Consider the following 144,179-nt stretch of genomic DNA (forward strand, 5'->3'; position numbering starts at 1 on the left):
TCTGGCTTTATTGCTTAAATATACCCACCTGCCCACCTACTCTTTCTAAGCCTGGGATATCATTAACTTTTAAAGCGCCTAAAAAAATGCCAGATAGAGTAATCAGTTTATAAAAATTTAAAAAATGTCCTCATTGAATTATGTGATACACACTTTCTTCTGATTTTTCAGGGCCTCACAAATAGATATCATGAAGACACCTGGTTATTACACCCACTTTTGGACACCGAATAGATCTGTTCAATATCCACTTCTATTCTGGTAATATCAAATACCCCCATATAAAAAAAAGTGTAGAAGACAATTTCGTTCAATGGGTTCAAATTTGGACAATAACAACGCATCAGAAGACTGTGTGCGGCTCGAAACCGCTCATTGAAGTGACTCAAGCATGCGCAATGCAGCCCTGTGTCAATTCAAGTAGCCCCAGTAGAGGCCAAGCAGAGCGGAGTGACTACTCGGGCTCGCGTAGCAGTCTCCCTTCCCAGTTCCTGTTTCCGCCTTTCAGTCTTCAGACAGCTTAACAACTTAAAGCATCATCGCCAGGCAGAAAATAGACCTTGAAGAAATCCAAGCTTTATGAGGTAAAGCCCGGTAAGACATTTTTCCTTACTGTGTGTGCAGAAAACGAATAGGAATGTGTGTCTGCGCCGACTCCTTTATCCCTCCATCCCTGGCCTGTTGCTATTTGCCTGCTTCGACCGCAGCCGAGAGGTAACAAAATAGCGGGCAGGGAATCACGAACGAGGCTCCGTTAGAATTCCTGTCGTCCTTTTCAAATTCAAAGGCGTTTGTGCATAGGAATTTGTCGGAGGTTCATTCCTTCATTTTTGCTACTATGTGCACAACGGTTATGTTAAAATGGTATAAAGTATGACAGCGACAATTCAGACGCCAGGCAGGGACAATAAACTGCGATTTCTCTCCCATATTACCTCTAAAATTAGTGCTGTGTTGAAAGAAAGCGCTCACATTTGTGAAGCTTTCTTATAAACAAACGAAATACTTAGCCAATGTTTTCTGTGGCTATATCGACTGTTATTTTGTGAAGTCAGCTTGCGTCGGTGGCTGCTCCCTTGTCGAATCAAAACTCATATTGAGCAGCCCCGCTATTTTTCAGACATTGGTTGAAGCCGATGAAAAGTAGCCTACCTCATTTTGGATATGCATTCTGTTGTTTTTTGTGCAGATGATCCAGCATAAACAAAATAGTTGAGTAATACGCCTATAACACACGCACGCACACACACACACACACACACAATGTGTACATTGTTTACGTTTAGTTTTCGGCTCAACTCCGTAATCATGCCATGCAAATTGTGTTTTGCATTATTATGTGTTATCTCGTGTTTTTATTTCTTGACTACAGTTACCACATACCACAGTAGGCATAGTATAAAAAGATACTGCTGATAGTTCATAGACAGGTCTATTTGCTTGTGCACACCTTACAGACTTCCCTTTTGAATTCAAAGAAAAACCTGTAGCCGGTTATGGCCAACATTGGCTCACAGCTGGTTGATCGGAAATAGGACGTCTTGAGATGTAAACATGCAACTAGGGACTGGAGCCCAGTCAACCTGCCTGGGCCATCTGTGGGATAATAGCCCTAGAATGACCCATGACATCTGATACATTACTGTGTGAATAGTATAATCTAGGACCAGCAGGACTATTGTAGTAGTATTAGGTCTTTAATGTTACAATTTTGACCATTTCACGTTATTGATGTGCTATGACTATAAAGATATGATAGCATTTCACAGCTTCATTTGTCTTAGAGAATTGAGATGGTATTCCGCTAATTCAAATGACCTGCTTTGCCAAGCGTACAGTAATTATGAGCTATGTAATGTGAATGTCTCGTCTTGTCCTCTGTTTGGGGTGATTGCACAAAGTTGAATTATATTAACAAGGCCTTTGTATGCACAATTGGCCAATTCATGAATCTTGAATTCCAATTTCCATGTTACGATTCTCTCTGCCACGTTAGACATAATTCATGAAGTAAAACCACAGCGACGACAGGCTACCACCACATTCTGATTTTAAGGTTTCGCAATGAGTTATTTTTAAATAAATAAGGCGAGAGGACGGGATGGTTGAGAGACAACAGTGTCTCTCACCTTATTTGAATTGTTCCAAGTATGTGTAGTGGACATCATGGATACTATAGTAATTGCTATAAGCATATCATAGGACTACTGTAGGCCTACCACGTAAACAGTTTAATTTATCCCTGTAGGCAAGAGAAGACTGATGAAGACTCTTCATGCTAGATTTCTAATCATGTTTCACATGTGTTACAGAAGAATAATCCTACAGCAACAGGACATGTGAATTATTATGTGGATCATAATTGATGGACATTTTTGTCGGGGTTGCTACATTTTTGGTGAGGGCGAGTCAATTCTGAAATTCCAAAGTGGAATTGACAAACTATAGAAGCCTTTTTAAAACTCAAAACCACTGCAAGAAAATTGTCAGTAACAAAACAGTGGTCAACTTCAGATCCGACACGCCGCTAACTTAAATTAAGACTAAAAAGCACATTTTTGTTTTCCTACATTTTTTATGATATAGGCCATTTTGACATTGCAGCTGGCCCATCTAGCAGAAACCGCTCAGTTCTGCCTCCAGGGCAAGACTCATGACAATAGGCGTCAACCTGCAATTAGGCCAAGAGAGCTGTATAACTAACAGTAACAATTAATTTGATGCGAGTGCTCTGCTGCTATCCAACACTTGCAGGAATTTAATCTCGTGCTTTGTTGAAGTAGCCACTGCCCCCATTGTGTTCATACTAGAAACGCTTTTATGTTATTGAGATTTAGGATCACTTCCTTTCAAAACATTACACTTGAACAGGTCCTCCAAATGATAAACGTGTAAAGGGATAGGCTATATGATAGATATATACAGTTGAAGTCAGAAGTTTACATACACTTAGGTTGGAGTCATTAAAACGTGTTTTTCAACCACTCCACAAATGTCTTGTTAACACACTATAGTTTTGGCAAGTCGGTTAGGACATTACTTTGTACATGACACAAGTCATTTTTCCAATAATTGTTTACAGACAGATTATTTCACTTATAATTCACTGTGTCACAATTCCAGTGGGTCAGAAGTTTACACACACTAAGTTGACTGTGCCTTTAAACAGCTTGGAAAATTCCAGAAAATAATGTCATGGCTTTAGAAACTTCTGATAGGCTAATTTACATAATTTGAGTCAATTGGAGGTGTACCTGTGGGTGTATTTCAAGGCCTACCTTCAAACTCAGTGCCTCTTTGCTTGACATCATGGGAAAATCCAAATAAATCAGCCAAGACTTCCACAACTCTGGTTCATCCTTGGGAGCAATTTCCAAACGCCTGAAGGTACCACATTCATCTGTACAAACAATAATACGCAAGTATAAACACCATGGGACCACACAGCCTTCATACCGCTCAGGAAAGAGGTGCGTTCTGTCTCTTAGAGATGAATGTACTTTGGTGCGAAAAGTGCAAATCAATCCCAGAACAACAGCAAAGGACCTTGTGAAAATGCTGGAGGAAACAGGTACAAACGTATCTATATCCACAGTAAAACAAGTCCTATGTCGACATAACCCGAAAGGCCTCTCAGCAAGGTAGAAGCCACTGCCCCACCAAATTCACCATAAAAAAGCCAGCCTACGGTTTGCAACTGCACATGGGGACAAAGATCGTACTTTTTGGAGAAATGTCATCTGTTCTCATGAAACAAAAATAGAACTGTTTGGCCATAATGACCATTGTTAGGTTTGGAGGAAAAAGGGGGACGCTTGCAAGCCGAAGAACACCATCCCAACTGTGAAGCACGGGGTGGCAGCATCATGTTGTGGGGGTGCTTTGCTGCAGAAGGGACTGGTGCACTTCACAAAATAAATGGCATCATGAGGTCGGAAAATTACGTGGATATATTGAAGCAACATCTCAAGACATCAGGTGAAGCTTGGTCTCAAATGGGTCTTCCAAATGGACAATGACCCCAAGCATACTTCCAAAGTTGTGGCAAAATGGCTTAAGGACAACAAAGTCAAGGTATTGGAGTGGCCGTCACAAAGCCCCTGACCTCAATCCTACAGAAAATGTGGGCACAACTGAAAAAGTGTGTGAGCAAGGAGGCCTACAAACCTGACTCAGTTACACCAACTCTGTCAGGAAGAATGGGCCAAAATTCACCCAACTTATTTTGGGAAGCTTGTGGAAGGATACCTGAAACGTTTGACCCAAGTTAAACAATTTAAAGGCAATGCTACCAAATCCTAATTTGGTAGCATTGAGTATGAGTATGTAAACTTCTGACCCACTGGGAATGTGATGAAAGAAATAAAAGCTGAAATAAATAATTCTCTCTACTATTATTCTGACATTTCACATTCTTAAAATAAAGTGGTGATCCTAACTGACCTAAGACAGGGAATTTTTACTAGATTTAAATGTCAGGAATTGTGAAAAACTGAGTTTAAATGTATTTGGCTAAGGTATTTGTAAACTTCCGACTTCAACTGTAATATGATGACATTATTAGTTTTAACAATGTAGAGTCCATAGAGACACTGCAGTACCTGTCACTCCACCACACCTCAACAGTCAGCACAAAAACATCAGTCATCTTAAGTGTCAACAGGAGTACCTGGCAACAACCAGAAACACCTACACACAGAATAACATACTCTACAAGTATGTTAATGATAGCTTTGTCTGTTTGCATCAACCTGGGCTTGGGTTGATTGAAGCCTTGGTTTCCGGAAATGTTTATGCGATCACCTGTGTGCCCCAAAAGTGTTAGTTGTTATTAGATGTGTGCCGAATAGTCAGACAAAACAAGTATCGTAACGGATAAGGGCAATTTTCTGGATACGATTATAATCTGAGTATTTTTGGTAATTATCTGTGGAGAAAAAAAAATAAAAAATATATATATACACATTTTCGAATGCCAGCCAGCATCTTTCTAATGCCAGTCAGTCAAGTGAGGTCCTACGGGGTGTAAATAAGTCAACTGGCTAGTGTGCTTGTCTGTAAAGACGAGGCCGGGCTGTGTGTTAATCAGAGCAGCAGGATCAGATCGAGTGAGGCTGTATTTCTCTGTCTACTCACTTCATCATTTCACCCAATCACTTTCACTTCTCTTTTTCAGTCTGGTCATTGAGACTGCTGCTGCTGCCTCCTTTTAGCCTGCTGCTATGCTAAATGAAATGGCAGGGACGTTTGCTATCACGCTATCAATGTGCATAATATCTAACAAGCGGGGCGAGGGTATGGAAGAAGAAATGAAACATCGGTGCGCATTCTGACCGATAGCATGCTTCTCTGCCCGCTGCAAGTTGAGGAGACACAGGCCAGACACACACACCCCTCCATGGCTCTTAACCTGCAGCTTGTTTGGTCTATAAATGTGCAGGGAGAGATATTTTTTGACAACATCTACTTAGGCATATTAGAACATTTAGCTTTTTTTGTTGTTGATCTGACTATCAACTGTCAATTTACAGATACAATTACCAGTACAAGTCTGGCCATGTCGGCATACCCCTAGTTGTCACGTTCCAGATATGATCACACTTTAACCACCTGTATGAGGTCCATGATCCGTATGAAGTGTTTGTGACCTACAGCTGCAGTGACTTACAGCCGCAGGCTGAAACTTTGACAATGAATGGTCTTCTTTATATCCCCTTGTTGTTTGTTTCCTATAGTATTTAGATCTGAGCCCAGGGTATGTGCATTCTGGCACTGTTCACTGTGTTATCTAACAAGTCTGTCTTATAGCCTGGTCTACATTTCATGTAGATAAGATAGCAGAGGTCCAAGAGGCCATTGTTGCCTTTTTGCCTAGTTCGCAAATTGAATACTCATGTTACCTATTACTTGGAGGCTCAGCAAGCTTTGTTTGTGAGTAGCATGAGTGAATTGAGTTGTAACAATAGACCAGCAAATACATTTTATTTTCCATATCCTTGTTCTGTTCTATTCTGGAAAGTTGAAACACCATGTTTGTTGTAGGAACGAGCTCTGGTGTCTCTGGGGTAGGGTAGCTGAAATGTAACACATCTCGTTTGGGTTTGCTGTAAAAGTCTGTAAACCTGTCAGTGTTTGTTTGTCAAACATTACCATGGCGACTTGTGTTATCTATCCTCTACAACATTACCAATAAGGCAAACATCTATGCAGTTACATTTTGGTAGATTATTTTTGACGATATATCGTATTGTTTTGACAATATCGCAATGTTATTTTTTTTGCTAGTTTGCTGTACCTGCAACAAAACTCCAGTATTATTCCTTCATAGCTTGCTCTCCACCTTCTTTTTAAATAGGGAGCCAATTTTGTTTTCAGCACATACTTCCACGACTGATCAAAACGAGTTTTCTCATGGCTCCCTCTTGTCCCTCTGCAGCAGACATATGGTGAGAAATATGTTTGGAACGTCGAATCGCAATAAAATTATCGCGTTGCAATACATATAGAATTGTCAGAACTGCAATCCATATTCTTTCGGCACCTAAGTATCGGTATCATATGGTCCCTGGTAATTCCCAGCCCCATACAACATGTGGCTTTCTCTAGTCTGTAGCCTACCAGTGTGGCCTTGGTGAGCACTGTGCACATCTCCATTGTCTCAAAGACCCTTATATCACCACAGTCACCCAGATGGCTTCAGCACAGAAGAACCACACACAGAGATGGATGCGCACACACACACACACACACACACACACACACACACACACACACACACACACACACAAAATAAGGTCTCATTCTCATCTTTGGCACCAGTTTGCTCCGGTGTCTTACTATTCCCACTGAACATAGTAGAGCAGGATTGTAAGACCTATTGGAGGGCTGTGTTAAAAGTATGTTGTCATGTATTCTCACTGGGAGAAGCTCCTGTGCCATCTTAACTTTGCTGACGACGAGTCCATATATTTTATGACTGGATGGAGGGATGGTGTGTGGGCTTGGCTATGTTAGTCATTGAATGGACAGAGGTAAAACATTAACTTGTGACCTTGGTATGACTCTAAAGGGTGTTCTGCTATAGCTGGGGAATTGCTGCTGATACTTCTCTTTCAAGGTGTGTTCCACACAGGGTTAGCGGGAATAGAATAGAGGACATCTACAGTACCTGAGCCTCGGGGGATTGTTGCCAGGTGAAATGCACCCGTGTTGACTGCTGTAACGGAGAAGCCTCTATATTCTCTCATATTACATGGCAAAAGTAAGCTGATCAACCATAACGGAATATGTTGCGAAAGGAAGTATTGGTAATTACTACTGATTGCATTGGAAATCTTAGAGATCATCAATTGACAGTTCAATGAGGTGGTTTTGATTGACAACGCTTCAGAGAGCCTTAACTATACAACCCCCCCTTACACACACTCCGTTAGGCTCTTTATCCTTCTCTCTTTATTTCTCTCTTTCTCTACCCCCCTCTCTCCCTCCCTCTCCATCCCCCTCTGTCTCTTTATTTTTCTCTTTCATACCCCCCCTCTCTCTCCCCTCTTATCTCTCTGCCTCCACATCCTCCTTTCCAATGTTCCAATGTTGTCGATATCCAGTGACAGCTCTCAGTGGGTTTCCATGGCGATGCCGGCAAAAAGGCAGGAATAAAGAAGTGCTGATTAGTTTTAATGATAGTGTCGCTTTTCCTTTCTTTCTGTTCGACTAGAGAAAATCTCTCTTAACAGGTGATTTTGTATGAAGTGTAAGAGGAAGAGGGGTTGGTGCGTGTATGTGTGATGGATGACAAACTGAGAAGTGACAGAGGGAGGGGCTAATCACACAGGCTGGATCTCTGACAGTGACCCTATTGGTAGCGCACAACGCTTTACACATGATGAACGCTCTCGCTCTCTCAACTTCAATTCTATTCCATTTGCGTTATTGGCATGACGTGACAATGTACATATTGCCAAAGTGTACTTTGGAGATTAAGTGATACATTTACAATAAAACCATAATTGAAATAAACATCATCAAGATTGTCACTGGGGGACTCTCTCTTTCTCTCTTTCTGCCCAGTAAGATGTGGTGAAACCTCACCAAGCCCAATCTTGGCATCTGTATTATTCATGCAGAGAAAGCAGAGATGATCGAGCCATCATGCCTCATCTTACAAGAGACCCGTGTGTGTTGTGTGCGTGCGTGCGTAGCCAGTCAGTGTAGTTGTCCCCATCGGTCCTGACCGTCACAGTGCCCACAGCCCAACAGGGACTTTTGATCAGCTATAAATAAATCTCTCTCTCTCCCTGGCTGCAGTGTGGAGTCAAAACTGCATCCCGAATGGCACCCTATTCCGTATTTAGTGCACTTGGCTCTCGTAAAAAGTAGTGCATAATATAGGGAATAGGGTGCCATTTGGGATGCAGTCAATGTGAAGCGTCCTTCATGCAGCTGCCTGGAAGCAGCTCTGCTCTGCTCTGACATTACCAGGCACCGAAAGGGGAATAGAACAACAGTCCTCATATGACCTGCTCCTGCGCAGACTGGCACTTCTTCATTTATTTGACTACATAAAGAAATGCATGCAGGTTTTACTGCATGCATTTACAGGCAGGCAAACAGGCCAGGAGCTTGCAGCTCGTGTACTACTCAGTCCTCATACTCAAAACACTGTGTGTGTGTTTGACTTTCCTAGACACGCTTGGTCAAACAGAGCCCCCCCCTTCAGAGTCCCAGGGGTAAGGCTTGGACAGTCGACACAGAGGAGAGAGAGAGGGAAACTCACTCATAACAGTCACCTCGCAGTCACACATGGCCAAAGGGAGAGAGACAGCTTATTCAAATTGACGGAAGTTGGAAGAAAGGCATCGGGATGAAATTTAAATTTACATAATATTTATGTCCCCTGCCGTGAGAGGGTTTGGATGATGTTCTTTAGGCGATATACCATATATACCGAAGGTATGATTTTCAGCACTGCCCCGGCCCCCCGCTTTGCGAGGGCTGCGGGCGTGCGTGCTACACTACTGCTTATAGCTAGCTGTAAGTTAACTGTCTAAAATGTGGCAAATCAATTATATCCAGTTTAGGGCTCCAGCTGTGCATTTGGTTTGCTAACTTGCTAAGTTAGTGGCTAGATGATAAGATCAAGCTTCTGAGACTTTCAATTCCCCGATGGATGAAGATCCATGTTGCCTGAATAGTTTTGTGTGTCAAAAAATTACAATAATAAGAATTCTTTAAACCTTTAGAACCTAATAGAATTTTTGAATGCTGGTGTAGATTACTGAGCATTTTCAAGCTAAAGCTAATTTTCTCACACATTTCAAACAAACAAACAGACATGGCTCAAAAATAACAAATTAAAAGAACAAATGAAGATTACAAGTTAACTTAGTTTAAAAGAGCACAACCTCTGCTTTGATATGACACAACATTCATGTCTCCATATCCTCTCATGCTCTGTCAGGTTTGATGGGAACGTTGCTGCACAGCTATTTTTCAGGTCTCTCCAGGTATGTTTGATCAGGTTCAAATCCGGGGTCTGGCTGGGCCACTCAAGGACATTCAGAGACTTGTCCCGAAGCCACTCGTGCATTGTCTTGGCTTTGTGCTTAGGGCCTTTAACCTTTAGCCTTTAGCCGTACCCTTATCCTACTCCTCCTCTGTTTCTCTGGTGATGTAGAGGTTAACCCAGTCCCTGCAGCCCCCAGCATCACTCCCATTCCCCAGACGCTCTCATTTGTTGACTTCTGTAACCGTAAAAGCCTTGGTTTCATGCATGTTAACATTAGAAGCCTCCTCTCAAAGTTTGTTTTCTTCACTGCTTTAGCACACTCCGCCAACCCGGATGTCCTAGCCGTGTCTGAATCCTGGCTTAGGAAGGCCTCCAAAAATCCAGAAATTTCCATCCCTAACTTTAACATTTTCCGACAAGATAGAACTGCCAAAGGGGGCGGAGTTGCAATCTACTGCAGAGATAGCCTGCAGAGTTCTGTCATACTATCCAGGTCTGAACCCAAACAGTTCAAGCTTCTACTTTTAAAAAATCCACCTTTCCAGAAACAAGTCTCTCACCTTGTTATAGACCCCTTTCATCCCCCAGCTGTGCCCTGGACACCATATGGACACCATATGTGAATTTGCCCCACATCTATGTTCAGAGTTCGTACTGCTAGGGGACCTAAACTGGGACATGCTTAACACCCCGGCCATCCTACAATCTAAGCTAGATGCCCTCAATCTCACACATTATCAAGGAATCTCCCAGGTACAACCCTAAATTCGTAACCATGGGAACCCGCTTAGATATCATCCTGCCCAACTTGCCCTCTAAATACACCTCTGCTGTCTTCAACCAGGATCTCAGCGATCACTGCTTCATTGCCTGCATGCGTAATGGCTCCGCGGTCAAACGACCACCCCTCATCACTGTCAACGCACCCTAAAACACTTCAGCGAGCAGGCCTTTCTAATCGACCTGGCCCGGGTATCCTGGAAGAATATTGACGTCATCCCGTCACTAGAGGATGCCTGGTTGCTCTTCAAAAGTGCTTTCCTCTCCATCTTATATTAGCATGCCCCATTCAGAAAATGTAGAACTAAGAACAGATATAGCCCTTGGTTTACCCCAGACTTGACTTCCCTTGACCAGCACAAAAACATCCTGTGGCGTTCTGCATTACCATTGAATAGCCCCGCGATATGCACCTTTTCAGGGAAGTCAGGAACCAATACACTCAGTCATTTAGGAAAGCTAAGGCTAGCTTTTTCAAACAGATATTTGCTTCCTGTAGCACTAATTTCAAGAAGTTTTGGGACACTGTAAAGTCCATGGAGTACAAGAGCACCTCCTCCCTGCTGCCCACTGCGCTGAGGATAGGAAACACTGTCACCACGATTTTAAATCTACGATAATCGATCATTTCAATAAACATTTTTCTACGGCTGGCCATGCTTTCCACCTGGCTACCCCTACCCCAGCCAACATCTCAGCACCCCAGCAACCCCCCCCGCTTCTCCTTCACCCAAATCCTGACGGCTGATGCTCTTCCTAAAATGTTCCGCCGCCATTGTTGCAACCCCTATTACTAGCCTATTCAACCTTTCTTTCATATCATCTGAGATCCCCAAGGATTGGAAAGCTGCCGCGGTCATCCCCCTCTTCAAAGGGGGAGACACTAGACTCAAACCCTATATCCATCCTGCCCTGCCTTTCTAAAATCTTCGAAAGTCAAGTTAATAAACAGATCACCAACCATTTCGAATCCCACCGTACCTTCTCCACTATGCAATCTGGTTTCCAAGATAGTCACAGGTGCACCTCAGCCACGCTCAAGGTCCTAAACAATATCATAACCGCCATCGATAAATGACAGTACTCTGTCAATCACTGCATTCTTATCGGCAGACTCAATAGCCTTGGTTTCTTAAATGACTGCCTCACCTGGTTCACCAACTACTTCTCAGAGTTCAGTGTGTCAAATCGGAGGGCCTGTTGTCCGTACCTCAATGTCGCTCTTGCTGCTGGTGATTCTCTGATCCACCTCTACGTAGACGACACCATTCTTTGTACATCTGGCCCTTCTTTGGACACTGTGCTAACAAACCTCCAAACGAGCTTCAACGCCATACAACACTCCTTCCGTGGGCTCCATCTACTTTTAAATGCTAGAAAAACTAAATGCATGCTCTTCGACTGATTGCTGCCCGCACCCTCCCGCCCTACTAGCATCACTACTCTGGACAGTTCTGACCTAGAATATGTGGACAACTACAAATACCTAGGTGTCTGTTTAGACTGTAAACTCTCCTTCCAGACTCACATTAAGCATCTCCAATCCAAAGTTAAATCTGGAACCGGCTTCCTATTTCGCAACAAAGCCTCCTTCACTCATGCTGCCAAACATACCCTCGTGAAACTGACTATCCTACCGATCCTTGACTTCGGCGATGTCATTTACAAAATAGCCCCCAACACTACTCAGCAAATTGGATGTACTCTATCACAGTGCCATCCGTTTTGTCACCAAAGCCCGATATACTATCCATCACGGCGACCTGTATGCTCTCGATGACTGGCCTTCACTACATATCCATTGCCAAACCCACTGGCTCCAGGTCATCTATAAGTCTTTGCTAGGTAAAGCTCCGCCTTAGCTCACTGGTCACCACAGCAACACCCACCCGTAGCACGCGCTCCAGCAGGTATATTGCACTGGTCGTCCCCAAAGCCAACACTTCTTTTGGCCGCCTTTCCTTCCAGTTCTCTGCTGCCAATGACTGGAACGAATTGCAAAAATCACTGAAACTGGAGTCTTATATCTCCCTCTCTAAATTTAAGCATCAGCTGTCAGAGCAGCTTACCAATCACTGTACCTGTACACAGCCAATCTGTAAATAGCACACCCAACTACCTCATCCCCATATTATTACTTACCCTCTTGCTCTTTTGCACCCCAGTATCTCTACTTGTACATCATCATCTGCACGTGTATCACTCCAGTATTAATGCTAAATTGTAATTATTTCACCTCTATGGCCTATTTATTGCCTACCTGCCTACTCTTCTACATTTGCACACACTCTACATAGATTTGTATTTTCTATTGTCTTATTGATTGTACGTTTGTTTATGTGTAACTGTGTTGTTGTTTTTGTTGCACTGCTTTGCTATCTTGGCCAGGTCGCAGTTGTAAATGAGAACTTGTTCTCAACTGGCCTACCTGGTTAAATAAAGGTGAAATAAAAAAAAAGTTAAATATTGGTGGTGTGCTGCAGAGATGGTTGTCCTTCTGGAAGGTTCTCCCATCTCCACAGAGTAACTCTAGAGCTCTGTCAGAGTGACCATCGGGTTCTTGATCACCTCACTGACCAGGCCCTTCTCTCCTGATTTGGCCAGCTCTAGGAAGAGTCTTGGTGGTTAGAAACTTGTTTAATTTATGAGTGATGAAGGCCACTGTGTTCTTAGGGACCTTCAATGCTGCAGAAATGTTTTGGTACCCTTCCCCAGATCTGTGTCTCGATGCTGTCTCGGAGCTCTACGGATAATTCCTTTCGACCTCACGGCTTGGTTTTTGCTCTGACATGCACTGTCAACTGTGGGACCTTATATAGAGGTGTGTGCTTTTCCAAATCATGTCCATTTAATTGAAATCACCCCAGGTTTCTACAACTTGATTGGAGTCCACATCTCAGTGATGACCAATGGAAACAGCATGCACCTGAGATCAATTTTGAGTCTCATAGCAAAGGGTCTGAAAACTTCTATAAATAAGGTATTTCTGTTTTGTATTGATGAGGACATTTCTTTTATTTAATACGTTTTAGAATGAGGCTGTAACATAAAAAGAAGTAGAAAAAGGGAAGGGGTCTGAATACTTTCTGAATGCACTGTATGGTTCAGACTTCAAGACCCATGGTCAGATGATTATATTTAGCTGGTTGAAGCATGATTCATCACTCCATGGGATGCGTTTCCCACTGCTCCGGAGTCTAATCGTGGCGAGCTTTACATCACTCCAGCCGACGCTTGACATTGAACATGGTTATCTTAGGCTTGTGTGCGGCTGCTCAGCCATAGAAACAAATTTCATGAAGCTCCCGACAAACAGTTATTGTGCTGACGTTGCTTCCAGAGGCAGTTTGGAACTCTGTAGCGAGGGTTGTAACCGAGGACAGACGATTTTTACGCTCGTCAGCAGTCGGCGGTCCCGTTCTGTGAGCCTGTGTGGCCTACCACCTCGCGGCTGAGACGTTTTATGCTCCTAGACAGTTCAGCTTCACAATAACAGCACTTAGAGTTGACAGGCGCAGTTCTAGTAAAGATTTGACGAACTGACTTGTTGGATAGGTGGCATCCTATGACAGCGCCACGTTGAAAGTCACTGAGCTCTTCAATAACGCCATTCTACTGCTAATGTTTGTCTATGTAGATTGCATAGCTGTGTGCGTGATTTTATACACCTGTTAGCAACAGGTGTGGCTGAAATAGTCTAATCCACTCATTTGAAGGGGTGTCCACATACTTCTGTTTATAAATCAAATCAAATTGTATTTTTCACATGCACATGTTTAGCAGATGTTATTGTGGGTGTAGCGAAATGCTTGTTTCCACCTCTAACAGTGCAGTAACATCTATCGATGTGGATAAGTGGGTCCTCCCTCTGTTGTTTCCTCAAGTCCACGAACAGCTCCTTTTGTTTTTTTTAACGTTATGTGAGAGGTTATTTTCCTGGCACCACACACCCAGGGCCCTCACCTCCTCCCTGTAGACTGTCTCGTCATTGTTGGTAATCAGGCCTACTACTGCTGTGTCGTATGCAAACTTGATGTTTGAGTTGAAGGCGTGCGTGGCCATGCAGTTTTGAGGATCAGCGAAGTGGAGGTGTTGTTTCCTACCTTTACCACCTGGGGCAGCCTGTCAGGAAGTACAGGACCCAGTTGCACAGGGCGGGGTTCAGACCCAGGGTCTCGACCTTAATGATGAGCTTGGAGGGTACTATGGTGTTGAATGCTGAGCTATAGCCCATTAACAACATTCTTACATAGGTATTCCTCTTGTCCAGATGGGATAGGGCAGTGTGCAGTGTGGTGGCGATTGCTTTGTCTGTGAATTTATTGGGGCGGTAAGCAAATTGAAGCGGGTCTAGGGTTTCAGATAAGATAGAGATGATATGATCCTTGACTAGTCCCTCAAAGCACTTCATGATGACAGAATTGCTACGGGGCGATAGTCATTTAGTTCAGTTACCTTTGCTTTCTTGGTGTACAGTGTATTACCACAGCTGCTTAGAATTTACTGAAGCACAACCAGAAATACCACAGCACTTACACTGGCACCCTCATTCTTAATTCACACTGTTGATGTCATACACCAATATACTATTATATAGTGTTTCATATATTTTCTGTGTTGCACTGTAGGTAGTCAGAAGGCTTTGCTCATCACTTAGTACTCACACAATTCTGGCACAAAGTAAAAATGTACTGGCACAATGTCATTCAGCATTTCAAGTAAGCGCAGTGCCAAGTTAGCGCCAACTACAGTTGGGCCCCACCCTCGGCTGTTTGTCTCGATGCCTTCGTCACATCGAGACACTGTCTCTGAAGACAAGCGAGAGGGGGAGAGAGAAGAGGGAAAGACAGGGAGAGGGAGAGAAAGAGAGGGAGGAAGAAGGGGAGAGAGAAAAGGAAGAATGGTGTAAGAGAGGCCTGAAGCAGTGAGGGGTGGTGGGGGGGGGGTTAAATTAGCCTTGTGTTCCTGATGTGTCTTGCTGAATTCTCTGTCCTCGCTCTCGTCTCCTCCTCTGCATCACTCAGCAGTGACTCGCCTGGTGATGTAATGTAATGCGCTGCCTCGGCTCCACTGGAGCATGTGGTGGAGGGGATCCATAGAGCCTTGTGGCATTCTTTCTAACGTTCCAGTCTAATATTCTAACAGTGTTCTAATGGCCTCTCTGGGACAATTAAGCACCTCAGAAGCCAAGTTCTTAGAGTTGTTAGTGCTTCTGTGGGAGGATATGCACTGCCAGGGGCAACGGCTGGACAGGGCGGGCGAGTGAGTGGGTAAGGGAGAGGGGAGGAAGGGAATTTGTGTGTGTGTGTGTAAAGGGGTTTCAGGTCATGTTTAGCTAAGGTTATGAAGCTGGTCAGATCTGAATGTGTTAGGTCAAACAAGGGTAAGCCAGGGATGTCTTTGTACCTGATCCAGGTGGGCTCAGGTATGTCCTCTCTGTGTGTGTGTGGGTATGTGTGTGGGGGGAATTGTGCTCAATTCAAAAGGATGTGAATGCCTCATAAATTCTTGAATTTATTTGAATTGAAGTAGTAAACAGGATACAGAATTGCACAAATTTGAAATTTGAATTAAAGGAAATAGATTTGAATTCAGTGAAATTAAATTACATTTGAAATGCCTCTTCTACTCAGCTATCAACACCCAGACCCTGTGTATCGAGACCAAGATCCAGCTCGAATATAAAGACAGAGACCTTGAGAGCAAGATTACATCTCTGGTTCATATCCATATACAGTGCCTTCGGAAAGTATTCAGACCCCTTGACTTTTTCCACAGTTTGATATGTTACAGCGTGTCTGGTTAGACTGTAAACTCTCCTTCCAGACTCACATCAAACATCTCCAGTCCAAAGTTAAATCTAGAATTGGCTTCCTATTTCACAACATAGCATCCTTCACTCATGCTGCCAAACATACCCTTGTAAAACTGACCATCCTATCGACCCTCGACTTCGGCGATGTCATTTACAAAATAGCCTCCAATACCCTACTCAATAAATTGGATGCAGTCTATCACAGTGCCAGCCGTTTTGTCACCAAAGCCCCATATACTACCCACCACTGCGACCTGTACGCTCTCGTTGGCTGGCCCTCGCTTTATACTCATCGCCAAACTCACTGGCTCCAGGTCATCTACAAGACCCTGCCAGGTAAAGTCCCCCCCTATCTCAGCTCGCTTGTCACCATAACAGCACCCACCATAGCATGCGCTCCAGCAGGTATATCTCTCTGGTCACCCCCAAAACCAATTCTTCTTTTGACCGCCTCTCGTTCCAGTTCTCTGCTGCCAATGACTGGAACGAACTATAAAAATCTCTGAAACTGGAAACACTTATCTCCCTCACTAGCTTTAAGCACCAGCTGTCAGAGCAGCTCACAGATTACTGCACCTGTACATAGCCCATCTATAATTTAGCCCAAACAACTAGCTCTTCCACTACTGTATTTATTTATTTATTTTGCTCCTTTGCACCACATTATTTCTATTTCTACTTTGCACATACTTCCACTGCAAATCTACCATTCCAGTGTTTTACTTGCTATATTGTATTTACTTCACCACCATGGCCTTTTTTTTGTTGCCTTTTTTACCTCTCTTATCTCACCTCATTTGCTCACATCGTATATAGACTTATTTTTCTACTGTATTATTGACTGTATGTTTATTTTACTCCATGTGTAACTCTGTGTTGTTGTATGTGTCAAACTGCTAGGCTTTATCTTGGCCAGGTCGCAGTTGTAAATGAGAACTTGTTCTCAACTTGCCTACCTGGTTAAATAAAGGTGAAATAAATGAAAAATAAATAATACTTTGAATCACCTTTGGCAGTGATTACAACCTCGAGTCGTCTTGGGTATGACGCTACAAGCTTGGCACACCTATATTTGAAGAGTTTCTCCCATTCTTCTTTGCATATCCTCTCAAGCTCTGTCCGGTTGATGGAGAGCATCAATTCACAGCTATTTTCAGGTCTCTCCAGAGATGTTTGATCGGGTTCAAGTCTGGGCTCTGGCTGGCCCACACATTCAGAGACTTGCCCCGAAGCCATTCCTACATCGTCTTGGCTGTGTGCTTAGGGTCATTGTCCTGTTGGAAGGTGAACCTTCGCCGCAGTCTGAGGTCCTGAGCGCTCTAGAGCAGTTTTCATCAATGATCTCTCTGTACCCTGCTTCATTCATCTTTCCCTTGATCCTGACTAGTCTCCCAGTCCCTGCCGCTGAAAAACATCCCCACAACATGATTCTGTCACCACCGTGCTTCACCATAGGGATCGTGCCAGGTTTCCTCCAGATGTGAGGCTTGGCATTCAGGCCAAAGACTTCAATCTTGGTGTCATCAGACCAGATAATCTTGTTTCTCAAGAGTGCTAGCTGGTTAGCGTCGCTAGCATGCTAGCTAGCTAATGACAATACACCATAGTCGTAGGTCCGCAAAATCAAGCAAATGGAACTGAACTCATGACAAAATCATGTTTTGACATTGTAGTGGCAATTGATGTCATGGTTGTTTTTTGCTTAGCGACATTGCAAACAACATATTTTTGGCATTTAACTATGTATCTAATCCGATTTCCAGAACGCATTACTTTAACCCTCAAGTTGAGCCTAAAACATTCAAAAAGAAGCCAACCAAATTATATGGTTGTTGGAAATATAATTGGCTATTCTAAGCATTAAGGGTTAAGAGTATATGAAAATTGTTTCCACGGAAAAGTTATATAATCTCTGGCATCTGGAAGTATAACGTAACATAGCAGGTGTAAAAGAAACACCCGAGACTAGATCCCCCACATTCTGGTATTGACGAGAAGAAGAAAAAACTGTCAGGGCAGGAGCTCTTCTGCACTGTTCAACCAATCCAGTAAATGTGGAGGAGGAGTTGAGAGTGTCGCCTTGTTAACGTCCAAAAGTGAGTCTCGTCACAGGGTGCCTTTCCATTTCCCCTGAAAACCAGAGCATGCTCTGGTTGTTGGTGTGTGTGTAAGAGAGTGTGTGTATCTGCGCAATAGGTCAATGCACCGTGTGCAACAGTGTCAGGGTTACACCTGTAGAGCAGGAACAGGGGATTAGAGCAGGAACAGGGGATTTCTCCACTAAGGGGATTCTTCAGGATATGACTGGATTGGCCTGATTGGATTTCACCAACCGCTGATTCATACCCTGAGTCTTCCACTTTCACCTACCTCACAGTAATACTGTAGAATACTATATTATAGACCTTCAGTTACAGTAGCACCGTAGCCAACTCTACAGTACATGCTCTGTTTTCTCTCTCTACTCTTGTCTGTAGTGGGAAGTCCCATTTTGATAACATAATTGAACTTTTTTATTTTATTACATTTTAACAGCACCGATTTTATAGCCTGCCTACACAGCACAGTAGCACAGTTCTCTTCTATACATGCTCTGTCTACTATGAGTGTGTAATGGTCCCACACTCCCAGTTTGACAACACACTGTATCAAGAATGTTTTAGTTTGTCTGCTGAGCAGAGTGGCTGCACTCAACGGGCTAGTTCAACATTTTGGCAATGAAGTACTTTTTTTCGACTTACCCAGAGTCACATGAACTCGTGGAAAGAATTGGTATGTTTCTTGCCGCATGCAAGCTTCTCCTATCGACCTCTAAGTCATTGTGCTGACGCTAGTCGGCAATGGTCCCAGGATCTACCTCGACCTTCCTTCATACTGGACACGGAGACATACACATTCTATCCATGAGTTCATCTGACTGGGTAAGTAAAAAAGGGCCAAAATGTCAAACTATCCCTTTTAAAAAGGCATAAGTTGACGCACACCCTAAAAGTGTTTGTCGAAGTGCTGACTCCCTTTGAACATCATTGTGTTCAGTGTAGAGAATGTGTCCATCATCCATCCCACATATCCCCAGCTGACTGGACTGTACTGTGGTGATTGTGTGTTGCAGAGTGCTGGGTCAGAGCTCTGGAGCTAGCCAGTTGCAGTTGACTGGGCCCTGCCTGTCCCTTCCATCTTTTTTTCTGATGGCTGTGGCTCTCAGACATTTGAGTGAGGAGACAGATCCAACAGAGGGGAGACAAGGGTCAGAGCCCACAGGAAGCTCAGGCAGTTCAACGGGAAATTCAGAGTCTCTAGCCTTGAGTGTCTATGTCAGTACAGAGAAGACAGAGAGGAAGCACAACCTCCACCGCCTGTAGTCTGAGTTTCTCTCTTTCGTTTGTGTGTCTGTCTCATGTAGGTTTCACTTTCTCTCTCTCTTTCTATTGCTCTTTCACTCTCTTTCATTGCCCTCAAAGCCAAAGCCAGGCCACTGGTCCTTAAATACTCCTCCTCTGACTCTGCCCTTTCTCTGCTCTCTCTCAACTGTCCTCTCACTCACTCTGTCTTTACTCTCTGCCCCACCACCTTTGGACAGCTACAAACATAGCTGCAAAGACAGGTAGATATAATTTGACATATTTACTGATGTTCAATGCCTAAGACATGGTCTATATAAAATAGCATGGGTTGTCTTGGTTTCCAGGCTTGTCGTGTGTTGTTTATCTCTTTTCCATTTGTGACCCACCGCCTCACATATCGGTCTTATGTAGTAACATTTTTAAATGGTGTTTTTTGTTGTTGTTGAAAATGTCCCTTGACTGTTTTGATACACCTACCGGAGAGCTCTTCTTTGTCTACACCCATTCAGCATGGTTCACACCCATCTCTTTAAGCATTTACATTGGTTTGTGTGCTAAACAGAGTGAGTTAGGTAGTGTAGTAAACAACCAAAGATTTAAAGACTAAAAGTGGTGAAAGTAGTAACAAAAAGTAGTAGTAAAAATACATTTTGGCCTATATCCTAACCTGGCTTTTGTACAGGTCATGCTGTTCTTCACATTACCGTCTCTAGTAAACACATACTATATCAAATACAATTTGATTTGTCACATGTACAGGTGTAAACAGTACAGTGAAATAGTTAACTTGGCATAGTAGCAATATCAAAAGTTTCCAGAATTTTTTTTGTTATACATATTTTATAATTATTAGATGATGCTTACCCAAAACACTTGTCTAAATTGATGGGTAATGTGAAATAAATGCTATAACAACCCCCCAGACACACCTGCCTAACTTGATGGGTCATGTAATCTTCTGGCAAAGGGGAGCCTTTTGTTAGACATTTAGGTAGCGAGCTAGCTGGCTAAACAATTAACCATAATCCCAACCCATGCAGTATATACGGATTGTCATAGCTAGCCACCTTGCATGACATGCTGTGGTATGAATCTGCAGGTATTTAAAGCTAACCAACTAGGTTCAATGTTAGTTAGCTATCATTAGTCATTAACTATCAATGAAAAATGGTTTCTGAGATATAAACATTATTACTACACAGATTATATGCGTAACCTTAGCTAGCGAGCTAGCAAGCTAACGTTCGCTAGCTCGCTAACAGTACACTTTAACCTGCAATGAAAACAACTTCCTGACCAAATTTTAAATGCATAATATCTGAAAATGTAGCTAGACCCGTCTTACTAGTATACGTGGATGAACGCTTGTTTAGCCCGTTGTGTCAAGTCACTCTGGTTCACACTGACCGTGTTGACAGATTGCATACACATTTGTTATTAAGGCACATGAATATTCACATGCTCCAGAAGACATTTCTACCCCAAAAAAGCTTCTTTTTTTTGTTACTTTTTACCCTTTTTTCTCTCCAGTTTTGTGATATCCAATTGGTAGCTACTGTCTTGTCCCATCACTGCAATACCGTAAGGTCTCGGGGGAGGTGAAGATCAAGAGTCATGCGTCCTCCGAAACGCAGCCCTGCCAAGTCGCACTGTTTCTTGACACACTGCTCGCTTAACCTGGAAGCCAGCCGCAGCAATTTGTCAGAGGAACCAAAGTCAGCGCCGGTCCCACCACAAGGAGTCACTAGAGTACAATGGGACAAAGACATTCCTGCCAGCCAAACCTTCCCCTAACCCGGACGACGCTGGGCCAATTGTGCGCCTCCTCATGGGTCTCCCTGTCGTGGCCGGCTGCGATACAGCCAGGGATTGAACCAGGGTCTGTAGTGACGCCTCACTGCGATTCAGTGCCTTAGACCGCTGTGCCACTCGGGAGTCCCTTCAATTTTGATATGTATTTTTTATTAGGTTCAAATCCCTCTCCTGTGAAGTAGTGGCGTGCAACATATGCCTAGCTTCCTGAAACAAGTCACATTTAACCAAACTGATCCAAATCTGAATCTATTTATTTTTTGTCACCTAGCTTGTTTATTTGTTTATGAGTGTAACTGTACTGTGCTGATGGCCAGGTGTGTGTGTGTGTGTGAGTGAGAGAGTTCCAGGTGTGTGACTGTGGTCCCCGCTGGCATGTGCCTCAGCTTAGTTACCTGGCAGCCAGGCCCTGGCACTGCTGGAGGCTTTCGCCGTCACGTCATGTAGGGTGGCTCAGGTGTGCCCCACACTGTGTGATGAGCTCACGCCACAACATCAATGACAAGAACAAAGTGGATAGGGTTGCAAATACGATTTGACAAACTTTTTTTTTTTTAAGCAAACATTACTGGAGACACTTTTTTTTTTTTTTTCTAGAGTAGAGATTTACAGTTGCTAATTAATTGTAAATAAGCCAATTGTTTGCACCCCACGGTTGGCCAAGAAGATTAGCTAGTTAGTTAAAGTGGTGCGAAGACGATTAGCTGGTTATCTAAAGTGGTTTACAGTTCGTTAGCCAATCACTCTTAAGACTATTTTGCTCTTTTGTGACGCGCCTTCCATGCATTTTTACTTCCCATGTGTTTTCCAGCAACTTTCCCCAAATTCCCAGGTTTTGCAGAAGTCCTGGTTGGAAGATTCCCAGAATAATGAGGTATTCAGCAGGAAATCTGTAATCCTCCAATCAGGACCTCTGGGAGACCCGATTCAGTAACATGGGATGAGAGGGATGGAGTAGGTTTGACTGCAGGCGGCTGCACCAGTTCAATAGTGTAGAAGTTAAGGGGCTTGTATGTTAGTAAGCCTCTCGCTGTAAGGTCGACACCTGTTGTATTCGGCGCAAATACAATTGGATTTAAAATGAGAGGAGTTGAATTTATTGTACTTTCTCCATCATTAACAGGTTAATGGATTGGGTACACTATATTACATGCCATGTCTTCTTCGTAAATGTCTCCTGACCTCAATGGGACTTCCTGGATATTTTAAAGGTTAAATCAAATCTGTTACTGACTGACTGACTGAATGAATGAAAAGACTGTCTGGCTCGCTGACTAACTGGCTGACTGACTGAATGGAGTCTCTGACCTCAGTTTGACCAGAGGCACTACTGCTGTAATTATAGCAACTGAGTGGAACACCATGAGTAAAACCATTTGTCATTATCACCGCTGCTGTTTTACTGAAACGGAGCAATTTTGGTCAAACCACTTACAAATGTGGTTTATTTTTATGGAATCAAAATCCCTGTTCTATGTTCTATGAACAAACACTTCTCTCTCTCTCCCTCTCTCTCTCAACCACAAGAGTAAGGCTGTGCTAAGGCGATGTACCATTACCATACGCCATACACACAGATTAATTTTATTTACTGCAAATGACGTTTCCAGTAGTGTCACTGTTTGTAACCATACTTCAGGAGGTAAATGGATTGTTGTTCCCTTCAGTAATGCTGAGCTGAGACAGTCAGACTGTGCTGAGGTAGAGAGGTAAGGCAGCGGCAGAGGATATGATAGATGAGGAAGAGGCAGAAGAGAGAGGAGTCAGCGAAGACGGAGGCAGCAAGAGGAGGAGGCAGAGGAAATGACAGAGAAAGTGAATGCTGTGCAGCCATATGTCACCAGGCAAGACTGTTTTTCTCCCCCCCCCCTCCTCCACTATCTTTACTCTGAGCAATTTCAGAGTGTAAGGTACTGCTTGGGCTGGCTGGGAGACAGCTGAAAAGACAGAGACAGAGGAGAGCAAGACAAACAGCCAGCCAGCTCTCCCTCCCTCCCTCCCTCTCCCTCCCTCCCTCCCTCCCTCCCTCCCTCCCTCCCTCCCTCCCTCCCTCCCTCCCTCCCTCCCTCCCTCTCCCCTCCCTCCCTCCCTCCCTCCCTCCCTCCCTCCCTCCCTCCCTCCCTCCCTCCCTCCCCCCTCCCCACTCCTCTGCTGATTAATTGTTTGGTTAGTGATGTGTGCTATTCTACTCTCGCTAGCTCTCGCTAGCTCTCTTCTCACTCTCCCTCTTTCTCTGTCTCTCTCTTTCTTGCACTTTCTCTTCACTTTTACACCCTCTCTATCTCCCCTCCGTTCTCTCATTTTCTCTTTCTCTTCCTCCCCCCTCTCTCTTTCTCTCTCTCTCTAAAACACAGTGTGTGTTGTGGAAGGAATCCTGTTGTTATTGTAATGTTGACCAGAGCTCAGACATTCTTCTCTACCCACATGCTGCTCCGAGGAGAGAAGATATAGGACACACACACACATGTTTGTTTTACTATTCTTGTGTGGACCAAACTGATTGATTCCCATTCAAAACCTTATTTTCCCTAACCTTAACCCCAAAACCCTGACCCTAAAATAGCCTTTTTCCTTGTGGGGACCGGTGAAATGACCCCACTTGTCAGAATTGTCTGACCTAAGGATAATAAAACCAAAAACACACACACACACATACCGAGGGTGTCTCAGGGGGAGTTGGGATATGCAAAAAACACATTTCCAATTCACACATGCGTATTATACACACTGTGTGAAATAGGACAAATATAAGGACCCACCTAATTATTATTATTACAGGGGACAGGAGTCGTTCCTAAGCAGAGAAACCGGATACAGGGGACAGGAGTCGTTCCTAAGCAGAGACACGGGATACAGGGTACAAGATCGTTCCTAAGCAGAGACACGGGATACAGGGTACAGGATCGTTCCTAAGCAGAGACACGGGATACAGGGGACAGGAGTCGGGCGGGAGTCATTCCTAATCAGAGACACGGGATACAGGGGACAGGAATGTCTGTTCTCTCAGATTATCTGATCAGAGTCTTGATGGCTTTGTTTTACTGTCTTAATCCTAATAACCATAAAGCCCCACTGTAGTCTTCATTATGGAATTGGCATGGTCTTAATTAGGATTAAGGCTAATAGTAAGGCAATTTATCTTCAGTAGTCTGCTTAACATTGTCGTAGCCAGGCAGACAGTTCATGTTGTGGCACTGGTTGAGGCTAAAGAGACGAAGGGAGAAGGAATGAGAAGGGAGGGGTTGAACCTGGTCAACTTCCACACACTCTCAGTGACTCCCCACTGGGCACGGACATCAATTTAAGGTCTATTCCACGTTGGTGAGCCTCTCTGGAGTCCCTGCACTATGCAACAGGATCATGACGTTTACCTAATGCACAGACAGATATCCTCGTACAGATAAGAGACAGGGGTTATCGTGACGACTCCCAGTCATACAATAATCTGATGTTGACATCACATGCAGTTTTTCCTGTTTGTTTTTGTCTTTGCAGAGCGTGGTAAAGCCAATTTGCAACCACAAAGAAAAAACAGCGTTTCTTATTGCCCAGGTAGTCCCTCCCTGTTTTTTGAGTTTGTTTGCTTCCGTCCGGCGCCTAGTGATGAATACGACCCGAAGGAATGAGTGTAGCAGCAGAACGGATCCCCATTGCAGTCAAGTTGAAACCCCCAGCAGCACATGTTGCTTGTCTGAAACAAAGCCCAGTAAACAGACCAGTACAACAACAACCAAAAAACACTATACTGACAAGAAATTGACCTCAGAACTCTGAGCTTTACCTTAAGTAACCTGAGATGTTTGTCAGTGTCCTGGTTTATAGTTACAGCATATGGGGACCTTCGAGGGACTGAGCGCCACTGGGGTCGTTCCAGTTATTGCCGATGGAAACAGACAGTAGACAGAAAACATCCATGTGATATGGTGGCCCATGAGGCACACCAGGGAGGTAAGGCAGTTGAACTGAGAAAGCAGGAGGAGGGAAAGGAGGACTGAGGGAGGAGGAGAGGGGCTCTGCGACGCTTTTGTCAATGAGCCTGTGATGTGTGTGGTTTTCAGCATTCGGCGGCTAAGTGAGAGAGTGATTTGCACAGCTGATTGTTGTTGATCAGAGGCTCCATTGAGAGGGCTGAGTGTAGTGGGCAATATGCATTTAAATGGGTTTTAAAACATGGAAATGGCATTTCAGGGTCGTGGTGGAGAGAAGTGACATTAGGTCTTATGAAAGGGAGGGAGGGGACTGCAGTGCTTTTAGAAGAAATGTCTCCATCGCAACGTCGCAACTCTGTGACCATGGAAATGGTCCTGTTCAGTGGAATGAAACCCTAATACTGTACAATACGCTTGTGAGAAGCATGGATGCTGTAGTTAGCTTTTGTATTATCTATGAGTGTTGCAACAACATTTTAAAGTAGTCATTTAGCAGACACTCTTATCCAGAGCGACTTACAGTAATAGTGAGTTCGTATATTTTCATACTGTTCCCCCGTCGTCCCCCAGTCATACATATAGTTGAAGTCAGAAGTTTACATGCACTTAGGTTGGAGTCATTAAAACTAGTTTTTCAACCACTCCACAAATTTCTTGTTAACTTGTTAACTAACTATAGTTTTGGCAAGTCGGTTAAGACATCTACTTTGTACATGACGCAAGTCATTTTTCCAACAATTGTTTACAGACAGATTATTTCACTTATAATTCACTGTATCACAATTCCAGTGGGTCAGAAGTTTACATACACTAAGTTGACTGTGCCTTTAAACAGCTTGGAAATATTCAGAAAATGATGTCATGGCTTTAAGAAGCTTTTGATAGTCTAATTGAAATAATTTGAGTCAATTGGAGGTGTACCTGTGGATGTATTTCAAGGCCAACCTTCAAACTCGGTTCCTCTTTGCTTGACATCATGGGAAAATCTAAAGAAATCAGCCAATACCTCAGAAAAAAATTGTAGACCTCCAGGAGTCTGGTTCATCCTTGGGAGCAATTTCCAAATGCCTGAAGGTACCACGTTCAGCTGTACAAACAATAGTACGCAAGTATAAACACCATGGAACCACACAGCCATCATACAGCTCAGAAAGGAGACGCTTTCTGTCTCCTAGAGATGAACATACTTTGATGAGAAAAGTGCAAGTAAATCCCAGAACAACAGCAAAGGACCTTGTGAAGATGCTGGAGGAAACAGGTACAGAAGTATCTATATCCACAGTTAAACAAGTCCTATATCGACATAACCTGAAAGGCCGTTCAGCAAGGAAGAAGCCACTGCTCCAAAACCGCCATTAAAAAAAGCTAGACTACGGTTTGCAACTACACATGGGGACAAAGATCATACTTTTTGGAGAAATGTCCTCTGGTCTGATGAAACAAAAATATAACTATTTGGCCATAATGACCATCGTTATGTTTGGAGGAAAAAGGAGTCTTGCGAGCCGAAGAGCGCCATCCCAACCGTGAAGCACGGGGGTGGCATCATCAAGTTGTGGCGGTGCGTTGCTGCAGGAGGGACTGGTGCACTTCACAAAATAGATGGCATCATGAGGCGCGGAAATTATGTGGATATATTGAAGCAACATCTCAAGATAATCAGTCAGGAAGTTAAAGCTTGGTCGCAAATGGGTCTTCCAAATGGACAATGACCCCAAGCATACTTCCAAAATTGTGGCAAAATGGCTTAAGGACAACAAAGTCAAGGTATTGGAGTGGTATCACAAAGCATTGACCTCCTTCCTATAGAAAATTTGTCGGCAGAACTGAAAAAAAAACGTGTGCGAGCAAGGAGGCCTAGAAACCTGACTCGGTTACACCAGCTCTGTCAGGAGGAATGGGCCAAAATTCACTCAACTTATTGTGGGAAGCTTGTGGAAGGCTACCCAAAACATTTGACCCAAGTTAAACATTTTAAAGGAAATGCTACCAAATACTAATTGAGTGTATGTAAACTTCTGACCCACTGGAAATGTGATGAAATAAATAAATACTGAAATAAATCATTCTCTCTACTATTATTCTGACGTTTCACATACTTAAAATAAAGTGGTGATCCTAACTGACCTAATACAGGGAATTTTTACTGGGATTAAAAAACTGAGTTCATGGAGTCAGAGGTGCTCTTTATCTGAATGGATCCCCTCATTTATTCTTCTCCCAGACTGCCTACATGCTCTGCGTTGGTTTCGGTCAAGAGAGAGAGAGAGCGAGAGAGAGAGATGGAAAGAAAGAGATAGATAGAAGCCCAGTAATTGGATGCCATGTTCGTCTCAGCTGTTGTACTAACGCCTGCATTCCTTGTCCTGTTTACCATAGTTGCACTGCCCACCCTCAGTACAGGCAGCAAACAAGAGCCTCCCCCGCCCCCCCTTCTCTCTCATATCTACGTCAAGTTCACACACAAACACTCAACTCCGCCAAGATCAAATAGAATTCATGAAAGTCAATAAACAGGCCTCGGCACTTTCATTTTCAACCCCCGCGTGCGTGCCTGCCTCCTGACTGCATTGCGTAGTACCTTGTCCATAAAATGTTTCTGTAAAATGGAAATCCTCGTCACTGGATCAGATGGTCATCAGATACTCCTGGTGTCGTACTATTCCTCCGCCATTACTCACTTGGTTTCTCTCTTCTCTCTGGGTTTTATCTTTCTCTCTCCTCCTTCGTCATTGGCTTTCTTTCCCTCTGTTTGTTACTCTCCTCAGCGTGTTTTTGGGGCAATCTGAGGTGTTCCTTCATTTCTGTCCTCCTGAACACTTCAGGAGTATCGACTAGAGCCATATTATAGATGTATTGTTGTTGGTGTGTGCTATACAGTGCCAAGATGTATATATTCTCTTACATTTCCTCTATAGTTAGCAGTAATACAGTACTTGTTGTTTTGTGTTGTCGGCCTCAGACTGTGTAGAGGAGGTGTTAGTAGAGGGTTAGAGTAGAGGTCGACCGATTAATCGGAATGGCCGATTAATTTGGGCCGATTTCAAGTTTTCATAACAATCGGAAATCGGTATTTTTGGACTCCGATTTTGCCGATTTTTAATTTTTGTATTATTATATATATTTGTACACCTTTATTTAACTTGGCAAGTCAGTTAAGAACACATTCTTAATTTCAATGACGCCTTGGAACGGTGGGTTAACTGCCTTGTTCAGGGGCAGAACGACAGATTTTTGCCTTGTCAGCTCAGTCTTGCAACCTTACGGTTAACTAGTCCAACGCTCTAGCCACCTGGCTGTTAGGCAAATGCAGTAAGAAGCCAAGGTAAGTTGCTAGCTAACATTAAACTTAACTTATAAAAAACAATCAATCAATCATAATCTAGCGTGTCCTGCGTTGCATATAATCGATTTTTTTGCATTCGCAAAAAAGGACTGTCGTTGCTCCAACGTGTACCTAACCATAAACATCAATGCCTTTCTTAAAATCAATACACAGAAGTATGTAAACCTTTTTTAAACCTGCATATTTAGCTAAAAGAAATCCAGGCAATATTAACCAGGTGAAATTGTGTCACTTCTCTTGCGTTCATTGCACGCAGAGTCAGGGTTTATGCAACAGTTTGGGCCGCCTGGTTCATTGCGAACTAATTTACCAGAATTTTATGTAATTATGACATAACATTGAAGGTTGTGCAATGTAACAGCAATATTTAGACTTAGGGATGCCATCCGTTAGATAAAAATACGTAACGGTTCCGTATTTCAATGAAAGAATAAACGTTTTGTTTTCAAAATGATAGTTTCCGGATTCGACCATATTAATGACCTAAGGATTCGTATTTCTGCGTGTTATTATGTTATTATTAAGTCTATGATTTGATAGAGCAGTCTGACAGACTGACATTCAAACAGCACTTTCGTGCGTTTTGCCAGCACCTCTTCGCAATGCTTCAAGCATTGCGCTGTTTATGACTTCAAGCCTATCAATTCCCGAGATTAGGCTGGTGTAACCGATGTGAAATGGCTAGCTAGTTAGTGGGGTGCGCGCTAATAGCGTTTCAAACGTCACTCGCTCTGAGACTTGGAGTAGTTGTTTAATTTGCTCTGCATGGGTAACACTGCTTCCAGGGTGGCTGTTGTCGATGTGTTCCTGGTTCCAGCCCAGGTAGGAGCAAGGAGAGGGACAGAAGCTATATTGTTACACTGGCAATACTCAAGTGCCTATAAGAACATCCAATAGTCAAATGTATATGAAATACAAATAGTATAGAGAGAAATAGTCCTACAATTCCTATAATAACTACAACCTAAAACTTCTTACCTGGGAATATTGAAGACTCATGTTAAAAGGAACCACCAGCTTTCATATGTTCTCATGTTCTGAGCAAGGAACGTAAACGTTAGCTTTCTTACATGGCACATATTGCACTTTTACTTTCTTCTCCACACCTTGTTTTTGCATTATTTAAACCAAATTGAACATGATTCATTATTTATTTGAGGCTAAATTGATTTTATTGATGTATTATATTAAGTTAAAATAAGTGTTCATTCAGTGTTGTAATTGTCATTGTTACAAATAAATAAATTGAGCTTTTTTGGTCCTCCAATAATCGGTATCGGCGTTGAAAAATCATAATCGGTCGACCTCTATTAGAGAGTGGAGGGTTTAACAGAGTGTACTGTAGGTTTTAAATCCTCCTCGAAAGTAACAGAGTGATGACGCCCTGAGAGCGAGAGAGAGACAGAGTCTCCTGGCACAGGGGGCAGTGTACTGATGAGTTGTGGATGGCATGGTGTGGCCATGAGGGCTTTACTGTGATCCCACACTGATCCTCTACCCTGGCGCACACACACACACAGACACACACACACACACACACACACAGAGAACTTGTCTGTCTGCCAGCTTCCACAGCTCTGCTCCACTCAGCTCTCCACTCAGCTAAGCTAAAGCATCTCTGGCAAAAACACTCTTGTCTTCTTAATAGGGGAGGAATTGCCTTCAAACCAATGAGAGTTTCCAAGTCGCTGGGTTGCTACTTGAGTCTCTGCCCAGAAGCCAATGAGAACCATCTGTCACGCAAAAACCCTTGTTGATACACAGCACACACACACACACACACACACAGTGCATTCGGAAAGTATTCGGACCCATTCCCTTATTATCACATTTTGTTATGTTACAATGTTGCTTTCAAATGGATTCAAGAAAAATGCTCCTCATAACTCTACACACAATAACCCATAATGACAAACCGAAAACTGTTTTTTAGACATTTTTGCAAATATATTAAAAATAAAAAACAGATACATTATTTACTTAAGTAGTCAGACCCTTTGCTATGAGACTTGAAATTGATCTCAAGTGCATCCTGTTTCCATTGACCATCCTTGAGATGTTTCTACAACTTGATTGGAGTCCACTTGTGATAAATTCAATTGATTGGACATGATTTGGAAAGGAACACACCTGTCTATATAAGATCCCACAGAGTATGTCAGAGCAAAAACGAAGCTTTTAGGTCGAAGGAATTGTCTGTAGAGCCCCGGAGACAGAATTGTGTTGAGGCACAGATCTGGGGAAGGGTACCAAAAAATATCTGCAGCATTGAAGGTTCCCAAGAACACAGTGGACATCGTTCTTAAATAGAAGTTTGGAACCACCAAGACTTTTCCTGGAGCTGGTCGACCCGGCCAAACTGAGCAATTGATGGAGAAGGGCCTTGGTCAGGGAGGTGACCAAGAACCCGATGGTTACTCTGTCAGAGCTCTAGAGTTCCTCTGGAGATGGGAGAACCTTTCAGAAGGACAACCATCTCTGCAGCACTCTACCAATCAGGCCTTTATGGTAGAATGGCCAGATGGAAGCCCCTCTTGAGTAAAAGGCACATTACAGCCCACTTGGAGTTTGCCAAAAGGCACCTAAAGGACTCTCAGACCATGATAAACCAGATTCTCTGGTCTGATGACACCAAGATTGAACTATTTGGCCTGAATTCCAAGTGTCACGTCTGGAGGAAACCTGGCACCATCCCTGTAGTGAAGCATGGTGGTGGCACCATCATGGGAGACTACTCAGGATCAAGGGAATGATGAACGGAGCAAATTACTGAGAGATTCTTGATGAAAACCTGCTCAGGACCTCAGACAGTGGTGAAGGTTCACCTTCCAACAGGACAATGACTCTAAGCACACAGCCAAGACAATGCAGGTCCTGACAAATTTCTGAATGTGTCCTTGAGTGGCCCAGCCAGAGCCCGGGCTTGAACCCGATGGAACATCTGTGGAGAGACCTGAAAATAGCTGTGCAGCAACACTCCCCATCCAACATGACAGAGCTTGAGTGGATCTGCAATACAGGTGTGCCAAACTGCAATACAGGTGTGCCAAACTTGTAGTGTCATACCAAAGACTCGTGGCTGTCATCGCTGCCAAAGGTGCTTCAACAAAGTACTGAATAAAGGGTCTAAATACTTCTGTAAATGTAATATTTCCGTTTTCTTTTTTCTGCATTTGTAAAAAAAATCTAAAAAACAGTTTTTGCTTTGTAATTATTGGGTATTGATGAAGAAAAAAAACAATTTAATCCCTTTTAGAATAAGGCTATAATGTAACAAAATGGGGAAAAAGTTAAGGGGTCTGAATACTTTCTGGATGCACAGTAGATACACACACCCACATGCTAAGATCCCCCCCCCCACACACACAACCACACCCACTAACAAAAATAACCTGTTTTTGACCGTGATGGGTATCTGGTGCTATTGTCAGGGTTTTCTAGGCATTTTTTAAATTACATTTTATTTGAATTTTTACTTCATTTTTACCATAGTTGTAGTTCTTTTCAGCTTTCATCTCTTCAGTTTGTTTTGTAAAGAGAAGGGTTAATACTGACTCGAAAAAATGATCCGGGTACAAAAATCTAGCTAGCTCAGCCAGCTATTGGCTAGGCCTTCAGAAGCTGGACAGAATGTCTCTGCTAATCAACAACATTAGAGCAGAATTTTGAAGTGACATTTCAACCTTTACATGTTTTTTTATGACAACACTTCACTACTGAGAGCACAATATGTAATGCTGTGCCTTTCCCATGCTAACGCTAGCAACGTTAGCTAGCTTGTGTTGTTGTAGTGTGACAATGGGGACGGCGGCTGCAGCAGCTGTTATCAAGGCAGATGTTGCTAATAGTGATGCTAACTTTAGAGCCCTGGTTAGTGTGATGAAAGTAGGCATATGTCACGCATCACTATTTCACCGGAGAGGCATTTGAACTTAAAACATTTTTTAACAAAATGTATTTATTGGCAAAAATGCCTTCTGGAACATGTGAACTTTCATGTGCCTTAATAACAAACGTGTAAGACATCTGTAAATACCAATAAAATGTATACATTACAAGCCTTAAGTTGGTTTAGCCACGGAAAAAGACAGGAACTTTCCCACTGGCCATCACGGCTGAGATAATGGGTGTACTAGACATACAGAGAGATGAGTTCGGATTGGATGGCACTGTTATGCTAGCAGATTGGCACCGGAGGGGATATCTAGCATGGTCGACAGGCAACGCTTGTGCTCTCACTCTCCCACTGTGTGTGTGTGTGTGTGTGTGTGTGTGTGTGTGTGTGTGTTTGTGTGCAAGCGCGTGCGTGCATTCGTCTCTCGATCTACCACTCTCCTGCATATTCTGGAGCTGATGAGACAATCGAGGCATCTGTTCCAGGCTACGAGACAGAGCTGCTTGCTTTCTATTTCTCATTCGCGTGTATTAGATGTAAGTACAGTGTTACTAATAATAGATGGCTGAGATTTGCACTGGCTACCATCCTCTAGGTCTATAGTGAAGATCACAGAGCTGTAGAGTTCAGATGTACAGTATTAGAGCATATATAAAGGAAGCCCCTGCTCCCATAGGTAAAAGTGACATGGGATTGGTTTCTTTTTAGTGTATTATTAAAGGAGAGTACATGTTCAACAAGTCCTTGTCCCCGAAGTAAAAGGCCACTTGGCATCAGTGGACTATTTTCTTTTTAGTATATCATACCGCTCCCTCTCTCTCCGTGTTATTCAGTCCCAAGGGCATAGCTGTCCTCAAACCACAAGTGTTGCCGTTTTTAAATTAGGGAGCGCCACTTTATCTCATTGAATTGGAAGTCCTATTCAAATTAGGCCTTCGCTTTACAAAACAAACTTCACAGAGATGGCTGGAGTTGACTGTAACATTAGCTGCTTTCTATCTGTGTGTGAACTGTGAGTGTACCTCAAATGCGTGCAAAGGTGTGTGTGTGTGTGTGTGTGTGTGTGTGTGTGTGTGTGTGTGTGTGTGTGTGTGTGTGTGTGTGTGTGTGTGTGTGTGTGTGCACCCGCACATGCGTGTGCTAGTGTTTCCCCTATATTCATTGCCGCCAATGAAATCGTTGCCGCCACACACACACACACACACACACACACAAATCTCATTCGACATTGAAATAACTCAAACTTAATCGAAACTATGTTGAAATTAGAAGGTAAAATAAAAAAAATAAAAACTCATAGCAAGCTGCACTGAGCGAAGAGACTAACAGTTATTGAAACGAAAGCTAGACAGTCAGTCAGAGAGCATCGAAAATGCCAAAAGCAATGGATAGAGGACTATTTTTTTGCTTATTTTGACGTCAAGGAAATACAATCAATTTTAAGAGGGGACGCGGCCCGCAGGGCAAAATGAGTTTGACGCCCCTGGGGCAGAGCAAGAGCACAGTGAAAGGAGAGAGGAGCAGCAGAGCGTCATTTTATTTTCATGCATTTTGAAGTAGAATGCCCTATTAAAAAGTCACCAGAAGTGACCTTCTCATAGTCGTTATACAACCCCCCCCCCACAACCTTAGCCACGGCTGAAAAAACTCCTAGGGGAAACACTTCATGTGCGTGCATGCGTGTGTGCAATTAGTGTTTACAATCCCTTTGCTCTTTTACAGAGGTGAAGACAAGGGTCCCAGTGGCTCTGAAGACTCACCTATTATCATACTGCATGAAGACTCACAGGTCTATTATAACTGTACTGCATGCAGATTCTGGTAAAAGGCTCCAGCTCTCATCTCTGGTCGTACTCATCCTCCTGGCCTCTTGGGGGGACTCTCGGAGTTCTCGTTCTCTTTAGTCAGCGGAAACAGAAGAAGATGGAAATATTCCTGCATTGTTGTATTTAAAATAAGGCCCAGTGCTCTGCTTTGTATTGTATTACATGCATTATAGGGTTTATTCTCAGTTGTGTGGTTGTCCTTAGCTCTAGCTTGGGTCAAAGAGCAAAGAGCAACAGAGTGTGGGATTGGGGTGAACGTGTTTTGTGGGTTTTTAATTTAAGGTGACGGTTAGGCTTAAAATCTGATTTTAAGAAGAGAAATTGTAGAAATAGGTAGGGTTTAGTCATAATTATGACTTTGTGGCTGTGGTACAGTAACTAGTGACGACCGTGTTACTGTGAAATAAAAAAAAATTGCAGGCAGGCACTATGTCCATGTGTATGTACTTGTGTTAGTGTACGGTGTGAGTGTAACTTTCAGAGAACGTCGTCAGTTGTACTGCCTGGTAATAAGTCGTTATCTTTGTGGTTGGGTTATCTTTTCATTGCTGACATGAAAAAACTCCTTCTTGCACTTCCTCTTTCCTTTGAACAGCGTGCTTCCTGACTTGAAATGTGCGCGTCTCCTTTTAGAGAAGTACATCTGTCTCTTTCTGTCTATCGGCAGGCAGCCACGCACTGCAGGGGATCGCTTCTCCAAACTGAAATATGGTTCCTTTGCTTCAAACCCACATCCCTCCTCCCCTTCCTCCCTCTGTCCTCTCCCTCGGTCCTTTGGTAGGTAAAACCACCCATATATCCCCTCGGCTGAATAAAAAGGGTGAGAGGGTGCGAGACTAGTGTCAGTCTTTTCCCCTCCAGCCTCAGAGGAACAGAACATAAGAGAGGCGGCAGAGAAGAGGTGGAGGGAGAGTAGATGTGATGTTGGGGAGAGGGAGAGCAGAGGTGATGTTGGGGAGAGAGGGAGAGCAGAGGTGAGGTTGGGGAGAGAGGGAGAGCAGAGGTGAGGTTGGGGAGAGAGGGAGAGCAGAGGTGAGGTTGGGGAGAGAGGGAGAGCAGATGTGATGTTGGGGAGAGGGAGAGCAGAGGTGAGGTTGGGGAGAGAGGGAGAGCAGAGGTGAGGTTGGGGAGAGAGGGAGAGCAGAGGTGAGGTTGGGGAGAGAGGGAGAGCAGAGGTGATGTTGGGGAGAGAGGGAGAGCAGAGGTGAGGTTGGGGAGAGAGGGAGAGCAGAGGTGATGTTGGGGAGAGAGGGAGAGCAGAGGTGAGGTTGGGGAGAGAGGGAGAGCAGAGGTGATGTTGGGGAGAGAGGGAGAGCAGAGGTGAGGTTGGGGAGAGAGGGAGAGCAGAGGTGATGTTGGGGAGAGAGGGAGAGCAGAGGTGATGTTGGGGAGAGGGAGAGCAGAGGTGATGTTGGGGAGAGGGAGAGCAGAGGTGATGTTGGGGAGAGGGAGAGCAGAGGTGATGTTGGGGAGAGAGGGAGAGCAGAGGTGATGTTGGGGAGAGAGGGAGAGCAGAGGTGATGTTGGGGAGAGAGGGAGAGCAGAGGTGATGTTGGGGAGAGAGGGAGAGCAGAGGTGATGTTGGGGGAGAGAGAGGCAGAGCAGAGGTGAGGCTGGGGAGAGAGAGGCAGAGCAGAGGTGAGGTTGGGGAGAGAGAGGCAGAGCAGAGGTGAGGTTGGGGAGAGAGAGGCAGAGCAGAGGTGAGGTTGGGGAGAGAGAGGCAGAGCAGAGGTGAGGTTGGGGAGAGAGAGAGGGAGAGGTGAGGTTGGGGAGAGCGAGAGGGAGAGGTGAGGTTGGGGAGAGAGGGAGAGCAGAGGTGAGGTTGGGGAGAGAGGGAGAGCAGAGGTGAGGTTGGGGAGAGAGGGAGAGCAGAGGTGAGGTTGGGGAGAGAGCAGAGGTGTGGTTGGGGGAGAGCAGAGGTGTGGTTGGGGGAGAGCAGAGGTGAGGTAGGGGGAGAGCAGAGGTGAGGTTGGGGAGGGGGAGAGCAGAGGTGAGGTTGGGGAGGGGGAGAGCAGAGGTGAGGTTGGGGAGAGAGAGGCAGAGCAGAGGTGAGGTTGGGGAGAGCGAGAGGGAGAGGTGAGGTTGGGGAGAGAGGGAGAGCAGAGGTGAGGTTGGGGAGAGAGGGAGAGCAGAGGTGAGGTTGGGGAGAGAGGGAGAGCAGAGGTGAGGTTGGGGAGAGAGCAGAGGTGTGGTTGGGGGAGAGCAGAGGTGTGGTTGGGGGAGAGCAGAGGTGTGGTTGGGGGAGAGCAGAGGTGTGGTTGGGGGAGAGCAGAGGTGTGGTTGGGGGAGAGCAGAGGTGAGGTTGGGGGGTAGAGGGAGAGCAGAGGTGAGGTTGGGGAGAGAGGGAGAGCAGAGGTGTGGTTGGGGGAGAGCAGAGGTAAAGTTGGGGAGAGAGGGAGAGCAGAGGTGAGGTTGGGGAGAGAGCAGAGGTGTGGTTGGGGGAGAGCAGAGGTGTGGTTGGGGGAGAGCAGAGGTGTGGTTAGGGGAGAGCAGAGGTGAGGTTGGGAAGAGAGGGAGAGCAGAGGCGAGGTTGGGGAGAGAGGGAGAGCAGAGGCGAGGTTGGGGAGAGAGGGAGAGCAGAGGCGAGGTTGGGGAGAGAGGGAGAGCAGAGGCGAGGTTGGGGAGAGAGGGAGAGCAGAGGCGAGGTTGGGGAGAGAGGGAGAGCAGAGGCGAGGTTGTGGGGAGAGAGGGAGAGGAGAGGTGAGGTTGGGGGAGAGAGGGAGAGGAGAGGTGAGGTTGGGGGAGAGAGGGGGGAGAGAGAGGAGAGGAGAGGCGAGGTTGGGGGAGAGAGGGAGAGGAGAGGCGAGGTTGGGGGAGAGAGGGAGAGCAGAGGTGAGGTTGGGGGAGAGAGGGAGAGCAGAGGCGAGGTTGGGGAGAAGGCGAGGTTGGGGGAGAGCAGAGGCGAGGTTGGGGAGAGAGGGAGAGCAGAGGCGAGGTTGGGGGAGAGAGGGAGAGCAGAGGTGAGGTTGGGGGAAGAGAGGGAGAGCAGAGGCGAGGTTGGGGGAGAGAGGGAGAGCAGAGGCGAGGTTGGGGGGAGAGAGGGAGAGCAGAGGCGAGGTTGGGGAGAGAGGGAGAGCAGAGGTGAGGTTGGGGAGAGCGGGAGAGGTGAGGTGGGATGAGAGAGAGGTGGTGCAGTGACACATACAGTGACACATACACAGCCCTGCCTGCCAACATTTCCCTCCCTGCTGCTTTTGACCCCTCCCGGAGGATCATCCATCCAGAAACATCCATCTGTGCCTTTCTCCCCAAAGGGAAAAGGTGTGTGTGTGTGTGTGTGTGTGTGTGTGTGTGTGTGTGTGTGTGTGTGTGTGTGTGTGTGTGTGTGTGTGTGTGTGTGTGTGTGTGTGTGTGTGTGTGTGTGTGTGTGTGTGTGTGTGTGTGTGTGTGTGTGTGTGTGTGTGTGTGTGTGTGTGTGTGTGTGTGTGTGTGTGTGTGTGTGTGTGTGTGTGTGTGTGCGTGCGTGCGTGCGTGCGTGCGTGCGTGCGTGCGTGTTTTCAGCATAACCAGCTCAGTTCTGAGCTGAGGGATACACTGCAGCACTATATAGGAGACTTGGCACCGTGGCCCATACATTGTACATGTACTGTAAGCCTTTATGGATAGAGACATATACACACACACACACACTGTTATATAAGGTGCTAATCTCCAGCTGCAGCTCATGTCACAGAGGCCATTCCAGCTGTGTTTCTGGAGCTGGGTCACCTGACCCTGTCCTCACCATTTCCTATCACTGAAGACCAATGAGAGTCAAGGTAATACACTCAGGAGCCTCCGCCTAGAGTTACAGAGGATTTGGTAACTGCTGTGCAGGACAGTGTCTCGTAATAAATACTCTGCTTTCAGCATGACTCGACTTTCTACACTGACGTTCTACTTTCTGTGACTTTCTCAACTATTAAAGTAGTACGACACTACTTGATGACTCCAGTATGGGAGCATACTTTAGCTGGGCTCGCCGAGACAGACGAAACGTGGTTTGCTGGTGAATACCACTACAACGGAAGTAATCCAACATGCCATGACACACGACGGTGGCTTGATAAGCGCAAGTCCTCTATTCGCTGCAATACAACAACAATCAATCCGTGCACAGCTAGGACATTTGATGTATGCAGTACAGTACAGAACAGGACAGTTTGTATGGTATCAGAAAGCAAACAGACTAAGGCTGAGTAGCTGGGATTGTAGGAGAATGAATGAATAACCCCCCCCAGCTGTAAGAGCATGGTGTCTTTCTCACACACACACACACACACACACACACAAATACACACACACACACACAAATACACACACACACGTTGTTTATTTGATCTGGATTAAAGATCTAATCAAATGTTCTGCTGTGGCTCCGGGAAGACTACCGAGTGTTAGACCTGGCAACATCTCTGGGAGCGTTGGCCTGTCTAGAAACGCATGGATGTGGAGAGGCTGGGAGAAAAAGACTAAGGATGTCCCTAGTGGAGAGGTCTATCTATGCTGCGATACGTCTAGGGCTGATTTCCCAGACGGTTGAGATGATTTGGCGTCCTGGAGGTAGGCTTAATCCGGGTTATGAGAAACCTAGTAAATAATCAACCGTTTTGACACTTGACATTCCAATCGGAATTACAATGGTGGAGAGAGGGATGTAACTAGCATGTGACCTCTTTAGTACCTTCCTCTGGTCTAGAGGTAGTGATGAAGAGAGTTCAATACCTGCATATACAGCTAAGCGATGCGTTGATCGTTGCATCTCTCAGCGAAGTCCACTGGGTAGATTGCGTATCTATCTGTTTTCTATCCTGAGGGCTGATTGGTTGGCCTGTTACACGTGATGGTCTCAGAAGCCAGGATAATTAGGATTGATTTCTGAGAAAGCTCCATTTGTCCTGCTGCCCCTCCAGCTAAAGCTCTCTGTTGAAATATTGAAACCAGTGCTGCTGAGCCGGCTGCTGCCGAGGTGTGTTTGTGTGTTTGTGTGTTTGTTTGTTTGTTTGTTCCATCCGAGGCTCTTTTAATAAAACAAAGATGAATCTCTGGTCGCTCTCTTTCATCTGATATGGTGTGTGTGTGTGTGTGTGTGTGTGGTTCGACTGCCTTACCCAATTCCCTTGGACCTCAATGATCCTACATTATAGATTCCTTTGTTTTTCTAGGTAAGGCCGGGGAATAATATGGCAGCGCCCGCTGCTCTGGGGGAGATTGGAGTTGTGGTAACTGATGATTTCGTTTTGGAAACTTGCATGTTTTTCAGGGGAAAAGCCATGTTGAAAAGAAAATGTGTATTATCGATCGGTGTGGGTTGGTAAGATAGAAACCTTTTAATGTAAATGTGGATCCGTTTTCCTATCAATGGATGCTGAAATGAATCTCTGCGGCTAGATCCAGCTAAGGTCATTTCAGAGCAGGCTGCTGCGGCATTCCTTGAGCTTTGTGTATGTGTGTGTGTTTTGCTGTCTTCCTGCATGTGATTGTGTGGGGGGTACGTGTGTGTGTGTGTGTGTGTGTGTGTGTGTTTGCATGCGTGCATCATTCATTAGACACAGAGTCTTGCTTAATGGGCTCCAATTACGTCTGACGCTTCCATCCATCCTGGGCCTGGCCCTGTCGCCACGGCAGCAGTAGAGTGTGGGTGTCACTGCTCTCAGCCGTCACCATGGATTATGGGATGGATGTGCAGCCAGGGAGGGTCTGGTGCTGAATACACAAACGCGCACACACACACACACACACACACTCTGCTGCTGCCACTGCAGTTCCTGCCTGGCACCTAGTTCAGCCTCCTTCAACACTTCACTCAGTGGAGTTGACACTGATGTCCCATAGCTATACAAACAACACACACACACACACACACACACTCCTGGCCCGATAAATAACCTTGAAGGAAATGACAAATGACCAACGTCTAAAGCATCGTTCTTCCTGACTAAAATAATGGTGGATATTTACTTCAGCTGTGTGATATTGTTTTCTCTCTCTTTTCGAACAGAAAGAAGTTGCCCTCTGAAGTCCGTTGTGAGTGGTCTGTGAGGTGTGTGTTAAGGTAAACTGGAGGGGATGGAGGGCTATGGGATGGGTAGACTAAGACGGATGTTTGGTAATAAGTTAAAGGATTAACAATCATTTGGCTATGCAGCCAACTTTATGGGTGTATATTAACTTCTTGTGTGTGTTGTGTGTTTATGAGCACTGGGCGTACAGCATGGGTGTTCTTATTGGGTTCCACAATGCAGCTGCACAGAAGTTTCTAGAAACTTTTACTGGCTGTGTGACATTTGTGTACTGAGCTGGCTTGGATGGGCGGAGCTAAGATCAACTGGGGGGGCTTGAACATGCCTTTGGGAAAAGGGAAAGGGGGATGCCTAGTAAGTTGTACAACTGAATGCATTCATCGGATATGTGTCTTCCTCATTTAACCCCTAACTCCTCTGAATCAGAGAGGTGTGGCGTCCACCGGGAACAGTGGATCAACTGCCTTGCTCCGGGGGCAGAACGGCAGAGTTTTACCTGGCGTGTTGTCCCGTCCTGGCCGGTGCTAGTCTAGGTTGGGTCGCCCTCTCACGAATGAGAAGCATTGCTGTGACCACGAGGAGGCCTCAGCCTTGCAGCAGCACCCCCAGCCAGAAAGCCAGGCAGAAACAGAAACAGACTACTGACTGCATCAAGTCAAGCAGAAAGTTTAGAACGAGAAACAGGCAGCAGCCCAAGTGCAGTTCATCTCCTCCTAAATGTGTCGTCTTTTACTGTGCCAACTGGAGCATGACAAGCAGCAACTCAAGAGACACACAGCCCAACCCCGTCCCCATACACACACCATTATAACATCATGTGTCGCGATGCCATTCCCTTCCCCAAGCCTGTCCCTGTCATCTCCCTCAAGTCACCAGGGTTGGGGGTGGTGATTCAGCCCCATGAAAGTAGGGGGGGGTAGGACATTATTCAGACATAACCATGACACAACTCTCTCCATCTCTCCACAAATAACAGGGTGAAGTCACGTTTCACACCTTATGCAGTCAGCCACAAAAAATGTATTAGTATTCAGGTAGCACTATGAATTGTTCGTGTTTTCATCGATGATGGGGAATGTGATGTGCACGTCAGAGGAGGCTGGTGGGAGGAGCTATAGGAGGACGGGCCCATTGTAATGGCTGGAACAGAGTCAACCATGTGGTTTCCATATGTTTTGATACCCTGCCATATATTCCATTCCAGCCACTACAATGAGCCCGTCCTCCTATAGTACCTCCCACCAGCCTCCTCTGGTACACGTTTGAGCTCCCACCTCTGGACATTAAGAGTGGCGAGAGAGTGTGTGTGTAAGTATTTCTCGCTCTCTTTGTGTGTGTCAATGCTTGTATGAATGCTTGTGTCTTTGTAATGAATTTTAGAGTGCTGGGGAGCAGGTCATTATTTGGAAACCCACAGAACACATCATTCAGGATTCAAATGATGATGTCTTCTCTGTCAAATGAGGATGTCTTTCTGTATGAACCTCAATTACCAGGAGTATTAGAGTGTGTGTGTGTGTGTGTGGTATTAGTGCTGAGAGTAGCAAGTAAAGGGTGTGGGTTTGTGAGGCGCGTTGTGCCTTTCTCCGTTGAACTCTGCACCCAGGCAAACTGGCAGTTCTCCTCCTCAGCAGTACTTGCTCTCTTGTTGTAGTACTTCTTCAACTTTGAATAAATAAAGACATTCATAAACAAGGCAACAGTAAGCACACACACACACACGCACACACTTCCTTGGGTCAAACAGTGTAATTTTGTAAATGACGGATCTCTATGGAAAGACACATTCACCCAGGCTTCATCAAATTTGGGCCAGTGCTCTCTGAGATATTGCGTGTGACGAACGTACTAGCGGACGGAGCGAGATCCACAGTCCCGTGCCCGATTGATTTCATCGTGGGCGACAATGATAACATATGACTGCATTGTTTGGACTTAATTGTACTATTCCAGGAAGTGTTTGAGTTGTTTAATACCAGAGTGGTTAGTTTAGTAGACGTGTCTCCTGTGATCGCCAACAAGCCAAGGATCCCTTAGGTCAGTAACTCATTACTTGAACTACATGTCCAAACAGCTGGAGGGATTATCATCAGGTAAACAGTTTGTCCCTGGTTGAAATAAGATTGATCAGCCTTTTCAGACTGGAACAATTTTCCAACTGGAAATGTCCATGAACTTCAACTGAAGGAGGCTTTGTTGCAAAATGTCCACAGACTTGTACTGGAATTTCAGCCTGCCTGTCACGTTTGATCTGAAGCACAATTTAGGAACTGAACCGTCTGAATTGAAAAACTGACTTAAGAGTATTTTTGACCAGGACTAGGACTTCTTGAGTAAGATCTCTCTCTCTCTCTGTCTGTCTCTCTGTCTGTCTCTCTGTCTGTCTGTCTGTCTGTCTGTCTGTCTGTCTGTCTGTCTGTCTGTCTGTCTGTCTGTCTGTCTGTCTGTCTGTCTGTCTGTCTGTCTGTCTGTCTGTCTGTCTGTCTGTCTGTCTGTCTGTCTGTCTGTCTGTCTGTCTGTCTGTCTGTTTAGAATTCCTAGTCTTTATTTCTGTATCTTAATCCTCTTAATGTATCTTTTTAGAAATGTGTAAGTAAGCAAAGCATGGAGAAAAATAGAAGAAGTTAGGACTAAGTGTGTGGACAGGGTTGCTAGGCAACGTCTCTCTGCTGTGTACGAAGCGGCTCAGATGAAAACGCATTTAGTGACTGAGCATGAAAACACGAACGCACACACACACCACACCCACACACACACATACTGACAAATGCAGATGTGACGGACCTGCAAGATAAGCAGGCTATAGAATGTTAGGCCACATGCTAGGAGACAGTCATGTTGTCATGCTTAACATATTCTCCCTACGACTCTTAACACAGCACCAGAACTGCGTTGAGTAAACATTTCTGGAGGTGCATGGATGGTCAGCCAAATGTCCTCTTGCGGTCAGCTGTAAATATTCATAATTGTCATAATAAACTGACAAACGCTTGCTGCTCTGTGGTCAGACGTATGCGTTGTCCTTAGGATCACCTCATCTCTCTCTCTCTCGCTCTCTCTGATGACCCCCCCCATCTCACCCTCACATCGGATAGACCAAATCCTAGTTTGACCCCAAACTCATCCCAAGCCCCATGTTTAAAGAGAGGCATTCACAGCGTTGACAGCCTATGGTATGCTTATTCCTCATACCATCCTATTTTCTCTGTCCTGTGTCTTTCGAATCTGGCCACATGGACGGGTTGCCCGACAACGTCACGAAAGTGATGCGCTCACGTCGCAGGCTGAGAGGGCTGTGTGTTATGATTCTGAACGGTCAGATAGCTTGCAACAATGTCGGAAAGCTGCCATGTAGGGAATCGTTTTGGTAGCCTCCCACTGGGCACACACTGGTCGAATCGGCGTCGTTTCCACGTCATTTTAATGAAATGACGTTAAACCCATGTGGAATAGATGTCGGAATAGACGTCTGCGCCCAGTGGATTGTTTCAGCTAGTTACATGTTGCTATTGATACCATGTCTTGTTTTGACCTGCGCCACCTATGATAACGTAGCGGACATTTGCGAGCTAGCTAATTAACAACTGCGACAAATGTATTCGAGAAACAACGCGTGCTTATTGTGCACATTTATGGATGTTTTCAAGGAGAATTTGGAGACGAAATATAGTTTACACGTTCGTCAATAGTCCTTTTGATTCTAAGCCAAACCCCAACGGTTTTGCCCTGAAGACGCGGACCCGTCGGTTGTGTTGCTAAACAACACACCTGTCTGTAGCGTTCCTCCATATTTCCATAGACTGGTCCGCAGTGCAGAGTAGACAGTGGTGTGCTGTTCTTCACACCAAAACCTTCTGTCCCAGCTACCTGTATGATGTGTCACGGGTGAGTGGTAGAACAGTGTGATACGTAGTAAGCCTGAGTGGTTGTCAGCCTAGAACCCATATGTTCTGGAACACAACGCACAGCGAGCATCACAGCGCCTGTAATAACCCAGCGAGAGACCAAGCTGCTCTCTGTTCTCTCTCTCTCTCTCTCTCTCTCAGAGTTCAGAGAGTTGTTCATCGATATAAACATCCCACAGCTTGCTGTGGTACATCTTACCAGGTGCACACACCTTCTTCTGGTTATTGGAGGATGAATCTGTGTAAAGGCACTGTCCGCCGTGTGTGTATGTGTGCGTTTGCGTGTCTGTTTGCTTCGCCGGCGGACTCGGCAGTGTTAGAACGACAACCTTCTCGGTGACCATCTCCGCAGTAAGCAGAGAGCCCAGGAGAAGAAAGCCCAAGCAAAGGTTATTGAGCGATGTTGACATTAAAACGTGATGAAGCTCCATAAATAAAGCTTGGGTTGCTTGGAAACACTCGGTATAGGCAACCTGTCCTTTTTCTAAACCGTGTCTCTGCGAGTCAACCCTAGCAACGGAGTGAGGAAAAACACTGGAGAGCGAGCGCGATTGGTTAACTCCAGCACCGGGGCTGTGGGTTAGAGTGGGGACAAGGTGCTTGGGTGAGGGTGGAATGTGAGTGGGCGTTAAGGGAATAGGTGAAGGATTGGCTGTGAGTCTCAAGCACCTGCACTGCAGAGCTACTTAGCTCCTGCACCTGGGCTGTGGGTAGGGACTAGGCTAGGATGGGCTGTATAAGAGGGCTGGTAGGAATAGTGTGGCTCCAGGGAGAAGATGGGCTGTGGATAGGGAGCTTGCATTTTCTCCGGCACCTGGACTGTCGGTAGGGACTAAGGAGAGGATGGGGGCACATTGACTGTAATGGGTCCTCCTGGAGAGGAGATGAACCGTGTTGCCATTTCATGATGCTCACATCTCTCATTTAATATTTTTTTATTTAACCAGGTAGGCCAGTTGAGAACAAGTTCTCATTTACAACTGCGACCTGGCCAAGATGAAGCAAAGCAGTGTGACAAAAACAACAACACAGAGTTACACATGGAATAAACAAACTTACAGTCAATAACAATAGAAATATCTGTATACAGTGTGTGCAAATGAAGTAAGGAGGTAAGGCAATAAATAGGCCATAGTGGCGAAGTAATTACAGTTTAGCAATTGAAACTGGAGTGATAGATGTGCAGATGAGAATGTGCAAGTAGAAATACTGGTGTGCAAAAGAGCAGAGAAACAAAAACAAATATGGGGATGAGGTAGGTAGTTGGTTGGATGGGCTATTTACAGATGGGCTGTGTACAGCTGCAGCGATCGGTAAGCTGCTCTGACAGTTGACGCTTAAAGTTAGTGAGGAAGATAAAGGTCTCCAACTTCAGTGATTTTTGCAATTCGTTCCAGTCATTGGCAACAGAGAACTGGAAGGAAAGGCAGACAAATTAAGTGTTGGCTTTGGGGATGACCAGTTTAATATACCTGCCGGAGCGTGTGCTACGGGTGGGTGTTGCTGTGGTGACCAGTGAGCTGAGATAAGGCGGAGCTTTACCCAGCAAAGACTTATAGATGACCTGGAGCCAGTGGGTGTGGCGACGAATATGTAGCGAGGGCCAGCCAACGAGAGCATACAGGTCGCAGTGGTGGCTAGTATATGGGGCTTTGGTGACAAAACGGATGGCACTGTGATAGACTGCATCCAGTTCGCTGAGTAGAGTGTAAATAACATCGCCGAAGTCAAGGATCGGTAGGATAGTCAGTTTTACGAGGGTATGTTTAGCAGCATGAGTGAAGGAGGCTTTGTTGCGAAATAGGATTTAACTTTGGATTGGAGATGCTTAATGTGAGTCTGGAAGGAGAGTTTACAGTCTAGCCAGACACCTAGGTATTTGTAGTTGTCCACGTATTCTAAGTCAGAACCGTCCAGACAAGTGAAGAGCATACATTTAGTTTTACATGCATTTAAGAGCAGTTGGAGGCCATGGAAGGAGTGTCCAAAGAAGGGCCAGAAGTATACAGAATGGTGTCGTCTGCGTAGAGGTGGATCAAAGAATCACCAGCAGCAAAAGCGACATCATTGCTATATACAGAAAAAAGAGTCGGCCTGAGAATCCTGTGGCACCCCCATAGAGACCGCCAGAGGTCTGGACAATTCTCATCTAAATGTTTATAGCCAGGAAGAGGCCTGCTCACACATCCTACAATAAACAACAGAATGCAAGCGGGCATATGGCTGTGTGTGTGTTTGATCAGGAGAGATGACAGCAGGAGGGTGGCTGATAATGGAGTAATGGAGCCTGAAAAGAGGTAGCTGGCAACACACACGCACAACACAACACAGACTCTGCAGCGTTTCACAAGTAGCTCAAGCGTACCCCCATCCATCCCTCCATTCTCCCCATCTGCATGAAGCTCCAATTCCCACCGCTATAAAGGATTCCTTTTGAGATGCAACAGATCCGTGAACAAAGCCTTGCTGCCGTCCATTGTGGCTCGGAGATTTGAGAAGGCTATCGGGTGCTGTGAGGGGTCGCCCTCCTTCTCCCAGTCTTTTAATCAGGTGATGGGGTCCCTGCCACACTGTCAGAGATCACTGGTCCTCCATTGTGGCTCTAACATCAGAGGGTGCCACTCTGCTCCTCTGAAAGGCAGCAATTCAGGGAGCCATTGTGGCTCTAAAATCAGATAGCAATCACTGGGGAGATAGCCCTGCTTGTGTTCCCTGGTCTCCGGGATTAGGACCTCAGTCTCTCTGTCAGAGATAAAAACAAAGCTTATGGTCTCTCTCTCCATCTCTCTCTCTCTCACTGACCCATGCTGTCTGGCTTGGACCTGCCACTTCTCAGAAGTTCCAGCAAGCAACAGCTTTATCCATATCATCTCTTTAAGTGTTTTAGTGCTGACGGGGAATCTCCTCTGCTCTCGCCTCCTCTCCATCCCTCTCTTCTTCTCATCTCTCCTCTCCTCCATATGCTCTGTGTGAGTGGAGGTAGGGCGGCCAGGCAGACTCGAGTCTTTCTGCACTTCATCTCTATCGGAGCAGCTCTCTCTCAACCTCTTCCTCTTTCTCCGACCCCCCCCACACACACACACACACTTCTCTCCTCTGTTGTGGTGTGATTCAGCGGTGGAGGAAGATTAGTTCTCCATCTCTAACCAGGCTGTGGCTGTTGGCTGTGGCTCCATCAGTACAGCTCATTAACTGGGTAACACTCAGATCGATACGATGGGGGAATATTGAACAGAGGGGGCAACCCCAGACTACAAACAACAGCCCTATCCGGGACACACACATGCACAAGTGATGCTCAGGTTGAGTCGTAACCCGCAGTCCCCACGTGGTAATATCCGCGGTACGGGCAGGTTGAATAAAGATAAAAAAATCCCTTAAAAAGTCCATAAATGTATACTTTTTGTAGATTTTATATCTTATACGCTACATTAAGGTTTTTCTTTCGTTATTAGGCTATCTGACATTACTTCATAAGCCTAAGCTTTAGGGCATAACTGTACGCTCGCCAAATATATTACACGCCGATCGCCAAATGCTTTTGGGAATGGGCAGAAATAGTTAAGAGGCAAAAAAGGAACCACGTCAAAGTTTCATTCTATAAGAGAAAAAACGTGAAATGGAGAGTTGAAAATGAAGAGAGGGAGGGGCCGAGAAAGTCCTGTTCGGGAAAGATTTGGTGAAATAATCAAAAAGACGGCAGCAGTTCCAGCTATGTTATGTGTGACGGCGCAACAGGACAGGGAATTCAAATAGGCCTATGGCTCGTCAAGGGAACTGTCGTCCACAGTTCAGATGGGTTCAATTGAAACTGAAATCTGGACAGTGACTGTAGGTCTATAACCTCTCGCATGGCCTGAATATTAACTCCTGCGGAATTAAGCATTTCTTGCAGTAAAATGATACACCAAATATAGGCTGTTTTTGTTTTTTACTCGGGGACAGGAGTGGAGAAATATGATTTCTTTCTTTTGGCATCTGGAGAGAATGCAAAGGTGCAGTTAGATAGCGTCTGTAGAGGTGGTTTCTTTATCAGCATCATAAAAGCTGATAGTGTTTCAACCACATAAAATAAGTATCAAAGCTGAGCTGAAATCTTAGCAGAAAAATGTTGGGTCGTTTTCACGACTTTCTGTTTCCTTAAAACCGGTCAAACTGATGTCATTTTGAAATTGTGCAAATGTTCCTTTTTTCGGGGTTATTGCAGAAACACGGTGTCACCACTTCCGCCGAAGTTGGCTCCCCTGCCTGTTCGGGCGGCGCTCGGTGCTTGTCGTCACCGGCCTACTAGCCGCCACCGATCCCTTTTTCTGTTTGTTTTTGTCTTATTAGTTGCACCTGTGTCCTATTATGTTTTCCTGATGGGCGTCCTGATAGTAAATCCGCCCTTGTTTTGTGCGGGATTATTCTTGTGTTGCGTTGTGTTGGGTGTGTTCGTGCTCCGGACTGGGTACCCTGTGTTTTGGGTTGGTCCGTGTTTTCGCGCCCTGTGTTTTGGGCATTGTATATTGGTGCCACATTTAAAAGTGCACTTGTCCCTTGGAACTCTCTGCTCCTGATTCTATCCTCACACACCTAGTCCCGCGTGACACACGGTGCTTTGCTTGTGACACTGTCTGTGATTTATTTAGAATTCAAGGCACACTTATCCAGCATGGCTACCACAGCATTCTGCAGCGATACGCCATCCCATCTGGTTTGTGCTTAGTGGGACTATCATATGTTTTTCAACAGGACAATGACCCAAAACACACCTCCAGTCTGTGTAAGGACTATTTGACCAAGAAGGAGAGTGATGGAGTGCTGCATCAGATGACCTGGCCTCCGCAATCACCTGACCTCAACCCAATTGAGATGGTTTGGGATGAGTCGGACCGCAGAGTGAAGGAAAAACCTTTATTACAGCGAATACTCAAAACAGTTGAATTCATCCTTGAGTGCAATTTCCGAAATGGAACGGTTTATTTATTGTTTAAGCTAATTATTCAATGCTTCCTTTATTTGATTTTAAAACGAAAATGCTTGATTGCATTTCACATCATGAATGACTCGTAGACTGTGTGATGCCATGAACAAATTACTGATTGATACAGTAGCCTATGTGAGTATTGAAATTTACGGTATTAATATTAAACAGGGTGCGCTCTTACATGCTGACCAGACCGGACACGTCGCGTGCGCGAGCGTCAGCAAATGAAATTTAGATATCCATGTTATTCAATTATTCCACACACACCGCTCGCGAGCGCCAACGAACGTCTGCGACACCAAGGGCTAAAATAGAAGTCATTCCTATTTCTGACGCAGATCGCGCTGAAAGTCCTACCTCTCCCATCTCCTCATTGGTTTATAGAAGAAGGTACCCACGTGCCATCTCCTCATGGGTTATACCCACGTGGGTGACTGAGAGACAAACTGTTTTGCCGGTAGTTGTGGTAATACAATAAAAGTTTACATGTGATCACCATATAAGTTAAATGATGAAAAAGCCTGGAAGGAGAGATGACTAGAAACGATTCGGTTGGCCGTTTTATGTGTGGATTAATTGTCGGAGTAGAGGACCTTGTGCATTTCAGGTAAAATAACTCAATGTTTATATCCCAGGACAAATTAGCTAGCAACAGCAAGCTAGCTAAATAGAACAAATTAACGTTAGCTAGCAAGTGCAAGCCAACTAGCTAAATTGCCATACATGTTTAATGATTTTCGACCTGTCCCTAAATTAATGTCATTGGTTTAGAGTTTGTTTTGATATTTTAACCTGCGTGTCGTGTTATTATTACTATTATTAATAGTAATAATAACAATCAGATCAAGAGAGTGAAAAGTGTAAAGCCTTTATTACAGCAAAGCAAAAAAAAACAGCTGAATTTGTGAAATAGTTTACTTGACATGTCGTTGCGTGAGGCTTGGTGTTCACTGAATAACACATGCAACAGAAGCAGGATCGGTCTCATTTCTGTAGATATATTGATGATTTATAAAGCCAAGCATATTTAACAGTGAGGCTGTTGATTTATAGACTTAATTCAGTTGGGGTTTCCTCTCCTCACTTTTCTTAGACAATAAGGCAAGGGCTGTTTTCTCATCTCTTCATTCTGCTGCTGCCTCTGCCGCTTTGTCCGCAACACCAATATGCTGGTTAACTTTGCTGTTATGCACATAGCAACATGGTCTAGGAAACGACGCCAATTCAACAGTGCACTGATGTGTTTCAGAACCGTGGACAGCGACCGCTATCCAACACTGGAGAAAGCGCATTTTAAAAAATATATTATTTTTATTAGTTTCACTGTTGTTCCTATGTAATATAACCATATACAATTTCAGTAGCACATGGACTGTGCCATCCCCACGGCCTCCACAATGGATTAGTCCACTTGGTGTCTTGTACACCATGATATTTTGTGTACATTTTTTGCCACTGATCGACTAAAGATATCTTGGTCGACCAACAGCCAATTGCCCAAACGATCAACCAGTTGACTAAATGGCGGTCTGCCCTAGTACACCTCCCCCCACCCCCAACCCTCTCATCGCTGACCCCTGTGACACACTGACCTCTACGGTGGAGAGGATAGGCCTCGGCCTCTGCTCTACACACACTGACACACACAAGACACACACTACACCACACACACACACACACACACACGAAACACACAACACACACACACAGCTAATGTCAGAGCTGGACTAGCTGATGGAGCACGCCTGCCGCCCCTGCTCCTGAGGATATTTTTAATTATGGTCCCAGAAAGTATGGAATCTCTGCCCCAAATGGCACTCTATTCCCTTTACTAGGCATTCTGTTGGCTAAAGCCCTATGGGCCCTGGTCAAAGGTAATGCACTATACAGGGAGTAGGGTGCCATTTGGGACGCACACATGGAGATTAGTAGGGCTCTGGGTTTTTTAAGCCTATGTCACAAAGTAGCAGGGAAGAGTGACCCTCAAGGCATCAATATCTTTCATGACATTTAGAAAGGAAATTGTCGAGGAAATAATGAATTTGAGCAGGGTGTGTCTGCCAGGGTGTGTGTGTGTGCCTTTGTGTGTGTTTTTTTACATTACAAAACGTAAACATCGTATTATACTGTATCTACATGTCATATACATCTGACCTTACTGTATATAGCATATATACACATTCATTTGTATGTTTATCTATATTACACCAGGGCTCTAAATGAAGGGCGTCCCGTCCGGTTCAAAACGGACGTTGGGACAGTTCTGGGATTATAGGCCAGAAAAAATATCAGATGCATACAGCAGTGGTTCCATACAAAAATGTTTAAACACAATAATGAGGCTGATGAAACCGTTTTCAAATGTGCACCGGACAGAGATGGATATACAGCCTACTGTTAGAAACCCCCAAGGTGCCTTATTGCTATTATAAACGTGTTACCAAAGTAATTTTAAAAAAAAGACATGTTTTGTCATACCGAGTTATACGTTCTGATATACCACGGCTGTCAGCCAATCAGCATTTAGGGCTCAAACCACCCAGTTTCTAATAGAGAATATAGTTGTATCTCTCTGACCTGAACCAAAGGTGTGCTGCTACGGTACACTGCCTAGCTGGGTGTTGTGTGTGTGTGCGCACTTGAAGAGTGACAGATTCATTTTTAAATGCGCTAATCACAGGCATAAAAGTTTAATTTACTTGAAACGGAAGTCTATTGAAGTAATACTTGGTCCTTGTGTTCTTTGGCATTGTTCTTTACATTGTTTTGCTCACAAACTAGGTTGTTTTTCAATGTTTGAGTTTCAACTGCTAGGGAAGAGAAGCAACGCGGATACTAGTCAGATTTAGCGTGCGTTCGTAAAATCTACTCCGATTTCAGAGCACTCTCATCTGAGTGGCTGGTAGATGTTTTTTATCTACCTGCCACAGTGGCTGGTGTACCAAGAAGTACATTTTAGGCCCCGGCCGTTAGCGAGTGGTGGCACTCAAAACGGTCAAGGCGACCAGGAAGTGAAGGCTGGGAAACACACGTTCTTTATTGTATACTGTTGTGTTATGTTTTTTTAATGGGGTCTCTAACGTAAGTTTATTCAGTAACCAGTTCACAATAATTGTTCTCGCTGAGATATATTCTATACATGGGGTTAGCATGTTCAACTAATACAGTGTAGTGTCTGTTTTCATTAAGATGCAAAAAAAAAAAACATCTTAACAAATTAAGTTGATGTAATATAGACTGTATCTGTCTCAGAAATACACAAATTACTGTACTTTAAAAGCACCGCAAATGACCTAGACCCAGGTTGGCATATCAAAAGAAAAAAAAAATATATATATATATATATATATAAATTTTAATTTTGTGTTGGTTCAAGTTCAGTTTGGGACAGTTGGTATTGTACTTCGAAATGGTACCAGGACGGTGAGGAAAGAAGTTAGTCGCAAGCCCTGATTACATCCATTACAAACCTGTGACATGTTCCCATATCAGACAGGAAAGTGGAGGAAATTCCATTATAGGCCATATAAAAAAAAAAAAGAATATTTGTGACATACGCCAAGTCCAACAGGTGTAGAACTTATGGTGAAATGCTTACGAGCCTTTAACCATCAATGCAGAGTGTTAAAAAAGTAAGTATGAAAAATGTGCTGAATAAACTAAATGAAAAATAGTAACACAATAAAAGAACAATAACGAGGCTATATAAAGGGTACCGAGTCAGTGTGCAAGGTAATTGAGGCAATGTGTACATGTAGGTAGGGTAGGGGAAAAGTGCATATGCATGGAAAATAAACAGGTGTGTGTGTGGTTAGAGTCCAGTGACTGTACATCGGACCTGTGCAGGAGAGTCGGTGCAAAAACAAATAATAAATAATTATAAAATAAGGGGGTCAATGAAAATAGTCTGGGTAACCATTTGATTTACTGTTCAACAGTCTTATGGCTTGGAGGTAGAAGCTGTTAAGGAGGCTTTTGGTCCCAGACTTTTGGTACCGCTTGCTGTGAGGTAGCAGAGCGAACAGTCTATGACTTGGGTGGCTGGAGTCTTTGACAATTTTTAGGGCCTTCCTCTGATACCGCCTGGTATGTACTGGGCCATACCCACTACCCTCTGTAGTGCCATGCGGTCGGATGCTGAGCAGTTGCCATACCAAGCAGTGATGAAACCACTCCGAATGCTCTCGATGGTGCAGCTGTAGAACTTTTTGAGGATCTGAGGTCCCATGCCAAATCTTTTCAGCCTCCCAGTGTTGGAGTTTATGAACCATGCTAGGTCCTAAATGATGTGGAAGCTAAGGAACTTGAAGCTCTCAACCCGCTCCACTACAGCCCCGTCGATGTGGATGGGGGCGTGCTCAGCCCTCCTTTTCCTGTAGTCCACGATCAACTCCTTTGTCTTGCTCACGTTGAACATGTTTGTGTTTCTTTTATGAGGCTCTGTGTAAGGGGGAAACGATGCCTGTGTGTGTGTTAGCGTGTGTGTGTGTGTTGTGTGTGGGCAGGTGTAAACCCTACTGTACATCTGTGGATCAGGGCAATGTAATCTGCCATAATTTAACGCTGGTTCTTGAGGGGGAGCATCACTACAACGCTTCTCTTTATCTATCCATCTCTTGCTCTCCCTCTCTCTCTCCATCTCTCCCTCTGTTTCTCTCTCTCTCTCCTCTCTTGTTTCTCGCTCTCTCCTCTCTTGTTTCTCTCTCTCTCTCTCCATCTCTCCTCTTGTTCGCACGCAACAGCTTATGTCAGCACAGGGAAGCACAGCAGTTAAGTTTACAAAACATGTTAACAGTATTACCTCAATGAACGCTAACAACCACAATACCACCTTAACTAACAGGGCTACATTTTCATCTATTTTTGTATTTATTTTTATTTAAGAACAAATTCTTATTTTACAATGACTGCTTACCCCAGGCATTATCATCATTTTCACAATTTCACAGTATTATTCCAACCTCATAGTGTGTAGAGAGAGAGATAAATCACATTTGACTAGACTGGGCCTTTAATTGTGGTCCAAAAGCAGGGAGAAAGGACAAACACTCCCACAGCCACACACACACACACACACACACTCTGCCTATGGTGTTGCCTGGTAAAAGGTCAACTGTCACATTGGCTGACAGAGAGAGGGAGGGACGTTCGTTATGAGTTGAGCCAAACTCATTTCAGGACCCGGTTCAGATCAACTCACAGAAGACAAACTGATGTCTTTAGTCTTTCTTCATTCCTTTAAATACAGTTTCTTATTTCATTTGATCTCTCCCTTACTCTTCATGTCCCCGGACTCACTTAGAGTCTCTATCAGAAGTACTGAGGAAAGGTCATTGAATAGTTACGAGTAACATGGAGTTGGTCCGTTTCCTTCATCTGAAATTGCACAGTGTATGAGGGCCGAGCTGTTAATCCTTGGCCTGAACAAACACATATACATGGGCACACAGGCATCTACGACACCGGCATGCCAATACAGTGGCACCCACACTGCATACTCTCACACATTCCAATCAAACGTTATTTGTCACATGCACCGAATACAACCGTGAAATGCTTACTTACAAGCCCTTAACCAACAATGCAGTTCAGGAAATAGAGTTAAGAAATGATTTGCTAAATAAACGAAAGTAAAAAAATATATATATATTTTTTTAAGTAACACAATAAGATTACATAACAATAACGGGACTATTTACAGGGGGTACCGGTACCGAGTCAATGTGTGGGGGTACATGTTAGTAGAGGTCATTTGTACATGTAGTTAGGGGTAAAGTGACAATGCATAAATAAGAAACAGCAAGTAGCAGCAGTGTAAAAACAATGGGGGGGTCAATGCAAATAGTAGCAGAGAGAACAGTCTATGACTTAGGTGACTGGAGTCTTGGACAAATTTCGGGTCTGCTGAGCGCAAACTTGAACGTTGTGAAAATTCAGTGTAACTTCCGTTCACAAGCATTTCGCTACACTCGCATTAACATCTGCTAACCATGTGTATGTGACCAATACAATTTGATTTGAACACTGAGGCTGTACCTGCTTTTAAGTTAGTTTTAACGGTGGTCAAGTAGGCTACTGTGGTTATTTGATCATAATGTAGGCCAAAGTGGCCTACCATCAAAACTAATGGAGAAAATGCATCCCATAATATTTTAACATGGAAATAGCTGTTCTATCGTTCACGTACGGTAGAAGCCAATGTGTGGTGTTCAATGTTTTTTATTTTTTATTTTATTTCACCTTTATTTAACCAGGTAGGCTAGTTGAGAACAAGTTCTCATTTGCAACTGCGACCTGGCCAAGATAAAGCATAGCAGTGTGAGCAGACAACACAGAGTTACACATGGAATAAACAATTAACAAGTCAATAACACAGTAGAAAACAAAGGGGGGAGTCTATATACAATGTGTGCAAAAGGCATGAGGAGGTAGGCGAATAATTACAATTTTGCAGATTAACACTGGAGTGATAAATGATCAGATGGTCATGTACAGGTAGAGATATTGGTGTGCAAAAGAGCAGAAAAGTAAATAAATAAAAACAGTATGGGGATGAGGTAGGTGAAAATGGGTGGGCTATTTACCAATAGACTATGTACAGCTGCAGCGATCGGTTAGCTGCTCGAATAGCTGATGTTTGAAGTTGGTGAGGGAGATAAAAGTCTCCAACTTCAGCGATTTTTGCAATTCGTTCCAGTCACAGGCAGCAGAGTACTGGAACGAAAGGCGGCCAAATGAGGTGTTGGCTTTAGGGATGATCAGTGAGATACACCTGCTGGAGCGCGTGCTACGGATGGGTGTTGCCATCGTGACCAGTGAACTGAGATAAGGCAGAGCTTTACCTAGCATGGACTTGTAGATGACCTGGAGCCAGTGGGTCTGGCGACGAATATGTAACGAGGGCCAGCCGACTAGAGCATACAAGTCGCAGTGGTGGGTGGTATAAGGTGCTTTAGTGACAAAACGGATGGCACTGTGATAGACTGCATCCAGTTTGCTGAGTAGAGTGTTGGAAGCCATTTTGTAGATGACATCGCCGAAGTCGAGGATCGGTAGGATAGTTTTAGTTCAGTTTTACTAGGGTAAGCTTGGCGGTGTGAGTGAAGGAGGCTTTGTTGCGGAATAGAAAGCCGACTCTTGATTTGATTTTCGATTGGAGATGTTTGATATGAGTCTGGAAGGAGAGTTTGCAGTCTAGCCAGACACCTAGGTACTTATAGATGTCCACATATTCAAGGTCGGAACCATCCAGGGTGGTGCTGCTAGTCGGGCATGCGGGTGCAGGCAGCGATCGGTTGAAAAGCATGCATTTGGTTTTACTAGCGTTTAAGAGCAGTTGGAGGCCACGGAAGGAGTGTTGTATGGCATTGAAGCTTGTTTGGAGGTTAGATAGCACAGTGTCCAATGACGGGCCGAAAGTATATAGAATGGTGTCGTCTGCGTAGAGGTGGATCAGGGAATCGCCCGCAGCAAGAGCAACCTCATTGATATATACAGAGAAAAGAGTCGGCCCGAGAATTGAACCCTGTGGCACCCCCATAGAGACTGCCAGAGGACCGGACAGCATGCCCTCCGATTTGACACACTGAACTCTGTCTGCAAAGTAATTGGTGAACCAGGCAAGGCAGTCATCCGAAAAACCGAGGCTACTGAGTCTGCCGATAAGAATATGGTGATTGACAGAGTCGAAAGCCTTGGCAAGGTCAATGAAGACGGCTGCACAGTACTGTCTTTTATCGATGGCGGTTATGATATCGTTTAGTACCTTGAGTGTGGCTGAGGTGCACCCGTGACCGGCTCGGAAACCAGATTGCACAGCGGAGAAGGTACGGTGGGATTCGAGATGGTCAGTGACCTGTTTGTTGACTTGGCTTTCGAAGACCTTAGATAGGCAGGGCAGGATGGATATAGGTCTGTAACAGTTTGGGTCCAGGGTGTCTCCCCCTTTGAAGAGGGGGATGACTGCGGCAGCTTTCCAATCCTTGGGGATCTCAGACGATATGAAAGAGAGGTTGAACAGGCTGGTAATAGGGGTTGCGACAATGGCGGCGGATAGTTTCAGAAATAGGGGTCCAGATTGTCAAGCCCAGTTGATTTGTACGGGTCCAGGTTTTGCAGCTCTTTCAGAACATCTGCTATCTGGATTTGGGTAAAGGAGAACCTGGAGAGGCTTGGGCGAGGAGCTGCCGGGGGCGGAGCTGTTGGCCGAGGTTGGAGTAGCCAGGCGGAAGGCATGGCCAGCCGTTGAGAAATGCTTATTGAAGTTTTCGATAATCATGGATTTATCGGTGGTGACCGTGTTACCTAGCCTCAGTGCAGTGGGCAGCTGGGAGGAGGTGCTCTTGTTCTCCATGGACTTCACAGTGTCCCAGAACCTTTTGGAGTTGGAGCTACAGGATGCAAACTTCTGCCTGAAGAAGCTGGCCTTAGCTTTCCTGACTGACTGCGTGTAATGGTTCCGGACTTCCCTGAACAGTTGCATATCACGGGGACTATTCGATGCTATTGCAGTCCGCCACAGGATGTTTTTGTGCTGGTCGAGGGCAGTCAGGTCTGGGGTGAACCAAGGACTGTATCTGTTCTTAGTTCTGCATTTTTTGAACGGAGCATGCTTATCTAAAATGGTGAGGAAGTTACTTTTAAAGAATGACCAGGCATCCTCAACTGACGGGATGAGGTCAATGTCCTTCCAGGATACCCGGGCCAGGTCGATTAGAAAGGCCTGCTCACAGAAGTGTTTTAGGGAGCGTTTGACAGTGATGAGGGGTGGTCGTTTGACTGCGGCTCCGTAGCGGATACAGGCAATGAGGCAGTGATCGCTGAGATCCTGGCTGAAGACAGCGGAGGTGTATTTGGAGGGCCAGTTGGTCAGGATGACGTCTATGAGGGTGCCCTTGTTTACAGAGTTAGGGTTGTACCTGGTGGGTTCCTTGATGATTTGTGTGAGATTGAGGGCATCTAGCTTAGATTGTAGGACTGGCGGGGTGTTAAGCATATCCCAGTTTAGGTCACCTAACAGAACAAACTCTGAGGCTAGATGGGGGGCGATCAATTCACAAATGGTGTCCAGGGCACAGCTGGGAGCTGAGGGGGGTCGGTAGCAGGCGGCAACAGTGAGAGACTTATTTCTGGAGAGAGTAATTTTCAAAATTAGTAGTTCGAACTGTTTGGGTATGGACCTGGAAAGTATGACATTACTTTGCAGGCTATCTCTGCAGTAGACTGCAACTCCTACCCCTTTGGCAGTTCTATCTTGACGGAAGATGTTATAGTTGGGTATGTCCTACATTCCATGAGTGTAGGCCTACACTCAATGTAGGCCTACATTCCATGAGACTTTTGAACAAAACATGCAGGGTCTGCCATTAACCTGTTTATCCACTTGTCCTTCAGACAAGGTGACTGAAAATGTTGTTGTGTTGTTTTTACGCAAGAAACCACTTTACAAAGTAAAACGCATCATTATTGACGTACCATTATTACAGAGAATCAGCTTTAAACCTGCAAAATTCTCTCCGCCAACAAGAGGAGGGTGCAACATTTGTGTCATGAACCGTGCTTGACGATGTCCATTTGCCCACTGACATGGGGTGAACAGCTGCAGCGATCGCTCTCTAGCCAATATCATAGACGGTGAGAGAGACCTGCCCAGCAGCCCTGACACTGTTTACATATGACAACACGTCGCACATTTTTTTACTTGATAAATACTGCACCAAACACCTTAGTTAGGTGTAAAATTGGCCAACTAAAACATCCTGAGTTATCTTAGGTGCATACTGTGCATACATATCTTGAGGAAGTGAAATAGACCGTCTCATTGGGGACAGCCATCATTTAACAAAATGCGGAATTGGTCAGGAGACACACTTCCATGAACAAAATCATTTTTTTCTAATGAGCAACAGAAAAACACACTTGCCAATTTGGGTGTTCAGTGGCTCTTTAAATGTAAAAATTCAATATGTCTATGTTGAAATTTGGTTAACATGATAACATAACCCTGTGGTTGAAATTTCAGCCTCAAAATAACAGTTGATGGCTTTTTCACAATACTTTGACAAAATTACGTTGAAACAACGTTGATTCAACCAGTTTGTGCCCAGTGGGTAGCCTATATGAGAACAGAGATGAGGCCTATCTGAAAGACAGCATACAGCTGTTGTGAATGTGTTGCTTTGTTATCTCTCTGCCTGCTCTCCTATCTCCTCCCACAGCACTGACCGGACACGACCTCTCTCCTAACAAAACAACCCTAAACACATACACACTCACACACACACACACACACACACACACACACACACACACAACCTCTCCTTAGAAAATAACCTTAAAGCTTCTCCAACCACCAGATTGGCCTAGCAGATGTTGCTCACTTAATGTGACATTATTGAATATAACAATTTATGATTTAAGAGAATCAGAAAAGCATCCCTTCCACCTGGTAATTCTGCGTCCATCGACCTAAAATTACTTGCTAATTTGCATCATAACTTTTTGTGTGTGTGTGTGTGTGTGTGTGTGTGTGTGTGTGTGTGTGTGTGTGTGTGTGCGTGCGCGCTGTAGATCCACAGCCCCCCTACTTTGAAGTATCTCTGGTTTCCTCCTTTTCCACCTCACTGTAGGTGTGACAGCAGGGCTAAGCCAAGAATCACACACATACAGTACGTACACACACACGCACTCACACAATGCTCACACACCACACCCGTATACACACTGCTACAGTATGTTATGGCCCAGAAACACGCTGCAGATGTAAGGTGATAGCTGGCTGTGAGGCGTCTTTGTCCGTAGCAGGACAGGCACAGCAGCTCTGTTCTGGCAGCGTAGGTTGGCCTTTATTGGGATGACCCGTGCACTGGAGTAGAGGTAGGTCTTCACAGGTCCAAAAAGTTTGCCCGTTCCAAAATGGACCTGGGGCTTTCCTTACCTGGACCCAATATGCATCATCTTTTTAAATATAGAGACCCGTTCTGAATGGACCCGAGGACAACTAGACCCGTTCCATATAGACCTGGTCGGATCCAGACCTTGTCCGATCCGAGTGAAGAAAGGTCTTTTTTTAAGCGACTATTAACCAGAGTTGAAAAGGCACCAGAGGAGTGAGAGAGAGGAGCCGCAGGGGAGGGACTGTACTCACTCGGGGATGCCATAGCTAGGTTATTTATCATCAAATATAATTACGTAGTACCTGTCGTGACTGCATCAAACCTGGAGAAACTAGTTAAGCTAGCTAGGCTAATTTCTACAATCTGCCTCCAGAAATAAAAAGCTTCTCCCAAGTGGGTGTGACACCTACTCCTATTGCTTACTGCGCTTCTGCTTGGATTCCACTTGGCAATCTGTTCACCGTCTGCCCTGGTCTGTCTCCCTCGGTCTGGTACAGGTACCTCCACCACATCCCGAGCGTTCGCTCGCCTCCAGCACACATGCACTATTGGGATGAGTGACTCTGAACTTACAATGGTCGTTAATATGTTAAAAACCTTTCTTGTGCATTTTGCCATTTTCCTCATGACTCCTGCATACTTTTTTGACTGCAAACGTTCTTTCTTTACCCACCCGTGGGACAGACTGTGTTTGTTCCCACACTCGGGACTCTGACTCTCTGTTGGCCTCCCATCCTATTCTAACCACCTCTCGCCGACTTTGTATTCATGTTACCTGAATACAATGAAATTGCTGTACAATATGATCTTGTTGGCATCTGATGCACATTCAGATGTCATAAATCAGCACTGTAGAGCTCTCCCTGTACTATGCCATGCCTTGATTGTATTACTGTTGATGATATCTGGAAATGTGCATGTACACCCTGGCCCATCTACTGTTGGTGATATCTGGAAATGTGCATGTACACCCTGGCCTATCTACTGTTGCTAGCCCCAATTCTGACTTGTGCTCTGATATCGACTTCACTGATTTCTGCTCTCGTAAAAGCCTGGGTTTTCTGCACGTTAACACTAAAAGCCTATTACCTAAAATGGATCCATTGAAAGTGTGTTCACAGCTCCTATCCAGATGTGTTGGTCATTACTGAGACATGGTTCAGAAAGAGTGTTTTGAATACTGATGTTAACCTTTCTGGTTATAACCTTTTTCAGAAAGACAGATCTTCCACAGGTGGTGGAGTTGCAATCTTTACCAAGGATCACCATCAGTGCTCGGTTGTCTCCTCCAAGTCTGTCCCCAAACAATTTGATTTACTGGTTTTAAGCATTAAACTTTCAAATATCTCTTTGTTGACTGTTGCTGGGTGCTATCGTCCTCCATTAGCACCGGCCTGTACCCTACCTGCTCTAAGCTCTCTCCTGGCCCCTTACGCTAAGTCTGAATTTGTCCTGCTAGGTGACCTAAATTGGGACATGCTTAAACCACCTGACCAAGTCCTAAAGCAATGGGACTCCCTAAATCTTTCTCGGATTATCACCAATCCCACAAGGTATGACTCCAAAAACACAGAAAAGACTACTCTCCTCGATGATATCCTCACAAATAACACAAAAAATCATACAATGTGATTTTCTGGATTGTTGTTTTAGATTCCGTCTCTCACAGTTGAAGTGTACCTATGATAAAAATTACAGACCTCTATATACTTTGTAAGTAGTTAAAACCTGCAAAATCGGCAGTGTATCAAATACTTGTTCTCCCCACTGTAGGTATCAGTCTGTTGTTTTCTGTAATGACCTTAGTGATCACTGTTTTACAGCTAGTGTTCGTAATGGCTGCTCAGTGAAATGACCTGTCCTGATTTAATGAGCAAGTCTTCCTTCATGAACTGGCCTCTGTAAAATGGTATAGAATCAGCTTGGACCTTCTTTTTTTGATATTTTCAGTGGTATTGTGAATAAACACACCCCATAAAGAAAATCAGAATTAAAAACAGGTTCAGCCCCTGGTTCGACCGTGAACTTGCAGAGTTACTCCACCTCAAGAATTGAATTTGGCCGAAGGGCTCGGCACACGCATACTCAAGCTGACCGGCTATCGTTCAGGCAAATGAGAAATAAGTGCACTCAGGCTATCCGGAAGGCCAAAGTTAGTTACTTTAAGGAGCAGTTCTCTCTTTGTGGGTCTAACCCCAAGAAGTTCTGGAAAACGTTTAAAGACCTGGAGAATAAACCCTCCTCACAGTTGCCCATGTCCCTTAAAGTTGATGATGTGGTTGTTACTGACAAGAAGCACATGACTTAGACATGCCTCCTTGCCCGTCCAACATTTCCTAATTTCCCACCCCTTCTAATGCGACTATCCCTGATGCTTCTCCATATTTTTCCCCTTTCCCGCTACAAAATTTCTCCCTGCAGGCAGTCACTGAGTATGAGGTGCTAAAGGAGCTCCTTAAACTAGACCCCCAAAAAACATCTGCGTCAGATGGTTTAGACCCTTTCTTCTTTAAGGTTGCTGCCCCTATGATCTCCAAGCCAATCTCGACCTTTTTAACCTGTCTTTCTTTTCTGGGGAGGTTCCAATTGCTTGGAAGGCAGCCACAGTTTGTCCTTTATTTAAAGGGGGAGATAAAGCTGATCTTAACTGTTATAGGCCTATTTCTATTTTGCCCTGTTTATCAAAAGTGTTGGAAAAACTTGTCAATTGTCAACTGACTGGCTTTCTTGATGTCTAGTATTCTCTCGGGTATGCAATCTGGTTTCCACTCAGGTTATGGATGTGTCACTGCAACCTTAAAGGTCCTCAATGACGTCACCATTGCCCTTGATTCTAAGCAATATTGTGCTGCTATTTTTATTGACTTGGCCAAAGCTTTTGATACGGTAGACTATTCCATTCTTGTGGGCTGGCTAAGGAGTATTGGTGTCTCTGAGGGGTCTTTGGCCTGGTTTGCTAACTACCCCTCTCAAAGAGTGCCGTGTATAAAGTCCGAAAATCTGCTGTCTCAGCCACTGCCTGTCACCAAGGGAGTAGCCCAAGGCTCGATCCTAGGCCCCATGCTCTTCTCAATTTACATCAACAACATAGCTCAGGCAGTAGGAAGCTCTCTCATCCATTTATATGCAGATGATACGTTCTTATACTCTGCTGGCCCCTCCCCGGATGTTGTGTTAAATGCTCTACAACAAAGCTTTCTAGTGTCCAACAAGCTTTCTCTACCCTTAACCACTACATTAATAAAAATAAGGAAAATGAAAATACATCGATCATTATTTGAATATGTTGTCCTCGAAGCCAGTGCATGGTCTTTCTCATCTTACAGTTAAGTGATAATGCCAGAGAAGCCGGTGTTTGTTGGATACATTGACACGGGTGTTGGCAAACCATGCCAATATATACTCCAAACACCGGCTTCGAGGACAACATATTCAAATAATGATTGACACATTTTCATTTTCCTTATTTTGATTAATGAATTCGTACTATTTCATCCTTCCACAAGATATGGTCCTGATGCAAATCTAGGGTTGCCAGAGACGCGACCCAGTTGTTCGTTCGTTTTGTTTTGTATCTATGGACGTGCCCCATTCAGTCATTCTAAATGTTCCATTGTCATACTGGCTGGCAATGTTCTTTTCCCTTCTTTGCTAGCTAGCCAACTATGGCTAACTTACAGTCACGTCAAAAACTGCAGCCTGAATAACAGCAAAGTAGCTGCATTTGTTCAAGCTGTATTCTAGTGACATTTATTTGGATACATCCATAACAACGAGCTAATGAGGAACGGTTTCGCCTGGCATAGAAAATGTGTTCTCTCGTTAGGACACTGTTGTTCAGAGCAGCTAGCCAACATCACAGCTAACACAATCACTTCAAACTGAAGCTGGAAAGACTGCAAACTAGCTACACTTGCTTTCGTTTGACCTTTTTTCAATTGACATTTCTTTGTATATATCCATGAAAATAATCTGTACGGACCCTTCCGGACAAGTCAGTTAAAATTACACATATCCAAGACCCGTGACAATCATATCAGATCCAACCCAGACCAGTGACATACCGTGAAGACCTTCACACTGGAGTAAGCTCTGCAGGGTAGTAACTAGCTGGCACAGCCACAAAGTAATACAATCTCATTTTAAACCTAACCCTACCCTAACCTTACACTGCTAACCTTATGCTAACCCTAACCTTAAATTAAGACCAAAAAGCACATTTTTGTTTACTTCACATTTGACAATATATAGCACGTTTTGACTTTGCCTCTGGCCCATCTAGTGGAAATGTCTCAGCTCTGCCTCCAGGACAAGATTCACCCCAATAAACGTCAACCTGCTCTGGCATCCAGGCTCCTGTTTCAGTGCTGCTTCAGTGGCTCCGCTGCCTATGATGTAACTAGAGCCTTACCTCCGTATCTTTCTTTCACCACTAGCACACAGCCCGCTGGCCAACACTGGTCATGTGTCAGTCCATGGGCTTTTAACAGTAAGCAGACATTACTTTTCTCTCTCAAGTGAAGCAGAAGTAGCCAGCACTGGGGCTTGTATAGATACTATACATGTCTATACCAGCTCTATTCTATCGTTTCTGAGTGGGATGGTTAGAAGATGGAGCGAGGCTTAGACAGGCTGAGGTGAAAGCCTCTTGGATGGCCTGAGCTGGCCTCTAATGAACCTGGGCTGGTCCCTGACCTCTAACTTCCCCTCATGTGGAACTGAGCTGCTATAGAAGAACTACAGACATCCAGATCAGCCTTAGCCCTGGCCTCATTCCTTGCCTCAAACATGTGCACACACACGCAAACACAAACAGCACCAATCAGCGTCCTAGCACCAAACAGCGTCCTAGTTTAGCAGGTTTAGAGTTAAGCCCTGGAGGCATAGCACTGCATTAGTTCCATAAGAGAAGAGAATAGTGTGTGTATGTGTGTGTGCGTGTCTGTGTGTGTGACTGCCTACAATAACAGCACAGCACTGTCATCCTCCATTATCATGACTAACACAACATCCATTTGGATTCTCAAATTTCACTTCACTGTGGGAAATTAAAGTGTTCAAACCAACCTTGAGGTGCAGCCAAAGTACAAGATTCCCCCCAATGCAAATATGTTTTCACCAGGAAAACAGACATTCATATCAGAGATTGGGAGAGTTGGGGTTGGGGTGGAGGTGTGGTATAGGTCCAGTATTTTACCTTGGGGTGTGTTACCTACCTTGAGAACAGAATAACAGCCCGTTGAACAGAACAGAGCTCAGGGCGGGGCCCTGGGAGGGTGTGGACATTGGAGGACTAGAGACCGACAGATGTTACACTTGGGCTCCCGAGTGGCGCAGCGGTCTATGGCAATGCATCTCAGTGCTTGAGGCGTCACTACAGACACCCTGGTTCGATTCCAGGCTGTGAGTCCCATAGGGCAGCGGAAGAAATTTCCCCAGCGTAGTCCAGGTTTGGCCGGTGTAGGCCGTCATTGTAAATAAGAATTTGTTCTTAACTGACTTGCCTAGTTAAATAAAGGTTACACACACACTACTGCTGTTATAGAATACCCCTGAGAGACAGGTACTTACTAGAATCATCTAAGGACAAGGTAGCCTAGTTTCTTACTATGCATAGGGTCGTTACCTACCCATACAGTATTTTTTGTCAGCGAGAGAGAGAGATTAGGGTTTTTGCCTAACCCATATAGCATCCCTTCGCTCTGGAGAGGAGAAAGAGAGAAAGAATGAGATTTAAGCTAACTTTGATTAGGGTGCCAAAAGACGTCTCCTTATTTCTCGTTCTCCTGATGTTGAATATTAATAAAGGCTAATATTTATAAAATATGCAGTTCCTCGTCACTTCTCTTCTTTTTGACTTTGACTGGCTAAACTCGGGCTCAGTGCTGTACTGGTATGGCACCGACTCAATTATTCATTGGCTGAGAGAGGCAGTACAAATGGATTTAGATGCCACCATTGGCTGAGAAATGCAGAGCAAACTGAACCCAACGCAACCATTGGCTGAGCGGAAGATAAAACGATTATCAGACTGAGGGAGAACAAACACATTTCAGTCATTTTGTGGACACTGTTATGCAGGGCAACTAGGGTTAAGTGCCTTGCTTTACAGCACATCGGCAGATTTTTCACCTTGTCAGCTCGGGAATCTCAAACTAGCAACCTTTCGCATTATCGTTCAGGTGTAACTTTTCATTTTATTTACCACACGTGTACTGTATGTTCTATCTCCCATCTGTTTGCATTCAAAAACGGTCCAAAAAATGTTTTACGGGTATTTTTCCATATATAGACACATCCTATGTGTCAAATCAAATCAACTATATGCACTGAGCTTGTCTGATGCTTTAAGCACACTGTTTGATGAAATAATGAAGGCAAATGGAGGGAGTCCAACCAGCAATTGATTTGATTGTGCCACCTGACTCAGACTTCCTGCAATGTTTTAAAAAAAAGAAGAAAGACCGTGAGTGACTGTGTGAATAGCACTTCTCTCTCTCTCCTCCGTGCTGCAGTGACCACCACAGAACATCAGTGTGCGTAGTGATGTCCGTGTTGCTGAAGCTGCAACATAATTACAGCCATTTCTGACTGAAAAGTTATATTACCGAAATCCCTATTCCCTCTACCCTTGCTCTCTTTACGTGACGCATGCACGTGACCAATAGGGCCTGAACTATAGCATATCATAATCACATCAACAAATTGGTTCTAACAAACTCTGAACACCATAACACGTGACAGCAATATCGATGCAGAGGATGTGACAAAAAAAATTAAACAGGAATTTACTGGTTGCTCAGGAGGTAAAGGGGAAGTCAGATGTGTGGAATAAATTTGACTAGTTGCAGAAAATGCTGGAGATCTAGAAAAAGAAGGTAAGGAGAAAGCACTGCGTGCATATTATGTGTCCCAAACTGGTGCTTTTAGATTACAATATAACGTTTCTGACCATTTGGAACGATGTAAACAACACTAAATAAATTATAAGCCTACCAGAGAGTCTGTTGCAACGTTTTTTTGTACAGCCTTTATTTCAGCAAAGACGAAAAACAGTCGCATTCATTCGTGAATGCAATTTCTGAAATGGAACGGTTTAGGCCTATTTATTGTTTACGCCAACTATAAACTAATTTTAAACTAAAATGCTTGATAGCCTAGGTCAGTACTAAAATATAGGCCTCAGTAAGTTACCATATTCAGACTAAACAGGAGGTGCTCTTAGGCCTCCAGCTCAATGGTGGTTATACAAGGCTGCTATACTAAGCCTATTAATGATAATGAGAGTTAAGCTAACTTTTGATTAGGGTGCCAAAAGACGCCTCCTTCCTTCTCGTTCTGATGATCATAATAATATTAGTAATATTAGTAATACTAACAATACGAAGGAGATCAAGGAAAGGGGGTGGTTATTATTATAAAGGTGCTCACAGAATCAGTAGGCAATCAACCAAACACTCAAAAAGACAACAGAAGCAGGATCTGTCTTATTTTTGTAGATAGAGTGCCTTGCAAAAGTATTCGGCCCCCTTGAACTTTGCGACCTTTTGCCACATTTCAGGCTTCAAACATAAAGATATAAAACTGTATTTTTTTGTGAAGAATCAACAACAAGTGGGACACAATCATGAAGTGGAACGACATTTATTGGATATTTCAAACTTTTTTAACAAATCAAAAACTGAAAAATTGGGCGTGCAAAATTATTCAGCCCCTTTACTTTCAGTGCAGTAAACTCTCTCCAGAAGTTCAGTGAGGATCTCTGAATGATCCAATGTTGACCTAAATGACTAATGATGATAAATACAATCCACCTGTGTGTAATCAAGTCTCCGTATAAATGCACCTGCACTGTGATAGTCTCAGAGGTCTGTTAAAAGCGCAGAGAGCATCATGAAGAACAAGGAACACACCAGGCAGGTCCGAGATACTGTTGTGAAGATGTTTAAAGCCGGATTTGGATACAAAAAGATTTCCCAAGCTTTAAACATCCCAAGGAGCACTGTGCAAGCGATAATATTGAAATGGAAGGAGTATCAGACCACTGCAAATCTACCAAGACCTGGCCGTCCCTCTAAACTTTCAGCTCATACAAGGAGAAGACTGATCAGAGATGCAGCCAAGAGGCCCATGATCACTCTGGGTGAACTGCAGAGATCTACAGCTGAGGTGGGAGACTCTGTCCATAGGACAACAATCAGTCGTATATTGCACAAATCTGGCCTTTATGGAAGAGTGGCAAGAAGAAAGCCATTTCTTAAAGATATCCATAAAAAGTGTCGTTTAAAGTTTGCCATAAGCCACCTGGGAGACACACCAAACATGTGTTCAGATGAAACCAACATTGAACTTTTTGGCAACAATGCAAAACGTTATGTTTGGCGTAAAAGCAACACAGCTCATCACCCTGAACACACCATCCCCACTGTCAAACATGGTGGTGGCAGCATCATGGTTTGGGCCTGCTTTTCTTCAGCAGGGACAGGGAAGATGGTTAAAATTGATGGGAAGATGGATGGAGCCAAATACAGGACCATTCTGAAAGAAAACCTGATGGAGTCTGCAAAAGACCTGAGACTGGGACGGAGATTTGTCTTCCAACAAGACAATGATCCAAAACATAAAGCAAAATCTACAATGGAATGGTTCAAAAATAAACATATCCAGGTGATAGAATGGCAAAGTCAAAGTCCAGACCTGAATCCAATCGAGAATCTTTGGAAAGAACTGAAAACTGCTGTTCACAAATGCTCTCCATCCAACCTCACTGAGCTCGAGCTGTTTTGCAAGGAGGAATGGGGAAAAATTTCAGCCTCTCGATGTGCAAAACTGATAGAGACATACCCCAAGTGACTTACAGCTGTAATCACAGCAAAAGGTGGCACTACAAAGTATTAACTTAAGGGGGCTGAATAATTTTGCACGCCCAATTTTTCAGTTTTTGATTTGTTAAAAAAGTTTGAAATATCCAATAAATGTCGTTCCACTTCATGATTGTGTCCCACTTGTTGTTGATTCTTCACAAAAAAATACAGTTTTATATCTTTATGTTTGAAGCCTGAAATGTGGCAAAAGGTCGCAAAGTTCAAGGGGGGCCGAATACTTTCGCAAGGCACTGTATACTTGTACAGTAAATTCATGTTTTATAAAGCCAGGCACATTTAACAGTTAGACTATTGATGATAGACCTAATTCAATTGGGGTGTCCTCTCTACTCACTTTTCTTAGACAATAAGGCACGGGTTGTTTTCTCGGGTTGTTCTCAACACCAATATGCTGGTTAACTTTGCTGTCATGCACATAGCGATGTGGTCTAGGAAAAAGCGGCAATTTAAACAGCGCATTGTGGAGGCCACACTGATGCGTTTCAGAATCGCAGACAGCGACCTCTATCCAACAGCCTCCACAATGGAATAGTCCACTCAGACAGACGCGAATCAGACCGGTGTCTTTGCTACTGCTCGACTAAAGAAGTCTCAGTCGGCCAACAGCCTATGGACCAAACAATCGACCAGTCGACTAAATGGGGTCAGCCCTAGTTTGCCTATATAAATACCCTGCAGATTGTTCCAAGCTGTCACAGATACAGAACATTCTGTTATTTGTGCTGTACTGTACAGACTAGCGTCTTGTCCAAGGGGTGTACTTGTACATGTGCTTGTATGAATTGTTAGATAGATAATACTGCACTGTTGGAGCTAGGAACACAAGCATTTCGCTACACCCACAATAACATCTGCTAAATATGTATGTATAAACATTTGATTTGATTTGACACCACACCTCACACTACAGGAACAGGAAATGGGCCGTTCTGAATGTCCGTGTAAAATGGCCACCAGTGAGCGAACAGTCAGTGTTCTTTCCTTTCCCCAGACAGTTGACTTTCATTCGGTCTACCATCATGGCCCATATAACAGCATATCATCTGTTGCTACTGGCCTGATATGGTTTATTACTGCCCTGTGGGTGGGTGTGGGTATGCGTGCGTGCCAGCAATTGCCCGCCTTTGGCCATGGCTGTAAAAAAATGAAAAGCTGATAAATAAACGTGGACAGATTGACCGGGAGAGAAAAAACAACGGTAGGCAGGCGATCAGCGCATCACCGACCACTTTACAATGTGAGCTGGAGGCAGTATGCATTTTGAAAACATACTTAATTGTTTGAAACCTGAGTATTTCACTTCATAATATGAGGCATATCTTACCTTGCTTGATGGACATATTGATACACCCGGGATCATTGGCGGCTAAATCATAGATGGCCGCTGTAGCCGTTGGCCTATAACTTCCATTGTCAACTTATTCAAATACATAAAGCCGAAAAAATTACATCTTTAGAAAATATACTGATGAGAATTCGGGTTCTTTCAATCGCAATATCTCTACTCAGCGCATATGCCTCCCTTTATATCTGTCTTGACTTGAGCTTTTGCTAGTGAGGTGCAACATTGTGTCAAATCAACTGGCTCAGGCAAGAAACTGTCTATAGGGAACTTGCAACATAGCCTATTCTGGGCCCTCAGAGTTTCCCAAACCGGGACAGACAACTGTTTTTGCTCAAGGGAAAGTTATTTTAAGACGTTTCCACTGGATATATGGGATCATCAGATGATCATATTTTGCTCTTTCACACCGAGGCTTGGTGATTATCCACGGGGGGGATTGTTGGAAAGATTTTTCAAATAGGCCTCTACTGTGAGGAACTATTTGTCTATCATCCGCAACGGATGTTTCACACCTGTGTCTGGTGAATAAAGAATGACTTGAGAAGCTCAGCTTATTAGTGGTGGACATGGTGACTAAGACAACCAGAAATCAAGTGGGCACTTTCCTACATTTCCACGCAGCAGGCCAGGTACTTCTATGCTTGCCCAGGCGCGCACTCCCTCAACATTATCAGGACAGAGAAACCAGACCGACGCTCACGGTTCACATGGAGCGCTCCAAATAAAAGGCAATGAACGGGGGAAAAAAATGGACAACTCGTAAATGATGGTTATAAAGTAAACCCGGACTTGCTTCTCACAAGTGTAACGGGAACTCTGCAAACAACGTTTCCACTCTGAGAATGAGAATGGTAAATGACTCTAGATCTAATTAGGCATACAGCGCATTAACAGAAATGAATGTAACCGAATGGTACGTTTGCTACTGGTGACATATATGTGATGGGTAATTCGTAAAACAGAAACAATCAAGCGGCAAACGATTCACATGAAACACTGAATGTGGAAGAATTGGTGGGAGACAGCTGAGTGCATTCTGGGGAGAGAAGTACCTGTTCTCTCTTCGTCACCCCCCTTCTTTTTTGTCTTGACATCTTTTATTACACAGAAGACACATTATCTTCACACGTGTTTCCGATGCTTTTCACTGACAGCCGCAAGACAACAATCAGCTAGGCCTTTTTCCACGCACGGTGCTTATGAAAGATGACCTCATTATGCCATTTTTCTCCTGTCCTCTTGTTTTTCAGCAACGTTCTTTCAATATCCAGAACCCAAATCCTAGTCATAGGAGCAACCCATCCCATCCTCGTTGTTGCCTCTTTAGATTCACTCTCTTTCTGACAGGGATGTTCATATCTGTCATATATTTGCTACTCGCTTCAGGTGCTCTGTTTTAGAATGGCCTTTAGAATGGCCTTTTTCCCGTGAATTGCATTTCATTTTGTTGGATGCTTCATTACAGGAGTAGTATATTCTGTTCAGATTAACTCCCATCATCTAAATGGGATTTGTATCATTCTGGGCGCCGTGGGTGGTTGGCCTAATGGCTTGCACACCCAATGCATATGGGTACGGTAGATTTCTTAAAATCTCCATGGTCACATTGTCCAGCACCAACATGTTGTTGGTGGACGCCTTAAGCCTTAAGTAGCTTAAAGCAGTTATTTAACAGCAAAACAACAGCATTCAGGATTATAACTTTAGCTGGAATGGTATATAGGCACTAGGCCGGTGGTTGAGCATTGATCATACAGGCCTAGCAGTGTTGGTGAGAGAGAGATGAGAGAGAGACTAGAGAGAGAGATGAGAGACGAGAGAGACGAGAGAGAGACGAGAGAGACTAGAGAGAGAGAGATGAGAGAGACTAGAGAGAGAGAGAGACTAGAGAGAGAGAGACGAGAGAGAGAGACGAGAGAGAGACTAGAGAGAGAGAGACGAGAGAGACTAGAGAGAGAGACGAGAGAGAGAGAGAGAGACGAGAGAGAGAGAGAGACACGAGAGAGAGAGACACGAGAGAGAGAGAGAGAGAGAGACACGAGAGAGAGAGAGAGACACGAGAGAGACTAGAGAGAGAGTCGAGAGAGAGACTAGAGAGACTAGAGAGAGAGAGACGAGAGAGAGACTAGAGAGACTAGAGAGAGAGACGAGAGAGAGAGACTAGAGAGAGAGAGACGAGAGAGAGAGAGACACGAGAGAGAGAGAGAGAGACACGAGAGAGACGAGAGAGACTAGAGAGAGAGAGACGAGACTAGAGAGAGAGAGAGACGAGAGAGAGAGACTAGAGAGAGAGAGACGAGAGAGAGAGAGAGACGAGAGAGAGAGAGACGAGAGAGGGAGAGAGACGAGAGGGAGAGAGATGAGAGGGAGAGAGACGAGAGGGAGAGAGTCGAGAGGGAGAGAGACGAGAGGGAGAGAGACTAGAGGGAGAGAGACTAGAGGGAGAGAGACTAGAGGGAGAGAGACTAGAGAGAGAGAGGGACTAGAGAGAGACGAGAGAGAGAGAGACTAGAGAGGGACTAGAGAGAGAGAGAGAGACTAGAGACTTCTGCCTACCACCACTCAGTCAGATACTTAGATGCTTGTATGCTCAGTCAGATTATATGCAACGCAGGACACGCTAGATAATATCTAGTAATATCATCAACATCATCATGTGTAGTTAACTAGTGATTATGATTGATTGTTTTTTATAAGATAAGTTTAATGCTAGCTAGCAATTTACCTTGGCTTACTGCATTCGCGTAACAGGCAGTCTCCTTGTGGAGTGCAACGAGAGAGAGGCAGGTCGTTATTGCGTTGGACTAGTTAACTGTAAGGTTGCAAGATTGGATCCCCCCGAGCTGACAAGGTGAAAATCTGTCGTTCTGCCCTTGAACGAGGCAGTTAACCCACCGTCCCTAGGCCGTCATTGAAAATAAGAATGTGTTCTTTAACTGACTTGCCTAGTTAAATAAAGGAATACAAAAAAATAAAATACCGGCGCCCAAAAATACCGATTTCCGATTGTTATGAAAACTTGAAATCGGTCCTAATTAAATCGGCCATTCTGATTAATCGGTCGACCTCTACTTTAAAGGGTTCTCCTATGGGGAGAGCCGAATAACCCTTTAAGGTTCTAGATAGCACCTTTTTTTCTAAGAGTGAAGCAATTGAAAGTGAACAGCTTGACGATTATGGGAAAAATTATTAGACCAAAGTTGAGGACACAACAGTTCACCTGACACAATACTTCATCCAAACATTACACGGTTGATTTTATGTGCCTTTTTACATTAAATCACTGTACTATTCACCACATTTGTTGATAACTGAATCTTAAAACACTCTGGGTACATTCAGTAACATGGTAAAGTATCCCTGGAAAATGTGGGGTAGGAGCAACATTTTTTGATTACAAAGGTTTGTGTGAGAGGACGAACTGGTGTCTCCAAAGTGGTCACACAACTCTCCAAAGTGATCACAGTTCATAAGTCATTTCAATGCACTTTTCTGACCCAAATAAGAGTCTTCAACCACTGCAGTATCCATGCTATCCCTGCACATTGCACATACAGTATGGTATTGGCACTGACCCTGGAACTGACCCTGTATATAGTTTACTGTGCTTGCTTTCTCGTGGTTCTTCTTATTTCTATTTCTCGTGTGTTTTTGTTCTACTTGACTTTAAAACAAAAAAATATATATATAATGTATAGTACTACCGATGTTGATTACTGTATTGTCGGGAAAGAGCACGAAAGCCATTTCACTGTACTTGAAACTTGACAGACAAGCAGGCAGCACTACGCAGCTGAAGGTCAGTCTGCTGATTAATTAATTGAGTCCGCCCTTTGTTTGCGCTCGCCCCAAACCACTGCTACAATCTATAATACATTGTATATTCTCCACACAGAAATCCATAACTAACTAGACTCTTATGTATTCAGCCAGCCTGCCAGTCATTTGTAATGAAGGGATAAGTATTCTATATCCCCTGTAATGAACATAGAATATTCAGCCATATCCATTATCGTTGCTGAACCGTTCAACTCGTTGCTGGCCTGTGATGTCAAAAATGTGTGTGTCTGTGTGTGATCTCCCTGCCTGCTCTGAGACTGTGTGTGTGGCCAGGGTCCTGGGGGAGGAGTGTATGTATGTGAACAGAGCTGTGTCGGGGGGGTCTCTCCTCAAATAGAGGGGAGGAGACCTCTATGCTGACATCCACACGCTCCTCCACATAACAATGGTTTAACCCAGTTTTATTATTAGACCAGGGAAGTACCGGTAGCCGCGTTTCTATTTTCAGTGTTCTCTCTCACAAGCAGTTAGCCGTTGGTTGTGCTCTGTGATCAGCGGTGGATTTTTTTGTTGCGTTCGGTGGGTTTGTGTTAAATTGACTGGTGCGTTTGTGGTGTTTTCAGCCAGTTTGTTGAAGTAATGCTGAGTGGCATGTGACGTTTGTTTACTGCTGTGTGGTGAATTCATATAGCGAGGGGCACCTGTGACTCTGGTTTATCACAGAGAAAGAGAGGACGGGTGGAGGAAGAAGATAAGGGCTGCGGTTTCTCTCAGATTTTGTCAGTGACCAACCCTACTTTGTTTGCTCTTTGAACAGAGGGAAGTATTCTACAAGGCCACTTCATAGAGACCCAGAGAGACATCTGTCAATCAGTCAGTCAGGACTACAAAGACACAGAGGGTGACAGACCAGACTACCAGACCCAGGATCAGCACACGCCCAGTCCAGCCTAGACCAGAGAGGACTCGGACATCCTAACTCCCTGGAGGAACCATAGCCATGCATTAACTAACCCCACCAACCCTACCTGAACTACCTCTCACCATCTCCGTCCTCCTCCCCCCCCCCTACGCCCTCCGGCATTCTCACCATGCCTCAAGGCCTATTGTGACGGGAGTGCTGTTCACCCCCCCATCCCTCACCCCTCCACCCCAGCCCCAGAGGGGTGAAAGATGCGCCCATGGGCAGGTTCGTGGCGCTGGATCATGCTCGTGCTCCTGGCGTGGGGCACACTGCTGTTCTACATCGGAGGTCACCTTGTGAAGGACAGCGAGCACCCGGAGAGATCCAGCAGAGAGCTGTCCAAGATCCTGGCCAAGCTGGAGAGACTGAAACAGCAGAACGAGGACCTGAGACGCATGGCTGAGACACTCAGGTGAGACGCGTGGCTGAGACACTGAGACACTCAGGTGAGACGCATGGCTGAGACACTCAGGTGAGACGCGTGGCTGAGACACTGAGACACTCAGGTGAGACGCATGGCTGAGACACTCAGGTGAGACGCGTGGCCGGGACTAACTGACACACTGACTGGAGTTTGGCTCTCGCTCCGTTTCTGCCTCTTCCCCCTTGTCTTTGTCTCTACTCGTAGCTTTCTCTTTTTCTGTCTCTGTCTCTCTCACGTTCTGTCTCTCACTCTCTCGCCTCTCCTTCTGTTTCTACTGTGATATGTTAAGCACCATTACTTCACTGCATATTATCTCACCCAATAATCCCAGGCAGCGTTGGTAATCTGTATTCTTACATTACTGGATTTAGATGAAGTAGTCTTCAAGGTGTCAAGAGTATTTCCTCTGCTTCCTTACTTCACTGACCCTTTAATCCAAGTGTTGATCATCTGTGATCTTTACATTACCCTTCTTGGTTAGATTCTGTAGTCTAAGTTTACATGTTTGTATGTTTCTGTAATTGAAATGTATGCGTCTTTGTCAACAACAAAAAAATAACATATTTTATGGTTTGTCTGTAAGTTGTTACAGTCGGTCTGATATGTGCAGCTCTCTCGGTTTTGGTCCCTGTCTCTCTTGAAAGAATAGATTTTATCTCAATGAGGCTAACCTGGGTAAATAAAATGTCAAAAACACTTTACATTACTGAAGTTCACTTCCAGGTTAGATGTGGATTTACATCAGAGCACTGCAGTATGTTTCCTCTCTCTTCAGCATCCTCTCTCACAAGCTGTTGGTGGTGGTCTGATCAGTGGTGGATTTTTGTTGTGTTCTGATGAGACGCGGGTTAAAGTAGTCTAACGTCAAGAGTATTTCCTTTCCTTGCTGCCGTTTACAAACCGGAACTAAATCCATGTAATGTCGGTGCCTGTCATGGTAGCTATGGTGTAGTGTAAGATGGCGTGTTGTGATACGTGTTGGACAGGGTGCCAACCTGGGCTGATGGGCTGTGTCTAAAGGCAGTGAGAAAAGCTGTTCTGTTATTGCGCTTGTCACATGCCGTATTCCGGCCCTCAAAACACTGGCGTGCCGATTTTGATTCGAGCCCGAAGCAACAGTCAAGAGTTGTGAAGTGATAGGGTCTGTCCTAATTTAACGGTTCTAAAGGTTGTTCAGAGTAAAGGAAAAATGTGCGGAAGTTGTTCTTACAGCGGGCTGATTTGAGACATATTCACACATGTACGCTCAAACTCATACACTGGCACGCTCACACACACACAGCCTCCCTCTCTTTTTCTCTCTCACACTCCGTTGTACTAAGCCTGCTCTATTGAAGGAGAGCGAGAGCGTATCTAAGATAACTGATCTAAGGTTAGAATTGGGGTATGTAAACTGATCCTAGACCTGAGGAGCAGCTCCTACCCAGAGCCAGTAGTTGTAGTGGAGCTTCAGAGTCAGACATTACTGACCCCTGCTGTATGTAGTTGTCAGCACTGGCCAATGGCCATGAGTAGGCCTCAGCTCACATTGTTAGCATAACTGCAGTGTTACTACAGTGTTACTGTGGTGTTACTGCGGCATTACTGCGGTGTTACTACAGTGTTACTGCGGTGTTACTACAGTGTTACTGCGGTGTTACTACGGTGTTACTGCAGTGTTACTATGGTGTTACTGCGGTGCTACTACGGTGTTACTACAGTGTTACTGCGGTGTTACTGTGGTGTTACTGCGGCATTACTGCGGTGTCACTACAGTGTTACTACAGTGTTACTGTGGTGTTACTGCGGCATTACTGCGGTGTTACTGCGGCGTTACTGCGGTGTTACTACGGTGTTACTACAGTGTTACTGCGGTGTTACTACGGTGTTACTGCAGTGTTACTATGGTGTTACTGCGGTGCTACTACGGTGTTACTGCGGTGTTACTACAGTGTTACTGCGGTGTTACTACAGTGTTACTGCGGTGTTACTACAGTGTTACTACAGTGTCACTGCGGCGTTACTGCGCCATTACTGTGGTGTTACTACGGTATTACTGCGGTGTTATAGCGGTGCTACTGCGGTGTTACTGCGGCGTTACTACAGTGTTACTGCGGTGTTACTACAGTGTTACGACGGTGTTACTGCGGTGTTACTACTGTATTACTGCGGTGTTACTGTGGTGTTACTACAGTGTTACTACGGTGCTATAGCGGTGTTACTGCGGCGTTACTGCGGTGTTACGGCGCTGTTACTGCGGTGTTACTACAGTGTTACTGCGGTGTTACTACAGTGTTACTGCGGTGCTACTACGGTGTTACTGCGGTGTTACTACGGTGTTACTACTGTATTACTGCGGTGTTACTGCAGTGTTACTGCGGCATTACTCCGGCGTTACTACAGTGTTACTACAGTGTTACTGCGGTGTTACTACTGTATTACTGCGGCGTTACTGTGGTGTTACTGCGGTGCTACTATGGTGCTATAGCGGTGTTACTGCAGCGTTACTGCAGTGTTACTACAGTGTTATTGCGGTGTTACTACAGTGTTACTGCAGTGTTACTGCGGTGTTACTGCAGTGTTACGGTAGGGTTTGAATATTATTTGCAGTGGCAATGGGGTGGTGTACAGGGTGTACAGGGTTGTCGACAGTCTTAATGGGGTGGTGTACATGGTTGTGTCTACAGTGTTAATGGGGTGGTGTACAGGGTTGTGTCTACAGTGGTAATGGGGTGGTGTACAGGGTTGTGTCTACAGTGTTAATGGGGTGGTGTACAGGGTTGTGTCTACAGTGTTAATGGGGTGGTGTACAGGGTTATGTCTACAGTGGTAATGGGGTGGTGTACAGGGTTGTGTCTACAGTGTTAATGGGGTGGTGTACAGGGTTGTGTCCACAGTGGTAATGGGGTGGTGTACAGGGTTGTGTCTACAGTGTTAATGGGGTGGTGTACAGGGTTGTGTCTACAGTGGTAATGGGGTGGTGTACAGGGTTATGTCTACAGTGGTAATGGGGTGGTGTACAGGGTTGTGTCTACAGTGTTAATGGGGTGGTGTACAGGGTTGTGTCTATAGTGGTAATGGGGTGGTGTACAGGGTTGTGTCTACAGTGTTAATGGGGTGGTGTACAGGGTCCAGGCCCTGTGGTAATGGGGTGGTGTACAGGGTTGTGTCTACAGTGTTAATGGGGTGGTGTACAGGGTTCCAGGCCCTGTGGTAATGGGGTGGTGTACAGGGTTGTGTCTACAGTGTTAATGGGGTGGTGTACAGGGTCCAGGCCCTGTGGTAATGGGGTGGTGTACAGGGTTGTGTCTACAGTGTTAATGGGGTGGTGTACAGGGTCCAGGCCCTATGGTAATGGGGTGGTGTACAGGGTTGTGTCTACAGTGTTAATGGGGTGGTGTACAGGGTCCAGGTCCTGTGGTAATGGGGTGGTGTACAGGGTTGTGTCTACAGTGTTAATGGGGTGGTGTACAGGGTCCAGGTCCTGTGGTAATGGGGTGGTGTACAGGGTTGTGTCTACAGTGTTAATGGGGTGGTGTTCAGGGTCCAGGTCCTGTGGTAATGGGGTGGTGTACAGGGTTGTGTCTACAGTGTTAATGGGGTGGTGTACAGGGTTCCAGGCCCTGTGGTAATGGCTGCTCTGCTATGTGTGGAGGCCAGGCAGCATAATGAGAAGCAGCCAGTGAGACTTAAATCTACGTCCCATTTGGCACCTTATTCCCTTCATAGTGCAATAGTTTTGACCAGGGCCCTATAAGGCTCTGGTCAAAAGTAGTGCACTATAAAGGGAATAGGGTGCCATTTGGGGTATAGACTGAGACTGCAGCAGTGTGCTGAGTCTCTCAGAGGAACTGCAGTAATGAGACTTCTGGCTGCACTGCTAACAGAGCTGTCTGAGTAGGACAGAGCGTGTGTGTGTCTGTGTGTGCATGTGTGTCTGTGTGTGTGCGTGCATGCGTGGTTTCACTATCCTTGCCGGTCCCCACAAGGAAAAGTGCCATTTTAGGTATAGGGGTTAGGTTTAGGGTTATAATTATGGTTATGGTGAGAATTAAGTTTAGGGTTAGGAGTTAGGGTTAGGAGTTTGGGTTAGGTTAGGAGTTAGGGTTAGGTTAAAGGTTAGGAGTTAGGGATAGGGTTAGGATTAGTTTTTTTTAAATATATATATTTCACCTTTATTTAACCAGGTAGGCAAGTTGAGAACAAGTTCTCATTTACTATTGCGACCTGGCCAAGATAAAGCAAAGCAGTTCGACAGATACAACGACACAGAGTTACACATGGAGTAAAACAAACATACAGTCAAAAATACAGTATAAACAAGTCTATATACGATGTGAGCAAATGAGGTGAAAAGGGAGGTAAAGGCAAAAAAAGGCCATAGTGGCAAAGTAAATACAATATAGCAAGTAAAACACTGGAATGGTAGATTTGCAATGGAAGAATGTGCAAAGTAGAAATAAAAATAATGGGGTGCAAAGGAGCAAAATAAATAAATTAATTAAATACAGTTCGGAAAGAGGTAGTTGTTTGGGCTAAATTATAGGTGGGCTATGTACAGGTGCAGTAATCTGTGAGCTGCTCTGACAGTTGGTGCTTCAAGCTAGTGAGGGAGATAAGTGTTTCCAGTTTCAGAGATTTTTGTAGTTCGTTCCAGTCATTGGCAGCAGAGAACTGGACGGAGAGGCGGCCAAAGAAAGAATTGGTTTTGGGGGTGACTAGAGAGATATACCTGCTGGAGCGTGTGCTACAGGTGGGAGATGCTATGGTGACCAGCGAGCTGAGGTAAGGGGGGACTTTACCTAGCAGGGTCTTGTAGATGACATGGAGCCAGTGGGTTTGGCGACGAGTATGAAGCGAGGGCCAGCCAACGAGAGCGTACAGGTCGCAATGGTGGGTAGTATATGGGGCTTTGGTGACAAAACGGATTGCACTGTGATAGACTGCATCCAATTTGTTGAGTAGGGTATTGGAGGCTATTTTGTAAATGACATCGCCAAAGTCGAGGATTGGTAGGATGGTCAGTTTTACAAGGGTATGTTTGGCAGCATGAGTGAAGGATGCTTTGTTGCGAAATAGGAATCCAATTCTAGATTTAACTTTGGATTGGAGATGTTTGATATGGGTCTGGAAGGAGAGTTTACAGTCTAACCAGACACCTAAGTATTTGTAGTTGTCCACGTATTCTAAGTCAGAGCCGTCCAGAGTAGTGATGTTGGACAGGCAGGTAGGTGCAGGTAGCGATCGGTTGAAGAGCATGCATTTAGTTTTACTTGGGTTAGGGGTTAGGGTTAGGAGTTAGGGTTACGGTCAGGAGTTAGGGTTACTGTTAGGAGTTAGGATTAGGGTTAGGAGTTAGGGTTAGGAGTTAGGGTTAGGATTAGGGTTAGGAGTTAGGGTTAGGTTAGGAATTAGGGTTAGGTTAAGGGTTAGGAGTTAGGGTTAGGTTACGGGTTGCGGTTAGGAATTAGGGTTAGGTTAAGGGTTAGGTAAAGGGTTAGGGGTTAGGAGTTAGGATTAGGAGTTAGGGTTACGGTCAGGAGTTAGGGTTACGGTCAGGAGTTAGGGTTACTGTTAGGAGTTAGGATTAGGGTTAGGGTTAGGAGTTAGGGTTAGGTTAGGAATTAGGGTTAGGAATTAGGGTTAGGTTACGGGTTGCGGTTAGGAATTAGGGTTAGGTTAAGGGTTAGGTAAAGGGTTAGGAGTTAGGGTTAGGTTAAGGGTTAGGAGTTAGGGTTAGTTAAGGGTTAGGAGTTAGGGTTAGGTTTAGGGTTTGACGTTACGGTTAGGTTAAGGATTTGGCGTTACGGTTAGGTTAAGGATTTGGCGTTACGGTTAGGTTAAGTGTTAGGTTAAAGGTTGTGTTAGGTTAAGGGTTAGGTTAAAGGTTGTGTTAGGTTAAGGGTTAGGTTTAGGGGTAGGTTAAGGGTTATGGTTAGGTAAGGTAAGGGTTAAGTGTTAGGTTAAAGGTTTAGGGTTTGACGTTAGGGTTAGGTTAAGGATTTGGCGTTAGGGTTAGGTTAAGGGTTAGGAGTTAGGGTTGGGTAAAGGGTTACGGTTAGGAGTTAGGTTTAGAGTTTGGAGTTAGGTTAAGGGTTACGGTTAGGAGTTAGGGTTACGGTTAGGTTAGGAATTAGGTTAAGGGTTATGGTTAGGTTAGGAATTAGGTTAAGGGTTATGGTTAGGAGTTAAGGTTAGGTTAAGGGTTACGGTTAGCAGGGTTAAGTGTTAGGTTAGGGTTTGGCGTTAGGGTTAGGTTAAGGATTTGGCGTTAGGGTTAGGTTAAGGTTTACGGTTAGGTTAAGGGTTAAGTGTTAGGTTAAGGGTTAGGTTTAGGGTTTGGCGTTAGGTTTAGGTTAAGGATTTGGCGTTAGGTTAAGGGTTACAAGAAATCAGATTAAGAATGGGAATCAATTGTTTGGTCCCCACAAGTATAGTAAAGCAAACGTATTTGTGTGTGTGCGTGCATTTTATATCTTTAAAGTGGGTGTTGGTTTGGTCTCTTCTAAGGGTTCATCTTTATTATATATTGACTCAATGGTCAATTTAAAACGGGGCTAGCACCCTGAGCAGTTTCACCCCATCTACTTTAGCTGGGCTGTCAGTCATTCTGACAAGCTCCCTGTGGACACACACTTATGATGAGCTCAGATGGGTCCAGCAGACGTGTGTGCGTGCGCACGACAGAGATGGTGAGCGCTGGGTAGATTGACCCTTCGCTGGCTGATTGACAGGGTGATGGATGAGTGGGAGTGAGGGATGAAGGGACAGAGGGATGGAGAGAGGGAGGGAGCTGGGAGCGGGGTAGTACACCAGCATGTGACCAAGCCTCAGTATGTGCGTATGTTTACTACACCAGCATGTGTGTTCAGTCAGACAGTGTCCGAGGATGGAGGGGAGTTGATTTTGTTACTGTGTGTGTGTATATAGTCTGTGTGTCTGCCTGGTTCGTATGGTCTGTAGGCCTATTTTCAGCTGAGCTGAGGTGTAGTCGTGTTTGTGCCCTAACTTCACCCTGTTCAATCAAACTAACTCAACAATACATTTTTCCAGAGTAGCGAGACAGGTGATTTTTTTTCTACCAAGACTCCTGTAAATAAAAGGGTCCTGTCTGGTCACTATGGTGCTATCTCGCTCCAGAGTAGCTGTCTGCCAGCCTGTCAGACTGCTTTTGTGTTGGTAGCGATTGGAGGGAGGGAGGGAGTAAATGGAGGAGAGACAGAAGAGAACGAGAGATGGAGAGTGCGGTCAGAGATGGCGAGAGAGAGGAGACATTTCTGTTGTGTGTGTGTGGCGATGAGGTAAGGAATGGAGAGGAGAAAGATAAAGGGAGATAGAGGCAAAAGCAGAGGCTGGCCAAGAAGATCTCCTGCAGCTGATTAGACAGAGGTGTCGACACTGCTTCTTCCTCTGCAGCAGCCAGCAGGCGTTATACATGTATCTCCCTGAAGTTCACCATCCGGTTTAGGAAGGCACAGAAGCATTTACAATACAATCACTCTGCAGTGTATAACAGCAGCCTGGGGAAATGGCTCTGATATAATCCTAACAGTGATTTAGTCAGACACACATGATGTAAATCACTGCTGGGACAGTTGCAGAATTGACTTCATCTCTCAGGCACTTTTTGTCCATCCGTCATCTGAATAGAGTTGGGAGTGTATTTTCTATTTCATGGCCATATCAAAGGCACAGATTTAAAGCCAGACAAGTTATCAACCATATTCCTTATAGCTATTGTGACAAAGTGTGTGTATTTAAACAATAAAGCACAAGAGACCGGGCCATGTGCTGAATACAGTCACAGGTAAATGGCGTTGTTCGGCTTGACGCGAAGCAAACAGCGATTGTTGCTATGCTAGCTAAACTACAGCGAGCCTAATTATGTCTTTTATGTTCCCCAGCAAGAAAACCAATTCATGTCGCTCAAACAGAGTCACTGACAACAGCCAAAACGAAACAGGTGTGGTTTTAGGAAGGTTTCTTAAAGACACTCATGGGGTGTCTGCTGAAAGTTGACTAAGCAGCAAACAACTGGAACCTAAAAGACACCCACCATGAGCGCCCATGAAATTTGGCCCAGAAGAGGCAAACAAAAGAAAAAAAACCACACCAAACTTCAAGACAGGAGTCAAAACAAAAAAGTAGTGCAAAACAAAATCAGGGGAAGATCAGATAAAGGATTGTTTTGTCTAGAAATCAAAAATAGGGGGCGTGTTAACCCTCCATATCTCTCAAGACAACTTGAGTACTGGGCCAGCCGCTCATAAATATCACCTGGGCCAGCACAGGTGAAACACCTTCCAACTAACGAGATGGACAAGCCAGCACAGGTGTAACACATGCTGACTAATGAGGTGACACCAATCGTTGCTAACGCGCTATACGTGTGGAAAATTCCAACCTCAAATCATAAATGTAAAAACCAAAAGCTGTAACACCGTCCCACTTAAGACAAGTTTGCTCACCACCAACAGAAAACAACTTTAATTTCACTTAAATGCGTCACTCCTTATGAGTCGCCTTCTCCAATATAAACATGGTGTCAACAATTAAATAGAAAACAAAACAAAGACTTTTTTTTTTAAATATATTTTTCATATATATAGTTGCCTTAAACTCTGAAGTTTTCAGAAACGGGTCAAATAAAGTATGTTTTGAATACTCCCACCCCCCTGGAACGAGCGCAACCAAAATAATACTCCCACCCTTGAAAGACAATCAGCAACCACGTTGTCCTTACCACATCCGTAGTAACTTTCCTCTCGTGATTTTCCTCAGTGGAATGGCCTCAGGGAAACGAGTTGCAGCTTACACGATGTTCAAGAGAAACTAGGTGACCACTCTCTTTTCTGGACACTGTTCGCTCTCTATGGTACAGGGGAGATCGCATTTCAAATTTGACACGTCGTTTCTGAGGTCGGACAGGCAAACAGCTAGGCTTATATTAACCCGACCACTGTACCAGACTGAATGCTAGGCTTATATTAACCCGACCACTGTACCAGACTGAATGCTAGGCTTATATTAACCCGACCACTGTACCAGACTGAATGCTAGGCTTATATTAACCCGACCACTGTACCAGACTGAATGCCAGGCTTATATTAACCCGGCCACTGTACCAGACTGAATGCCAGGCTTATATTAACCCGACCACTGTACCAGACTGAATGCCAGGCTTATATTAACCCGACCACTGTACCAGACTGAATGCCAGGCTTATATTAACCCGACCACTGTACCAGACTGAATGCTAGGCTTATATTAACCCGGCCACTGTACCAGACTGAATGCCAGGCTTATATTAACCCGGCCACTGTACCAGACTGAATGCTAGGCTAGAAACAAGGGGAAATACAGCAAAGTGAACATGATATTCCTATGGAGGCGACGTGAGAATTCAGATGGACCTGTTAGCAGGCTTAGGTGTGACTGTCTAGGCCAATACAGCACGGCTTGGAACGCTGCTCGTCCAGTAAGCATCCAGAATCCAAACAACCCGTTTTATAATGGACATTAAAGGTACATTAGTGTCACCTGAATGTGTTCTATTTAAGACCTGGTCCTTTATTTCACTAGCCTGTTTCTGTTCTGTAAGGCGTAGAACTCACCGCGATGAAAGCGTTCATCTGTGATTTCTGCGTGTTTTAAGCTGAAGGGAATGGGACTGGGTTCATCCCCCCGCTAATACAGACATTAAACTGTCTTCTAAGCATTAGTTGGTGTAGGCAAACTCTCACTCAGACACGCACACACACACACAAGCTCAAACATACACACTCACTCGCTCCCACTCAGACCGACACACACATTTGCAATAATACAGATATTCTGACTTGCACTTTGACAGACTCACTTAAACACCAAGTGAAACACGCAAGGCTTAATTCTGATTTCTGGCTACATTTAGACACACACACACACACACACACACACAGATCCAACCGATATGCCTCTCGAGTGGTATTGATGGCAGTGATGCAATGTTACTGTATGTCACACAGTCGATTCTCTCACACACAGCTCAACTCTCCTTTCTCTCACTTCCTCTCCCACGAGCTGACACTCTAGAGGCTACATGCCTTTGTCCCACTCGACCTACATATCCCACACATCCATTGTGTGTCTGAATGGCCCTATAATGGAGCGTATACACCAGCCGTTAACACAGAGGCACAGAGCCGCATCTCTGCCTATATCCTTTACAGTTTCCATTCATCCACAGCCACTGTGACTGCAGGTGCTGGTCAACTATAGTGCGGTATGTAGGCAATAGGGTGCCATTTGGGATCCAGAGAGTGGCTCCCAGTCCCTACTGGCCCAGTGTGTACAGTGTGTACATTGTGGCTTACACCATAGTGGGCTGATAACAAAGAAAGGAACTAGGCCACAGCAGCTACGTGTGGAATTACTTTTTGTTATTTTGTTTTTTCTTTGGTGTGTGTGTGTATGTGTGTGTGTGTGTATGTGTGTGTGTGTGTGTGTGTGTGTGTGTGTGTGTGTGTGTGTGTGTGTGTGTGTGTGTGTGTGTGTGTGTGTGTGTGTGTGTGTGTGTGTGTGTGTTTTGCACCCAGATACTCTGCACCCTCAGGGCTCTGTTCTGTCTTATTCCCATCGCTGGGTTGCAGCAAGAGACACTTTTCTCCCAGCATCAGGATGATTCTTATTTTTACACCGCTGTTGTTTTATCCTTCTCTTCTTCTCTGCGTTGGAGAGGTACGTGTCCTCGTTCTCTGTGCACCTCCCCTTAACCAGTGGAAGCCATAAAACATTCAAACCACCGTTCTGAACTTTATACCAACCATTTTAGGGTCCATACATATCCATATCCATAGGCATACAGGTATTTTTATCCTACACTATACAATAAGTAAGAAAAAGGTTAGCTATCTACGTTACATATACAGTGGGGCAAAAAAGTATTTAGTCAGCCAACAATTGTGCAAGTTCTCCCACTTAAAAAGATGAGAGAGGCCTGTAAATTTTCATCATAGATACACTTCAACGATGACAGACAAAATGAGGGGGAAAAATACAGAAAATCACATTGTAGGATTTTTAATTAATTTATTTGCAAATTATGGTGAAAAATAAGTATTTGGTCACCTACAAACAACCAAGATTTCTGCCTCTCACAGACCTGTAACTTCTTCTTTAAGAGGCTCCTCTGTCCTCCACTAGTTACCTGTATTAATGGCACCTGTTTGAACTTGTTATCAGTATAAAAGACACCTGTCCACAAACTCAAACAGGCACACTCCAAACTCCACTATGGCCAAGACCAAAGAGCTGTCAAAGGACACCAGAAACAAAATTGTAGACCTGCACCAGGCTGGGAAGACTGAATCTGCAATAGGTAAGCAGCTTGGTTTGAAGAAATCAACTGTGGGAGCAATTATTAGGAAATGGAAGACATATAAGACCACTGATAATCTCCCTCGATCTGGGGCTCCACGCAAGATCTCAACCCGTGGGGTCAAAATGATCACAAGAACGGCGAGCAAAAATCCCAGAACCACACGGGGGGACCTAGTGAATGACCTGCAGAGAGCTGGGACCAAAGTAACAAAGCCTAACATCAGTAACACACTACGCCACCAGGGACTCAAATCCTACAGTGCCAGACGTGTCCCCCTGCTTAAGTCAGTACATGTCCAGACCCGTCTGAAGCTTGCTAGAGAGCATTTGGATGATCCAGAAGAAGATTGGGAGAATGTCATATGGTCAGATGAAACCAAAATATAACTTTTTGGTAAAAACTCAACTCGTCGTGTTTGGAGGACAAAGAATGCTGAGTTGCATCCAAAGAACACCATACCTACTGTGAAGCATGGAGGTGGAAACATCATGATTTGGGGCTGTTTTTCTGCAAAGGGACCAGGACGACTGATCCGTGTAAAGGAAAGAATGAATGGGGCCATGTATCGTGAGATTTTGAGTGAAAACCTCCTTCCATCAACAAGGGCATTGAAGATGAAACGTGGCTGGGTCTTTCAGCATGACAATGATCCCAAACACACCACCCGGGCAATGAAGGAGTGGCTTCGTAAGAAGCATTTCAAGGTCCTGGAGTGGCCTAGCCAGTCTCCAGATCTCAACCCCATAGAAAATCTTTGGAGGGAGTTGAAAGTCCGTGTTGCCAAGCAACAGCCCCAAAACATCACTGTCTTAAGGAGATCTGCATGGAGGACTGGGCCAAAATACCAGCAACAGTGTGTGAAAACCTTGTGAAGACTTACAGAAAACGTTTGACCTCTGTCATTGCCAATAACGGGTATATAACGAAGTATTGAGAGGAACTTTTGTTATTGACCAAATACTTATTTTCCACCATAATTTGCAAATAAATTCATTCAAAATCCTACAATGTGATTGTCCGGATTTTTTTTCTAATTTTGTCTGTCATAGTTGAAGTGTACCTGCGATGAAAATTACAGGCCTCTCTCATCTTTTTAAGTGGGAGAACTTGCACAATTGGTGGCTGACTAAATACTTTTTTGCCCCACTGTATGCATCTGTTGGTCATGGATAGCTTTAAAAAAAGTAAGGGTATGGATCAGAAAACCAGTCAGTATCGGGTGTGACCACCATTTGCCTCTTGCAGTGCGACACATCTCCTTTGCGTAGAGTTGATCAGGCTGTTGATTGTGGCCTGTGGAATGTTTTCCCACTCCTTTTCAATGGCTGTGCGAAGTTGCTGGATATTGGCGGGAACTGGAACACGCTGTCGTACACGTTGATCCTGAGCATCCCAAACATGCTCAAGGGGTGACATGTCTGGTGAGTATATAGGCCATGGAAGAACTGGGATATTTTCAGCTTCCAGGAATTGTGTACAGATCCTTGCGACATGGGGCCGTGCATTATCATGCTGAAACATGAGTTGATGGCGGCAGATGAATGGCACGACACTTGGCTTCAGGATCTCGTCATGGTATCTATCTGCATTAAAATTGCCATTGATAAAATGCAAATGTGTTTGTTGTCTGTAGCTTATGCCTGCCCCACCATGGGGCGCTATGTTCACAACTTTGACATCAGCAAACCATCAGCAAACCTCTCACCCACGCGACACCATTACACGCATCTACCCGGTACAGTTGAAACAGGGATTTATCCTTGAAGAGCACACTTCTCCAGTTCTCTGGTTGTGAGGCCGGTTGGCCGTACTGCCAAATGATCTAAAATGACTCTGGAGGTGGCTTATGGTAGAGATAGTCAGATTCAATTTCCAGGCAACAGCTCTGGTGGACATTAATGCAGTCAACATGCCAATTGCACGCTCCCTCAAAACTTGAGACAGGTGGATGGATTATTTTTGCAAATGAGCAATGCTCACTAACAGGGATGTAACAAAATTTGTACACAAAATTTGAAATACATTTTGTGCGTATGGAAAATTTTTAGGATATTTTATTTCAGCTCATGAAACATGGGACCAACACTTTACATGTTGTGTTTATATTTTTGTTCGGTGTAAAATTGTTTATTCAATTTGCAGTAATGTTAAATGCTTTAGCTAGGCTCTTTATATCCACTGGTTTTCACATGATGACAGCCTGGTTTTCTGGTCATTAAAACATTTAACAACATGAATTACAGTTCATATAAATGTCAAACACCCATATAGAAAAATAAATGTATAGCTAGCTGGCAAATTAACTTTCGCTAGTCAGATAGCTTGTTAAATTGCGATGTTCGTGAATGTATTTTATGACCCAAAAATATGCTAAATCGTTTGTCTCTACATGAACTAACATACACTTAGTGTACAAACATTAGGAACACCGTCCTAATATTGAGTTGCACCCACTTTTGCCCTCAGAACAGCCTCAATTTGTCAGTGCGTGGACTCTACAAGGTGTTGGAAGCACTCCACGAGGATGCTGGCCCAAGTTGGCTGGATGTCCTTTGGGTGGTGGACCATTCTTGATACACACGGGAAACTGTTGAGCGTGAAAAACCCAGCAGCGTTGTAGTTCTTGACACACTAAAAACAGTGTGCCTGGAACCTACTACCCTATCCCGTTCAAAGGCACTTCAATATTTTGTCTTGCCCATTCACCCGCTGAATGGCACACATACACAATGCATGTCTCAAAACTCTCAAGGCTTAAAAATCCTTCTTTAACCTGTCTCCTCCCTTTTTCCTCCATCCTAGTATTTTTTTCAGCATTTATTAATTGAAGCAACTCTCCATGGTTGGGTTCGCAGAGCATCATGAGAGTTTTGGGAAACACTCGATAGAAAGTCTGCATCTTGATTTGCTTAGTCTGGATGGCCAGCTAGAGGGATGACAAGGCATTATACCTCGCTCAAAGTTTATTTGGGATACCACTACGCTTCGATGGGGGTCACGCAAAACGGAGGGGGAGGAACACATTTCATGTTGTGCTTTAGTGAAGGTCTATACATTATTCTACTGGGGTGGAAAGTAACTACAGGTCGACCGATTAATCGGAATGGCCGATTAATTAGGGCCGATGTCAAGTTTTCATAACAATCGGAAATTGGTATTTTTGGGCGCCGATTTTGCCGATTTGTTTTTATTAATATATATATATATATATATATATTATAACTTTATTTAACTAGGCAAGTCATTTAAGAACACATTCTTATTTTCAATGACGGCCCAATGACGGTGGGTTAACTGCCTTGTTCAGGGGCAGAACGACAGATTTTCACCTTGTCAGCTGGGGGGGATCAAATCTTGCAACCTTACAGTTAACTAGTCCAACGCTCTAACCACCTGCCTCTCATTGCACTCCACGCCTGTTACGCGAATGCAGTAGAATCCAAGGTAAGTTGCTAGCTAGCATTAAACTTATCTTATAAAAACAATCAATCAATCATAATCACTAGTTATAACTACACATGGTTACTAGTTTATCTAGCGTGTCCTACGTTGCATATAATCGATGCAACACTGGGGGATGATTTAACAAAAGCGCATTTGCGAAAAAAGCACAATCGTTGGATGACTGTACCTAACCATAAACACCAATGCCTTTCTTAAAATCAATACACAGAAGTATATATTTTTAAACCTGCATATTTAGCTAAAAGAAATCCAGGTTAGCAGGCAATATTAACCAGGTGAAATTGTGTCACTTCTTTTGCGTTCATTGCACGCAGAGTCAGGGTATATGCAACAGTTTGGGCAGCCTGGCTCATTGCGAATTAATTTGCCAGAATCTTATGTAATTCTGACATAACATTGAAGGTTGTGCAATGTAACAAGAATATTTAGACTTAGGGATGCCACCCGTTAGATAAAATACCGAACTGTTCCGTATTTCACTGAAATAATTAACGTTTTGTTTTCGAAATGATAGTTTCCGGATTCGACCAAATTAATGACCAAAGACTCGTATTTCTGTGTGTTATGTTATAATTAAGTCTATGATTTGATAGAGCAGTCTGACTGAGCGATGGTAGGCAGCAGCAGCCTCGTAAGCATTCATTCAAACAGCACTTTAGTGCGTTTTGCCAGCAGCTCTTCGCAAGCACAGCGCTGTTTATGACTTCAAGCCTATCAGCCTAATGACTGGTGTAACCGATGTGAAATGGCTAGCTAGTTAGCGGGGTGCGCGCTAATAGCTTTTCAAACGTCACTCGCTCTGAGACTTGGAGTAGTTGTTCCCCTTGCTCTGCATGGGTAACGCTGCTTCGAGGGTGGCTATTGTCGTTGTGTTCCTGGTTCGAGCCCAGGTAGGGGCGAGGAGAGGGACGGAAGCTATACTGTTACACTGGCAATACTATAATACCTATAAGAACATACAATAGTCAAAGGTATATGAAATACAAAGGTATAGAGAGAAATAGTCCTATAAATACTAGATTAACAACATCATAAAACCTCATACCTTGGAATATTGAAGTCTCGTGTTAAAAGGAACCACCAACTTTTATATGTTCTCATGTTCTGAGCAATGAACTCAAATGTTAGCTTTTTTACATGGCACATATTGCACTTTTACTTCTCCAACACTTTGTTTTTGCATTATTTAAACCAAATTGAACATGTTTCATTATTTATTTGAGGCTAAATTGATTTTTATTTATGTATTATATTAAGTTAAAATAAGTGTTCATTCAATATTGTTGTAATTGTCATTATTACAAATAAATAAATACAAATCGGTCGATTAATCGGTATCGGCTTTTTTTGATCCTCCAATAATCGTATCGGCGTTGAAAAATCATAATCGGTCGACCTCTAATAGTAACTGGAAGAGAGGCTGTGATGAAGGGGGGTACTGGGATTGAGGCCATGTATTCCTCTGTCCTTCCCATCTCCGCCTCTCTTCCAGCTTACTACCCACCCCAGTGGAAAAATGGCAGCATTCAGCTGTATAGACCTTCACTACAGCACAACATGAAATGTACAAATCGAAGCTTTTTGTACTTGTAGATCCCAGACATTGATTCACTCAAGTGAGAGCTGTGAAACTGATGGGGTGTAGAGATGGCAGTGAGGGCTGTTGTCTCACTCTGTCATATAACACACATCTTCTGGAACTGTGTGTGCATATGCATAACATGGCGAGTGTTATGGGTGTGTGTGTGTGTGCATCGATAGTGCGTGTGCATGGGTGTGTTTGTGTGCTTAGATATATGGTGTAGGGTGTATGCTTTGACTGTGTGCCTGGCCTGCGTGAGAGTTCCTGCTGGCCTCATTTGTTGAGTGTGTGTTGTGTCATGTTACTCCTGTCCCTGTCCCAGTTCCCTGTACATTGATCCTGAGGACAGGGAGGAGAGGTGAGGAGGGTGTGTCGGTGTCCATCTGATCCACCCATCTGATCTCAGCCTGGCCGATGGCGCTACAGCTGCTTTGACAACAGATAGCCTTCTGGGTCCTGAGTATTACTTTAGTGGTGTATTAGATTCATGCAGGGAGGAGGACACAGCGGGCTCAGAGGGATCTCCAGTTTCACTCTGACACTATAGTAAAGGGATACCCAAGCTGAAGCTGAGAAGCCATTGTGTGTGTGGATGCTAATTTGTGTGGTTTTGAGTGTCAAAAAGAGGGCTTGTGTAAACTTTGCTGAATATAAATCCCCGTACTGCTTTGTTTTATACTTTAATGAGATGTTAGTAGTATTGTTGATAGTCACAGCTTTGGGTATGACAGTAGACCGTTATTTTCCCTTTTGATATACATTATCTAAACCCCAGCCTCTCCTCCTCTCCTTTCCGACTCTCCTCTCCCTCTCTCTCTCTCAATTCAATTCGCTTTATTGGCATGAAGTAACAATGTATATATTGCCAAAGCTTATTTTGGATATTTACAATGTAAAAAATAAATAAAAATGAGAATCAAAATTGTCAACGGGACAACAGTAACAACAATAACCAAGGGTCAAAATAACCATACATTGAACAATAACAATAAGCATACAGTAGAGTACATGTGCAGGTTGATTGGTCTGTCAGACACTGTCCCTCAACTTATGGCAGGCAGCAATGTAGTGCGCTGCCAACCCACAGCTCTCTGCGTCGTCCCCCAACAGGACGGGTAGCCTATCCTCATCAGAGAGGTCTTTGAAACCTTGAATAAGGGTTTCAAATTTGGGAAAATGACACTCTCTAATTGTTTTATATTTTTGACATTTTGTCAGGAAATGCAGCTCTGTCTCAGGTTCTGCTCTCTCTCTCTCCTGCTCTCCTCTTCGCCTCCCCCTCTCTGACTCTTCTCCTCGACTCCTCCTCTCCACTCATCCTCTACTCTCTGACTCTTCTCCTCTGACTCTTCATCTCCTTCTCTCCTCTCTGACTCTCAGCTCATTTCATCCTTGACCAGCCAAGAATGACATAACATTTTGACATTGCGGTTTCTTCCCCCTGTTTCAATCTCGTACTGTGGCTGTGCATTCCTGATGACAACCATGCACTATGATGTGACCAACCAGACACACACACACACACACACACACACACACACACACACACACACACACACACACACACACACACAGGGAAACCCGCTGTTTACCATTACAGAACTCCACGCATCATTTCATGCTAGAGACAGAAACATATTTATTCTCAGCCAGGCTCCCTAGATAAGACTACTGCTTCTGCTGCCTGCTGCGTTCATGGAATACCAGTCACCACGGTTACTCTCACATCCTACTCAGTTCATATTTTGTCAGGCCATACACTATGTGAGGAAGCTACAGTATATCACAAAAGTGAGTACACCCCTCACATTTTTGTAAATATTTAAGTATATATTTTCATGTGACAACACTGAAGGAATGACACTTTGCGTGTGTTAAATTTGGTGTCATCGCTCTCACACTCCCTCATACTGACTGGTCACTGGAAGTTCAACATGGCACCTCATGGCAAAGAACTCTCTGAGGATCTGAATTTTTTTTTTGTTGCTCTACATAAAGATGGCCTAGGCTATAAGAAGATTGCCAAGACCCTGAAACTGCAGCACGGTGACCAAGACCATAGTGGCCACCGTGGAAGAGGACTCCAGTGGCAACCTGTGAAGCTCTGGTGAACTCCATGCCCAAGAGGGTTAAGGCAGTGCTGGAAAATGATGGTGGCCACACAAAATATTGACACTATGGGCCCAATTTGGACATTTCCACTTAGGGGTGTACTCACTTTTGTTGCCAGCGATTTAGACATTAATGGCTGTGTGTTGAGTTATTTTGAGGGGACAGCAAATTTACACTTATACAAGCTGTACACTCACTACTTTACATTGTAGCAAAGTGTCATTCCTTCAGTGTTGTCCAGCTCAGAGATGGCTTTCAAGGATGTGGGTGTTTGTTGGTAATGGATTTTAGTCAATGGGGGGTTGAAGGTGCCTTTCTCTCTCTCTCTCCTGCTTCTCTCTCTCTCTCTCTCCCTCTCTCTGATTTGCCCTGCGGTCACCGTTTGCTCTCACACCTTACCACTGATCATTATACACACACACCTCACCACTGATCATTATACACACACACCTCGCCATTGATCATTATAAACACATGCACGCACACACACACACACACACACACACACCCATCCATGGTCGGCTGGCATACCTCACCACTGATCATTGCATTAAATTGGCACTGGGAGGTGGGAGGAAGCGCATCCAAATGCAAAGGCCCCTGGGAAATCAGCCTGCCAACAATCACCTTGACCTGGAAGGACAGGGACACACACATCTATACTGTATACACAAACACACAGACACACACACTTATAATGTATACACAAACACACAGACACACACACCTATAATGTACACACAAACATACAGACACACACACCTATAATGTACACGCAGTGCCAGCCGGACACTTACAGTAAAAACAAAAATCATCCCTGCCCCAGGCGTTCTCACTGACCTCTCCACTGTATTGTTGGTTAACAGAGAACCAGGCTAACCACTGACACCCTGTCCTGTATGTTTACACTTCTCCCTGCACCAGGCTGTATTCCAGAGTAGGTTTGAATATTTTCTCACTGTTTTACAAATGTTCCATCCTGAGAATAAATCACTTTTTCCCAAGTAACCCAGTATTTCCTGCCATTGGTAACCGGGTTCCTGCCATTCAACCCTATTCCAGACCACCTCAATTCCTCTCCCCTGTCTCTAGGTTACCAGGGCCAGGTTGTGAATGAAGCCAGACTGACCTCTAACCTCTCCTCTCCCCTGTCTCTAGGTTACCAGGGCCAGGTTGTGAATGAAGCCAGACTGACCTCTAACCTCTCCTCTCCCCTGTCTCTAGGTTACCAGGGCCAGGTTGTGAATGAAGCCAGACTGACCTCTAACCTCTCCTCTCCCCTGTCTCTAGGTTACCAGGGCCAGGTTGTGAATGAAGCCAGACTGACCTCTAACCTCTCCTCTCCCCCTGTATTGTAGGTTACCAGAGGGCCAGTCTGACGGGGGCCCGGTGGTGAGTGCAGGCAGACTGCGGATCCTGGAGGAACAATTGATCAGAGCTAAGGAACAGATCAACTCCTACCGCAGCCTGCCTGGAGACGGTATGACACTCACATTGCGCACGCACACACATACACATGAACTTGAGACACACACATACACACACACACACACACACACACACCTTGGAAATTAGGACAGGAGGCAGTGAGGAGGAGTATTCCCAGGCAGGATTCCCTGTCCACTCCTCTTTCCTCGTATTTCAGCCGGAAATCTTCCGTCCTTGTCCTTCACAGTAACACGAGCCACACATGCAGCTCTTTTCTGGGTCAGCTGCTTTCATCGGCCTGCTACAAACCTTTGTGTCATTTGAAACATTATGAAAACATGATCAAACCACCTGCGGGCCGGATTGGCCACCCCTGCTTTAATAGTCCGGTTTAGGCTACTATGCCTGTCGATACATTAGCAGAGCTACTCTGTCTCTGTACTCTGGCCCTGTCCGTGTAGGAGAAGCATGCACTTAATGACCTCTGACACTTATTATGTCTGTGGCACTAGGCCTAGACACTGATCTAAGGACAGTTTGCACTTGACCTTATAAGGCTGGATGGGCGACTGGCCCTTTGTAGGCTCGCGGACCATTCACTTTAAAAAGTTCCTTTCTGTAAAACTGGAGGTGGGTATACAGACCCACAAGCCACTGCAGCCCCCCCATGATGATTTCTGCTTTTTTTTGGGGGGGGGGGCTCAGCTTCATGTTGGGAGTTAGAATAGTAGAATACACAAGGTGCAATTTATACCTGTTGTTTTGGATCAGCAGTCACTCAATTAGCCCATGTCAGCAAAACATTTTTTGAATGTTGAGTTAGTCTAGCGGGCAGCTATCTAAACCTGTCATGAACATTGTCAGGTAATCAAATTAAAAACTGAGAACATTTGCCTCCACCCCATGGAAAAATGTGTAGAATTGCAGGAAATGAACTTTAAAACTTTAATCTTTTCTCTTGGTTGTCACAAGGGGGCCACTAAAATGTTTTTAGGGGGGGTGGGGGGGTGGTATGGATGTGGGTACGCAGACACAGGAGCCACTGTGGCCCCTCATGATGAGTTCCATTTATTGGTGGCCCCCACCCACATCAAAGTTGCCCATCTCTGCTTTAGGGTGAGAGTAAGTTATCCTTGGATCTGTCTCTAAGGGCAATTTGTATTGTCCATTGAAATGGAAAGAAAATGTTTTGCTGTAGTCTGCAGGTTAGGGGTTAAGTGCCTTGCTCAAGGGATCAGCTGACTGTGTGTGATGTGATGTCCTGTGTTCTTAGCTGATCCCGGATCTGTGTCTAAGGTCAACCCCTATATGGTGCTAGAGAAAATCTCAGCTGACTATGTGTGTATGTTATCGTATATACGTGTTCTCCCAAAATGCATATGATTGAATGATAAATATGTGTGAAACAACCTTCCATTGTCCTACCTTTTTCCCTTCCTGTGTTCTTCTTATTTCCAGGACCAGGTAGGAACCAGGAAGAGCTGCGGAGGAAGATAGAGAACGGGGTGAAGGAGATCTGGTACTTTGTCCGCAGTGAGGTCAAGAAGCTGGGTCACATGGAGCAGGGGGACCTGCAGAAACACATCGACACACTGCTGCAGGAGCTGGGGCACCAGCAGAGGTAACACACACACACACACACACACTTTGCTGCAGGAGCTGGGGCACCAGCAGAGGTAACACACACACACACACACTTTGCTGCAGGAGCTGGGGCACCAGCAGAGGTAACACACACACACACTTTGCTGCAGGAGCTGGGGCACCAGCAGAGGTAACACACACACACACACACTTTGCTGCAGGAGCTGGGACACCAGCAGAGGTAACACACACACACACACACACTTTGTTGCAGGAGCTGGGGCACCAGCAGAGGTAACATAAATGTACTTGCACACACACTGAAAAGTTGTAAAATGCCCAGAAAAGGAACCTCTTCTATCAGCATCCAATTTTGGAAAAGTGACTTAAGCTTAAGTTGTTGTCGATCGAAAAATGGAAAGTGTCTTCTCTTCTATCACACACAGACACACACGTTTACACCAGAACACACGTGGATAACATGTTACATAATTCACCATGGGAGCTTTTGCAACGCTACGACCCAGCTGTGACCTCTAACCCCGTGTTAATGTGTGCGCGCCTGTGTGTGTTGACCCCAGGTCCATCATGACTGACCTGCACTACCTGAGCCAGGCTGATGGAGCAGGAGACTGGAGAGAGAAGGAGGCCAAGGACCTGTCTGACCTGGTACAGAACAGGATCACATACCTCCAGGTACCGTAATGTCCACCACACAGCTCAACACCTAGTACACGTATGGACACCCACGGGAGATTAGGATGGGCTTTTACCACACACCAGGGACTGGTTACAACCCACATAGGGATATTCCACACGTCACTTAATCGTCTACATTGACTTGTAGCTGATCATTTAAACAAATCCAAATCTGTTCAGTTTTTATTAGGGCAAATTTCTGTCCCGGTAATGCTGGTCTGTACTGTGTGTGTGGGCTGAGCAGGTCTGTATGGAGAGGCAGGTAGACCTCCCCTCTGCCAGTGTACTGTATAACAGGATTAAGACGGCTAAGGATGTGATTGTCTTCTGTCTCCGCTGTGAGTTGGGCAGAGGCAGCGCGATGCTTCTCTCCCTCCTCTTGACACGCGTGTAATGGTGTCAGGCCTCACGACAAAGTGTCATTCAACAGGGAAACCATAGAGAACCTTCAAAAGTTCCCTGCTGTATGTCTTGTAAAGAAGTTGCGCTAACTAGGTTATGCAACTTTGTTCTGTTTGTGGGAGTGACAGGAACCCAAACTGTGTCCGTTTACTAATATATTACAGAAAATGGGCATTCGTGCGTGTAAGTGTGCGGGTGCATGTGGAAAAAATATTGTCACATACTGTATTGAACACAATGGGAGACAGAGAACTAGTTTCAAGCGCAGGGCGCAGCAGGTGTTTATTGTAGAGGACCACAGGAGGAGGCAGGTAGCTGGGTCCAGGGGCAGGCAGAAGGTCATACACAGGGGAACCAAAAAGGCAAAAGTACAGGCAGGGAAAAGGCTAGTAACGTCATCCGGGAGATCAGGCAATAGGTTGATAACAGGAAATCCAATAGGCTAAAGTACAGGCAGGGAATAGGCTTCGTTAGTAAGGCAGGCAAAAACTATCATACACTGGAGGATTAAATTACAGGACCACCAGCACTCCGAATAGAAGTGTGTCACAAAACAAACAATACCTCACAATGATGGAGTGCAAAGAACTGAACTAAATAGGGTGTAATAACGACATACATGTGTGTGAACAGGTGATTAGAATTCAGGTGATTGGGATCTGGAGAGTGAATTGTATTCAGGGGATCTATGTGTTTGAGAGTGTGAGCTGGAAAGTGAGCTGCGTTCAGGGGATTGATGTGTTTGAGAGTGTGAGCTGGAAAGTGAGCTGCGTTCAGGGGATTGATGTGTTTGAGAGTGTGAGCTGGAAAGTGAGCTGCGTTCAGCTGGGGATCAGGGATTGATGTGTTTGAGAGTGTGCTGAGCTGGAAAGTGAGCTGCGTTCAGGGGATCGATGTGTTTGTTGAGCTGGAAAGTGAGTGTCAGGGGAGCTGGAAAGTGAGCTGCGTTCAGGGGATCGATGTGTTTGAGAGTGTGAGCTGGAAAGTGAGCTGCGTTCAGGGGATCGATGTGTTTGAGAGTGTGAGCTGGAAGCAGACGTTACACGTACACCTGATAGGTGCTGTGAAATGTGTTGTTTTACAGGGTCAGCCATAGTAGCACAACTCCCCCTAGAACAAAATAGGGTTAAGTGCCTTGCTCAAGGGTACATTGACAGATCTTTCACCTTGTCGGCTCGGGTATTCCAAACCAGCAACCTTTCGGTTACTGGCCCAACGTGTGTGTGTGTGTGTGTGTGTGTGTGTGTGTGTGTGTGTGTGTGTGTGTGTGTGTGTGTGTGTGTGTGTGTGTGTGTGTGTGTGTGTGTGTGTGTGTGTGTGTGTATAGGCTAGGTAATAATAAGGAATGGTGAGAGCAGGGTAGAGGTTGTTAATTAGTCATATTGAGTCCCTGTGTGCTATTAACGTTAGCTAGCTAGTGATTAACTTGATGAAGTGTGTGTGTGTGTGCGCTAGTCTGATAACATAGTGGCTGTGTGATGGAGGAGCATTAGTATTGCCTGTCTCTCTGGCCCTGCCTCAGCTTTTCATCACCAGTCACACAGTCAATGGAGGGAGACTAACCCTTTGCTGCTTATACGTTCAATACACACACACACACACACACACACACACACTAATATAATTACAGCCGCACACATTCGCATGCATATACACACACTACACTCTCTCACTCTCTATCTCTCTCTCCATGCTCGCCAGTCCCCACCATACATCTCCCATCATCTGCCATTGACTGACGGTTGACCTTCCCATAATCTACCCCCCTCAGTCTCTCACACACACACACACACACACACACACACACACACACACACACACACAAGCTCCTACAGTCTCAGAGCTGCAGTCATAGATCTTTGTTAACATGTTCTCGACCTGATTATCAGGATCAGGATAGGAGTTAACAAAGGGAATGGTCACGGTAATGGATGTTGCCTTCAGACCCTCCCTGACTCCACTCCAGCAGAGCATACAGACACCGTGTTTTGAAGTATGAAGTAGAACGCCAGTCAAAGCCTTCTGGGCCCACTAGGGCGTGTCTGTCTTTCTGTCCGTCTGTCTCTGTATTCCTAGTACAGAAAGCATAGCAAGTCTGTATTTTGATAAGGTAAAGAGAAAGTAAGCAGAAGACCCTGCACACTGAAATACACTTTTGGCTCTCAAATGCGTGACAATGCCTCGACTCTCTGGTCTTCACCATAACATTTACTAACCAGGCAGCTCAGGCCTCCCTGTGTTGTAACAACCCCACCTCCTGTCCCTTCTCCCCTCCAGAACCCCCAGGACTGCTCCAAGGCCAGGAAGCTGGTGTGTAACATCAACAAGGGCTGCGGCTACGGCTGCCAGCTGCACCACGTGGTCTACTGCTTCATGATCGCCTACGGCACCCAGCGTACCCTCATCCTGGAGTCCCAGAACTGGCGCTACGCCACGGGAGGCTGGGAGACCGTCTTCCTCCCGGTCAGTCAGACGTGCACCGAGCGCACCGGGGTCACCACCGGACACTGGTCAGGTATGTTGAGCAAGACGTGATCTCTGACCTCTGATAATGGGGCCGTGTCCATGACAACAGGCCAGACACAGACAGAACACGTTCTGCCCTCTGTCCTCTGTTGGGGTTCTGTCCATAGCTACAGACCACCTCACGCAGTGTGCAGGATACCGTAAAAACAGAATTACGTTATACATCTATGTGTGGTACATGGAGAATGATGATGAGTATTGTGGAGCTTTGAGTCTGCCCCGACACTATTTTACTCTCTTTCTTCTTCTCACATCAGAAGGGGCTACTACAGGTCTGGGAATGAGATGAAAAACAGCCTGGGAGGGAGGGGGGGGGAGACTTCCAACTGTAGAGATTTTTTTTGGTTTTACACAAAGCATGCAAGTGTAGTGCCTGAGCAAGAGAATGGCAAACAAACATGAAAGAACTGACCTCAAAAACAGCAAAATTGTACCCTTTTCTCTTTGTTCAGAGGGCTTGTCTCCCTGTCCCAGTGTTACTGCTGAAGTAGGTCCTCCAGTTGAGAGGACAGAGGAGAGGAGACAGACGCTAGAAGTGTTGAAGGTAGGAAAGAGACTGAAGGAGCGAACAGCGAAGGGAAGATTGAAGAGAATGGGAGGAAGGAGCGGAGAGAAAGGAGAAGAAAGAGGAAAAAGAGAGACTGGGGGAATAAAATGATCTGGAGAGAAGATGAAAGGCAGGAGGAAACGAGAGATTGACTGGAGGGAGAGAAGGAGCGAAGAAAGGGGAACATGGAATTGCATTATATACTGTAGGAAACAGGGTGCTATTTGGAAATCAACCATAGGGACTCTAGCCTTGCACCTTGTGACTGGGCTGTGTAGAACAGAACAGTAAGTGGGTGACCGTCATCGACCTAGTTTGGTTTTTATTAATATCGTTAAAGCATTATGTAGTTTACGACATTGGTAAATGATTGGTTGTCTGAGACATTGATGTGCCCTTGTCAGGTCTGAGGCAGAGGGGAACAGAAGGACAGAGGCAGACATCACTACCGTGGTGGATGGATTATAACCCTATCCCACACTCAAACACTCGCAGCAAGAATTACAGCAAACACAAACACACCCTCTAACCCCCCCCCCTCCCCCCCTTAATTTCTTCAAGATGTAATTTAGATTTGAGGTCTTTCCTAATTAGCCTGAAAAGGGAGAGAGGGTTGAGAGAGAGAGATCATTTATTAGTGCAGCCAGAGAGAAACGCTCTAGTCTCACCACTGAAATCTGACAGCAGGGTTATATAAGCCCGGCCAGGCAATTTCCTAAATACTTCTTTCAGTGAGAAGAGAGAGAGAAAAAAATTGCCTTTTAATATTTAATGCAGCGCAAGATTTAAATTCTGGACACTGGTGTGCACATGCAGTCTGTTTGTTTCTCTCTAGCCGTATTCTTAGCTTGATGATTATTTGTATTTATTTGATATATTGAAAAATGGTGATTAGAGCTTTGACTGTCTTTACTGGTTTTGTTTGGTGAAATATTCCAGTTCATTCAAATCTACATTTCTTATTTTCATTGTGTGCTTTTATTTTATTTTTTAATAAAGAGAGAGAGAATTCAAGGATCTCTCTACCCCTTCTTCACTCTCTCTTCCTCTCTCTTCCTTTCCTTTCCTCCGTGGGAATGTCCCATTCGTTCATATCTTATTTTGATAAATGTTCATTAAAACTGTCCTTGAGGCACGTGACACTAATTGTTACTCTCTATCAGAGAATCAACAGCACTCCAAAACATCTGAGAGGAAGGGTCAAGGAGTGCAATAGCACTTTAACTAACCACTCACAGGCCACGAAATACCTTTGTCTTGTGTCTTAATAATAAGAACTGTAAGACAGGGTGTCCTGGGGGGATACAGGCAGAACCAGAGAGAGAGAGAGAGAGGAAAGATGAACTCTTCTCCCTGGGTTCTGCTGTTCAGACAGCTCCTCATGTACACCATGATGCTTAGTGCATCTTCACTGCTACATGCATCAAACCCCTCTGCTGGAGGCTGGAGATCTGATCATTTATATCTCTCTCTGTCTGTATGTCAAAAGCACTCTATTGTTACCTCCTATCTCTCCCTCTCCGGCTCTCTCTCTCTCTCTCGGTCTCTTGACTTCTCCCTCTCCGGCTCGCTCTCTCTCTCTCTGTCTCTTGCCTTCTCCCTCTCCGGCTCTCTCTCTCTCTCGGCCTCTTGCCTTCTCCCTCTCTGTCTCTCTCTCGGTCTCTTCCCTTCTCCCCTCTCTCTCTCTCTCTCTCTCTCTCGGTCTCTTGCCTTCTCCCTCTCCCGCTCTCTCTCTCTCTCTCGGTCTCTTGCCTTCTCCCTCTCCGCTCTCTCTCTCTCTCGGTCTCTTGCCTTCTCCCTCTCTGCTCTCTCTCTCAGTCTCTTGCCTTCTCCCCTCTCCGGCTCTCTCCTCTCGGTCTCTTGCCTTCTCCCTCTCCGGCTCTCTCTCTCTCTCTCTCTCTCGGTCTCTTGCCTTCTCCCTCTCTGGCTCTCTCTCTCTCTCTCAGTCTCTTGCCTTCTCCCTCTCTCTCTCTCTCGGTCTCTTGCCTTCTCCCTCTCCCTCTCCGGCTCTCTCTCTCTCGGTCTCTTGCCTTCTCCCTTTCTGCCGTTCCATCCACTCTTTTTATTATCCCTCGCTCCTCCCTCTCTCTCCCGCAGGCGAGGCTAACGACAAAGACGTCCAGGTGGTAGAGTTACCCATCGTGGACAGCCTGCACCCCCGCCCCCCCTATCTGCCCCTAGCCATTCCCGAGGACCTGGCCCAGCGCCTCCACCGGCTCCATGGTGACCCTTCCGTCTGGTGGGTGTCTCAGTTTGTCAAGTACCTGATCCGGCCCCAGGCCTGGCTGGAGAAGGAGATCCAGGACACCACCGCCAAACTGGGCTTTAGGCACCCCATCATAGGGTAGGTGGACACACTACGCATGCAAGCACACATGTACTGTACGTGCGCGCACACATACACACACGTACTATTTATTTTTGGCCCTTCTATCTATCTCTGTCCTAATGGATACAAGCACCCATGCACACACATTCCTTATCGCTATCCCCACTGAGAGATGTAATTGAAAAGTAAAAGCAGTTATTTTCCTTTTATGTTGAGAGAGTGAGGGAGAGAGAGAGAAAGAGAGAGAGAGAGAGAAAATTGAGTCCTGTGAAGTGCTGGGTTGTCTGTCTCTTTGTTGTGCATAGTAGGATCTTCTCTCCTCTAAAACCTTCTCAGGAAGTACCACACTGTAGGTGTCGGCAACAGGTGTGATTTAAATACAGTACCAGTCAAAAGTTTTAGAACACCTACTCATTCAAGGTGTTTCTTTATTTTGTACTATTTTCTACATTGTAGAACAGTAGTGAAGACATCAAAACTATGAAATAGCACATATGGAATCATGTAGTAACCAAAAAGGTGTTAAACAAATCAATCTAGTTTTTTAGATTCTTCAAAGTAGCCACCCTTTGCCTTGATGACAGCTTTGCACACTCTTGGCATTCTCTCAACCAGCTTCACCTGGAATGCTTTTCCAACGGTCTTGAAGGAGTTCCCACATATGCTGAGCACTTGTTGGCTGCTTTTCCTTCACTCTGCGGTCCAACTCATCCCAAGCCATCTCAACTAGGTTGAGGTCAGGTGATTGTGGAGGCCAGGTCATCTGATGCAGCACTCCACCACTCTCCTTCTTGGTCAAATAGTCCTTACACAGCCTGGAGTTGTGTTTTGGGTCATTGTCCTGTTGAAAAACAAATGATAGTCCCACTAAGTGCAAACCAGATGGGATGGTGTATCGCTGCAGAATGCTGTGGTAGCCATGCTGGTAAAGTGTGCCTTGAATTCTAAATAAATCACTGACAGTGTCACCAGCAAAGCACCCCCACACCATCACACCTCCTCCTCCATGTTTCACGGTGGGAACCACACATGCAGAAATCATCCGTCCACCTACTCTGCGTCTCATGAAGACATAGCGCTTGGAACCAGAAATCTCAAATATCTTCTGTATATCACCCCTACCATGTCACAACACAATCTTGGTTTCATCAGACCAGAGAATCTTGTTTCTCATGGTCTGAGAATCTTTAGGTGCCTTTTGGAAAACTCCAAGCAGGCTGTCATGTGCCTTTAATTGAGGCGTGGCTTCCGCCTGACCACTCTACCATAAAGGCCTAATTGGTGGAGTGCTACAGAGGTGGTTCTCCCATCTACACAGAGGAACTCTAGAGCTCTGTCAGAGTGACCATCAGGTTTCTGTTCACCTCCCTAATCAAGACCCTTCTCCCCCGATTGCTCGGTTTGGCCGGGCGGCCAGCTCTAGGAAGAGTCTTGGTGGTTGCAAACTTCTTCCATTTAAGAATTATAGAGGCCACTGTGTTCTTGGGGACCTTCAATGCTGAAGACATTTTTTGGTACCCTTCCCCAGATCTGTGCCTCGATACAATCCTGTCTCGGAGCTCTACGGACAATTCCTTCGACCGAAAGGCTTAGTTTTTGCTCTGACATGCACAGCCAACTGTGGGACCTTATATAGACCGGTGTGTGCCTTCACAAATCATGTCCAATCAATTGAATTTACCACAGGTGGACTCCAAGTTGTATAAACATCTCAAGGATGATCAATGGAAACAGGATGCACCTGAGCTCAATTTCAAGTCTCATAGCAAAGGGTCTGAAATACTTATGTAAATACCTTTCTTTTGTTTTTAATACATTTGCTAACATTTCTAAAAACCTGTTTTTTGGTTTATCATTATGGGGTATTGTGTGTAGATTGCTGAGGAAATTGTTTTATTTAATCCTTTGTAGAAGAAGGCTGTAACGTAACAAAATGTAGAAAAGGTTAAAGGGTCTGAATACATCCCGAAGACACTACATATCTATCTCAATTATTTTGTACCCCTGCACATGTATAGAGCCAAGTTATCATTACTCAATGTGTATTTATTCCTTGTTTTAGTATTATTTTATTTTTCTCTCTGCATTGTAAGCAAGCATTTCACTTTTAGTCTACACCTGTTGTTTACGAAGCATGTGACAAATACAATTTTATTTGATTTTAATTTGAGAGAGAGGAGAAATCGAAGGGGGCGAGAGTGCGAAGGGAGATGGGGAGAGAGAGAGAGTGGGAGCGAGCTGGAGAGGGGGAGCGAGCTGGAGAGAGGGAGCGAGCTGGAGAGAGGGAGAGAGCTGGAGAGGGGGAGCGAGCTGGAGAGGTGGAGCGAGCTGGAGAGGGGGAGAGAGCTGGAGAGGGAGAGAGCTGGAGAGGGGGAGAGAGGGAGCGAGCGAGCTGGAGAGAGGGAGAGAGCTGGAAAGAGGGAGAGAGCTGGAGAGAGGGAGCGAGCAAGACGCGGAGAGCTAAAGAGAATCAGAGGGAGAGTGCTGCGTGCTCCAGCCGCTATCCAAACAACCCACTCTGCCATCCATCACTAGAAAGCACCATGACCTTCACTCTAGGAGAGGAGCGCTCTGCTTCACACACACACAAATCACTCACACACACACACACACACACACACACCTGTAGAGACATGCAGACAGACACACATACACACATTCTTAGACACGTGCACAGACAGACACACACCACACACTCCGCTAACTCCTCTCACCATCTTCTCTATATATCCTGTTCTGTAGGGTCCATGTGAGACGGACAGACAAGGTGGGGACAGAGGCAGCCTTCCACCCTATAGAGGAGTACATGGTACATGTAGAGGACCATTTCCAACACCTAGCCAGGCGCATGCTAGTGGACAAGAAGAGAGTCTACTTGGCCACTGACGACCCCTCACTACTACAGGAGGCCAAGGCTAAGTGCGTATGCCTGGCTGTGTGTGCGTGTATTTCTGTGTGTGTCTGTGTTTCTGTGTATGTCTGTGTGTGTGTGTGTGTGTGTGTGTGTGTGTCTACGTGCCGCCGGCAGTGTGGGTGTGTGTGTGTGCAGGACTGCCTTGTGGTATTCTGGACCTGTTTGTGATGACGAGAAGCTGTATTTGATGTGTGCTCCAAAGTACTGACAATACAAAGAATGAATGCCATATGCACGTTGACATCTGTATGGTCCTTTAGCTCTCTGACTGACTCTGTCTCTGTGTGTGTCTCAGGTACCCAGAATATGAGTTCATCAGTGATAACTCCATCTCGTGGTCTGCGGGGCTGCATAACCGCTACACCGAGAACTCTCTGAGAGGAGTCATCCTAGATATTCACTTCCTGTCCCAGACCAACTTCCTGGTCTGCACCTTCTCCTCACAGGTGACCTTTCACCTCCTACCTTACCTACTCCTCTTCCTCCTCCTCCTCCCCTTTCTTCTCCTCATTCTCTTCCTCAAAACTTTACTTTGGCAAGGCCCATACAATAGTAAGACCTAAGTAATACGCCATTGAGTGATACTGTACCATAACTACTGCCTTTTCCTGGTCAGGTCACAAGGTCCTACCCATAATCACCACCATAGAACCATAGGTCCTATGTAGCTCAGTTGGTAGAGCATGATGCTTGCAATGCCAGGATGGACCACCTGTACGTAAAATGTATGCACGCATGACTGTAAGTCGCTTTAGATCAAATTGTCTGCTCAATGGAATGTATTATTATTAGCCTCAATTCGTCAGTGCATGGACTCTACTCAAACCGGTGCGCCTGGCACCTACTACCATACCCCTTTCAAAGGCACTTCAATCTTTTGTCTTGCCCCTTCACCCTCTGAATGGCACACATACATGTCTCAAGGCTTAAATATCCTTCTTTAACCCGTCTCCTCCCGTTTATCTACACTGATTGAAGTGGATTTAACAGGTGACTGCAATAAGGAATCATAGCTTTTACCTGGATTCACCTGGTCAGTCTGTCATGGAAAGAGCAGGTGTTCCTAATGTTTTGTACACTCAGTGTGTGTGTGTGTGTGTGTGTGTGTGTGTGTGTGTGTGTGTGTGTGTGTGTGTGTGTGTGTGTGTGTGTGTGTGTGTGTGTGTGTGTGTGTGTGTGTATATACAGTACTAGTCAAAAGTTTGGACACCCCTACTCATTCCATTCAACATTGTAGAATAATAGTGAAGAACATCAAAACTATGAAATAACACACATGGAATCATGTAGTAACCAAAAAAGTGTTAAACAAATCCAAATATATTTATATTTGAGTTTCTTCAAAGTAGCCACCCTTTGCCTTGATGACAGCTTTGCACACTCTTGGCATTCTCTCAACCAGCTTCATGAGGTCATCACCTGGAATGCATTTCAATTAACAGGTGTGCCTTGTTAAAAGTTAATTTGGAATTTCTTTCCTTCTTAATGCATTTGAGCCAATCAGTTGTGTTGTGACAAGGTAGGGCTGGTATACAGAAGATAGCTCTATTTGGTAAAATATCAAGTCCATATTATGGCAAGAACAGCTCAAATAAGCAAAGAGAAACAATAGTCCATCATTACTTTAAAACATGAAGGTCAGTCAATACGGAAAACTTCTAGAACTATGAAAGTTTCTTCAAGTGCAGTCACAAAAACCATCAAGCTCTATGATGAAACTGGCACTAATGAGGACCGCCACAGGAAAGGAAGATCCAGAATTACCTCTGCTGCAGAGGATGAATTCATTAGTTACCAACCTCAAAAATCGGCAATTAACTGAAATCTCTGAGTCTCATAGTAAAGGATCTGAATACTTATGTAACTAAGGTATTTCTAAACACCTGTTTTCTCTTTGTCATTATGGGGTATTATGTGTAGATCGATGAGGGGGAAAAATAATTGGATCCATTTTAGAATAAGTCTGTAACATAACAAAATGTGGAAAAGTAGAGGGGTCTAAATACTTTCCGAATGCACTGTATATTAGCCTCTGTGTTCCATTTCTCATGCGGTCCTGTATATTGTGTTGTGCTTCTGTTCCAGGTGTGCCGTGTGGCCTATGAGATCATGCAGACCCTCCATCCTGATGCCTCATCTCACTTCCACTCCCTGGATGACATCTACTACTTCGGGGGCCAGAACGCCCACAACCAGCTAGCCGTGTACGCCCACCAGCCCCGGAGCTCCGACGACATCCCCCTAGAGCCCGGCGACCTGATCGGGGTGGCGGGGAACCACTGGGACGGCAACTCCAAGGGCATCAACCGCAAGACGGGCCGCACCGGCCTCTACCCGTCCTACAAGGTGAAGGAGAAGATCGAGACCGTAAAGTATCCCACGTACCCCGAGGCAGACAAGATGCTGAATCAGTAGAGAGAGACTGAGATACAGACTGCTGCCCAGACAGACACTGCTAACTTATGAGTGAAAACGTGGACCTTTAGCCCGAGAGAGGGGACGAAGGGGAATGCACTTTGAATGAGTGTGGGTCTTGGTCAGTTGAAGTGTGTATGAGTGAGTGTGTGTGCGCGCGTTTGTGAAATGCGGCATGCAGAGTATCTACAGGGTATCTGACTTACTCCTCACCAACCTGACCCTCCGGGACTAGGACCCTCCAGTGACTAACTCTGTCAGGGGGGGTAAAATAAAAGACTACAATTAGCAAAGAAATGAAAGAAAAAACTAAAATAAGGAATAAACAAATGATAGCACTCCGGTGGAATGATGAAGGGATCGCCCAATCAGAGCTCTTTATTTAAATAATAGTTGAAATGACTGAGAAACCTCAGAATGATGACTGAAAAAATAACTACAAAGAGAACTAATTGTGAACTGTAAGAGCCAACAAACAAACTCTTGACTTTCGCCTCTCCCCCTGTGCTGTTCTCTTCTCTTCTTGTGGACATTGGTTGTAGCCAATTGTTTTCTTCCTTCTTTCCTTCCTGCCCCTGCTTCCTCTCCTCCTTTCACTCCTTTCTTCACTCACTCCGTTTCAACTTACGCCAACTCATGCATTTTTTTCTGTCCCACCCTCTATTAATTTTTCACCGCCATATTGTGCTTTTGGATAAGTGATTTTAATGTTTTTAGTTGTTGTCGTTGGTGGGTGCGAGAGTGTGCGAGTGTGTGAGCATTCAAGCATGTGTGTGGGGTGTGTGTGAGTCCAAATAGGGTGCCTACTAAGGAAAATGGCTTCTGTACTTCTTCTCTCCAAGTGTCTCTGTTTTTGTTCGTGTCAAAGTGACGTCAGAGCCATAAGGACCCAGGCCTTGCCATGCAGATACTGCACATGCAGAATAATACATACTGTACATAAGAGAAAACGGTGTATGCAGAATACCACATTCAGAATACTGTATATGCAGAATACTACATGTAGGATACTGTATATGCAGAATACTACATGTAGAATACTGTATATGCAGAATACCACATTCAGAATACTGTATATGCAGAATACACATTCAGAATACTGTACATACAGAATACTACATGCATAATAGAGAACTGTATATGCAGAATAATGTATATGCAGAATACTGTATATGCAGAATACTATATATGCAGAATACTGTATATGCAGAATACTATATATGCAGAATACTGTATATGCAGAAAACTGTACACTCCAGTCCAGACTCACTTAACTGTGTCTTACTCATTTTCTGTTGTTCATGTCCTTTTTAAAATGTTATTTTAATGTTATTGAATTTGAAAGAAAAATGAAAATTGACAACTACACTTTAAAAGATTACAAACAATGATTATTTACGTATGATGATGATAGCATTGATGAAGATGATGATTAACGAAGAATATGATTATTGTCCACCATGAAGACATGTTCATATTTTATGTTTCTGGGCATTGTCTTTGATAAAAGCAGATCAAATAAAGTGATCGGCTCAACTTGTTTGTGTTTCTGTGTCTGTTCCCACAGTCCACTCAAATGCTTTGTTGTTCAGAGTAGAGCAAGTGTACCTATTAAGCCCAACGAAATCTAAGTTTAGACATTTCTAACAGATACTGTCCTAATTTTGTGTAAGAAAAGTGGATATAAACTGAAAGATGAATCTCTCTCGTGAAGTTTAATGATTTTACTTACAACATGTTTTAATAAGACGTACAAATATTTGATCAAATGTGAAACGTCCAGGCTGGGCTTGATGGTTACCGAGTGTTCCCCATAAGCCCACCTCTTAAATAATCCATTTTAATTCATTTCCAAATGTTAAAAACTTACAAACGGACATTTCTTATGTAAAATTACATTCTATTAATCTCACCTAAAGTTATTTAAATAAACTGATCATTACTATTCATCGTGACAGTAGCACTCATAACAGGGGTTATCCACAGAGATCAATGTGGACTTAGACTTTTGTTCTTGCCAACCAGTACACACCTGATTCAACTAATCAGCTAATCATAGACTTCAATCAAGACATGATTAGTTGAATCAGGTGTGTTATTGCTTGGTTAGAACACAAACCTGCACCCACAGGGCTCTGGATAATAAGCCATGCAACAAAGGCCATAACGCAAACAACTTTCAATGAATGATCTGAAAGCTGATTCACATTTGCTGTACTGCTATTGTTGTTGGTTAGTTCAACTTGTGTTTCTGAGGCCAATCTGAAGACAGATTCAAATCTCTCTTTCTGCTGTGTATTACAAAGGTACAGGTGGTGGACCAAAAACAGAATCACCTGGATGAATAAAAAACAACAATATCATAATGCCCCCACCCAAAAGTGCATGAGTAGTCACCCAATAGTCATCTTCTTGTCCCTTGTTTGTTTGTATTTTTATCCACCTCTTGTAGGTTTTCTATTCCTGTTATTCCTCAACCCTGGTCTTACAGTATTCTCTCTCTGCGTCAACGACTACCTGTCCACTCCAAACGTCTTGGAGAGAGGACAGAGGTTTCTAATTGTTGCTAATCTTGGTAAAGGCACCATGGTATGTGTTTTAATCAACTTAAATCTGAACAAAAAAAAACATTTATGCTCATGTTCTTTGAATATTAGGGATATCAACACACTATCCCCATGTGTTTCTATGCAAACTGAGCTTAATAGGTGCATACCGAGCTTAATTGGAACAAATCAAATCGTACAACTCCGTGGAATGCTTACTTACAAGCCCTTAACCAACAATGCAGTTTTAAGAAAATTGAGTTAAGAAGTTATTTACTAAATAAAATATAGTAAACATATATTATTTTTATAACAGTATATGTATATACAAATATATATATATACAGGGGTTACCGGTACCGAGTCAATGTGTGGGGGTACAGGTTAGTCGAGGTAATTTGTACATGTAGGTAGGGGTAAAGTGACTATGCATAGATCATTAACAACAGTGATTTATGGTGAAAACAACAGAATAGCAAAGTCTACCCATAGAATATTTGGAAACCAATGGTTTGGGGTATAAATATACACTATAGACTTAAATATTATTTGAAGTTAGTATTGATCATGTTGAACAATATTGCTACATTGTCATTTACATTCTGTATAGAGGGAGTGTTTTTGTGCTTTAAACTCACCTGAGATAAATGTCAAATTTACACAAAAATTGCATCTATGTATAACAATGCAATGTTAATTTAACAGTTAAATAATCTGTGTCTGCCTGAAATCTATTATCTTGTTGTAGTTGACCGAGTTATGTTGCTACTGTGAGCCTGTGACATGCAGGCACTATTTGCTAGCATGAAACCCCATATTTTCAATTGGCAAGAAGGGGTAATGAATTCTCATTAAATATGCTATCGTGCATATATCATCAGCACATTCATCTCTTAATTTTAGATAAAGTAAGATCACTTAGAAGGTACTAAAAATATCTGAAAGATGTGTTTATCTGAGGGTAGCCTCTACACCAATGTTTTTTTGCAGCTTTGAAATTAGCCGCGAGTGGGAATTTAAACATAATTGTAAATAACTTAAAAGAGAAATGTTGAAATGTTTATTCTTCATATTCATCATATCCAGCACCACCCCAACATCTGCATTTGTGAAAATGGTGCGTTTCTATGTTTTGTAGTAAAAATTGATAGATGAAGATAAGTGTTTCCAATGACATCGTCAACCAATTAGTAGACAATTACTAAGCAATTAGTTAGTTGGTTAAAATCACACAATGCATACCGATGATGTCATTGGAAACACTTACTTTCCTCTATCTTTTTTTACTACAAAACATAGGAACTTGACATTTTCACATGTTGATGTTAGTGTCGTGCTGGAGATGGAAAATATACATTATTACATTTTTAAAATGTCCCTTTAATAACAAAATATCTGATTGGTTTAGAATATAATATGTTATTGATACAGTGCTTTCAGAAAGTATTCATACCGCTTGACTTATTCCACATGTTGTTGTGATAGAGCCCGAATTAAAAATGGATGAAAAAACACACAATATCCCATAATGACAAAGTGAAAACACATTTTTTGGTATTTATTGAAAATTAAATACAGAAATTTCGCATTTACTTACAGTACCAGTCAAACGTTTGGACACACCTACTCATTCAAAGGTTTTCCTTTATTTTTACTATTTTCTACATTGTAGAATAATAGGGAAGACATCAAAACTCTGAAATAACACATATGGAATCGTGTAGTAACCAAAAAAGTGTTAAACAAATCAAAATAGATGTTTAGATTATTCAAAGTAGCCACCCTTTGCCTTGATGACAGATTTGCACACACTTGGCATTGACAGCCCCTGAGTCGATATACACTAAGTATACCAAACATAAGGAACACCTTAATATTGAGTTTAAATGTTTTAAGTCAAAACTGTAACTAGGCCTCTCACGAACATTCAATGTTGTCTTGGTAAGCAACTCCAGTATACATTTGACCTTGTGTTTTTCTCACTGTGATCCAGGTTTTCCTCTAGGATTTTGCCTATTCCGATTATTTTTATCATTTAAAGAATTCCCTAGTCCTTGCCGATGAAAAGCATACCCATAACATGATGCAGCCACCACTATGCTTGAAAATATGAAAGAGTGGAACTCAGTGATGTGTTGTGTTGGATTTTTGCCAAATCTCTACAGGCTTCCTTCTTTTCACTCTGTCATTTAGGTTAGTATTGTGGAGTAACTACAATGTTGTTGAGCCATCCTCTGTTTTCTCCTATCACATCCATTATACTCTGTAACTGTTTTAAAGTCACCATTGGCCTCATGGTGAAATCCCTGAACGCTTTCCTTCCTCTCTGGCAACTGAGTTAAGAAGGACAACTGTGTCTTTGTAGTGACTGAGTGTATTGATACACAATCCAAATTGTAATGAATAACTTTACCATGCTCAAAGGGATATTCAATGTATGCTTTTTATTTGTACCCATCTACCTATAGGTGCCCTTCTTTGCCAGGCATTGGAAAAACTCCCTGGTCTTTGTGATGGAATCTGTGTTTGAAATTCACTGCTCGACTGAAGGGCCTTACAGATAATTGTGTGTGGGGTACTTAGGTAGTCATTCAAAAATATTATTAATACTATTATTGCACACAGAGTCCATGCAACTTATGTAACTTGTTTAAGCACATTTTTACTCCTGAACTTATTTAGGTTTGCCATACGGGGTTGAATACTATTGACTGAAGACATTTTATCTTTTCATTTTTAATTAATTTGTAAAACGTCTAAAAACATAATTCCACTTTTACATTATGGGGTATTGTGTGTAGGCCAGTGACACAACATCTCAATTTAATCCATTTTAAATTAGGCTGCAACACAACAACATTTTGAAAAAGTCAAGGGGTGTGAATACTTTCTGAAGGCACTACCACAACCAAATGTTGAAATGAGTTGAAACCTTAAACAGCAGAACATTTAAAAAAACATTTTTTTTTTAAAGAATAAATTGTTATCCAAAGATCGAAGTGGGCTTAATGGGTACGCTTTCCCTAGCTGAACGCACTTACACATTCTACCTCCTTGATAATTGCTACCACATTTGTTGTGTTTACTATAAGAACAACACCCTGTGTTTTTAAAGTGTCATTACCAACTGCACTTTGAGCTATTCTGTCTGTCAAACTGCATTTGTGCAGGTTATTGGTGAGCCTGGGAAGTTTTATGTGAGGGGTACTTTGTCTGTGTATGCGTGTATCCAGACAGCGAGAGAGAAAAAGTGAGAGAGCAAACGAGAGAGAGGTAATCGTCTCTTTTCTGTCAACAAGTAAAAGCAAATGAGGTCTTCAGTGACAGACCCCAAATGACTCATCAAAGGAAGAGGTGTCTCTCTCTCTCCCTCTCTCCCTCTCTCCATATAGCCATTTACATAGAAAAGTGTATTGTCCCGACCAGGGGCTACTCAAAGGACACTTTAATTAAACCACAGAGAGATGCGGTGATGTGGTGGCGGAGAGAGCGGCGTGTCTTAAACTCTCATTTAAACAGTCTCTTCACTCAACTATTTTGCTAATTAGCTACCACTGAGCTGTTCTCTCTCAAAGACAGAAGGGAGAAACACTTTGTCAGCTTCATTCACTCATTCTCTTTTTGATTAATGAAATTATATTTTTGTGTCTCTGCTTCAGTCAGTGATAAACGTGTGTTTGTTTCAGAGGACTATAACACCAATGTCAGTTAGATGTTTGGCCACACTGGCTCCTGCTGTGTCCTCTCTGCCTGAAGTCTGCCCACAGACCTACAGTATCTATCTCACACAGCAGATAGATGGACCAGGGTGATTCCAATTGGAGATCTATATTCCTTCTAAATGAACTGTAGGCAATCATACTATGTGAGGCGGACGCAATATATCCATCATAGTAGCAATATGACTCCGATGTACCGGTGTGCAGTTACATGCACCACCAAGGGCATTTGTTGTTGGAATATTAAAACTCTGCCACCGACATCACTGGCCTGTCTGTATCAACTATTTCTCAGTACCATACCAGCTCTGTCAGTGACCTCATCACTGTCGCTCCGTTGGCTTCCAGGGGTGTGTATTTATGGATGCCAAAGTGAAGCCAGGCTTCCAAACAGAAATGTACCAAGAAAAATATAAAATATACATAAAATAATGCTGTCTGGTCATAAAGAGTATGACATTGTTGCCACCCGTAGCATTGAATGCAAGGGAAGCCAGCGAGCATTTATAAAATAATACCCAATCAGCGTTGAGCTAAACTGAGTGAGCTCAACTGTGAATGGTCCTGGCCCACCAAAAAAAAGGGTTAAGGGAAGCCATCTTGGAATTGACGTCTCTCCTCTCTGAACAACCTTGATTTGTTGCATCTCGTTGTGCTGGTGTCCTCCGTTGGCTAGTTAGCTAGCTAGCAAAAATTGTCACTCTCCTAAATAACCCATGGATGGAGATAGGGATTTGGACTTGTGGTTTAACTTAATTCTCCGTACTGACTAGGTATCCCCCTTTCCACATCCAATTTAGCTTACGTTGATTGGACTATATTGTTTTTGGTATCTTTTAGTAGACTTTACTTACTTACAAGCCCTTAACAAACAATGCAGTTTTAAGAAAATAGAGTAAAGAAAATATTTTTTTAAATATAATTTTTAAAAATATTTAAAAAGTGAGACAATAAAATAACAATAATGAGGCTATATACAGGGGGTACCGGTACCGAGTCAATGTGCGGGGGTACAGGTTAGTCAAGGGGGGTCAATGCAAATAGTCCGGGTGGCCATTTGATGAATTGTTCAGCAGACTTATGGCTTGGGGGTAGAAGCTGTTAAGGAGCCTTTTGGACCTAGACTTGGCACTCCGGTACCGCTTGCTGTGCGGTAGCAGAGAGAACAGTCTATGACTTGGGTGACTTAGGAGTCTTAGGCAATTTTTTGGTCCTTCCTCTGACTCCGCCTAGTATATGCAGTACCAGTCAAAGTTTATTTTAAGGGGTTTTCTTCATTTGTACTATTTTCTATATTGTAGAATAATAGTGAAGATAACACATATGAAATTATGTAGTAACTAAAACAGTGTTAAACAAATCAAAGTAGATTTTATATTTGAGATTCTTCAAAGTGGCCACCCATTGCTTTGAAAACAGCATTGCACACTCTTGGCATTCTCTCAACCAGCTTCATGAGGTAGTCACCTGGAATGCATTTAAATGAACAGGTGTGCCATGTTAAAAGTTCATTTGTGGAATGTCTTTCCTTAATGTATTTGAGCCAATCAGTTGTGTTGTGACAAGGTAGGGGGGTATACAGAAGATAACCCTATTTGGTAAAAGACAACGTTTATATTATGGCAAGAACAGCTCAAATAATCAAAGAGAAACAACAGTCCATCATTACTTTAAGACATGAAGGTCAGTCATTCTGAAAAATGTCAAGATCTTTGAAGGTGTCTTAAAAGTGCTGTCGCAAAAACCATCAAATTCTACTGGCTCTCGTGAGGACCGCCACTGGAAAGGAAGACCCAGAGTTACATCTGCTGCAGAGGATACGTTTATTAGAGTTAACTGCACCACGGATTGCAGCCCAAATAAATGCATCACAGAGTTCAAGTAACTGATACATCTCAACATCAACTGTTCAGAGGAGACTGTGTGAATCAGGCCTTCATGGTCGAACTGCTGCAAAGAAACCACTACTAAAGGACACCAATAATAAGAGACTTGTTTGGGCCAATAAACACGAGCAATGGACATTAGACTGGTGGAAATCTGTCATTTGGTCTGATGAGTCCAAATTTGAGATTTCTGGTTCCAAGCGCCATGTCTTTGTGAGATGCAGAGTAGATGAACGGATGATCTCTGCACGTGTGGTTCCCACCGTGAAGCATGGAGTAGGAGTGTGATGGTGTGGGGCAGCTTTGCTGGTGACACTGTCTGTAATTTATTTCGAATTGAAGTCACACTTAACCAGCATGGCTGCATTCTGCAGCGATAGAGGATCCCATCTGGTTTGAGCTTAGTGGGACTATCATTTGTTTTTCAACAGGACAATGACCCAAAGCACACCTCCAGGCTGTGTAAGGGCTATTTGACCAAAAAGGAAAGTCATGGAGTGCTGCATCAGATGACCTGGCCTCCACAATCACCTGACCTCAACCCAATTGAGATGGTTTGGAATGAGTTGGACCGAGTGAAGGAAAAGCAGCCAACAAGTGCACAGCATATGTGGGAAGTCCTTCAAGACTAGTTTGATAAGCAGACACCTCACAAGTCATCAAATGGCAGCTTCATTAAATAGTACCCACAAAACACCAGTCTCGACGTCAACAGTTAAGAAGCGATTTCGGGATGCTGGCTTTCTAGGCAGAGGTGCAAAGAAAAAGCCATATCTTAGACTGGCCAATAAAAAGATTAAGATGGGTAAAAGAACACAGACACTGGACAGCGGAACTCTGCCTAGAAGGCCAGCATCCCGGAGTCGCCTCTTCACGGTTGACGTTGAGACTGGTGTTTTGGGGGTACTATTTAATGAAGTTGCCAGTTGAGGACTTGTGAGGCGTCTGTTTCTCAAACTAGACACTCTAATGTACTTGTTCTCTTGCTCAGTTGTGCACCGGGGCCTCCCACTCCTCTTTCTATTCTGGTTATTGCCAGTTTGCACTGTTCTGTGAAGGGAGTAGTACACAGCGTTGTACGAGATCTTCAGTTTCTTGGCAATTTCTCGCATGGAATAGCCTTCATTTCTCATAACAAGAATAGTTTCAGATGAAATATCTTTGTTTCTAGCCATTTTGAGCATGTAATCGAACCCAACAAATGCTGATGCTCCAGATACTCAACTAGTCTAAAGAAGGCCAGTTTTATTGCTTCTTTAAATCAGCACAACAGTTTTCAGCTGTGCTAACATAAATGCAAAAGGGTTTTCTAATGATCAATTAGCCTTTGAAAATGATAAACTTGGATTAGCTAACACAACGTGCCATTGGAACACAGAAGTGATGGTTGCTGATAATGGGCCTCTTTACACCTATGTAGATATTCCATAAAAAAATCTGCCGTTTCCAGCTACAATAGTCATTTATACATTAACAATGTCTACACTGTATTTCTGATCAATTTGATGTTATTTTAATGGACAAAAACAAGGATATTTATAAGTGACCCCAAACTTTTGAACAGTAGTGTACATTTGTCTAGCTGTGTCCAGTCAAGGTGGTGCTTGTACAAGCAGACCATCTATGGAAGGAAGGATGTCAGAGTTCCGCAGCATCTGAAACCTGGTCCAGACTGAGTCTAATGCTGGAGCCTGGTGTTGGTGGCAACAACACCATGCTCCAGAGCATCGAAGCTGTTAAACAGGAAATAACAAAAATTGAGGCGACATTACAACCTTCTACAACATCAATTCACCTCCCAAGTTTAGATAAGATGAAGTACAGAGTCAGGTGTTGTTGCCAGCCACAGCTTTCCACCAGCACCGTACCGTCCTCCAGTCCAACCAGCTGTGGGATGTTGACCCCTGTCACAGTGCTGTCCATCACAACACCAGCAGTCTCTGAATTTCTGAAGTGCTGCTTGATGAGGCCGAAGCACCAGTCGGGGGCAAACTTGATGTGGCCTGTGATCGGGAAGTGAAGGTCCTGACTGTGTTGGAGCTTAAGCATGGTCCACCAGGCACAATAACAGAGCACAAACTTGTTCTTGTTTTGGCCACTTCAGTTGCGAGGAATTAAAAAGTAGATGGGACCTGGTTGCATAGGGTCAGAAGTATAGTTCACCTGCAAACAACAAAAGAACATTAAGATAAGTTAATGAAAAGAAAATGTAAAGTCAAATGTAAACAATGAACCATAACCCCAATCCATATAGTACTAGCAATACAAACCGATTGTCATAGCTAGCTAAAGTTAAGCAAATAGGTTCAATGTTAGTTAGTTAGCTGGCTAACATTAGACTATAAATAGCAATGTGAAATGGCATTCTGAGAACATTACTGCACACAGATCATAAATGTAATGTTAGCTAGCAGGCCAGCCATATAACTTCAGCTAGCTAGCCAACAGTAATCTTTAATTTGCAATGACAACAACTGTCTGAAAAAATTAGAAACCTATAATATCTGAAACTGTATCTAGACTCTTACTAGTACACATGGATGAAAGCTTCACGGCAGACTGCAACCCCTTTCAGTAAATAAGACGACCTGTGTCGTTTGCTTGGCCCGTTGTTGTGTCAAGTCACTCTGGTTCACACAGACCATGTGCAATGCCATAAGAATCATCTTAAGCTTTAGCCCCCACCCAAACTCTGACCATTTTACTCTCCCTAGCAGAGCTGTTTAGGCTGTTTTCATGTCATCCAGAACGTTGGTGGCTGTAACTGTGCACTTTAAATACACATTTTTGCAGACGTTTACCGGCCATATTCAACCTGTGTGATATAAATTCATCAGTTATTCTGCGCTCTGGTTGTTGCAGTGACATTCTATTGAAATGGATACTTGCATACTGGAGTCTTTTGTTAAGTTTTAAGATGCGATACATTTTTTAAAAAGCCGCATTAGACAGGATTACCCTCCACGTACTGACCAGCTCAAATAGACAGAAGAGTGCTATATGGCAGACCAATCCAAACTCATCTCTCTGCATGTCCAGCCCACTCATTATGTCAGCCAATCATGGCTAGTGGAAAGGTTGCTGACTTTTTCTGTGGCTTAACCAACTAGGCTCGTAATTTAACAATTTTATTAGTATTTACAGATGGCATACAAGTTTGCTATTTAGGCACATGAAAGTTCACGTTCGAGAAGGCATTTCTGCCCCCCAAAAAACTATTTTGATTAAAAAAATAAATGTTATGTTCAAACGACTCTCCTGTGAAGTAGTGACCTGCGGCATACGACTAGTTTCCTGAAACGGATCAAATATTGACTTTCACAGGGAAGAGAGAGAGAACACATGTTATAACAGTTTCACACCAACCTTGATAAGAATGAGATTGGGGCAAGGTTAGTACAAGCTACAATCGAGTGTCTCTCCTCACAATTTAGGGGCATAGCTCTGCCTCTAGAAGCCTCGCCTTTCCGAATCATAATTCTAACTATTAAATTATTCAAATTTAGTCCTTAGAACCAACGTGAAGCACTATCACTTTAATTCAAGACCCTCAACTTAAAAAATGAAAGAACAAACTTCCCACCACCTTGCTGATTAATGTCAACACAAATATCTGGAGGCCTGTTTGCTGGCATTTACTGAGACTTGGCTGGATGACAGAGTCCCGGACAGAGAAGTGGAGCCGGCTTGCTTCACTCTGGTCAGAGCGGACCGTGATCTGACCATCACAGGGAAATTTCACAGCGGGGGCGTGCCTGCTTTTCAGGGACTAGTGGTGTAAATCGATCCTGGTAAGAGAGAGACTCTGTACCCCTGACATTGAACTGCTGTCTGTGTCACTGCGACCATACTATCTGCCCCGTGAGTTTCCCCAATTGTTTGTTACTGTTGTGTACATTCAACCTAAAGCTAATATAACAAAGGCATCAGAGATTATTTATAATCTGTCACATAAACTGGAATCCATCTCCCCCGACTCACCCAAATTTATTTGAGGGAATTTTAACAACTGTACCTTGTACAAAGTCCTGCGCACATACCACCAATATGTGAAATGTCACACTAGGAAAAATAGGACTCTTGACTTATGCTATGGGACAATACCAAATGCGATTTCTGCCACCACCAGACCTCCCCTGGGGACATCAGACCACAATGTGGTCTACCTCAGGCCAACCTACTGTCGGCTCCTGGAAAGTTAGAAACCCACTGTTAAAACTGTCCAGATTTGGAATGACAACAGTATCACTTGTCTCCAGGGGTGTTTTGACTGTACTATGTGGGAGGTATTTGGTCTCCAGTGGTGTTTTGACTGTACTATGTGGGAGGTATTTGGTCTCCAGGGGTGTTTTGACTGTACTATGTGGGAGGAATTTGGTCTCCAGGGGAGTTTTGACTGTACTATGTGGGAGGTATTTGGTCTCCAGGGGTGTTTTGACTGTACTATGTGGGGGGGTATTTGAGGACAGCAGCTCTGATCTTGATGAACTCACATATGTTGTTTCAGACTATGTAAAGTTCTGTGTTGAGTCAGTTGTGCCTACTAAAACCTGTCAAATCTTCCCTGACAATATGCCTTGGGTATCAAAGCATCTAAAATCACTACATGATAGGAAGAAGGCAGTTTATGCTGGGGGTGATAGACAGGCTTTAAGAGACGTACAACGTGAGATCAAAAGACAGATACTGGTGGACAAGGAGGCATACAAGCAAAGGGTGGAGAGGACCCTCTCCTCAGGAAACGCAAGGGTGGCCTGGCAAGGGATTAAATCCATGGCTAGTGCCCCCCACATAGGCAGGGGAAAAACCTGTGCTGACCTTGGGAGACATGAGGAACATGGCTAATGAACTGAATGTTTTCTTCTCAAGATTTGATTTAGACAACTTTGTATCAGAGATAAAACAAATGGACGCATCATTACAAATGTTTGAGAGAGTTGTTGTTAAACAGTCTGATGTTTTAAAGTTGTTCAGGGGATGTAACACATACAAAAGCCCAGGCCTGTAACACATACCCTTCTTAACATGGTCTATAGACATCTAGAGGGTGCCAGATCCCATGTTAGGGTACTTTTTGTTGACTTTTCTTCTGCCTTCAACACAATCCAGCCCTACATTCTGGCACAGACACTCATTCGGGACTTCTCCTTAGGGGGCTGGGGGCTGGTTTTGTGGTTGTTGAACTTCCTGAGCCAACGCTCACAGAGAGTCAAAATAGGTCCCCACGTGTCAGAAATACGCAACACCAACACAGGCTCTCCTCAGGGATGTGTTTTGTCCCCACTCCACTACATCTTGTACACTAATAGTTGTACAAATTCCCATTCTGACATACACAATGTTAAATTCACTGACACTGCCTTGATCAGCCTGTTGCATGATAACGAGGAACATCATGGCCCGGTTCTAGATGACTTTGTAGAGTGGTGTCAGGTCAATACAATCAGCTCAATACCAACAAGACCAAAGAGATGTGCGTAGACTTCAGGAAGTGTACAACACCTACCTCTGCAACATCTATCAGAGGTCAGAATATATCTATCAGAGGTCAGATTGTAGTGGAATACAAATACCTGGGTGTCCTCTTCGACATTAAGCTTCAGTGGAGTAAATGTACAGACCTGATCTACAAAAAGATCAGAAAGCTGGGATCTTTTAATGTAGACTGTACTATACTGACTCTGTTTTACAAATCTTTCACTGAGAGTATTTTAACTTTTTGTATTGTTTGTTGGTTTGGCAATGCCACTGTCAGCCAGAGAAATATGCTGAGAAGGATTATCACCACAGCAAGCAAGGTACTTGGAGTCAAACAGACAGGCCTGGATGAGATCTTTAAGGCCAGGGCCCTCCGCAAGCCTCACAAAATAATTTTAGACCCAAGCCACCCCCTGTAGCCGGACTTTGAACGAATGCCCTCTGGGTGCAGGTATAGGGCACTCCTCAGCAGGAGAAACAGAACTAGACAATAATTTGTGCCAGGTGTGATATCCCTCCTAAATAGCTCGGGCTAATGTTCCTATCGACTCAGTAAGGCCAGCAGGCTAGTCTTTTTTTTCTAAATGTCGTATTGGTATGTAACTGTTATGAAAGTTGTATTGTCAATTTTGTTTCGTATTTAAACGCCACTTTAAATATGTACATTACACTGCAACAAACTTTCCCCATCGGGACAATAAAGTCCGTATGTAAGTACGTAACTTAGCACACACCAATACTGGCAGAATGTAGATTTACTTTGGCATACAGTATATTCATCTTACATTTCTAGTGTTAACTATTCTCATCACTTGTGGTAATGACAGATTGGTATCTCAATGCATTCTTAGTCTAAATTACTATATATTTCGCTGTGTGCGGTCCTCCACAATCAACCTGAAACTCCAAATAAACAATTTTGGATAAACCTAAAGCAATTACGGGCACGGTTGCCCACCCTTCTCCCTCCCGGCACTCATCCTTCTGACTTTTCTTCATGTTCTTCTTCAGATAGTGTTTCAGTTCGTCCTCCCAATGGCACATGTTCGAAGTCGATGGCCCTTGATAATGTTTCTCACCTGAGCCGCCACTGTCCTTTACAGTCCATTATTTATTGTACATTTTCTTCCAGTACACCAGCAGTATGAGAGATGCTTGAATGGGATATTTCTCCATGCTCACTCCACATGGACTCATGTCACACTCCTGAGAAAAAAAGGCATGAGAGAAAAGGCAGTTGATTGCTTCAACCGGATGCGGTCTATAAGTTGCTGGCTCAGACTCAGGTTTCACGGTAGAAGTGGTGAAGGACCATACTGAACACCATTGTTGCCATTGCTTCAGCCGGTTAAGGGGGGTTGATGTTAACACTGTTCTTGGTCAAATGATCCCTTTCATGTACCTAGACACCATCTGTGGTCACCTTCGCCTTAACCTTGAGAGAGGACAGACCAGAACAACAGGTTAGTTTAGGGCAAAAACCCGAGGACAAACCATCAATTTTTTTTAAATCAGCCTACCACTGTTTCCAATGGCTGTCATGTTTGCAGTTCCTATGGCTTCCACTAGATGTCAAGAGTCTTTAGAAAGAGTTTCAGGCTTGTTTCTGGAAAAATGAGCTAGAATTTGTAGTTTTTCTAAGTGTCTCCCATTTTGGCATGTAGTGTATTCATGCACGTGGATGAGAGCGCATTCTTTGTTGTTTATCTCCGGTAAAGATGACAACGATTCTCCGTCTTAAATTTTTATTGTTTATTTACGTATCAGGGTACCTGAGGTTTGATTATAAACGTTGTTTGACTTGTTTGGAGAAGTTTATTGGTAACGTTTGGGATTCATTTTGTATGCATTTTGAAGGAGAGAAACCGGTGGATTATTGAATGAAGCGTGCCAGCTAAACTGAGTTTTGGGGGATATAAAGAAGGACTTTATCGAACAAAAGGACCATTTGTGATGTAGCTGGGCCCTTTTGGAGTGCCAACAGAAGAAGATCTTCAAAGGTAAGGCATTTATTTTATTGTTATTTCTGACTTTCGTGGCACACCTGCCTGGTTGAACATTTTTTTAATGCTTTTGTGTGTGGGGCGCAGTCATCAGATAATCGCATGGTGTGCTTTCGCCGTAAAGCCTTTTTGAAATCCGACACAGCGGCTGGATTAACAAGAAGTTACACTTTTGTCTGATGTATGACACTTGTTTTTTTATGAATGTAAAATGTTTCTGTAATTTGAATTTCGCGCTCTGCAATTTCACCGGATGTTGTCGAGGTGGGTCGCTAGCGGAACGCCTGCGCCAGAAAGGATAATACAGATTTTTAAAACAAATTTCAAAGAGAAAAACAACACGTTGATCAAACTATTTTTTCCCCCAAATTGGCTTATACTCCCCTATCAACTTGGCGATCCCACTGCAGAGTTCCAGGTCAGGGAGATAGAGGGTTAATCGTTAGGGAGAAATTGTTATTGTTGCATGACAAAAACAAAGAAAAGGAAAGAAAACAACAACAGCTATAAACATTTTACTTGATGTGGGGAAAACTTCAATCCATTTGGAGTAACTGTCAACCATTACCAACATATATTTTTTCCTTTTACAGGCAGGCATGTGAAGAAAAATAATTAGCATATCTACCAAAGGACCCACCAAAGGCCAGGGGCCCCAGGGGACTGGTAATTCCCCCTTTGGACACATGACTCACATTGTAAATCATGCGTCCAAAAAAAACAACACTGCTTGTTAAGTAAAAAATATACATTGGGTTTTTCAGTAAATTTCTTATCAGGATAATTTACATGTATGCAACCAAAACTCTGACAATAGAAACTTGTGTACAGCATCCTTTCTAACCCATGAAAAAAAAACACTTAGACCAAAATAAAAAGACCCCACATAATAAATCAAACATAGTATTAACACCATTAACAAATATTAAATACAGGTGGGCTGTGAGTGGGTGCTGCCATGTGTATAGTAAAAATCATAGGGTAAAAACAATCAAAATGGCCAGGCCTTACTTAATTTGGGAGCTCCCTTAACAGCTGGATCCGGGTACCTTTAACTGCTCTCCCAAGGCACTTACGTTAGGAATCCTTTCAAAGGGAGAGATACAGAATCATAGATAAACATTACAAAAAACTTAGTAGCGGATATTCCATCAGTCACATATAAAATTATACTTCAGACACATCAGATGATACAGTATCCCATCAAGCTGAATAGACACCTTCTAAAGTAAACAATCCCAGAGCCCCTCTCTTGTAAACATTGTCTGTGGCAAATTTCCCCACTGTCTCTTTTACAGCCTGTTTGATTTCAGTGTGTACTGGCGGCTATCTATTGTTCCACAGGAAGCTCCTCCTGGGGGAGTGGTTAAATTTGCCTGCTTACTCATTGTTTGGGATATTATTGAAAACTCCAGAAGGAGTACAATAAATTGTAGCCTTAAGTTTAGTTAACATTGGTTATATTTATAGGTTTATTGGTTAGGGGTAAGTCAAGTCCCGTACAATGTGTTATCATACCTCAAATGATCCAAAAAGGGACCACTCTGAACATTGCTCATAATACTTTTTACACCACTTATGTATGTCTACGTGTGGGTGTGCAAATCGTAAATTATTTTACATTTTATTTTTATTGTTATTTCATCAGATCTCTAGCAACACATTATACATTTGTGTTACATTCCTCCTCTACACCAGTGTTCTATTCATACAGGGGTTGTGTCACAGCTTTCTTCTGTTGAAGGAGAGGCGGACCAAAACGCAGCGTGGTTATTTAGAAAATATAACAATATACAAAAACAAGAAACGTGAAAAACCGAAAACAGCCCTATATTGTGTAACAAACACAAAGACAGGAACAATCACCCACAAAACCCAACACAAAACAGGCTCTCAATCAGAGACAATGACTAACACCTGCCTCTGATTGAGAACCATATCAGGCCCAAACACAGAAACAGACAAACAAGACATCCAACATAGAATGCCCACTCAGATCACACCCTGACCAAACAAAACATAGAACATACAAAGCAAACTATGGTCAGGGTGTGACAGGTTGAAATATTAATATTAACTAGTGTTCAATTTAACAGCATATTTAGGAATAGTACTTTCTCCTTTCATATCTCCATACAGAATCTGCTTATAACGTTATAAATCTTTAGGTTTTCACCTTCACACCGCAGCAACAATCACAGCGCAGCAGCCCGAGAGGTATACATATCTTTCATATCAAGGAAATCAGTGTCTGGGGGCTGTTACCTTCTCAAATCTTTCAATTGCTTCTCCTGTCAGTGCACACTACCTGTAGATCGATGGGCAGCGGTGGACAGAACCCCTAGATAACGTATATATCTAAAAACTCAGCTCACACAGAACTGATTGGGATATCCATTCTTTCACGCACTCAGTAATCCTCTTTCACACTGGAGCTAGTCCCCTGACAGCTCTCATTCACTCTGTACAATCAGCTTAATATCCACATTTCAATCTCTTGTTATACAAATTTCAATCATCTTATTATCTACATTTCAATCAGCTTAATATCCAAATTTCAATTTTGTAATGTCTTATTATCCATATTTCAATCTTAATAGTAATCATTTCAATCCATTTATTATCCAAATTTCAATCAGCTTAATATGTCATATCTCACAATCACACAACTTTCACATCCACATTCACTTTGTACTATTCCCAAACACACTTGTTAATCTCCCTTATTACTCATGTGCATCTTCAACGATTCTCTTGTCATTATTTTGTACCATATGTAACCTGTACATATTTAATAACAATAATTCAATTCAAAAACACCTTGTGTTATATGTAGTTGCTGCAGACCATGTAGACATTTCTTATACATAAATGCCTACAGACAGCTGTCAGCTGGGATTTCCATGGTACCGTTACGCCCTCGCCCTAGTTTTCTCATAAAACTAGTGAATAGCCTTCTCTCTATAAGACTATGGGTATCTTTTTATGCGTTACTTGCCTTGATTTTATTTTTCATCATTTATTTATATTGTTATACAGATTCATTTCAATTGACTTACTGAAATGCAGTTGCCGTCCCTCAATTGTTCGCGGATGATGTGTCTCCTCCTGGGCAGCTCACAGTAAGGGTCTGGTCTGGGCAGGTCTCGCCGTCTTTTGGTCATACAGGAAGTTCCTCCTCCACGCTTCATAAAATGCGCCACCAGTTTTCACTGCAGACCCCCACTGGAGAGCTCCGCAAGCAGAATCAATCATCCTGTTAGTTGATGCCAAATTGTTGTTTAAATTCTTACACAGGGACACTCAAAGTCAATCTTAAATGAATCATTGCTTATTGTCAGTGCACTCTAGAGGTTCCAACAAACTTGATGCACCATAGTGAATGTCTGTCTTGAGCTCTAACGTGGCAGTACCGTTAGTTCCCTTATATACTGACAAAATATATTAGCATGATTTAGCTTATTCATCATTCAGAATTAATATTTGTTTCATTCATATGACAACCAATACTGGGTCATGCATGTGACAGACCAATACCTCACGAAGATGAGACCTTGAAATTGAGATATACCTTTCTCTAAACAAGCTTCTGGGCGTACTGCCAAATTGCAGATACAGATAGTGAGGATTCGTTCAATCAGTCACTTGCATAAACACCAAGGAACTTGAAACTCTTGACCCGCTCCACTATGGCCCCATCGATGTGAATGGGAGCATGTTTGTCCCTCTTTTTCCTGTAGTATTTGGTCAAATCAAATCAAATGTTATTTTTCAGTAAGCAGTGAAATGCTTACTTACAAACCCTTAACCAACAATGCAGTTTAAGGAAAAAACAGTTACAAATAATTAAAGAGCAGCAGTAAAATAACAATTGCGAGGCTCTATACAGGGGGTGCCGGTACAGAGTCAATATGCAGGGACACCGGTTAGTTGAGGTAATTGAGGCAATATGTACGGATAGAGAGAGTTATTAAAGTGACTATGCATAGAGTATAACAGAGAGTAGCAACAGTGTAAAAGAGAGGGGGGGGGCAATGCAAATGATATGGGTAGCCATTTGATTAGATGTTCAGGAGTCTTATGGCTTGGGGGTGGAAACTGTTTAGAAGCCTCTTGGACCTAGACTTGGCGCTCCGGTACCGCTTGCCGTGCGATAGCAGAGAGAACAGTCTATGACTAGGGTGGCTGGAGTCTTTGATAATTTTTAGGGCCTTCCTCTGCCTGGTATAGCGGTCCTGGATGGCAGGAAGCTTGGCCCCCGTGACGTACTGGGCCGTACGCACTACCCGCTGTAGTGCCTTGCAGTCGGAGGCTGAGCAGTTGCCATACCAGAAAGTGATGCAACCTGTCAGGATGCTCTCAATGGTGCAGCTGTAGTAACTTTTGAGGATCTGAGGACCCATGCCAAATCTTTTCAGTCTCCTTAGGGGGAATATGTTTTGTTGTGCCTTTCACGACTGTCTTGGTGTGTTTTCCCTCAATGTGTCTTGCTCACGTGGAGGGAGAGGTTGTTGTCCGGGCACCACACTAAGCATGCACCCCGGAGGGGGCCCTGTGTTGAGGATCAGCGTGGCAGATGTGTTGTTGCCTACCCTTACCACCTGTGGGTGACCCGTCAGGAAATCCAGGATCCAGTTGCAGAGGGGAGGTGTTTAGTCCCAAGGTCCTTAGCTTATTGATGAGCTTTGTGGGCACTATGGTGTTGAACACTGAGCTGTAGTCAATGAACAGCTTTCTCACATAGGTGTTCCTGTGGTCCAGGTGGAAAATAGCAGTGTGGAGTGCAATTGAGATTGCGTCATCTGTGTATCTGTTGGGGCAGTATGAGAATTGGAGTGGATGTGAGCCATGACCAGCCTTTCAAAGCACTTCATAGCTACCGACGTGAATGCTACGGGTGGTAGTCATTTAGGCAGGTTACCTTCACTATTTGGCACAGGGACTATGATGGTCTGCTTGAAACATGTAGGTATTACAGACTTGGTCAGGGAGAGGTTGAAAAAGACACTTGCCAGTTTGTCTGCCCATGCTCTGAGTTTGTCCGTCTGTTTGTCCGTCTGGCCCCAAGGCCTTGTGAATGTTGACCTGTTTAAAGGTCTTGCTCACATTGGCTATGGAGAGCGTGATCACACAGTATCCGGAACAGCTGATGCTCTCATGCATGGTTCAATGTTGCTTGCCTCGAAACGAGCATGAAATATATATAGCCCGTCTGGTTAGCTCGCGTCACTGGGCAGCTGGTGGCTGGGTTTCCCTTTGTAGTCCGTAATAGTTTGCAAGCCCTGGCACATCCAACGAGCGTCAGAGTAAATAGCAAGATGGCGCCGACATACATTGCAATTCTGCTTCTAACAACTTTGCTGTATTTTTTTGGGCTGTGTGCTATTTCTTACATTATTAGCCCAGAAGGTTTTTTTGTGTTATTACATACAGCCGGAAATAACTTTAGGATATTAGAGCGGCGTTAACTTCCCAGCATTACGACCAAGAATACAACTTTCCTTAATTGGATCCTTTGTTCGTACCCACCGGGGCAATTAAACTTATCCCAGAGACTGCTCCAAGACACCGCCGACGGAGAAGAGGTATTCGGAATGAACTTCTAGTCTGACTCAGGATGCATGCACACTATCCTCCATTACTCGCTAATGTTCAGTCTCTGGACAATAAAGTAGACAAGCTCAGGGCGAGTATCTCCTTCCAGAGAGACATCAGGGATTGTAACATACTCTGTTTCACAGAATCAGGGCTCTCTCCAGAAAAACTGTCCCCTTTCATACAGACAGCTGGGTTCTCAGTACATTGCACAGACAGGAATAAAGTACTCTCTGGGGGGGAGGAAATGTGGTGGAGTATGTTTCATGATGATCTACTCATGGTGTGATTATGATAACGTATATAAACTCAAGTCCTTTTGTTTACCCGACCTAGAATACCTCACAATCAAATGCTGACCGTATTACCTCCCAAGATAATTCTCTTCGGTTATAGTCACAGCCGTGTATATTCCCCCTCAAGCTGATACCACGACGGCCCTCAAGGAACTACACTGGACTTGTAACAAAGCAAATTTGAGGAAAATGTCACCAAAGTTCTATCAACACATTGACTGTAGTACTCGCGCTGCTAAAAAGCTCGACCACTGCTACTCCCCCTTCCGGATGCCAACAAGGCCCTCCCCTGCCCTCCCTTCAGCAAATCAGATCACGACTCTATTTTGCTCTTATAGACAGAAACTGCAGAAAGTACCCATGCTAAGGTCTATTCAGCACAGGTTTGACCAATCGGAAATCCATGGTTCAAGATTGTTTTGATCATGTGGACTGGGATATGTTCCGGGTAGCCTCTGAGAATAACATTGACGTACACACGGACACGGTGACTGAGTTCATCGGGAAGTGTATAGGGGATGTTGTCCCCACGGTGACTATTAAAACCTACCCAAACCAGAAACCATGGATAGATGGCAGCATTCATGCGAACCACTGAATATAACCATGGCAAGTTGACTGAGAATATGGTTGAATACAAACAGTGTAGTTATTCCCTCCGTAAGGCAATCAGACAGGCAAAACGTCAGTACAGTGTCAAAGTGGAGATGCCATTCAACAGCTCAGACACGAGACGTGTGTGGCATGGTCTACAGACGATCACAGATTACAAAGGGAAAACCAGCTACGTCCTGCTCCTGGACAAGCTAAACACATTTACCCACTTTGAGGATAACACAGTGCCACCGACGTGGCCAGCTCCCAAAGACTGTGGTGGGCTCTCATTCTCCATGGGCAATGTGAGTAAGACATTTAAGCGTGTTAACCCTCGCAAGGCTGCCGGCCCAGACAGCATCCCTAGCCGCATCCCCAGAGCATGCGCAGACCAGCTGATTGAAGTTTTTACGGATACATTCAATCTCTTCCTATCCCGGTCTGCTGTCCCCACTTGCTTCAAGATGTCCACTATTGTTCTTCTACCCAAGAAAGGAAAGGTAACTGAACTAAATGACTATCGCCCCGTAGCACTCACTTCTGTCATCATGAAGTGCTTTGAGAAGCTATTTAAGGATCATATCACATCTACTTTACCTGACACCCTAGACCCACTTCAATTGAAATACCACCCCAATAGTTCCACAGACGATATAATCACCATCGTACTGCACACTGCCCTATCCCATCTGGACAAGAGGAATACCTACAGTATGTAAGAATGCTGTTCATTGACTATAGCTCAGCCTTCAACACCATTAAGCTCGAGGCCCTGGGTCTGAACCCCGCTCTGTGCAACTGGGTCCTGGACTTCCTGACAGGCCTCTCCAGGTGGTGAAGGTAGGAAACAACACCTCCACTTCGCTGAGCCTCAACACAGGAGCCCCAAAAGGGTGCGTGCTCAGGAGCCCCAAAAGGGTGCGTGCTCAGCCCCCTCCTGTACTCCCTGTTTACCCATGACTGCGTGGCCACGCACGCCTCCAACACAATCATCAAGAGGGAACACGCCGCTATCCACATCGACGGAACCGCAGTGGAGAAGCTTCAAGCTCCTCGGCATACACATCACTGACAATCTGAAATGGTCCACCAAGACAGACAGTGTGGTGAAGAAGGCACAACAGTGCCTCTTAAACCTCAGGAGGCTGAAGAAATTTGTCTTGGCCCCGAAGACCTTCACAAACTTTTACAGATGCACAACGGAGAGCATTTAGCCTGGCTGTATCACTACTTGGTACGGCAACTGCACAGCCCGCAACCGCAGGGCTCTGCATAGGGTGGTGCGGTTTGCCAAAAAGATAATCAAGGACATCAACCACCTGAGCTATGGCCTGTTTACCCCGTTACCATCCAGACGGCGAGGTCAGTACAAGTACATCAAAGCTGGGACCGAGAGACTGAAAAACAGCTTCTATCACAAGGCCATCAGGCTGTTAAATAGCCATCATTAGCCGGCTACCACCCGGCTACTCAACCCTGCACCTTAGAAGCTGCTACCCTATATACGTAGACATGGAATCACTGGTCACTTTAATAATGGAAAACTAGTCACTTTAATAATGTTTACATACTGCTTCCACATTTCATATGTATATACTGTGTTCAATTCTACTGTATTTTAGTTAATCCCACTCCGACATTGCTCGTCCTAATATTTATATATTTCTTAATTCCATTCTTTTACTTTTAGATTTGTGTGTATTGTTGTGAATTGCTAGATACTACTGCACTGTTGGAGTTAGGAACACAAGAATTTCACTACACCTGCAAATATGTGTATGTGACCAATAAAATTGGATTTGATATTTTTATTTATTTCACCTTTATTTAACTAGGTAGGCAAGTTGAGAACAAGTTCTCATTTACAATTGCAACCTGGCCAAGATAAAGTAAAGCAGTTCGACACATACAACGACACAGAGTTACACATGGTGTAAAACAAACATACAGTCAATAATACAGTATAAACAAGTCTATATATGATGTGAGCAAATGAGGTGAGATAAGGGAGGTAAAGGCAAAAAAAAGGCCATGGTGGCAAAGTAAATACAATATAGCAAGTAAAACACTGGAATGGTAGATTTGCAGTGGAAGAATGTGCAAAGTAGAAATAAAAATAATGAATAGGATTCACTAGGATTGCCACTTCTGGATGAGCATTTTCTTGTTTGATTATGGCCTTATACAGCTCATTGAGTGCGTTCTTAGTGCCAGCGTCCGTTTGTGGTGGTAAATAGACGGCCGCGAAAAAATATTGATGAAAACTCTCTTGGTAGATAGTGTGGTCTACAGCTTATCATAAGGTACTCTACCTCAGTTGAGAAATACCTCGAGACTACCTTAATATTAAACAGCTGTCATTGACAAATAGACACACAACCCCAGCTCTCGTCTTACCGGATGTAGCTGTTCTGTTCTGCCGATGCATGGAAAACTCAGCCAACTGTATATTATCGTGTCGTCATTCAGCCACGACTTGGTGAAACATAAGATATTACAGTTTTGAATGTCCCGTTGGTAGGATAGTCTGGAATGGAGCTCATCCAGTTTATTCTCCAGTGATTGCACGTTGTCCAATAGAACAGATTGTAGAGGCGGGTTAACCACTTGCCGACGAATTCTCACAAGGCACCCTGATCTGCGCCCCCAGTATCTCCTTTTTTTATTCATGCGAATGACGGGAATTTGGGTCTTGTCCGGGAGCAACAATATATCCTTCGCTCAGACTCATTAAAGAAAAATCTTTGTGTCTGTTCTAAATATCCAGAAGTTTTTTTCGGTCATAAGAGACTGTAGCATCAACATCATGTACAAAATAAGTTACAAACAATGCGAAAAAACACAAAAGAGCACAGTCGGTTAGGAGCCTGTAAAATGGAAGCCATCCCCTCCTGCGCCATTTATGTTGAAGTTGAAATGGTGCTGAAACATTAACTTGCTTGACCATGCTGTAGGTCTGTTACATGCAATATGCTTTGTGGACTTCACCGGACAGAGTTAGCTCCTTTAGGCCTATATATCATGGTAGCAAGGTATATTAATTAACAGGTTATAGAGCAAACAACGCAATTATCACAACACATAGGTTGTAATATGGCTTTTGGGGGAGCAGTGGGGCTTGGCTTCCCAAGTGATTTTAACCACACACCACTACTGCTGGCATCTACTGTATCCTTCTTATCTCTCAGGGCCGCCACAACACAGCTGGTGACATGAGTTTCCTAGGCCAGTTCCCCCATAGAGATACTATTAAATTAATATATGAGCTATGACATAAACCCTCAAAGTTATTTATACTTTGAGGGTACTCTAATTCCTAATTCTATAGGTTCCCCCTGTCTCTCTCCCATCCTGGTCCCCTCTCCTTCTTCTTTCCCTCTCCCTCCCCTTTTCCTCAATCTTCTCCTCTCTTCTCTCCTCTGCTCAGAAGGTGCCATCAATGTCCAGAATCCCCCTTGTCCCCCCCATCTCCTCCTCCCTTCTTTCCTCCTCCTCTAAGAATGGGACAGTAGTGTCTGCAGCTGCAGCAGGATCAGATACTGTTGGTGATTTAGTGGCTGCGTCTCTACACTGGCGGCAGGAGAGGGATTGCAGCGTGTCTCTTATCTCTTCACATGCCACACGTCCTCACTTTTACACCCAGCTCTCCACATCTCCAGCCATCCCTCATCCTCCTAGCCTCATCCCATATTCCCTACTTCTCCTCTTCTACTGGATAGGCAGCAGGAGGATGCTACTCTCAGTGTGAGTTGTTACAGTTAGTTGTGTGTGTGTGTGTGCATGTGTGTGTGTGTGAGACAGCCAAGCCATTTGCAGTCCATGTTTATCAGATGAGGTGTGGTTTTAGTTTCATAACATGGGTAATGATGTGTAGGCCTACACTCTCACTTTCAAGTCTGTCTTTAACTAGCTCCAGTGGCGAACCGTGACTATTGGACCTAGGCCTTCAGTTGGGGGGAAAAATCTTCTCATACTTCAAACTCAAAAATCAAGAACAATTACCGAAACATCATCACTTATTGCGCACAATATTATATCTAACTCTAATGCAGGCAGAGAAATCCTTTTTGATGACATGATGAAATAAGCAAACCAGCCTGAGTCACGCATCAGGCTGTCACTCACACGCCCAGTGTGGAATAATACAATCAGCAATAACAACCACTTAAACAACCTGTGGTAATCTAACACCATCAACAGTGGCACATCAAAGGTGACAGGCTCGTGGTGCTGAAAGGACAGCAACCGTAATCTGTGTAGGAGAGAACACTTTTTGTAAAACAGATAGACACGGCCGATAGAGAGCAGTCACACACAGCATACTGTTTAAAGCAACCCATTCATAAAAAGCTAATAGGTCCTAATCATAAGAATACAAAAACACAACCATTAAGCATTTCCAATTCGGAATTTACAACTATTATTTCCCATTGCAAACATGTTTACCACGTTCAGCTCACAAAGTAACCGGTGATCTAAAGTGTCGTGACGTGACTATCATTAATGTGATGACTGTTATTTATCGAATAATTACCTACTATGTTTAATTGACATTCGATTAAATTTAATCATGTAACAATTAACTCATTAGGAGTTTGGGGCACCACGGGACAAGTTCTTTAACTTCTTACGGCTGAAATCCCATTAACGGGCTCGATTTGACAACAGCCAGTGAAAGTGCAGGGCGCCAACAGAAATCTTACTTAAAAATCATACAATATGATTTTCTGGATTTTTGTTTTAGATTCCGTCTCTCATAGTTGAAGTGTACCTATGATAAAAATGACAGACCTCTACATGCTTTGTAAGTAGGAAAACCTGCAAAATCGGCAGTGTATCAAATACTTGTTCTCCCCACTGTACATTTGGAAACTATGCTCACCATAGCCAGAATATTTAGCACCCTAACTCATAGCACCCTAGCTTATTCGGATTAGAAATGCAATACATATTTACACGTAGATGTCTTTCTCTGTTGTCTCTCTGTTGAAATCACTCGATCCGTCTACGGGGAGTAGTTTGATGTAAGTCTATGGTTGTCCACCAGAGGTCACAATGTCCTTCTTAGTTGCAGGCTTCTTTGTCTTGGAATGTTCTTAGAATGTGTACCACACAGTGGTGAGAGGGATTTGTTCTTCCCTCTTGTCTTTGGTAGAATGTCCTAGACTACTTTACATACCCAGCTGCAGACTGAATATTTGTTCTTTACTTTCTTCACTCGTTGAGGGTTTCAGAGGGTCTTACCGTTGTCAGAAGTATAGCCAGCGCTCCACGCTGTCTGGTCTTGTAAATTTAACCATTTCAACGTGTGGACCACATTCTCACGTTCTCTAGTCGATTATTCAGGGTACAGCTAGGACCACTTTACACGCTGTCAGCAACCCGGCATGTTTTGGTCCCATGTTAATTTTGTTAGCAAGTCCTTTTAAACCTCTACGGGTCTGTGTCCCCCCTGAGGGAAGGTTGAGCTAACGTGCACTAATGTGATTAGCGTGAAATCGTAAGTAACAAGAACATTTCCCAGGACATAGACATTCTTTTTAATCTAACTGCACTGTCCAATGTACAGTAGCTATTACGGTGGAAAAATATCATGTTATTGTTTGAGGAGAGTGCACAACAACAACAAAAAATGTATCACGACAACTGATTTTGATACATTGATACATTCACCTCTGAAGGTAAATAATGTACTTATATTTAGTTATCTTGCTCTGATTTGTCATCCTGAGGGTCCCAGAGATAAAATGTAGTATAGTTTTGTTTGATAAAATCAGTTTTTATATTGAAATGTAGGAACTGGGTTCTATAGTTTGAACCCCTGCTGTGTCTGCCCCCCTTTCTGTAAGGAAGCTAATTATCCTGCTAATTATTATAATTATTATGTCATTCCTGGGAGTGTGTTAACTTAAATGTTTTATTACCATATAATTTGTGTATGTTCTCGATAGTTATGTACATGAAAATGTATCGATTGACTAATTCATCACATTTGGGCAGACTTGATACACCATTTTGAACAGTAATACTATGGTTCATTGGATCAGTCTAAAACTTTGCACATACACTGCTGCCATCTAGTGGCCACAATCTGAATTGTGCCTAGACTCCTAAGTGATATAATGGTCTTTCTCTTGCATTTCAAAGATGATGGAGAAAAAAATTAAGACGCATGTTTTTTTCTTTGCATTATCTTCTACCAGATTTAACGTGCTATATTCTCCTATGTTCATTTCACATTTCCACAAGTGTTTCCTTTCAAATGGTATCAAGAATACAGGCAGTTAGGTTTAGGTATGTCATTTTAGGTGAAAATTCCAACACACCGACACAATGTCTGTGCTCACATGGGCGTGGTTACTGACTGGGTCTAGGTTTATATGAATAGCCATAATCCAATTTAAAAGGCTAAAATCACATTTCTATATTTTCAAAAAACATTGTCATACTTAATCAGATATTTTATACAGCATTTAGATGCAAACCTGACAACTAGAATGTGTACGCCCTCAGAGATACAGTTATTTAGTTATACCATCCTTAATGATATCACAAAATAATAAACACTTTGACAGGATTGTTCTTTAAATCCCCACCGACCATTTTACACATTCTTTATGTTAGAAATATTGCTTCAATGTCCAAGCTTTTGACGTTAGAGTTTTTGCCGGCCACACTATCTCTAGACAAAGCATTTCTTTGGTGGATACTGAAAGGCAGAGAGGGAAAGTTCCCTCCTGCTTAAATGTACGACTAAGTGTTAAGATGTCAAGACCGGCACAGCCCCCCCGTTCCCTCTTCTGTGGGAGAGAGGGGTTTGGCTATCTTCAAACATGTGCCAAGCTGATCTGTCACCTTTGATCCTCACCAAGGAGAAAGAGTCATGACAAAAGCTTAAACGCAACAATGTTATTTTCAAATAATTCAGATCATTTTTGCAAGCGAGCTACAAAAAACAGTGCCACTCACCAAATGATGATCGTTTCAAACATAAAGGTATACTCAGAGAAATTACGTTGCTACGAGCAGCACTGCAAAGAATGCGACGAGCGAGCTGCAAGACTTCGGTCACACACAGTATCTGTGCATGTGTATAGGTTTGCTTTATGTTGTTAGAGCTTGGTAGATACAGGATCAAGACAGCTCAGAAGTTTAGCCTTGCGCTTCAACGCTCTCTCTGGGGAAATTGACCCACTATTCTCTTTACTTCATACACCTACTGTATATGATATCACTGAGTGTAGACATTCATCGCATTCTTTGCAGTGCTGCTCGTAGCAACGTCATTTCTCTGAGTGTACCTTTGTTTCAAACGATCATCATGATTACGTTGCAATATATATTTCAATATCATTATTTTTGTTCTCGAAATCAAAAGGTTTAGCGTGATATTAAAGGCACAAAAGTAACTTCTTGTTGAAAGTTAATCTTGAAAGGAGATGTTAACAAACTGACAAAAACATCCTCCTCTGTCACACTACAACAAAAGCTAGCTAGATCGTGGGAAGACAAGGCTACTGCTCATGCTATCAGGAGTGACAAGTCAATATGGAATTACTTTCGTGCCTTTAATATCACGCTAAACCTTTTGATTTCGAGAACAAAAATAATTATATTGAAATATATATTGCAATGTAATAATTCCGAAACACGAGAATAAATAATTGAAAATGAATGCAAAGAAATTGCTTTCAGTGAAACATTTTCAATGCGATTGCGATGAAAAGCTTTCTTCAACTGCCTGCAATTTTTCTATATTTGGTTACGTCACCCTGGCCTTTGCTTTCACTGCTTGTTTTTGAAGTTGCATGTTTTTGGCACATTCATTACGTGTGGGCTAGGTTTAGAGGCAGGTGGAGATAATGCGTCTCCGTTGGTCAACCAGTGACAGTTCAGCCTCATCCATTGATCAAGTTTGTTCACATCTTCGCCGAAGGCCCTACATGTGAGCACCATGGCTAGCCAGCGGCTAAGTGGCTCTTTGCAGCCTTAGATATATTAGAAACATGTCTAAACAACACACTTTTTAAAGTATAATGTTTTTTGTATTAATATACATTTTATGGTTATGACGGGAAAATATTTGAGCCAGCTGGCCAGGATAACTATGAACTAGCTATGAATAAATAGCTAGGTTAGTATGAGCCACACGTGTATGTGTGTGAGAGAGATAGATCAAACATTCCATGAAAATAACATTCTAGCTAATTCGGTAGTCATAGAAATCTTTGTGCCTGCTTGGCACCCATGAAAATACTCAGCAATGTTCTCTCCTGCAAGGACAAATAAGACAACAGCTATTTAAGAGAATGAAAACAAGGCTGAGCACAGTAGTCGCCAATGTAGTAGTAGAACTTGAGTACCTGAAATTTGTTTATTTGCAAGAACTTATGTTGGCAAGAGCAGCTAGAGACCACATTGACACACCACACCTCCTCAGCCGTAAGGTCACCCAGATAACGGGAAATCCTCCATCCCTCAGAAGCTGTCACAGTCATTTGGGGTCATCATGGGAGGCCACAGATCAAAATGGAATATGAGATAATGTGCTTGATTAGCAGGTAGCCTAGTGGTTAAGTGTGTTGGGCCAGTAATCGAAAGGTTGCTGGTTTGAATCCCGGAGTCAACTAGATGAAAAATCTGTCAATATGCCTTTGAGAAAGGCACTTAACCCTAAGTTTAAATGTTTTTTATTTAACCAGGCAAGTCAGTTAAGAACACATTCTTATTTACATGACAGCCTAACCCCGCCAAACCCTCCCCTAACCTGGACGACGCTGAGATAATTGTGCGCCACGCTATGGGACTCCCAATCAGGGCCGGTTGTAATACAGCCCGGGATCAAACCAGGGTTTGTAGTGATGGCTCTAGCACTGAGATGCAGTGCCTTAGACCGCTGCGCCACTCAGGAGTAATTGCTCCTGTAAGTCGATTTGGATAAGAGTGTAAATTACTCAAATGTAAATGTGTGAGGTCCATCAAAGCCAGGATGCCCTATGCTGGGTACAGACTGGTGAAAGGTAATCTTGTAGCAATGGGATACTGTGTAAAACGGCATCAAGTGAAATCATCCATGCATTGGGTGGATGGAGCAAAAATGTTGTCAAGAATGATCCAAGTTGATTGTGTTGCTCACAGAACTTATTCTGTCCCTGCTCCATTGTCTCTGGTCCATATACACAGTGTACAAAACATTAGGAACACCTACTCTTTCCCTGACGTAAACTAACATTTTAATCCAGGAGAAAGCTATGATCCCTTATTGATGTCACCTGTTAAATCCACTTCAATCAAAGTAGCTGAAGGTGGGGGGGAGTCAGGTTAGTGAAGGATTTTTAAGCCTTGACACAATTGAGACATGGATTGTGTATGTATGCCATTCAGAGGGTGAATGGGCAAGACAAAAGATTTACATTGCCTTTGAATCAAATCAAATCTTATTTGTCACATGCGTCGAATACAACAGGTGTTTACTTACAAGACCTTAACCAGCAATGCAGTTCAAGAAATAGAGTTAAGAAAATGTTTATTAAATAATCTAAAGTTTAAAAAAAATACACAACAATAACGAGATTATTTACAGGGGGTACCGGTACTGATTCAAAGTACAGGGGTACAGGTTAGTCGACGTAATTTGTAAAGTGACTACGCAGAGATAATAAACAGCGAGTAGCAGCAGTGTAAAAGTCTGGATGGCCATTTCATTAATTGTTCAGCAGTCTTATGGCTTGGGGGTAGAAGTTGTTTAAGGTGCCTTTTGGTCCTAGACTTGGCACTCTGGTACTGCTTGCCGTGCGGTAGCAGAGAGAGCAGTCTATGACTTGGGTGACTGGAGTCTTTGACAATATTTTGGGCCTTGCTCTGACACTGCCTAGGTCCTGGATTGCAGGAAGCTTGGCCCCGGTGATGTACTGGGCCGTACGTACTACCCTCTGTAGCGCCTTACGGTCAGATGCTGAGCAGTTGCCATACCAGGCGGTGATGCAACCGGTCAGGATGCTCTCAATGGTGCAGCTGTAGAACTTTTTGAGGATCTGGGGACCCATGCCAAATCTTTTCAGTCTCTTGAGGGGGAAAATGTCTTGTCGTGCTCTCTTCACAACTGTCTTGGTGTGTTTGGACCATTATAGTTCGTTGGTGATGTTGACATATTATGGCAAGAACAGCTCAAATAATTTATTTTACCTTTTTTTTTAACTAGGCAAGTCAGTTAAGAATAAATTCTTATTTTCAATTACGGCCTAGGAACAGTGTCAGCTCGGGAATTTGAACTTGCAACCTTTCACTCTAACCACTAGGCTACCCTGCCGCCAAGCAAAGAGAAACGACAGTCCATCATTACTTTAAAACCTGAAGGTCAGTCAATCCGGAAAACTTCTAGAACTATGAAAGTTTCTTCAAGTGCAGTCGCAAAAACAATCAAGCGCTTTGATGAAACTGGCTCTCATGAGGACCGTCACAGGAATGGAAGATGCAGAGTTACCCCTGTTGCAGAGGATAAATTCATTAGAGTTACCAGCATCAGAAATTGCAGCCCAAATAAACACTTCACAGAGTTCAAGTAACAGACCCATCTCAACATCAACTGTTCAGTGGAGACTGTGTGAATCAGGCCTTTGTGGTCAAATTACTGCAAAGAATCCTTTACTAAAGGACACCAATTATAAGAAGAGATTGCTTGGCCCAAGAAAAATGAGCAATGGACATTAGACCAGTGGAAATCTGTCCTTTGGTCTTGAGTCCAAATTGGAGATTTTTGGTTCCAACCGCTGTGTATTTGTGAGATGCGGTGTGGGTGAACGGATTATCTCTGCATGTGTATTTCCCACCGCACAGCGTGGAGGAGGAGGTGTGATGGTGTGGGGGTGCTTTGCTGGTGACACTGTGTGATTTATTTCAAATTCAAGGCACACTTAACCAGCATGTCTACCACAGCATTCTGCAGCGATACACCATCCCATCTGGTTTGCATTTGTTTTTCAACAGGACAATGACGCAACACACCTCCAGGCCATGTAAGAGCTATTTTACCAAGAAGGAGAGTGATGGAGTGCTGCATTAGATGTCCTGGCCTCCACAATCGAGATGGTTTGAGATGAGTCGGACCACAGAGTGAAGGAAAAGCAGCCAACAAGTGCTCCGCATATGTGTGGAACTCCTTCGAGACTGTTGGAAAAGCATTCCAGGTGAAGCTGGTTGAGAGAATGCCAAGAGTGTGCATAGCTGTCATCAAGGTGAAGGGTGGCCATTGGAAGAATCTCAAATGTCAATAATATTTTGATTTGTTTAACCGTTTTTGGTTACTACATGATTCCATATGTGTTATTTCACAGTTTTGATGTCTTCACTATTATTCTACAATGTAGAAAATAGTAAAAAAATAAAGAAAAACCCTTGAATGAGTAGGTGTTCTATACCCTCAGGGTTCATCAGGAAATCCTGAAGGAAGGTCAGGGGTTGCATCTCTTTGACTTGCTTCAGGGTATCACTCTCACTCATCTTTGGGGACAGGTTGGATGTGATGTAGTGCACATCCACCTAAGAAACATACAAAGAATACGATTTAGTACACCAAAATAAGTAATGTAATCACAACATAGATTCAGAAGTTGGCCATAACATATTGACATCGCCAATTACGAAGAGACTGGGACAGTGTTCCGGGTTCTTCTCCATGACATCAACAAGCTGGTACACCTGTAAGCCTTCACACAGCTGCTTCAACAGAATTTGGCAGAAAAAAAAAGCAGATAAATAAAAATGTAGCAGGCCAAATTGTTAGGGGAAGAGGCTGTCTATCATAGCCTACACCCCGAATTCAGCTTCAGCACTATTCTCTCAAGCCTTGCACGCACGTGCTCCTGCTGCTGAGGAGAGAGAGAGCAACAGAGGAGCCTTGGCCTAGGCTACTGTTGATTCCTAAAATGGAGGCCTTTTTCTTTGAAGTAAAACAAAAGTTAGTGGAATAACAGTATGCCTATAATGAAGAGCCTAAGTTTTAAAATTGTCGTGGACTAAGATGAGAAGAATGCAAGGTACTGTGCAACTCCTTATTCATGTAGGATACAATTTTGGAACATATTTAATTCATCATTATTATTATTACTGTATATCATTTTTATTGTTGTAAGCCTGTTTATTAATCCAAACCTTCTTTAAATATGCAAAACCTGTTTTGTTTAAACCTGTTAGATGTAAGGTTCCCTGTTTAGGGAACCTGCGTGGTTCTGGTAGTGGTTCCGATTGACATTTTTGCTTATAAATCAAGCTGTGGACGCCGTAAATCGAAATTCATTGAGCGAAAGTTCCCACGGACACAGTAGTATTTTTTTCTGAGCCTGTGTGACATACAGTGGGATGTGAAATCTGAAACCACTTGAAGCTGGGATGTCCCTCCTACCATTTCATTCGCTCTTCCAACTGTCCATCAACTCCTGGCTGAACCCTTCACCACAGTTACTGACAAAGCACACGCTGCAATTATTACATCATAGAGCAGCAGGAGAGAGTGGTTTCATCACGGAAGCACATTCAGAGATGGATTTATAGCCATTAATCTAAAATATTTCATAGATTTTAAATAAACAAACACTTTCTGTTTCTCATAGATGGACAGAATTAATATGAGAAAAAGGCAAGTTCCTAATGAGTTCAGCAAACCAAGCTAAAGCTCTGTGAGACTTTCACAGCAGTGGGGGCAGATGTTTTGATCAAGAAAATATGCACATTTTCTCTAACCCTATACATACAAATATGAATTTTACAGTTATAAAGAAGGTGAAATCTTATAGTTAGTCATTTTATAATTGATTATGTTATATTTAGAAAGCATATAAGTAATTTCAAACATTATTCATACAGTTTTGTTGAACAGGAAATACATCATATAAAATACTTCATATTTTTATCAGTAAGGTGTGATTTGAACCTTTCTTTTAGCATGCCACATTTCTAGTTATTGGTTATGGCCCTCTCATGATAAATAATTAATTACTTTTGGGGATTACGTAGCTTACATTTTCCATTACATTTAGTTACATTGAACTGACTAAATTAAATTCGGTCTGTCTTAACTGTGTGCTCCGTATTTAGTTAAGATAGATTATAAGTGGGTCTGTTGTAAAATAAATAACATTAGCCTATTTCTGTCCTTTGTTGGGTATGGTAGGCACTTATTTTTGTTTGTAATTACTGCAACATGGCCAATTCAAAACTTTTATGAAGATTTAAACCAGTTCGCAAGTCTTTTGTTTAATTCTGCTGAGACATTTTCTTTGGCCAATTTTTACACCGATTT

General features: G+C 43.9%; 1 protein-coding gene across 11 annotated transcripts; it reads left to right on the forward strand.

The window, feature by feature from the left end:
* Positions 1 to 422: 422 nt before the first annotated feature.
* Positions 423 to 110,301, forward strand: LOC112262442 (alpha-(1,6)-fucosyltransferase). 11 transcript variants are annotated; one of them, XM_042329869.1, is made up of 11 exons: positions 423 to 594; positions 40,233 to 40,286; positions 74,851 to 75,409; positions 95,280 to 95,401; positions 96,808 to 96,970; positions 97,515 to 97,629; positions 100,312 to 100,549; positions 103,205 to 103,451; positions 106,179 to 106,355; positions 106,646 to 106,796; positions 108,436 to 110,301. In XM_042329869.1, exons 3-11 carry the CDS (start codon positions 75,207 to 75,209, stop codon positions 108,763 to 108,765), a joined length of 1,746 nt encoding a protein of 581 aa, XP_042185803.1. In that variant the 5' UTR covers positions 423 to 594; positions 40,233 to 40,286; positions 74,851 to 75,206; the 3' UTR covers positions 108,766 to 110,301. The 11 variants fall into 11 exon arrangements, with proteins under 11 accessions (XP_042185803.1, XP_042185805.1, XP_042185804.1 ...); XM_042329871.1 differs by having other exon boundaries at positions 40,233 to 40,274; XM_042329870.1 differs by having other exon boundaries at positions 423 to 584.
* Positions 110,302 to 144,179: the final 33,878 nt, after the last annotated feature.

This window comes from Oncorhynchus tshawytscha, linkage group LG11, assembly GCF_018296145.1.
Source record: "Oncorhynchus tshawytscha isolate Ot180627B linkage group LG11, Otsh_v2.0, whole genome shotgun sequence".
Lineage (NCBI taxonomy): Eukaryota > Metazoa > Chordata > Actinopteri > Salmoniformes > Salmonidae > Oncorhynchus > Oncorhynchus tshawytscha.

What these genes read in the sequence shown, in the direction of transcription:
- LOC112262442 (XM_042329869.1), top strand. Translation starts at nt 75,207, where the DNA reads ATGCGCCCATGGGCAGGTTCGTGGCGCTGGATCATGCTCGTGCTCCTG. An exon ending in CCGCAGCCTGCCTGGAGACG is followed by an intron (nt 95,402 to 96,807) that starts GTATGACACTCA and finishes TCTTATTTCCAG; the next exon opens with GACCAGGTAGGAACCAGGAA. An exon ending in CACCACCGGACACTGGTCAG is followed by an intron (nt 100,550 to 103,204) that starts GTATGTTGAGCA and finishes TCTCTCCCGCAG; the next exon opens with GCGAGGCTAACGACAAAGAC.